Source organism: Biomphalaria glabrata, chromosome 10 (assembly GCF_947242115.1).
Source record: "Biomphalaria glabrata chromosome 10, xgBioGlab47.1, whole genome shotgun sequence".
NCBI classification, from domain to species: domain Eukaryota; kingdom Metazoa; phylum Mollusca; class Gastropoda; family Planorbidae; genus Biomphalaria; species Biomphalaria glabrata.
In genome coordinates, this window is record NC_074720.1 from 11,800,438 (window position 1) to 11,933,644 (window position 133,207).

The 133,207-nt window shown below is 34.7% G+C and overlaps 4 protein-coding genes across 16 annotated transcripts; 1 reads left to right on the forward strand and 3 right to left on the reverse strand.

The window, feature by feature from the left end:
• The first annotated feature begins 341 nt into the window (after positions 1 to 341).
• Positions 342 to 6,059, forward strand: LOC106071747 (60S ribosomal protein L12-like). 2 transcript variants are annotated; one of them, XM_056044892.1, is made up of 5 exons: positions 342 to 501; positions 2,976 to 3,049; positions 3,485 to 3,665; positions 4,196 to 4,303; positions 5,939 to 6,059. In XM_056044892.1, exons 1-5 carry the CDS (start codon positions 465 to 467, stop codon positions 6,034 to 6,036), a joined length of 498 nt encoding a protein of 165 aa, XP_055900867.1. In that variant the 5' UTR covers positions 342 to 464; the 3' UTR covers positions 6,037 to 6,059. The 2 variants fall into 2 exon arrangements, with proteins under 2 accessions (XP_055900867.1, XP_055900868.1); XM_056044893.1 differs by lacking the exon at positions 342 to 501 and adding an exon at positions 570 to 592.
• Positions 6,060 to 11,799: 5,740 nt separating this feature from the next.
• LOC106071754 (DNA topoisomerase 3-beta-1-like) lies at positions 11,800 to 26,807 on the reverse strand. 3 transcript variants are annotated; one of them, XM_056044629.1, is made up of 18 exons: positions 26,662 to 26,807; positions 24,262 to 24,572; positions 23,458 to 23,535; positions 22,468 to 22,581; positions 22,087 to 22,254; positions 21,803 to 21,937; positions 21,092 to 21,204; positions 20,803 to 20,894; positions 20,556 to 20,664; positions 19,513 to 19,596; positions 19,293 to 19,413; positions 18,701 to 18,883; positions 17,720 to 17,929; positions 16,267 to 16,484; positions 15,103 to 15,283; positions 14,242 to 14,441; positions 13,414 to 13,516; positions 11,800 to 12,261 (listed from the first exon to the last, which is right to left on the reverse strand). In XM_056044629.1, exons 2-18 carry the CDS (start codon positions 24,493 to 24,495, stop codon positions 12,040 to 12,042), a joined length of 2,565 nt encoding a protein of 854 aa, XP_055900604.1. In that variant the 5' UTR covers positions 24,496 to 24,572; positions 26,662 to 26,807; the 3' UTR covers positions 11,800 to 12,039. The 3 variants fall into 3 exon arrangements, with proteins under 3 accessions (XP_055900604.1, XP_055900605.1, XP_055900606.1); XM_056044630.1 differs by lacking the exon at positions 26,662 to 26,807 and adding an exon at positions 26,335 to 26,371; XM_056044631.1 differs by lacking the exon at positions 26,662 to 26,807 and adding an exon at positions 26,349 to 26,370.
• Positions 26,808 to 31,922: 5,115 nt separating this feature from the next.
• On the reverse strand, positions 31,923 to 111,786 carry LOC106071748 (kinesin-like protein KIF21A). Of its 5 annotated transcripts, none has more exons than XM_056043685.1 (39): positions 111,188 to 111,785; positions 93,756 to 93,929; positions 87,414 to 87,456; positions 79,549 to 79,740; positions 78,758 to 78,814; positions 77,622 to 77,714; positions 77,391 to 77,519; positions 76,196 to 76,357; positions 75,696 to 75,811; positions 75,099 to 75,294; positions 74,664 to 74,856; positions 73,950 to 74,016; positions 73,383 to 73,652; positions 72,794 to 72,899; positions 72,616 to 72,703; positions 71,988 to 72,023; positions 70,985 to 71,179; positions 70,606 to 70,805; positions 69,484 to 69,660; positions 68,023 to 68,113; positions 65,927 to 66,018; positions 65,550 to 65,618; positions 65,328 to 65,399; positions 64,907 to 65,026; positions 64,549 to 64,653; positions 64,237 to 64,399; positions 63,823 to 63,868; positions 58,116 to 58,191; positions 57,599 to 57,622; positions 54,886 to 55,181; positions 47,927 to 48,007; positions 47,265 to 47,402; positions 46,315 to 46,463; positions 45,736 to 45,919; positions 44,566 to 44,730; positions 43,759 to 43,873; positions 43,221 to 43,391; positions 42,040 to 42,239; positions 31,923 to 36,261 (listed from the first exon to the last, which is right to left on the reverse strand). In XM_056043685.1, exons 1-39 carry the CDS (start codon positions 111,241 to 111,243, stop codon positions 36,171 to 36,173), a joined length of 4,998 nt encoding a protein of 1,665 aa, XP_055899660.1. In that variant the 5' UTR covers positions 111,244 to 111,785; the 3' UTR covers positions 31,923 to 36,170. The 5 variants fall into 5 exon arrangements, with proteins under 5 accessions (XP_055899660.1, XP_055899665.1, XP_055899664.1 ...); XM_056043690.1 differs by lacking the exon at positions 111,188 to 111,785 and adding an exon at positions 104,520 to 104,673; XM_056043687.1 differs by lacking the exon at positions 31,923 to 36,261 and adding an exon at positions 39,069 to 40,768 and having other exon boundaries at positions 111,188 to 111,786.
• Positions 111,787 to 114,644: 2,858 nt separating this feature from the next.
• On the reverse strand, positions 114,645 to 120,708 carry LOC106075480 (BTB/POZ domain-containing protein KCTD4-like). Of its 6 annotated transcripts, XM_013236412.2 has the most exons (4): positions 120,614 to 120,708; positions 120,295 to 120,493; positions 118,484 to 118,662; positions 114,645 to 118,095 (listed from the first exon to the last, which is right to left on the reverse strand). In XM_013236412.2, the coding sequence occupies exon 4, from the start codon at positions 117,986 to 117,988 to the stop codon at positions 117,233 to 117,235; it is 756 nt and encodes a 251-aa protein (XP_013091866.1). In that variant the 5' UTR covers positions 117,989 to 118,095; positions 118,484 to 118,662; positions 120,295 to 120,493; positions 120,614 to 120,708; the 3' UTR covers positions 114,645 to 117,232. The 6 variants fall into 6 exon arrangements, with proteins under 6 accessions (XP_013091866.1, XP_055900914.1, XP_013091867.1 ...); XM_056044939.1 differs by lacking the exon at positions 120,614 to 120,708 and having other exon boundaries at positions 118,484 to 118,646; positions 120,295 to 120,607; XM_013236413.2 differs by lacking the exon at positions 120,614 to 120,708 and having other exon boundaries at positions 120,295 to 120,607.
• Positions 120,709 to 133,207: the final 12,499 nt, after the last annotated feature.

The following is a 133,207-nucleotide window of genomic DNA, read 5'->3' on the forward strand; positions in this document are numbered from 1 at the left end:
GGCCTAAATTGTGCCGATGTGCCTAAAATAAAAAAAAATCAACAGAAATTTCACTCAAGATAAGCGATTTTTTTTTAAAGATTTTTTTTTAAAAATATTTATTCTATATTCCCAATAGATTAGAATGGAACGGGTTGCCTGACTCAGCTAGGAAAATCAAAGTTTAAGTCTCTAATTAGCGTTCCCGACTAGAAAACACACCGATACGCTTAGGACGTAATTTATCTTCTCTTTTGAAAAAATGTCTGTAATTTATAAGATAGTTACTTTTCTTTATTATAATATAATAAAGATTTTTTTTTAAATATGCGAATTATTTTTTTTAAACTGATGTTTTCACTATAGACATCCGGAACGAGTACACTTCCTTTTCTGTTATCCCATTACAGACGGTTTGGTGCAACAATTTTTGGTCGTGTCAATCCTGACTCATCCAACACTCAACCGTCAATTAGTGAATTAAAATGCCTCCTAAATTTGATCCAGGAGCTACATTTACAGGTAGACTAATTTTTATTAGGCTAGGTTCCCCCAAAATGTATACATTTTCACCAGAATTACAGACCTATGTGATATTCAACGGGCATGTTTGGTAAGGCTTAAATTGTGACAAAGTTCTAGACTATTGGTTTATACATTTTTTATGTAGACGATTCTGTTAATGGCATTTGCGAAAACTTAGCCTTTAAAAAAGTCACCAGTTCTTTGTTCTTATAGATATCTAGATCTATTTTCTAAGTCTATATTTAGGCATGTGAAATAAAAAAAAAATTCTTAGAAAAAACAATTTTTCGTTAGTAAAAAAACTTTGAAAGAACTTTCCAATGTGGTGTATAAATTATGAATCAATGTAGGTTAAACAGAAAGTCTGAGAAAGTTATGATTTTTTTGTGGCGTTTTGACCTAACTCTAACATTGGTTGACATGGAACAATGAAGATGAGAGCGTCTAGCTCGCTCAGCCCGAGAGACCCCCCCCCCGCTCAAAATGTTGAAAAGTTGGAATTGAGTTGCGTAGACGATAGATCTACTTATTAAATAAGAAATTAAATAATAGAATAAATAGATCTAGTAGGCACTTCAACAAAAAAATTTGTTTTGATCATATTAGTTAGGCCACAAAACCAGGAAGTGTGAAAGTAAAAAATGAACGATAAACTTATAGTATTATAAGCTCACAAATCTGATTTCATTTATTATAATTATGAACTTCACTTGTTTAGGATGTAAAAATTGATAAAATAAACAAATTATCAGGTCTAGAGCTACAAGAAATGTCTGAGGGGTGTGGACAAAATGGTGGCGTTGTGATGGGAGAAATTTAAAAAATATTTAAAAAGTGGGATCAAAATCACCTGAAACAATTTTTTTCAAATGCGATCATAAAAACTCTTTAAAATCTATTTAGACCTAGAATCTAGATCTATACATAATTGCTATATCTACTAGCCTATGCAAGATTTTATTCTTAAAATAGTTTAGTTTTCAAAACAATTAAAAATCCCATAGGGAGCAGTGCAAATTTATGCATCAACATTATAATCGATAACAATTTAAGTGAGCAAAGTATCGTGATAAAACTTGGCAGAAATATGGCCAGATATATATTCTATTAGCAAAAAAAAAAGGTCTAAAACGTAACCTGAAATGAGTATCAGTAAAAATAAAAATACGTATACTTTCAAGTTTAAAAAAAGTAAGAAAATACACTCTTTTTTTTTAAGTCCACATGAAAAAAATGTTCCTCAATAAAAAAATGTATCCATATTCACCCATTTTAGCAACGATTTCAATGGATTTAAAATCATAATCGATTTCAATCAAGGGCCTGTGAACAGAAAGTAAGAAAAACTGAACTCAAAATTTGACGCTATTTTTTTACTTCCGGTCTTACAGATTTTCACATATCTACTATATTCTATATTGACCTAGTCCTAGAGCACTGGCAGCCATTTTTAACTGTACTAGAATCTAGGTGATGGTTGAGTCGATCTCCATTTCACTATCATTATCCTTTTCTAGATCTAGTTCGTTTCTTAGAATCCTTTAGGATATAGTTCCCTGCTTCATCATTTCATGCAAAGTTTATTTTTTTTTATTAGATTATGAGTACCATAATAAATTGTCTTTTCATTTTGTAAATCAATTTACCATTTATAAATACAAAACTCATGGGTGTGAGACTATTGTCATTTACCATAAGTCCATACTTGACATGTTTTTTTTTTCTTTGCATTTTTAATACCGGACATTATGATTATGTTTAAGGTAAGGTGCATAAGACCAATATATTGGGCTGGCGGGACATGGATTTTTTACGTGCAGACCGATAAATTGTGCTGGCGGGTTAAAAAGGTTAAACAGTTTATTTCGTTATAATAGTTTGAACTGTCAAAACATAAAATAGTTTGATTTAGTCACAATTTAGTGAAAGCAAAAAAAAAGTAGCAGGCTGCTGTCTCTGGATTTGTAAAATAGGTAATGCTATGACATCACCTTGTCATTCTTACCTGGAACTGGAACTCTCTGAGATGTCTTTTTTTTTTTACACATCCAATGTTATAAAAGAGCTAAGTTTACCTGGGGTTAAAGTTCACTGGTTTTTTACTTCCCTCTCAAGACGGATGATAGATCTAGCTTGGTCCAGAGTTCTTAAGAGGCTGTCTATTGCCACTGAAAAGTGAAACAAGTAGATCTAAACGGAGTGGTCATGATCTGTTACATTCTCAATATTTGCACAAGTTTCTAACATTATTGTGATTAAGTCAAAGCTCAGTCAGATGGGAAAATAAACATTTAATGTAATACAAAATGTATATATATTATCTTTCTTGTGTACATTAGATAATTGTGGTTCACTTGGTACCAAAAAGTGCTTAAGATGGCACTATGTGACTACTAGTGTAAAAAAAAAAAATGTTCATTGCTCTAGAATTTATCATTCGCCATATCTAATTATTTTTCTTATTTCAAAAGTTTATTGCAGAGCTGTTGGTGGTGAAGTTCCAGCAACCTCTTCACTTGCTCCAAAGATTGGTCCCCTTGGTCTGGTAAGAAAACTATTTAATCATTGTATGACTGCCTAGATTCTAGTACCGGTACTTATACATCTTAGCTCTTTTATAGCTTTTTTTTTTAAATTTTGACCCAATCTAAAGTAGGAGTAATCATGTGGGAGAAGGGGTAAAAGATAATTATGAAATGTGTGAATACCTCAATTGAACCATTATATACAAACTTCATATATTTGTCACTAGCTAAATAATTTGAAAAATCGTGCTCAGGATAGTGACTGGTTTATAAGCAAATTTTAGTTGTATGCTAGTAGTTAACCTTTTTAATATTAGTAAGACTTATAACCTGAATATTCTTGCTGGTAGCACTTTGTCCTCTAAGTATTCCACAGTGAGTCTGTGTAAGTAAACAAGATAAGATATTAACACTTTCCTTTGGCATTTGTCTTATCTTAATTCTTTTCTTTCAAGTCTCCCAAAAAAGTCGGTGATGACATCCAAAAGGGTACAGCTGATTGGAAAGGTCTTAAGATAACTGTTAAACTTGTAGTCCAAAACAGACAGGCTAAAGTTGAAGTTGTGCCCAGTGCTGCTGCGTTGATCATAAGAGCTTTGAAAGAACCACCCCGTGACAGAAAGAAGGTTAAACATGGTGAGTATAACTATTTTTAGCTGTCATTTCTTTTTGATGTGTTGCTTTGGTAAAGATTTAATTAAATTTAGGTCATATTTATTTTCAACTTTAAATATGCTTCACACTTTTATCATATGAACACCATCAAATACATAGAGCCATCTCAGGCACTAATCAGCACATTATTTTTTTTCTTTCTTTAAAGTGATCACATTTTTGTTAATGTTCACACTGGTCTTTTATCAAAACTATTAATTTAGATGAAACGAGATTCTTTTAGAGGATCTAGTTTAGAAAATTCTTATCTACCGTTATTTTTATTTAAATGGGTTTGTGGGTCACTATCAATGTAGTTTTGAGTCTTTTAGAGTTTTTATTAGTTTAGTCGTATTATCAGAAGTAATATAACTATCAGTTGTTTGCTACAACTTACTTGCAGACTTGGAACCTAAAACTCTACTTGTGCAAGCCATTTGTAAGTTATATGGTTTACCTCCATGTAATGCAGTCACTCAGGTTTAACTCTTGTTACTTTTTTTTTTCTTCAGTCAAACACAGTGGTAATTTGACAATGGATGACATTATTAAGATTGCTAAACAAATGCGATCACGTAGTATGGCAAAGGCATTGGTTGGAACTGTCAAAGAAGTCCTTGGTAAGTTGAAGGTGCAATGTTTCATTAAAACATTTGAACGACTATTTTGTGAAATGTAATATTTTTAAGCTTCACAATCTAGTGGTTTTCTTTACTTGAATAGTCTCAATAAAAGAAATGTAATTCACCCAGTGCTTAAGGGTTAAGTGGGATTTGTTTAGGAAATGCTTTTTGTCTTGACATATGATACTTTCCCTTTTATTTTTAATGCATGTTATTTATTCATTCAATGCATGGTTGCAAGAAAGCCGGCATGCCAGCAAAATCTAAGTAAAAAAAAAAAAAGTCAAATTCAAAGAAAGACAGGAAGTTACATTACTTAAGTTACTGCACATGCGCTTATAATGATAGATCTAGCCTAGCTATATAAGTATATAGATTTAATATCTACTAATCTAGTCTAGGTGATAGATAGATATTAATGAGTATTCACTATTAGATTTAGATAATTAGAATAATTAGTTAGAATCTTTCAGTTACAATATACCACTAGATCTAGGTCTAAAGTCTAGTACCTGGGCAGAAGTTGGGGCTAGACTTTTATCATCTAACATGTCTAGATTGTAACTTGAGTCTAGATCTAGATTAGTATCTAGATCTAACTTCAAGATCTAGAACTTAATCTAGAGTATATAATTTGGATCTAGGTGTAGGCTAGACCTAAATCAAATCTAGTTAACTGTTAGTAGCTCTAGTGACACTCTGTTGATTCCTAGAAAAGTTGAAAGTCTAGACTTTCAGAAACTATTGTGAGTATGTCTAGATCTCTAATACTTAATAGTTTCTTAGACCTAGATATAGATAGGTGTAAATGGATGGATCTACTATTACTATTATCATAGAATATGAATGACATTTTGACTAGATCTAGATAAAGTAGTAAATCAGTCTTAAGCTACTATTAGTTAGAAGATCCAGTTAACTAGTTCTAGATTTGATAAGATCTTCTGACTACTCTGTCAGCCAATAAATATTTATAGATCTATTAGATCTTTAATTCTTTCTTCTTCTTCATCGTTCTCATTGTTATGTTGGAGTGTTCATATGACTAGACCAATACATGAGATGAACTGCGCAGTGGTTTCCAAATCAGGGAGCTCTCCATATAGTTTTCTTTCTATTGGGGTGATTTGGGGCCAATGTCTTATACGGGCCTCTTGGTAGAGAGAGCAGTTTTGGAGGACGTGGTCGGCATTTTCTGGTGATACTCCACATGGGCAGATTTCACTGGTTCCAATTTTGAGCTTCCGGAACATGTGTTGTCGCATTCTGTTGTGTCCGGTCCTGAGTCGAAAGATTAGACGTTGGTCTTGTCGGGATAGCTTATAGTAAGCATCATCTTTCTTGTGATTTGGATGGGAGCTCGTCCATTTCTCATTTATTTTATCTACAATTAATTTCTTCATTTCTTCTGGATAGAGTGCAGAGTTTACTTGTGAGTTTGTTCTCCCTCTCTTGGCGAGTGTGTCAGCCTTCTCATTTCCTGCTAGTTGTATGTGAGCTGGTATCCATTGAATAACAGTTTTTTTGCTGTTGTGGTTGAGCTTTGTGAGTGCTGTTCTGAGGTTTAGATCTTTAATTGAAATGGAGCTATTTAATGGATAATTGAATAAGCATGTTTTTTTGTCTCTTTAGGTACTGCCCAATCTATTGGATGCACAATTGACAAGTTGCCCCCACACTCTGTCATTGAGAAAATCAACAGTGGTGAAATAGAAGTTCCAGATGAATAAATGTTAATGTGAAAGAAAACACATTTTTTTTTGTCTTGTTTTTTTTTTTTTTAAATTATAATATATTTCTGTAGGGTAACTTACAAAAATTTAGCCTTTGTGCCATATCTATTATTTAGCCTGTGGCACCTTTAAAGCAAATACTACTAATTAGGACAACATTGGGATGTTTGCAAAAGTGCCCACTTGCATTTCATACAAATTTTTTTATTTTTTAAGTGCTTTGGTTTTATCTTACTTTTGTAGAAAGACTTGATATCCCCATGCCATTCTCTATGGCCGACCATTTCCTATTTCTGTATGGAGGTATTTTCTTAGGTTGTGGTAGCCTACTGGCCAACTGCTTAGTGTCATTGATTTAAATCTAGTTGAAAATATCAATATGCAAACATTTGCAGATATTCAAGAAATTAAAGCGAGGTATAGAAATATCCAAAAAGCTCTTGATTTACGCTAAATTTGGTGAAGGTATTCAAACACAACCGCAATAGTGAATTTTTTTGTGACTAATAGGCACTATATACTGGCTCTGTTTATGAGGGGTTAACTTAAGCAGTTACTGAGAAAACATTACTTCAAATACACATTATGTAGGTGTCTTACAAAAATGGAACAGAAGTTGTTAATTGATTAAAAGATATCCCTTTTTCTGTGGATACACCATAGCTGATGACATTGTTTCTGTTCTGGCTGGGAAAGTGGGTGAAAGATGGAACCTTGTTGATGTCCAAGGGCTGAGCCGAAGGCTCTTCGAGACCTAAGTTTGAAAAAAAAACCTGTGTGAAAACACAGTTCTGTTTGAGAGAGACCCGAGTCAATGCCTATGTAAAGCATCGCTGTTTCCAATGCCTTAGGCCCCCCGACGCATGCTTGGCTGCACATGGCCGAGGACACAGGGAGCCTCCGCCATTTTCCTTCGTTATACCAAGCTAACCGTGGGGGAATCGCCATTTATGTAACGCTCCCTTTGAGATGGATGTGTGACAGGTTTGTGGGGACTTTTTTACAACCCCGCCCGTGCAAGAAGTGGACTCTCGTCTACCCGTGGGCATCCCCACGGGAGTTATGTTTCGCCATTCATTTAGCCTAGTTGCCCCCTCAAGTAGCCGTTTCCACCCAGGTGCCACGATGAGGCATAACAACGCACCCGGGCAAGATGGAACCTGAACCGAGGTTAGGACAAATATTGAGGTTACTATGTAAAAGCAGCAGAGCTTAGAAATTTAAATATTATTAATCCAATGGCGTATACCCGGTACCATACATGTAGGCCTACCTTGTACTAAAAGAAATCTTACTTTAGATGACACTATTAAACTTAACTATGACTAATGGAGACAACATACATTTCAGAGTGGATCTGTTAGCTACCGGTATCACTAATACGATACAGATGGTAGCAAACCGTGACCTCCGTGTCGAAGGCGCCGAGCACACTAAGCTCTATAATATTGTCATTACTGTCTACTTTTAAACATTGACTACGTACCGGGTATTTTAAAATTTAATCTAGCCCAAGAGAGTTGACAACTATAACTCTTAAATGTCAATTTTTGACCATTGGGCACATAACCATCTTGGGAATTGAAAGAGTAGTACATACCGATAGCAGTCCCCACTACGTACCGATACTCGAGTTGGCAATCACAAGGAAGCACAGGACGAGTTATTTACAAAGAACAAACTGGCCGGTACAGGGTATCACCCCCCCCTCCCCTCTCAAGAGCAATCTATCGTCCAATTAAGAACAGGGCACCTCTAAATTGTCAGAAAAAAAAAAAACACCCACCAGCCTGTAGACTGCTGCTCCTTAATTCACCTGCAACAGATCCTATATAAAAAAAACAGGGTTCGTAGCGCTCCTAAAATCTAAAAAAATGAAAAATTTTCCATGTTGTCCCTTTCCTAAATTCTTGCTAAAAATGGGGGGGGGGGGGGAACAATCAAGAACTTGACTGTCATACAGAATTACAGATACAGGCATTCTGATCGCATGACGCTACGGGATGGCTATGTTAATGAGCTGACCAGTGACGCGTCTACACCACCTTTCACCCACTTGTGAAGCGTGATTGAAGATGGCCTTGGCTCACCTGACATTTTTCTGAAGGCAGCGTAGAAATGGTTGTTTCATTTCATTGTTACAACTGAAGACGCGCTAGAAATCCGCTAGATCTAATCTGTATAGAGTCTATAATTAGACCAATTACCAGCCTAATGTGTAGGCTACACCCCTCCGGGTCTTCCCTCGCCTAAAATCTTCTTGTACGGTAACAGTAAGAGTAACTTCGCGAGGAAATTTCGTGAATCATCTAGCTAGAAATAGAATCTAGATTTACATCCAAGTTAGATCTAGTGAAGATATTTGTACACCTAACCCGAAAACTATGTGAATTGTAGTCAATTTAATGATCCCGATACATCTAATGTCTAGAATAGCCTACTCTAGAAATACGCTAGATTCTAGATTTACGCTAAATCACTAGAATTTAGTAGAATCTAGTGAAGATAATTCGCACAGCCATGAAAAGTCCTCAAATTTTAGTGACTTAGATCTAGAGTCTAGACTTACGGTAGGTTCAGTGAAGATAATTCGCACACAGCCGTGAAAAGTCGCATATTTTAGTGACTAGATCTAGACTCTAGATTTACGCTAAACCACTATAATCTAGTGAAGATAATTCGCACACATCCGTGAAAAGCCCGCACATTTTAGTATTAGATCAAGAGTCTAGATTTAGGCCTACGCTAAACCACTATAATCTAGTGAAGATAATTCGCACACAGCCGTGAAAAGCCCGCACATTTTAGTATTAGATCAAGAGTCTAGATTTAGGCCTACGCTAAATCACCAGAATCTAGTGAAGATAATTCGCACACAGCCGTGAAAAGCCCGCAAATTTTAGTATTAGATCAAGAGTCTTGATTTACGCTAAATCACCAGAATCTAGTAGTGAAGATAATTCGCACACTGCCGTGAAATGCCCACGAATTTTAGTATTAGATCAAGAGTCTAGATTTACGTTAGATTCAGTGAAGATAATTCTCTTACAGCCGTGAAAGGTCCGCGAATTTTAGTGACTTGGATCAAGAGTCTAGATCTACTGTAGATTTAACGGAAATATTTCGCACGCAGCTGTGAAAAGTCCGTAAAAGTTATAATAACTTTCGGTCGCAAAAGCCAGGGAAACTACATAGTTGAAAAAGAAATTGTTTTTAAAAAACAACAACACGCTAATAGTTTATTCCCCCCCCCCCCCAATCCAAAAGCCATTATTTAGTGATCAAATGTCAACTAAACATACAAACATGCCTGTATATTATAGGTTCTTTTATGAGGAGGATTTAAGCACAGTTAATAAAAGAATAAAACATTAGGCCTACGGTACCTCAAATGCACACCATGACTCCATAGTAGGCCTACTTATATAAGATACACATAGGAACTAAAAATGTACATTTCCACCAACCATTTGAAAAAAGACATAATTTTTATTGATCCAATCAAATGGAAATTCAGTTTGACTACAATTGACAACCTCAGCGTAACTACTGTAACAATAACAATATAGATGAAAAATTCAAACAACATTCACACACGAAGCACATACACACTCATAACCAGCGCTTTATGAATTAGACTTCTATGTACTTCTCGATGACGACAGATGATCTTGTAACACTCTGACCGAAAGTGAAATAAAGGAGTTTTTAAATCTTTCTGTTTTAGTTCTAATGGAAAGGAGACGACCACTTCTTTCAGATCTTATGTAACAGTGGTTTAATGGGTGCAGGTTGTCTTAAAGAATCGTGAGTGTTTTGGAAAGGCATTTTTTCATGAAAAAGCTCTTCAAGAGATGGTAGCTGTGTTCGAGTGATATAGGATGCTTTTTTAATTAGTCTATTTAGTCTTAAGTCTTTGTGCCAGTGAAGTATTATCATACCAGCAGGCGATGGCAAAGTTAATTAGACTGCTGATGGTTGCTGTATAGAAAAGAAAATGGTTGTTAGAGTTTTTGGGATGACAGTCAAGTTGTTACTTGATTAAAAGAAAACTTCCATAACATTTCCTATGGGAATACCACATTGTTTCTGTTCTAGCTGGGATGTTGGCAAGATATTTTTTATTCCCAAAATCGAGTAACAATAATAAATGCATAGTTCTGTGTATGTTTTACAATCACACAAACGGGCGGGACACACACACATATATATATTTCATCCTTAAAAAACCTCCTAAAATTTTGTCAAGGAAAAGTGCTACTAACCCTGATTGTAACAACCCCACATCCGTGACATATTCAACAGTTTTGCAGTAATGAACTTGCTAGAAGAATATGGTACTTGAATATCTGTACTTTTTTTTATTGCTTATATATAGTGGATCTTACATACCTACTCAGTGCACTACGGTCCAGTCTATAGTGGAAGCAGTAGGCAACGAAGTTTCTGGGAGGTTTCCATTTTGCCTTTAGGTGCTCAACAATTGAAGCCGGGATTAAAACTCAAGCTCCTTGTAAGGTGGTGAAAAGGTTTTGGCAGCTCAGTGACACGTCCCACTACTTCAACTAAGATGTTTAAGACTTTCATTATAAATTAATAACACTACACTGGTACCTTGTCGGTAGTTTTCAACATTTTTTTTTATTGATCATTTAATGGTAACAACTTAAAGATCTAATGCAGATCAAGTTTATATAAATATCAGATTTTGGATACAAAAGGTCGAACATATCATAATTTAAAAGATGTGAAACGCAAGTGGATTACTAGTTTCAGATAATTTAAAAAATGTGTTTTTACTTATCTTACTAGTATATATGGAGGCTATAAAATAAAAGGACCATATTCTAATCTGGATATGCTTAGGTGCCAATGGTTGAATTTGAGAGAAACTTTGTTTTTCTTTTGTAGCAGTACCCGACCAATTCTTTTAAAAACTAAACGAAAGAAAAATATTGAAAAAAAAATGTTAACACTTATTATCAGCTAACCATTTACCCAGTAATAATAAAAATAAAGGTGCTGTATGCCAGCAAAGTGCTGTGCTTCCCAAACAAAAAGTCTCAAGGAGTCTCAAGTACAATAATGAAAACTGGTACCTGTCATTAGTTGACAGTTGTGCTGGCCACTTGACACCCTCATTAATTATCTGCCATAGAACAGTTGAGCTTTAATTATTTGCCTCATAGATCACAATATCTTTAAGAAACTTAATACCTAATAAATAGAGAACCTTATTATGGCATATATGAGTGTATAAATACAAAGCCTCTCAACTGATCTAGTTAAACTTTTGAACTTGATCATAGTTTAATTTTGGGATTTTTTACTTACCAACAAAGCAACTATTTAAAACAATGCAACATATTGAAAATAGGCGTCAAAGAAATGTAACAATAATGAAAATACATAGCACCAAGAAATAGTTGCTACAACAATTTTAAGTACCATAACAACTTCACCTTTGTATTAACATCAATTCACAAAGACCAATGAAGTACCGTACACAACTTATACAGATCTACAAATACAAACATGCAAATTGAACAAGAAATTTAGTAGAGTGTTCTGAGTTTTAAATAAATGAGAATCATAACATATGTAATTATATTTCATGGTAGATTTAATTACAAAGAACACAAGAACCAAAAATTAACCCCTGTTAAGTTAAAATGATTTTTTTTTTTACACCAACAATAAGAAAAAAAAAGCCAGTGACCAAAAAAAAAACAAAACAAAACTTTAAAAAAAAAAAACTATGCATCTTGTATCTAAGCGAATTGAAGTAAGAGGTCATGTTCTAATTAGGACTAAAGTAATTCAAGCAATAGGGAAATAAATAGTTTTGTTTAAACATCTAAATAAACTTAACTAGTTTTATACATTCATTGCTAAATCATGCAAATACAAATTCAGAACATTCATTAATTATCAAAAATATGATCTTGTAAAAATGACTATAACAGTATATTTATATGATATTAGACTAGCATTTCCAGTTTATACAAAATATGCAGCTAATTGTGCCATCTTGTCTTTAGGTTTTCCTCGCCCACGTCCTCTGCCTCTTCCCCTCCCTCTTCCTCCTCTGCTGACTCGAGCTCCTCCGGTTCTTCTGAGAGCAACCGCATGATGTTTCTCTATAAGAGGTTTGAAGATAGCATCGCAGAAAACACAACCAGTGTGTTCAGAGCTGGACTCTGGTAAAGGGCTTTTGCCTTCCTGAAGGTTGGAAGTTTAAAAATTACTTTCAATCAGCAAAAACAAAACAAGGCAACAAAATGTTTTTAATTTACATCTATTGAACAGAAAGACATGAGCATATGGTAACAAGAGAACTTATAATAGATAAGCTGCTGCAAAGTTGTGCTCAAACAGCTTGTAACAAAATATATATGTGTGTGTGCATTGGGAGGTTTTTCTCTTGAACTCTTCCATTGGATAAAGAAAAGCAAAAGTATTTTATCATTGAGATCTAGAACTGTAGCTAAATTGTGAGGGGGGTGTCTCCAAATTATATATTGCAAGAGACAAAGCAAAGATATTTTACCCTCATGGGTTACAATTGATGGGCCAAGAAGAGTGTGTGTAAGTGGGGCTTAATTGTCAAATAAGCAAAAAAAAATTTCCTTAATGAGCGTTACTAAAATTGTAATGTTGACTGTTCTTTTGGTAGATATAAAAAAAAAAAAAGAGAATAAAAACCTTTTGGTTAAAAACAAAACAACATAAAAATTAAAAACTTTACAGACATCACAATCTCTTGACAAATTGTGTGAGTTAAATTTCTATACTAACTTTTTAACTCAGTGAAGTGAATGTCAGTGCTAATTTCTATTTTATTTACAAATGTTTTTAAGAAAAAAAAAAGTTGAATTTAATCAGAAGAGTATAGCATAAATATGACTATTGAGAGACTCAGATGCTTTACAAAATGAGCTTGATTTGAATCTATTTGTAGCACCATCTAAGTTCATGATGCTTCTAGTTTGCCTAAAGAAAATGTTAAAGAGGACTAAAGACAAGAAGGGTTGTCAAATATGGATAAATGATACAAATTTCTGGTTATTACGGGTTCTTCTAGAGTAGGTGATGTTTATTCCCATCAGTTAAATGAGTCGAGAACATTAATCTTCATAGAAAAATAATCTTGTGTTCTTGAGCAAAGAGACTCATTTGGTAGGATATGCTTTACAGACATTATAGTTCTAAGCCCAGGGGAAGCATACACAAATGTGTTCATAGAAGTTTTTGTAAAGAAGACAAACTTTATGTACTGGTAAATGGGCAAATGAGTTTGGGCACTTGATTTAAAAGTTGTCAATTTATTTATTAGCATATTTATGATAACATCTTAACCAGCAATAGATTTACCTTAAATGCAACTTCTACAACATTGGCACCACATTCTTCACAGGACTCATCTTTGACACTCACTTTGGAAGCTCCCTCAAAAAAATGGATGACTACGCTGCATCTGTTCATATCAGAACAATATTTTACTGACTAAATACAAAAATATAATTGATTGTCTACTGCAAATGATCATAGTAAAAGACATGACTGTATAAAGTAAGACTGTACTGACTTCTCTGTTTCGGAAATATAATTATTCTCTTTAAACCAAGTGACTTAGAGAACAAGTGACATTCAGTTCACAGATGTCTAGATTTATGTCAGACTTAAACTATCTGCGTCTTTTTTCCAAAGGATGACAACATTTGTCTACAAATCCCCAGCTCTAAAAAAAATTAAAATTCAGGGAAGGTAACTTCTCTTCAAACTGGTCACCAGTAATTTTACTTATAATCTTTTTTTTCCACAGCTGATTTATTTCTGGGTACAGGTATCCCTTGCATCTGATCAAAAGTGACAGTAATTTAAAGTAATTTATAATGAAATTATAATGAAACTGATGAATTCATTGACTAGCCCAAATCAAGTAGAGTCTCTACCACTAAATAATTCATATTGCACCTACTTATATGGTGGTATATTAAAAAGCATGATTCACAATTATCTGAACTATGCTGTCTATCATTTGTTAAATAGAAAATTTGAAATCTAGGGAAATTGTATTTCACTTGCACACAGTCTTTGATAAAATGTACATAAAAGAACTTAATATTAGATGCTATTTGATTCAATGGTTTTGTGATTGATGGTCACACATCTTACTAAAACAGATAAACAGATATTTACTTGTTACAAGCCATGCGCCACTTAGGTCCCGACGTAAGATCCAGAACGAGGACGCCGTTGTCACACTCAACACATTCTGACACCCCGTTTTGTGCAAAAGCATGTGAGCAGGTTGGGTGAGTACACTCGTTGCAGCCCATGCCCTTACGCATGTCATTGAAAGGAGGATTGTTGTAGCAGTATGGACACAGGGGATAAGTCTAAACAGGAAGAAATACAAACGATATGAGGAAAACACAAGCAGAATACATGAACAGCCACAGAGTGGTCTCAGTCAATGAATAAGTTTAAGAACTCTGAATATGTTGACTTGTTTAGTTCATCCATTATTCTATGAACACTTATGTGTAATTATTTCAATGATTATTACCAATAGCAACAGTTATACAACAGAATAAAAAAGTGAAATATCCTTTCAGGTTTTAATGTCGACAACAGAACTAGTAAATGGGAGTGTTACAGAATACAGCTGCTCAAAGTTGTCAGGTGGCAATCACAAATAAGCCTTTACACTCCCAAACATGTATCAGGTACAAATTTTAAACAAAATTGAGAAAGAGAGTAAATTTTTACATTTACAAAGCTTATATCAACTTGTGTCTGGTACAATTTTTGTATATGCTATTTTTCCATCTTCCCATTCTCTGATCAAGTTGAAACTTCAAACGATTATTAATTGTCAATGACAACACATAAATCAATAAAAAAAATTAACCAATTAGTTAATTAATTATTGGCAATTAATTATTTTGTTTGGCATTGAACAAGTTAATTCATTGATACTTGACACAGTAAGTAATTTAAAAAAATGCATTCTTGACATGGATACACAGATTTACAGTAGATCTAAATGTCTTTCACCTTTCCTTTAGCTCCAGTTGTCCATAATACAAGCTCAAACTCATCCAATGGACATTTCAGCTCCTTGTAAAGTTTAATATTTCCATTTTGTGGTAAAGAAAATGTCTCATCACAAGAACAGCAGTAGAGCCTAGAAGGTTTGGCCTGGACAAACTTCATGTATCTTCGACACTTTCCACACCTTCAATAAAACATAATTGTTTATAGTTAGAATTCTTAACATTTCAGATAATTAAAGACAGTTTTAGCTTCAAAATAAAAAGTGTCACATTAAAAAAAAAAGTCCTTTCCCACTTTCAGATAAAATGACCTCATGAAGTGGCAGTTACAGGACTGGGTTGTGTGAATCCTTTTGGAAGACCTAGATCACACAATATTTGAATTGAGAATTGCACAAATTTTATATAAAGTTCTTGATTATCTTGCAAATGAATAAAAAAAATAAATTTCAATCGATTATCTGTCTGTATTTAAAGATATACATTTAATATTTATATTTTTAGCTGTAAACATGTTGCTCTAGATAAGATGTGGTGGATGACGAGTAAAGCGGTTGAACTAAAGGGTCTTGAATTCAAATTCCAATGTTATAGTTGGGATTCTCAATTAGAATTAAACAATGTTTAAGTCCACCAAATACCAGCTATTTACTGGTACCATATACTGGTAGCATCATAACATCTTCATTATAGCCAGATCTTGATGGAAACTTTATACTGATGTGACAGTACATTAAAAACATAGAATGGAAATAGCTAAGAGACAAATTAACGGACAAGAGACCCACTTCAGTAGTGCTTAGGAAAGGACACCCGTTTTATAAGACCTGACAACAGTGGACTGTACCGAGGAAATTCTAGATGCCACAAAAGGGTCTTCTCTAATAAGGAATAAAAGAAAAGCCTAACAGATGTAATTCCCAGAAGCATTTCAATAACTTGCTTGATCTTCATTCAGAATAAAGTGTAACACAGGCTTTTGAGTACAAAAGATAACTTCAACTGGATTTGCAAAATAAAGTCTCCCAGAAGACAAAGCATTTTCTTCAACAGTGGTCAAATATTTAGGCACAGCTGGATCTTTTTCGGGACATAGCAATTTTCTTCTATAACTCCACATTCAAAGTTGCATAATTCCATAATGTATTTCATAAATGGAATCTACCTAGACAATGGTCTTCCACTGTCAGCTAAGCTGGAAAACGTCATTTCAAACAATTCATCCATAGCAGTGATGCAGTCCACAAAGTAGCGAAACTTTCTGTGAAATATATCAATGGCATGTTGCTTGACTTCTAAGAAGTCTGCTTTCCCCAGAGCTATAAGTGCCAGCTGTTGTTCCACTGATGATCTAATCGTAGGTAACACCAGGTCAACATCTATCTGTACACAGCAAATGAAATTAACAAAAATGAATGTGAATACAAGAATTAAAGTAAAAATTTAGATTTTAAAAGAATCTAATTTATTTTTTTTTTTAAAGTATCAAGTTGATAAAACATATGTATCATCACCAGCTCTCCTACATTTAAAATATTTCTTTTTAGGCTTTAATAAATCAATGTAGAGTACCCAGAGATTGAAATGAGACTAGTAACACATCTCTAGGAAAAAAAAAAGAAAGAAAAGCAAATTTCACTAACTAGCATCACATGTCAAAATTTAGAACACTTAATTAAAAGGACACTCTAGGACAGAAGATTAAAAAATTCAAAGTAGGATTAATACATAATACTTCATCTTTTTCATCTGTCCCTTGACTTTCGTTGTAGGCATGCTGTGATAGTTTGCGTAACTAAATCCGTCCAATTTTCTTGGCAAGTAGCAGGATATCAAAAGAAAGGCCAGTCCATGTTCTCCAGTCAGCTTTTTTTTTGGATGACACTTTTTTCATGCTCCCTCCACTGTATAAGTTTGGGCTGTGTTTTATGTCCCAATATGTCCCAACCAGCTCACAGCTTTCTTCTCTTCACAGTATTGAAGAGTTCCTCCTTTTTGCCAGCCAGTGAGTTGACTTAAAAAAACAACTTAGTTTTTTTCCATGACATTTGATTCCCAGTATTTTTCTGTAGCCTTTACTCTCAAAGGCTTGAATTCTTCAACCAGCACAAGCATTCAGTGTCCAACTTTTACAAGCCTACAGAAGTACAAAAACTACTAGTGAAGAATACAGTTTAAATGTACTTGGAAGCTGAAGTTACTCTTCTAGATTTTCTAGTTTGCTCATGGCAGCGGATGCCAGGCTTAAACAGGTTTGTATCTCTTTTATTGACCCTCCATCTCTTGCTATGTTTGATCCTAGGTATTTAAAATGATTCAACTTCTAATGTTTGGTCATTCAACTGTATGCAACATCTCATACTATCTCCACCACAAACTAGTATTTTGCTTTTTTCAGCACTGATTTCCATGCCAACAATCTCAACAAAAAAAATAAAAAAGACTTCTTAGAGTAACATAGTGTAAGTTCAAATGGTGTTCATAAATATGGACGAATGAAAGGCAGTAAAAGATATACTTAGAAATTATTTATCTAATTTTGTTTTCCAATGAGACAACTCTTTACTACTAAACTAAGGGGAAAGTGAAGTTGAAATTAAAAAAAAAATTATATTTACCTTTTGGTAGCCATGAACAAGTACTATACCAAGTGGTGTTGGTTTCAACTTCCTGCCAGGGATGATGGAGACATAGTTTCTCTCACAGATATTGTTGATGTGAACAGGGATGCTGGCATCAGTGCCAATCCCATGCTTCTCCATCAGAGAAATCAGTTCACTCTCAGTCAGATAGTCAGGGGGACTGGTTTGTTTCTCTACCAGTTTCACCTAAACAAACAAACAACTAGTGCTCAAACACTTATCACAAAACAATGCAAGGAGGAGTGAGGTTTCAATTTCAAAGTTGGCTTATAAAGAAGGCGATGCCAACATAATTCCTATAAAACACACTACTTTGATCAGGTCATCTGTTAAACCTATCAATGGATCAGTAAATATTAAGAATAGCCTTTTTGATTTTGCAAAGTAGATCATACAGGATGTTTCACCATTAATGTAGAAAATATTTTTATTAGCTAAAAAAAAAAATTAATAAATTATACAAGTTGAACAGAGATGGAAAAAAAAAAGTTGACATATGGACTAATATGGTACATGGGAAATTAATTTTTTTGCAGCATTTTCTAAATTAAAGAATTCCATATAAAAAGGCACCCTTAAACATTTGGCTTTAAGTGACTTGATTGATTTTAAATGAAAGGGACTTGGACTCAGGAAGTAGAATAATGAGATAGAAAGAGAGTCACACAAGTCTTTGAATGGATTGAATTTTAGTGTGTTGAAAGTCAAAACTTAAATTTTGAAATATCTTGTGTTTTAAATTGTATTCTTAGTGGTATATATAGTTTGATCAAATGTAAATTTTCACTCAATAACTAAATATTTTTAGCTTTAATATACATGTGTTTTAATCATATATATTACCTTTGCCTACATATAAGCCTGTGCTAGATAACTGAAGTTGTAAACCTAACTCTAACAGTCATTGAGGTCACCCTATTCAGGCTTTAACTAACTCATGTTACCGCAAAAACAAACCTCTTCTACTGACAACTTTTCATCTTTCTTCAAAGAAGGTATCTCCTCATCATCGCCCAGTTGCATCCATGGCATGATAGTGGTGAACCCAGGGTCAACCTGAACTTTTCCGGTGCAAGAAAACTTCTCTGAGCCAATCTCAAAATAAATAGTTGTTTGCAGGTAAGTGCAGTTGGGACTGACCTGCAGGAACATGGATACAAGGTTAGAAACAAATGAAATCAAGATGTGCCTAAATACATCAACAGTAGCATCTATCGTAACTGACCTTTTGAAAGCAATGGTGATATAAATGCTGAGACAAGCAGTTTAAGTTATCTTTCTATAATATGCTGCTTTTAGAATATCTTTGATCACATTGAAGACTATGTTAATTGAACTATAATGTGCTACTTTTAGAGTCCCTTTGATCAGATTGAAGAATATATGAAATGAAACCCAACACCATAGGATGCTGCAGAAACCATTATGGTACCTCCTTTTTGACAGGAGGGGATGTTGATTTAAAACTCAAACAGTACAAACCTATTGAAATTTTTCCAACATTTTGAAATAAAAGAATCCAATAGGCTAATTTAAAGTATAAACTTACAGTAGCAATAAAGTTTCTAGTGATGTAATCATAGAGCTTCCAGCTGTCATGGTCTAACTCTCCTTCAGTGGCAGCCTTCATAGGAGTGATAGGTGGATGGTCTCCTGCATCATGGCCCTTCCTTAATACAACACAATGAGGGAAGTTATCATCCAGCAACAAAATGAATGAACTAAAAGAAAATAACATAGCCAGCCTGTGTAAAACATACAACACTTACTTTGGTTTCTCAATGCCATTCTGTAGCAGCTCTGTCACATATTTGCCCCAAACTGGATGGGAAGCCTGTTGTCTCAAAGTACCTCTAAATGACAGCATTAAAGTAAAACAGCATTAAAGTAAAACAGCAATAAAGTAAAAGTCATAAAATGAAAGAAAAATAAAAACTTATAAAATAATAAAACAACATTTTTGAGGTCAAGAACATAGATCTATAGGACAAAGCAAAATTTCACAGAAAGATTATATCTGATACCAATTTTATTCACGAATAATGGTTTCTGCAGCCCCTGTAGTGTGGGATATAGATTAGTAAATTTCACAATAATTTTGTACATTGGATATATCTAAGATGAATACTTTTTCAGAATAATCTGTACACTATATACAGAAGTTAAAAAAAAAAAAGTTTCTAAATTAAACTACTACTTGCCAATAAGAACTTAAGTTTGATGGTAAACTTACATGTGTTCAATACACCTTCAATTATAGCTTCAAAGTAAATAGAAAGTAAACTTGACAGCCATTACACTATTTTCTCCATACTATTGGCTTGATATTCTCTCAAGGTGACCTGCCCAAGTTTTTTTTTTTTTTTTTAAATTTATTTCTGTCACTTCAGATGCCTCTTCATATAATTGGTGTATTTCCTGGTTAGTGTGTGTCCTCCAACAAGTTTCATCTTGTACAGCTCTATACATTTTTCTAAGAATTTTCCTTTCCTAAGGGATTTTTGGTTATGTCCAGGTTTCACTTGTATACACACCAACTGGTTTTCAGATAAGTTTTGTTGATAGTTTTTCTTAAAATTGTTTTGCTTATGTGTGCAGCTGCAGCTAGACTTTCCTTTACTATTGTCAGTTTTGGAATTGATTGTACTTTTTATATATTTGAAATTTTTTTTTTTTCAAGCATGATAAATATGAGCTTTAATTAGGGCTATACACAGCGACTATATATCTAGTGAAGTAAAAACAGATCGTCTACAAACTTCTATTAAAACAAAAGTTTTGTGAAGAGTAAAGTGTTCAGCATGAAACTTGCCTCAAGTCAAAATTTTCTGGATAAGAGTTAGTTTCAGTCCTGGGGTAACTGATGTATCCTTGGGTGTAGAGTCTTTCAGCTATCTGCATTGTATGCTGAGGACCCATGCCTTTAGACACAAAGGAGAATAGAAATAATGTTAATATAAAATCCACTCAATGTTTCAAGGTACTTCCACTAGATACAATAATGTTACAATCAACAAAATTCTATACCCTAACTCTACTCATTCAGACTAATGACTTACCTAACCCTGAACTGGCTACTCTCAACATTTCAACTGTATTTAAAGCAAGAGGTCTTTGTTTCTCTCCTCTTTTCTGAATAGTTTCCAAGACCCTGAGAAATGTATACAAGACCTTTGCATAATTTAGTTTTTTTTATTTTGATATCCCTTACATTAAGCAATTTTCATTAAAATGAGAGCTTTAGAATGAAGAGTTTCAGAAGAATATTGAGCCATGTATTTAGGGCACATTTCTCTCTATTTGAAGGTGCAAAGTATTGATACATCAACAATGTTTTTAAGTACTCACAATGCACCATCTCCGGTCTTGATACGATTAACAAACATTTGGGCCACTTCTTTATCAAACAGTCGCACCCTTTCCCAATCTAAATATAGATTTTTCCCATTTGGGAGCTGAACCTATTTAGAAAAGAATTGTAAATCTTCAGAATTTGATTCACATTTGAAATAATCAAACAGATAAATAAATGTAATATAATAATATTTAAAAATGATTTAAAATCTATGAGTAGGTCATTAACTTTTTGTCTTTGACTTCTGAATTATTTTTCCACACTTGGACAGGATTAATGTTTCACCCTTTCAGAGTGCAAAAATGCTTCGATTAAACTTTTATATAACTTTTTGTTTTTTATTAGAAAATGATAAATTTGGTATAGAATTCAAGGGGAATGCATGCTCTTCTTATATAGCACAAAGTAATTTTTATAAAACAAAAAATTATTTTATATCAATGTTTGAAATTTAAAAATACAAACTACAGACTGTGAAAACACATTGAAAGAAGGAAATTCTGGAAAGTATTCAAGACAATATTTTTAGCAATTAAAAAGATATATTGGAGAAAAAAATAAATTAAAAAACACTGACGTTGCCAGCGTTGATCCGAGCTTTATAGCTGGGTAAAATCAACTATGGGAGCACCATTACGGAGTCATAGAGTTAATTAACTTCTGTTTATATGTAGAGTACTCTAACAATAAAATGAGTCACCTACCTGCACATTAATCACCCAGTAAGGCTCTGGCTTGAAGGACTGGATTTTATCATGACGTTCAACACAAAAACCAAGAGTAGGAGTCTGACAAGGTCCATAAGAGATCAGAGTACTGTCCAGATCTCCATATTTACCCTGGCGATCACAACATAGTCATTTAATGATTTACTGAAATAATCATAGTACTGATCTAATGATGGTGTATAGATAGATACCTGTTAAACATATAGATATATGTTACATATATTTTTTCAGTACAAATAATTTAATGAAACAACTAAAACCTGAAAGAAACGAGTCTGATAACGTGTAAAGGCACATCCAATTCGTAGATCTAACTCCTGCCTTGCATCCACAGACAACGCTTCATTCTTATTGGGTTGAACTAAATGATTCATGGCGTGCTTTATGTCAGTATCTGTAATTGCACTGAATCTTGCTCTGTAGATTTGCTATAATGTTGAATTTTTGTAAAAATATTAAAAAATTAAATTGTTTAGTAATATTTTGTATTTAAACCATACATGCAATTTTAACAAGCATTCATTTTTTAAACAAATAAATTATGTTTTTTTTCTGTTAATTCCTTGTTTAGAACCATAACTCTAAATCAAACTCCTTTGAGTAAAGTTTTATTGTCACAAAACCAGCAAAAGGTAACCAACCTGAGTGGATAGACGATTCATTACACTCCTGACACAGTCAATAACTTCAAAGCAAATGTTCTCTCCCTCTTTATCACAATCCAACCATAAGACCAGATAGTCTACACTGGTGGCCTGAAAAATCAATAATATCAGAACCTTTACTGAGCACAATAGGGTTACTTAGAAATACTATGACTCCATCACTGCAGATTGAAAATATACACTAATTAACATAAGTTATGAATATACACTAAACGAACCACAAAAACTCAAACTATCCAGGAAATAGGTTTGATAACATTAAAAACAAAACAAACTCAGTGACAGTAAAAACACCTGTTCTCTTCAAAATATCGAGAGGCCAAGTGCGCTTGAACTTGGCTTGTCTACCTAGAAGGGGGCTCAAGGTTCGACACCCGACTCGGGCAGAGTTGTGTTTACTGAGCGCCTAAAGGCAGCACGGAAAACCAACTCCTAGATACCCTCTCCCCACCACTGGTCCACAAATGAGATTGGACCAAAAGCACTCTGAGCATGCAATAAGCATGAAAGTAGTGCTATATAAAAGCTATAATAATAATTTCCAGAAAAATAACTTCCCAGAGACACTCCTCTCCTCATAAAACAAAACTCAAAGCATTCAGTCCACGTGACATGCATACCCTTAACATTCACACCTTGGGACTATATAAACAAAGGGATATAACTCTTCCACACCCAAATATTAACATAGAAACAATGCATTCAGTCTCGCTAATGACAAATAGACTTAGGAACTCATAACAATACTAGACTTTAGATATCATACGTAGAATGTATTAGTGCTTTACAAACAATTAAAATAAGTTGTAATCTTATGCTTGTAATAAATAAAGTGAAACCTTTAATAAAATGCAAAGACATATAAACTTATGTTTATGATATGCAATACTGAATTGGTTAGGTAATGTTTTAAACAAGCTACTTAATAAGCTTGAAGACAATTTAAACAAATAATAATGTAATTACTTCTTTCCGTAAAAATGTTGGCATATGTAAGTTTGGATTGGCTTCTTTCTTGCTAATTGGTGCTGTAAAAAGCTCTACCTGTAAAATGTATGAAACAAATTACAAACTATTTTGAGTTTGTTCTTACATGATAAAACAAAATCACACACAACAATATCACTAAGAAACAGAAAGAAAGAATCTTTAAAATACTGTCAATGCTGTTTGTTTCTATTGGACTAAATGAAATAATAAACAAGCACCTCAAGTTTCTAACTGCAGTAGTCATTAAAAAAAATCTTCAAATTTTAAGCAGAAAAAAATTGAAAAAGGGGGGCGGGGGCAGAGGAGTAAACATTAAAGCAAAGATGTTCTTAAGGAAAGGGACACAATGCACTTGAGTTTGACATATTTTAGCTACATAGTTATAGTGATTACTTTGGCAACCTCTTTATTTACTCAAGACAAATTATAATGATGATTCATACATTCACTGGTCATTTTTTATTAATAGAAATATGATTTCAGTTCAGAGTAGCATGTTGTACGGATTTCAAACCAAGGTTCACAACTGGCAAATAGTTATACAGGCTACATGATAACAGAAGTAAGTGTAATTTACTGTCAAGTAAACTGTACATTAATTGTCAGCTTGATGTCGAAAGGAAACTTTACTTGTAAACATACACAGGTTCTGTTTGCAGCTAAACAATTTCATAAGACAACTGCAATGCATGTTTTGATTTAGAAGCCTATAGTCTGATGGATGGCTTTATCTAAACATGTTTTATTTCATGAAAAAAACATTTTTATTCAAATGCTTACAGGATCTACTTTGTCCCAGTTATTGTATTTGCCTGGAAAGTCACAACCCATGACATGTCCACAGACTGAAGTCATTTTGAAGAAGACTTGCTCTCCATTGAACTTGCCAGTATATTCATGAATGGAACAAGCCCCATTGGAGCCTTTCCTTGAGTTCATGTTCCCATTGGACAATATTTTAGCTAATGATTGAGCTAGTGAGGGCTTCTCAGCCACCATCAAAACTGTCTTCATTGTAAAAGTTTTGATGTATCTACAAAGCACAGTTCTTGTGAGATGACACTAAGTTCATCTAAATACAAATGTTCAATCTGAAATGATAAACAAACATTTGGCATGAAGTTATGCAAGCTTGAAAAACATTTATTATAAATATATGCTTTCTTAAGGGGCAAAGTGGCCCATTGGTAAAGTGCTTGGCTTCATAGGGTCAAGGGCTTGAGTCTTGATGAAGACTGGGATTTTTAATTTCAGGATTTTAAGGGCACCCCTTGAGTCCAGCCAACTCTTATGGGTACCGACATTATTTGGAGAAGTAAAGGTGGTTAGTTGTTGTGCTGGCCACTTGACAACTCATTAACCATCAGTCATAGAAACAGATGACCTTTACATCATTTGCCCAGTAGGTCTGAAAGGGGTACTTTACTTTTCATCACAGTATAAAGTTTACAAAAGAAGTTATTAACAGACTTTTAAAAATATTAATAATCAATACTCAAAATTTGACAAACATATCTTTTATCATTTTTTAACATTAGTTGGGGAAAACAAAGGTGGTGAATAGTTGAGCTGGCCCCATGACACCCTTGTGCCATAGAAAAAGATGACCTTTACATCCTCTGCTATAGACCACAAGGTCAGAAAGGGGTACTTTTTTTTTTACCACTCTAAATAATTCCCATATTGAGAAGATAATTGATAATTATCTCCTACATGTATCTATTTGTTAATCTAGACATGCATGCTAATTAAAGACTAAACTCTGCGGAGTCATTGGTTTTTCTGGCTGATTCAGGCAACCCATTCCTTTCTCTAATGACACTAGGAAAGAAGGAGCACTTGTACGAAATTGTCCTTGCATATAAGACATTATACAGTGCCTTTATCTTTGTATCTTACTGAGTAGTTTATAATGATTTGTATGTGTAAGTTATGGTTCAGTGTTTTATGTATTATTGCTACTTTACTTTTTAGTTTTTTGTCCTGAACTCAAACTCAGCATGAAATGTCTTTAAATTTAGTGACTTTATTAGATCTAGATTGGTGTTACTCAAGTCATATGTGGATATAAATTATATTTTATATATAAGACTACTACATTTAGTAGCCTACTAGACTTGTACCTAGATCTAGATCATATAGATCTAGAATAATCTAAATAAGCAATATATAATAATAAGCTATACTCATAATACAGTAATACTGTAATTAAAAACTAGATATTTTCAATATCAATGACCATAAGCCATTTATAAATAATTTTAAATGTAACATCAATTTTTAGATCTAGAGATCTAGTTTAGATTTAGATCTACATTGACTAAAAGTTAAGTACAAGGTATTTGACTGACTGATTTTTGTTAGCCAGCACAAGTTTCTGTGCAGTTAGATTCTGAGACACCAGATGGATGTCTTTTCTAATTTACATTTTATTAGATAATTTGTCATTACTAACAAATTTATAATTTAATTATTAGATCTAGATCTCTATAAGTTCAAATTAGTGTAGTCTACATCTAGATCTATAAATAATCTATATAGAATCTGGTATATTAGTCATTAATCTATGCCATAGTTATAATTATAGTAATTACATTTCACTTGGCATCTGCTTGCTAACATAGATCTATAGTGACTATAGGTAAAAAAAAAAGTATAAGGCAAGGTAAGAACTTTGGAATCTTGAGTCATGATACTAACTCAATTTATTATATATCTAACTGAATTGACATTACTAGAGACTAGTAGAGATTTAAAGTGTCTAGTAGTAGATCTAGTTATGTCTAAGTCAGTTTAAATGACTGTTATTGTTATGTCAGTTATGATCATGATGACTAAACTAGAAATACTCACTGTCACTCACTCACCGTGATGTGACTCAATGAGTCAATCATTCAATGATTCAATTATCAATATGACTAGGAATCCAGTTCCACAAGACAAGTAAAAGATTTTACAAACAATCGTACTTATCCGCAGTGAAGTTATCGTAAGTTCGTAACAACAATGAAACATGCAAACTAGATCTGGATTTAATCTAAATCTAAATCTAGTCCTAGAATAACGAAGTGCAATTGAACTCGTCTATAGATCTATCAAAAGAAAGTTAAAACGAAAATAAATACAAAATTTAGATCTAGAGTCTAGATATAGATCTATGTTTCTGTTTATTTACCGTACCTTCAGTTTAGACTCTTAGAGAAACCTCTACTTTTTCACTTTATTCAGGTGTTTTGTTTCTTTTTTAAACGATAATTCAAAAGAGTTAGACAACCTACACTTACCTATATGTTACAAGTAAAGTGCGAAATGCAAGCATTCTATAGATCTCGAATGTCTCCATTTCATACTTTGCCTAGGCATTCTATAAAATGACTAATTCTGCGTCAGGCAGAGTAAAAAAATGTCTTATTTAGAAAGATATTCATACATTAAACATAGGTCTATATGAGTGAAAAAAACAACAACAAACAAATAGCAGGATTTCATTAGGCTAAAAATACTTTTGTAGACCTAATATGTTTTTATAAAAGCAATTTCAATTTTTAAATAAAATTATTTTTAAAATCTACAAATAGACAAAGTAATTTATTGCAACTCTTTCATGCTGCTCTTATTTGAAATATTTGTGTTAGTTTCTTCTTAAATACAAAATAAATCTTATCTTATATAATACAGACGTTACTTCAAAAAAGAAGATGATTACGTCCTACGCGTCATGCATTAATTTAGTCATGCATATTAACAAATGACCTAAATTCCGCAAAGTCACTGGTTTTCCTGGCTATAGCTCAGGAAATATAATAATGTTCTGTCTCAGATCCATATAGAAGGGTTGAGAGAACCACGGGCTGCCTGGTAGACATTGATTTTTGTAGGCAGTCGCAGCGATTTATTCCGCCAAATTCTCGCCTGAAGGCGTCCAAAAGCGCTACTGGTGCATCGGTCACATTTAAAGTCGGCGATGTAGAAGTTATATATGTCTACCTTGATCAAGACAGTCTTGTTATTATCTTATCTTATCTTATATAATACAGACGTTACTTCAAAAAAGAAGATGATTACGTCCTACGCGTCATGCATTTAGTCATGCATATTAACCAATGACTTAAATTCTGCCAAGTCACTGGTTTTCCTGGCTAGCTCAGGCAACCCATTCCATGCTCTAATAGCACTAGGGAAGAAGGAGTATTTGTACAAATTTGTCCTAGCATATGGGACGAGGAATGTGCCTTTATCTTTGTGTCTTTCAGAGTATTTTATTAAATTTTGTTTTTGTATTTGAAGATTATGGTTCAGTGTTTTATGTATGATTGCTACTTTACTTTTGAGCCTTCTGTCCTGAAGACTTTCTAAATTTAGTGATTTTACTAAAGGTGTTACTCTAGTCAAATGTGAATATTCGTTTGTTATGAATCTCACTGCTCTATTTTGTGTCTGTTCCAGTTTCTTAATGTTTTCTTGAGTTGAGGGGTCCCAAACGGAGGATGCATATTCTATTATTGGCCTAACCAAGGTTAAATAACATTTTAGTTTTATGTTCTTATTTGATTTATAGAAATTTCTTTTAATAAATCCTAATGCTTTGTTTGATTTTTTTGTAGTTTCATCAATATGTGGATTCCATGATAGTTTTTCATTTATTATAACACCTAGGTATTTTGCGTTTTTAGTCTGTGTTACTGGTTTGCCATGAATAAGATAAGTGGAATTAATTTGTTTTAGTTTTTTTGTTACTCTTAACAACTGACATTTTTCTGGGTGGAAAGACATGCTCCAATTTGATTCCCATTTCTGTAATTTATCTAATTCTCTTTGTAAAATATCTGTGTCTTGTGTTGTTTTTATTGTTCTATATATTATGCAATCGTCTGCAAATAATCTGACTTTTGTTCCTGAACTAATGCAATTTGGTAAATCATTTATGTAAATTAAAAATAGTAGTGGACCCAAGACTGTTCCTTGAGGTACACCTGAGTTTACTGTTATCGGTGTTGATTTAGAGCCATTTATTATTACAGTTTGTTCTCTCCCTATCATTATTAAATAGTAACGTCTACAGTAATTTATTATTAATCTGTGACTACAGAACATGGTGTCAGATTTGGTTTCAGATCTTGTGTCAGATCTGGTGTTAGATTAGGTGTCAAATCTAGTGTCACATTGCTTTAAAGTGCTGGTAACAGGTAGATCTAGATCTATCTGGTTTCTAAATTGCTAAAAGTACATTTTTTTTTTGTGGTGTCGTTAGTTCATGTTGCTAGATCTAGACATAGAATCTAGAATCTGTACGAATAATGGAATTATTCGATCCTCCTAAGCCGTTGTCACTAGACGGTAATCTATCTGAAAGATGGAAAAAATGGAGACAAAGTTTTGAACTGTTTATGGTCGCCACTGAAAAAAATACGAAGCCCAAGCCAGTGAAGAAAGCTTTATTGTTACACCTGATCGGTGAACCCGCTCGAGACATCTTCAAGTATGTGAAGATGAGACTGTAGACAAACTCATTGAAAGGTTTCAGAATTATTTTTTGCCTAAGTCCAACACTGTGTATGACAGATTTAAATTCTTTTCAAGAAAGCAGAAAGACGGAGAAACGTTTGAACAGTATTATACTGAGTTAAAGAATTTGGCAAAAGAATGCAAGTTTGACAACCTTCGAGATGAACTCATCAGAGATCGATTGGTATGTGGTATACAGTCGGATCGAGTGAGAGAGAGACTTCTGAGAGATGTAGACTTAACTTTAGAGAAAGCAGCAAGCATAATTCGTGCTGACGAGCATACACAGAACCAAATGATAGATATGAAAGGACTACATGTGGATGCTGCTAATAAATTAAAGAAGACAGAAGATAGAAAGCCAGTCAAAACCTCACAGGAAAATATGGCAAAGAATCATGTCACAAGTTTCATTAGATATTGCAGATCTTGTGGTGGATCTCACAGAAAATACTATTGCCCAGCATTCGGACAGACATGCCGAAAATGTAAAAAGAGAAATCATTTCGCTGTAAAATGTCGTTCGAAACACTTCAAGGCTGTCGATTTTCTGGAAGATGAAAGTCAGGCAAGCCAAGTAAATGAGTTGTGGTTTGAGGCAATTGGTACTGACAACAATGTCAAAGTTTGGATGGTTGATGTCAATATTATGGGAAAAATAGTCAAAATGAAGATTGACACAGGAGCACAAGCTAATGTGATATCAGAGTCAACGTGAACAATTTAGAAACTGATACTCAGTTAAAGAATTCAAATACTACCCTACGAGCATTGGGGGATGAAGCATTAGAACTGAAGGGAGTTGCATCGGTCACATTTAAAGTCGGCGATGTAGAAGTTATATATGTCTACCTTGATCAAGACAGTCTTGTTATTATCATTATTAAATAGTAACGTCTACAGTAATTTATTATTAATCTGTGACTACAGAACAACTGGCCCTGGTCCGACGGTTATCAACTTCCCTTGAAAATGAGGCGTCATTTGATAATATACTATAGGACATATTGCCCCCCCCCCCCCCCCCCGTGAAGCTTCATTTTCTATTAAGTGTTGTGAACTTTCAACTCGTTTACCCCCCCCCCCCCCCTTTATTTACTTTGAATATTGTCAAATTTGCATGCTTTTTACTCAAGTTAGGCATCGGATTAAAATTTTTCCCTCCGTGGATTTTGCTCAGCTGAACATTCTCAGATTTGCGTTTGTGTGTGTGTGCTTTAAATAAAAAAGCCAGTCTTTTCTTTAGTCTTTGTACATCATCTACACTTCCACAGTGTCGTTCATCTTGATTCTTAGAGCCTTATCAAAACATGACATACTTATTGTGTGCACAGGCCATAGACAGTATGCATCATACACCTTCAGCTTCTAAATAACGCAGGGCATCCCTCTGGAGAAAAAAAAAAAAGGCTGCATAGTCAAGTCATTTAATTGTGCTTCGGACTGTCGTCACCAGGGTCCCTATATATATAGTTTGAACCCTAGACCTGCTTCTGCAAGAGGTTTAGACTAAGACACACTCATCTTTCTAAAGGAAAGTGCAAAACTTGTAAAATGAACATAACACTAACATTACTTGTAGGCCCATAGTGCACATTAACAACATATTGGGACAATTCTATATTAGCCACACATCAGATCACAACGTCACAACTGCTAGTCCAGGACTCTGTGGCATGTTACGTCTCAAGAGAGGATCTTTTCCCTTTTCAACTTCTTGTGTGACTAAAGAGGTCAATCCTCGATACACAGCAGCGGCCACAGGCTGTGCATCAGTAATCACCAGGCGCTGTTACACTTTTATCCTTCTTTCTACTTTTGTTGAGTATGCCATCTGCAATCCAGGACCCTTCCTTTAAGCTTGCTCTTCACGTGGATCAATCTTGTGACTTTTTTCTTTCCAGTGTCGAAGAGCTTCATGCGTTTGCATACATCAGTAGCCTATACCTTTTAATGTGGGCGACCAGTGGCTTTACTGCCTTCTATTAGATCAACATTAGGGTACAGAATGTGTTTTTGTGGAAGTCGACCTTGTGGCATTCTTTAAACATAATCAAGCCAGCCAAGGCGTCTGCTGATGATAACAGCGCGGATGTCCTGGCATCCTGCTCTTCCTCATTGGTTATTTCATCTTGCCACCTTATTTAAAAATTCGCCTTAACGCATCGGGGGGTTTTCTTTTCCTGACATCAGTAGGTTGACCATGTTTCACTACCGTATAACAGATCCGATAGACTAGGGCTTTGGTATTGGTAGTCAGCAAAGTATTGTCCAACTTTTTTCAACCTAATACCCTGAGATGAACTCCAATTGGTGACAAGGCAGAGAGACCTAGGTCTCCCGTAGTGCCCTGGTAAGGAACTCTGCTGTTTGGCGTAGTGCCTCGTAGCTTCCATACAAACATAGTGAACCACTAGATACGTCTTCCCGCAGCTCGCGGAGCTGCGGACACTCTTGCAAGACGTGCGCCACCATCTCTTCTGATTCCCCGCAATGTCGGCAACGGGCATCAGAATTTGGCCGGAACCGGGCGAAGTACGCACCTATGGGGCAGTGTCCCGTACCCCACTGCGCTATTGTTGTTTGTTCCGACCTTTAAGCCTCCACCACGGGTCCTCTCGATTTGGGCGGCGCATGTGCTGCCAGACTCCCCTGGCAGTGTTGGAGTCATCCCAGGATTTTAACCACTTTTCATGTACCCACTCTCGTATTACTGTCGTAGCCTAATACCCTCAAACATTACAACTCTGATCATCTCACAGTAGAGCCCCCCCCCCCTTCTCCAATAAAATTGTTATGTCTATTGACAAAATCTGAATTTAAAAAAAATCAACATTATTCCTTTCCTCCTTCCAAGTTTTTAATGTCCTGATTGTTATTTTTTTTTAAACTAAAATTGCAGCTTAATTAAAGTAAAACAAAAAGTTCAACAAACATTTTCAATTGTGAAAAATATGAATGATTTATTGTTATTGACAAAGTTTATTTTGGTGTAGAAATGAAAGTGACTCTAGTCAGCAACATTGAAACATATAGTTTAGAGAGAAAAACACTGTATTGTTGGTAGTGATAATGCCTTATCAATGTAGTCCACACCCTAATACATAAGTCTTGGACAAATAAATATACAATAATCATATAGTCAAAAACAAAGAGGGTCATCGGTCAAACATAGGTAAAAGAGAAAAAAAGGTTGTGAAAAAATCAATATAAAACAGTCTTGTCATTTATACACTACAGGCTGGCTGATTTGATTTCACAAGGATTTAAGTTTTCAAATGTTCTCCCTTACATCAAAACTAACTGAAAATTAAACTAGATAAAAAATGTATTCATACTTGTAGAACATACATCTAATTTCATGAAGACTATGATGTCTACACACAGATCTATCTGAACTGGACAGTGTAAATGACGATACAATTTATTTATCAAACAACAACATAATAGGCTACACAATGTCCAAGAGTTAAAAAACAACAACACGGCAGATTTGGCAGCTCATATATCTAAAATTTTAATTTAAAATATTTTAATTTTATTTAAAACGAAACTTTGGTATTCTGTCTTCATATAAACATTTGGTGAACCTAAATCCATATGTAAGGCATTTTGTTGTCTGCCTGTGTTCAGAACCATGGTCTGGAATCTACAATGTATTTTTTTTTCTACACAAATTCTGATCTTTAACTATGGTATATTTGCCAAAAAAAATTACAGATCTTCAAGTTATGTTTTAAATCACATTATAAGACAACAGATAACATCTTAATTGCAGAAATTAAAATGACAAAAAAGAGCTGATACAGGAGTGATTGTTTACAAAGTAGACTAAAGAAATTCATTGAAATCTTACACATTTTAATTACTAGTCAGAGAGAAAATTCAGTCCTGTATGTAATGTATTACAATATATCCATCAAGGCAAAGGGATCCTATGTAATGGATATATCCATCAAGACAAAGGGCTCCTATGTAATGGATATATCCATCAAGACAAAGGGCTCCTATGTAATGGACATATCCATCAAGACAAAGGGCTCCTATGTAATGGACATATCCATCAAGACAAAGGGCTCCTATGTAATGGATATATCCATCAAGACAAAGGGCTCCTATGTAATGGATATATCCATCAAGACAAAGGGCTCCTATGTAATGGACATATCCATCAAGACAAAGGGCTCCTATGAAATGGACATATCCATCAAGACAAAGGGCTCCTATGTAATGGATATATCCATCAAGATAAAGGGCTCCTATGTATTACAATATATCCATCAAGACAAAGGGCTCCTATGAAATGGACATATCCATCAAGACAAAGGGCTCCTATGTAATGGATATATCCATCAAGATAAAGGGCTCCTATGTATTACAATATATCCATCAAGACAAAGGGCTCCTACATAATGGACATATCCAGGCTGAATTAGTTAAGAACTAGTTGAACAAAAAAAAAAATCTTTATTCTATCTGCAAAATTCCAACATGTAAAACAACTAACAAACAAAGAAGGAAATACAAATATGTTTTATGACCCGCTCATCATTGTTTTACAAGATCAAACCTTTTGGAAAGAAATGACCTTCTGAGGTAATACATTGTTAAAAAGAAGCTAACCAGTCAGGGCTGTAGACATTTCTGGTACACAGCTATCTCAAATCATAAGACTTTTTTCTCCTCTCTTTCTTGCTGAGCAAAACACACTACTTAGCATCTGAACAAATTACAATGGAATTTAACTGCTGGACTGGGACATATTACATTATCTGCACCTAGAAATCTAGGCCTCGAAAGAAAACTACATCTGCTGATGAAGTGACGAAATAAATTTGACAGTAAAACACTCCAAATTATTTTATTTCTACACACACAATCATGCGTCCACATACTTCTACATTATCACTGGAATATTTCTACTTCAGTAATAAAGAGTATAATCTGTATATCATTTTAACATATTCATGGAACAATAAAGGACAAAGTTATTAATAAATATAACATATGATGTATAAATAAGAGAAATGAGGTTGCTAACAAGATGAGTAAATGGTGGAATGTTTGTCTATCACTTCAACAAGAAACTTGACATCCTGATTGTTGGTTTGTATTTTGAACAGAAATTCATGAAGAATAAGACAAGACGCACGGACAATTGGTCTTTTAAAAAAATTACAAGAAGTTGAATATTATTAATTAATGCATTAATTATTTTAGACTACGAATTGTTGGCTTAATATGTTGAAGATACACATGTTCATGATTTACCATAAAAAGCTAAAATGCCATGTCATGACAATTCTTACTGAAATACACATTAAAATAACTACTACTTACTAACTAAAAAAAATAAAATGACATCTCTAAACTTGCTGTACATTTCCAACTAGGCACTTTTATTATTCAGCACTAGTAATAAATAAACATTATAAATATTTGCTAAGACAGACAAGGAAATATACTGATCTTGATTACTTGTCAGAGATGATACACGAAATACAGCGGAACTCAAGAACTACTCAGGAAAAGTGGAACAAAATTCACAAGAAATGAAAATGTGTACAACCAGATTTAAAAAATAAAAAAAAGGGGTAAAGTTTTTGATTATTTTATTTTTATCAAATTCTGTTGAGTCAGTGGTTCAAGAAATTTTGGTGAAAAAACAATGGACACTTTGGTAGAGGTGAAATAATTATTTATATGTCTTGTCAGTAAAGTTTTGCAAATAAAAAATTTCTTAACAAGATATAATGTAAAGGTTTGTTTGGTAAATTCACAGTGTTTGCGTTTTTTAAAGGATCTAATAACACACATTTTTTAAAGGATCTAATAACACACGTACAAAACAAATAGAAAAGCTTTATTAAGCTTTATAAAAAAAATTATGTCTGGTATTATCTGTTAATGAATACATGTAACAATTCTTTTTCAACAGTTCTTTCGTTTTTTTTTGTTTGTTTGTTGTACATGAAGACGCAATATGCATGACTGGAATATAGTGTCCAGATTTTCAAAAAAATGTGAGACCACAAGTAAAATAAGAAATATTTATACATAAATATAAATTTCTTTCTTTTTAAAAACACTTCAAATAAAAAATATCACAGTGCAAATATAGAGAAAGGTTAACAGCTAGCGGAATCAGTAAAATGCCAGAAACAAAGAAATGAGAAGATGTGATATGTTGTCAACAAAGATGAGTACAGACTTGATGAGCAAGTGTTATTTACATTAGTTAAAACACAAAGTTGTCTGCTGATAATATCATTTTTTTTCTCTCAATTTTTCAAAAAGAAAATCAAACATTTTTTAGACAAAGCCGCAACAAACTACAAAGATTTTTTTTTTTTATAATTCAAATAATTGCACATTGTTGATTACAGAAAATAAAAAAAGATATGGATTCAGGTGCTAGGACTACCACATGGTGTCTGGGTCAAACGAAAGGGCAATGAAACAGGATAATGATGAGGTATGATGTGGTCAATCACAGGTGTGTTCCTTGTAGACAACTTGACACCTAAACAAAGCACAAGCTACTGACTGCAACATTTTATTTCTCACACACTGAGGTCAGGGGTTCAATGCTTATATATTTATATGAAATATAATATGAATAATCTCAAGAGATTTTATTAAGATATGATTTAAATCAATTTAGTCTCTTAATATCTCATTCTTATGCTATAAATTCAAAAGATAATTGTGTAGACCTTAGTAATAACCATGGGGTGCTCATGAAAGTATAAACAATATGGAAACATTCATGATTTTGTATTTGCATTATTTAAAAAGAAATGTACGGAATATAAATATAGGCTATTTTTTGTCCCCAAAGAATAGTGCTATATAATTTTATTCTTAGGAGATCATCAATCCTTTTAGCTGCACAGAATTTACTCAGTATAACAAATTTAGACTCATATGGACAATGTAAGATTATTTATATAAGAAATTTCTTTCATGACTCAATATTACTCTGGTGGAAAGGAATGCTTCAAATGGAAGACAAAAACATAAATACAACAAAATTAGAAGCTTATTAAGTAACGTGAGGTTCAGTTGTAGCTAGACATGAAAATAAAGTAGAAAACAATGTAAACTGAAAGAACACACAGAATAAAATCTGGCCACTGTTCAGCTTGGAGCTGTGTTTCACCATGGCCAGACTGGTCCGTAAGTCAAGCTGAGACAGTCGTTGAATCGTCGTTTGTGTCTGAAGTGTCAGTGAGATCTAGAGATGAGCGAGGTCGCCATATTCCAACACAATCACTAGATGAAACAAAAAGGGGAAGAAAGCCTAAGAGTTTAAAACTAAATAAACTTTATAACACAAATTTTCTTAACAAATATATCGAAGTCCAAGAAATAAAATTGAGAAAAACACATAAATATAATGCTAAATAATACCCAGAAATAAGCATATTAATTATTTAAAAGAAAACAACAATAACATTCCTTCACCAACATGTTGAGAAGTAATTAGAGGCATGTGGTTAGTATTTAGAATAAGTTTGGGAGGAGGAGAAAAACAAACCAAAAAAAGTAAAAAAAAAAAAATGAAAAAAATGAAAGGAATTATAAAAGAATATAGATCCTACAATTAAAATGAAAAGAGTCAATTACAAAATAATCCAAGAAATTTTAAAATCATTATGAATCGACACTTCATTGCAGATACAGGACTTTACTCTTATCTAGAGAGTTTTGATGAAAAATAAGTAAACTTGATTGAATTATGTCACTTTGTTATTAAAAGTCAGACTACAAAATACAAATGATTAATTTTTTTATTATACAACAAACAAATAACAGACTAGATTGCAAAGCCATATGAAATCTATTTTGTCTTTGGTCCAGCCAAATTGTAGTTATTAATCAATCACTCAGATATTCATAGCCATCACATCAAAGTACAAAACATTTAAACTTAGGGCCTAACAAAACTACTACAAGGCTAATTTCATAATTTCTATTTTGTAGCAAACTGAATAGCAAATTGTATGCAACAACAGACCAAGGGCTGACTAGAAGATAAACTAATTAACACTTTTACTTTTTTTTTTCTTTTTCGACACATCTCCAATAGAGTTCTAATTTCTACTATTAATCTAAAGGTAAGTCTATTGTAGTAGACAAACAGAAACCTGAAATGTTGTTTGGCACAAAACTAATACACTGCCAATATATTGTTGTAACCCTGCCTTGCACCAGTGCTTGAGGTGCGCACTAGCGCACTAGTGAACGAAAACAGGAAGAGACTAGAACGGAGATAATAACATTGCATCAGGGATTGTGAAGAGTCTGAATGTTTGGAAACTAAGAAGCCAGCTTTTGGTGCTGCCTGAAGGTTGTAGAAGGGACCTGGAGCGAAGCGGGGAAGGCTGTCGTTGGTCCACATTCGGGTTGCTGTCTAAAGGACTGGTAAATTAGTAGAAAGACTCTGAGGAAGCTGAAGGATGCTATGTGTTTGTCCTAGTGAATAAACACCTGTAATTATTTCCTGTTACACTGTGTTGAGTTGCATGCCTATTCGTTGAGTGCCTAACCTAGAGAGTTACAACAATTGGTGTCAGAAGTGGGATTTAGGCAGCTCAACGAAAGGAAACAATGACAACGCTGAGGAAGCTAGATGAACTAAGCTGTAAACAGTTAAAAGAGGAGCTCCGAGCCAGGGAGCTGAGGATCTTCTGTGCCAAAGAAAAAATGAGAGAACGCCTTCGACAAGCCTTGCTGGACGAAGATGAAGATCCGGACTCGTATCTGTTCGAAGTACAACCAGATATCAGAGAGCTCATGAATACCGTGACAGATCAGATGAACTCGTTCCAGGTACAGCTAAAAGAGGTCAACGAGCAGATCTGTACCATGATTAAACAGATAGGTATCAGTACCTCGCTGAACAAGACTGATGATACGTTTGATACCGTGATGAGCAAGACCGACGATCAGATGGCTACCATGTCGACAGGTATAAACAATCCGTTACTCAACGGAGACGCCGTTGATGGTGGCGCTGTCTATGACTGTAATAGTGAGCCGTGCAAGCTTGGCTCCTACGACAAGAATCCTAACATTTGTTGTGAAAGTACTGAGCACAGATCTGATCATGCTATCGTGATTCCTGCCTACACTCAGACGTTGAAAAATAACTGTGATGACGGGACCTCCTCAAAGGGAGAATTCGAGCACCGGAAGACCTGCCAACTAAGTATTTGTCCTGATACCAGTATCAGCAAGAGAAGCGCTGATGGTGGTACAGCAGATGGACACATAGGACGTTGTAAACGTGCCCCACAGATATGTCTTTCAGACAGGCTTAAAGATTATACCGTGTTTGACAACCTGGCCTCCTGGGGGCCCACGGCACATCGAGAAAGCCTGCTGGAGCAACGTGTAAGACAAATGGTCTTGATGACCTACGCTATGACATCCACTGCATCGCTTCTTGCCATGAGTCTGCCGTCGGTGGTAACTAAGAGAAAGGCCAGACAACGGAAACGACTTCCCCTTAACCAAAGGCAGGTCAATTGGAGCAGAAGGAGAAAGCGGCACCTGCAGAGAGCAGTGTGGATTGCTTTGTGGGGAGCACGATCAATGCAATCTGTGACTCCCACTGACCGACCTCCACCTGCACTGGCCAACCGTGAACATGTTTCTTTTCGGGACGAAAAGACTAAGGTGGGGGTAGTGTTGTAACCCTGCCTTGCACCAGTGCTTGAGGTGCGCACTAGCGCACTAGTGAACGAAAACAGGAAGAGACTAGAACGGAGATAATAACATTGCATCAGGGATTGTGAAGAGTCTGAATGTTTGGAAACTAAGAAGCCAGCTTTTGGTGCTGCCTGAAGGTTGTAGAAGGGACCTGGAGCGAAGCGGGGAAGGCTGTCGTTGGTCCACATTCGGGTTGCTGTCTAAAGGACTGGTAAATTAGTAGAAAGACTCTGAGGAAGCTGAAGGATGCTATGTGTTTGTCCTAGTGAATAAACACCTGTAATTATTTCCTGTTACACTGTGTTGAGTTGCATGCCTATTCGTTGAGTGCCTAACCTAGAGAGTTACAACAATATCATCAATTGTCTATAGACCTGCACTCAAATTTGGTATGCAAATTTCATAATACTAAAAGTAATAAAAAGAAACTAATTTGATAGTTTAGAGCAGTGGTCTTCAACGGGTGTGATATTGGGGGGGCCCTGGGAGCCAAAGGGGTGGTAGGGGGGGCGCTGGGCACAAAAGGGGGCGTTGGGAATACAGGTGGAAAGAAGAAACTAAAGGTGCACTGAAACAAAACAAAAAAATAAAAAAATTCTTCAACCTTAAAGCTGGCAAAAAAAAACAACAACATTAACAAAGTGTTGTTACGAAAATTCGCTGGTATGTAAAGGAGTATTTTACTGAGTTTTAGTGAGTTGACACTAGATAAAAAGTATTCCAATGTTCTACTTTGAATGTCGGCATTTTTAGATGGGGTTATGAAACTAAGTCGACTTCACAAACATATAGCAATATCCAAAAATAATTTAAGAATATTCATAAACAATTATGAAAAATAGCGAAGCAGGATAAGTTTTAGTGGTTGGACGCTACAATGGCTTCATAAGTATTATAGAATAAAGAACAGATCTATCCACTATTCACCTTGTGAGTTTCATTTTGTTCTGAATTCAGCAATAGTAATGTTTCTATTAAAATAAAAACTAAATTTACAATTAAACCTAAATAAATGTAGGTTTTAATATTCAGTAATTTTAAAAGGAAATATTCTTAGGATCTGAAAGAAATTCTTGACAAAGAGATTCATTTTTGTATGTAAGCACTGCAAATTATTTGTCATAATTTTTGTATAATGATAATAATGGCGGATTTTTAAGGAAAAAATATGAAAAGGGGGCGGTAGGCCAAAAAAGGTTGAAGATCACTGATTTAGAGTACGGTGGTACTGGGTAGAGCTCATAAACAATGAACAGAGTCAACATTGATTTAGAGCTAAATAATGTTAATATTCAGCAGCATACAACACTGACACTACTATCAAAAGTCACACATATACAAGACTGACACTACTATCACAAGTAGCATATGTACAACACTGACACTACAATCAAAAGTCACACATATACAACACTGACACTAATATCATATAGAAAACATTCCACCTAAATCAAAGAATACAGGGGATAGCATTATATCTTAGTACATATACCTGTTTATTTCATAAATATGTATGTATAATTCCATTCACACAGCATTATGAAATATAAAACCTACTGAAAAAAAAATTGGTTATGCTTTTAAATCTTTTCCAGCCAGTGGGAGGAACTCTTCTTAGAAAGATCATTTGGCATCACAGTAAAAAAGAGTATCCACAGTTATAAAAACAATCATATCAATGATATTAGTGATTCACAATCCAGTTAAAACTGACAAGAAAATGTAGTGAGTCTGACTTTCTTTTAAGTTTTATACAATATCAAGCCCAGACATGAAAAAGGTGAAAAACATGTTAACAGTCAATCCTCATAAAATAATACTTAATATTTATTTCGAATGACATGGCCAAACCATTCAGAGATGATGAAATAAGATACATTAAAATCTTGTTTCATCCATTAATCTACAATAAGGTTTGACTGAACCTTCCAACACTAAGACAACAACAAAAATAGAAAGCTATTAACACTAAAAGTAGGCACAATGCTATTGCTATCTGCGGGGTAAGTTGAATCTTTTGATCTGAAGCTGTGTTGATGGTCTCCAGAAGTGAACAGCTGTTTCACTGCAAGGGAGTGGGGGTTGTTAGAACAGATAATGTTAGATCTACTGAGAATGTTAGCACTACACACTAAGTACGTTACAATCAAACTTGCAAGGGACAAGCCAAATGTGGGTCAACAAACAAAAGCTTTAAAAGCATTCACAAATATTTAAAAGTTTCAGTTTAATTATCTATAAGCTGTGTCACTTACAATTATATAATTTATATTTATGTCATACAAGTTTCAAACTTAAGTTACTGATTTAAAAAAAAAAGATCTATAATTTATCAGTTAAGTTTTAACATAATTAAGTTATCTTATATTCATATCTTTTCTTTAGTAAGAATATTTTTATGTTGAATGAACACTGTGTCTTTTTTGTTTTTGCATCCATTGAATACAATAAAACATGATATATGGTCCTTACAAACTCTTTTAAACTCATCCATAGAGAATGTAATTATTGTCTATGCCATAGTATTGAGCTATTCTAATAGGTTTAATGTTTGTTTCAGCTTAGTTGATCCACTAGTTAACTATATATTAATTGTGACTGTACAATCAATACAATTAAGATTTATCTCCTCTGAATATGAAAATGTATCTGAACTCATTTTGAAACATTTTGGCTCTAAAAAATTCTCCCCGGCACTTAAGGGATGATCAGTTTACAAAAAGGCTTCTCTCATGAGACCATATATCATGCCTGTAATTCTTTTTATAAGCTGTCACCAATTTTTTAACCTATTTAGGCTTGATTTGGCAATGTAATGAGTCTATAGGTCAAGACAGCCTCAGGGTTCCACAAAAACAACATAAATACAAAGACAAGTCATGCTGAGATGGTGTATCCAAAGTTGTAGATAAGATTGGTACAAAGTGGGAATATATAGCATAGTGAAAGACTTATATTGTTTGGAAAATAGAGTAGACAAATGCATGCTCAAACATGAGAAAAAAGCATATTTACAGCAGACAAAAGCCAAAAATATAGAACACAATATATATGGTTTGGTAAGCAGAGTATTACATAGAGTTAGTCAGCCGAAATGTTTTCTAGTTGGAACAAAAACTTTACAAAAATCAATGGAAATTTTCATCAACATTTGTTTAAACTTATGAATATGATAAGATGATCCAAGTTTAATTCGTTTTTTTTTTGTGTGATTATGACAAACTGTTGACTAGTTTACTCTTTTATCTAAGGTTGTTATCTATTTTGTATACTTAAAATTATTGGTCAAATTTTGCATAGAAGTAGGCTACTAGTTGTTACTAAGAATAGACTTACTTGGAAGCAGTAAAGATTGCACTTGAGTTTGTGGCTATGGCATTGATGGGAGAGGCATGTGCTTTTATTTCCCCTAGATTAGCACAGGTCTCTGGTTGCCACATCTTCAGGAGGCCTCCACGGCACCCACTGAGTAGTAAGTTGGTGCCAGGGACAAAGTCTAAGGCACATACCCAGTCCTTGTGGGCAGCATTAATAGACTGAAACATTCAACAATTTATCTCGCTGTCAAATTTTCAAATTAACCCTACAATGTTTCAAGATCTCAAACAACTTTCATCTCTGCATCTTCCCTAGCAACATTGTTGTTCACAAGCTGGGGCATGGGGTGTGGGGGGGGGGGGGGGGGTGTGGGGGGAAGATTGTACAATCTTTTGTCTGAGCTACATCAATACTTTCAGACTAAATTAACTTAAAATATTTCATTATCTGAAAATCATAAAGTGATTATGGTCTAAAGATTGATGCACAAGTCACAAGAAACAGAGAAGTATATCTTGTATGAGCCTCCTAGAGCTGAGGGAGAATGTCTCTGCAGTGACATACAACCTGTATGAGATCTAGGAGGCATTACTTTGAACAGCAGAGTCTCTTGCCAATTTATCTGTGTGAATGTTGTTCGAATTTTTCATCTATACTGTTATTGTACAGTAGTTACGCTGTTGTTGACAATTGTAGTCAAACTGAATTTCCATTTGATTGGATCAATAAAATTATCTTATCTTATCTTGGGTGCATTAGTCAAGTTCTAGTTATAAGTCAATAATGTGAATAGTAAGTTTTTCATAGTGTTAAAAAGTAGAATATATCAACTACCGGTAGATTATAAAATAATTCTTTTATTTGGATAATAAAAAACATGCTGTTACCAAAATATTTAAAACCATTTATTAAAATTTATTACAAGACCTGACTTGTGTAAAGTTGCATAGCTTTGTTTTACCTACTCTTCTGATTTTAGATTAATTTTTTTATAATTTGAAAGAAATAGAAATAGAAATAACTTAGAAATAACTTCTCAAAACACATTGTGTGTTTACTTTAGTAGTATTTCATACGCCATCATAACAAAGTAAGTCACTCACAATAAATCCATATTGTATTTTTGAAATAAAAGTAAAATGTTTCTGAAAACTAAGATTTTTCCCATTTGTCATAAGAATATAGCAGCAATGCCTTACTTGTTTCAGCTGTTTAGTGTTCAGGTCCCACTTCTTGATACACATGTCTCTAGAGCCACTAAACAATGTGCTGCCATCAATGGCCAGACTCTGAATTCCATCATAATGTGGAGGCTCTAGATTGTACTTGGGGTTTAACACTCCTGCAGCATCTTCAATAACTTCGAAAATCTGAACAAAAATAAAACTTAACTGCTAGTGTTGTTTGAAATGACAGTTTAAGTTTACTGCAGAAACTTAATGGTCCAGCACTAGGGGCAAGAAGCATTCTATATTGTCTGGGATTCTCTCTCCGATTGGTCATTTTTTTTTCTCAAAACATCTTATAAGAAATTGACTATGGCTTGGACACACCCTCAGGAGAAAGATAAACAGCATAGCAATACATCTAGATAAACAATATAACGAAGAACCTACACAGCAATCAGAGCAAATCAAAGTCAATGCTGCTCACTAAAAAAACTGAAAACATTTTCATAAAAATTCGAATATAACGTGATGTTTATGAATGACTGAACAAACTTAAAATATGTCTCACCTTAATATAATGATCCTTAGAGCCAGAAATGACCATAGTATGGCCACTGTCTTTATGCAATGCCAAGGACATAACAGGAGCTTGATGACCACTGAGTCTACCACATTGACTATACCTGAAACAAAGAGAAACATGTAAACAACAACAACAACACCATATCTTTGTAAATTGTTGGATAGAACAGAAGGTCAAAACTGGTATCAGTATTGCTCGATATTTGTACATAGATTTACTAACAGACACTCCCTTTGATGTAAATGTGGTTTTCTAAGTACTTTCTTCTACATTTCCCCTATAGACACAAAGTACACTGTACATGAGAAATGGAGCACTCAATTTTTGAGTTTATAAAAGTATGAATTTCTTTAATGCATGATTTACTGTTCTATTTTTAAATGTTTTTTTTATATTGTATAATACAAATAAAAAAAAAAAATTCTTTTAAATAGTTATCTCTCTTTGCTTAGAGTTAAATGCCACATTTTAAAACCACAAAACTTAAATTGCCAAATCAAACTAATGCGTTCTTCCTTAACTAGTTGGACTTTCCCAAATTCTAGAGTGCTATGTTAATATGTTTGATGTAAATCATCATCCATCCCAGTGGCGCTACAGCCCATGGAGGCCTGCTTCAACACATCCTTCCACTCAGATCCCTCCTGGGCCTTTCGTCTCCACGCCCTAACCCCAAGGTGTTGCAGATCTGCTTCCACATCAATCCATTTGATGTAAATAGCGTAAAAAAAAATAAAAAAAGAAACTGATTCCTTCATATTTGTAAGTTGATCTCAAAATACTAAGACTAACCTGCGTAGATCCCAGATCTGTACTACGTTTCCTGCACCACAAAAAATTGTGTTTCCATCTGCAGTTAGCTTCATGTCATTAATTTGATGCTCACGATACGTTGAGTCTGTGGTCAATCTGCCAGTTGAAAATGTAGCTAGACCATTGGTGGTGAGACCAGAGGAACTGAGAGAATACAAATAATTAGTGAGAATTTATAGATACCACTAAAAATTCTTCCTAAATCATCCACTTTTAATAACCTACAAGTATTCAGATACTATATATATCTTTATTTAGTATGTTTATCATCTATATTAAACATATCTGGTAGAAAATATTTGTGTTCAATTAAAAAGTGAAAAAAATGCTCTTAGTTTTGCTCCGTCTGTCTTTCTATTCATTTATACCAGAAACTCTACAATACAAAATAAAAATTTGAAAAGCAGATGATCTAAATCCACAATGTCTCTATGAAAGCCTACCTAGAGGTTTGTATTATTTTGTTTATTTCTGCAATTGTGAACAAAGGTTGTGCAAGTTCACACTCGTTAAAAAAAAAAAAAGAAAGTTACTGCTCTAAAAATACACAAGATAGATTTCAGATTTACATTAAACTGTTCTTTGTAGCATGGAGTTAACTTTATTTTAAGGAAGACTGAGAAAGTTTTGTAGTCCAATAAGTGAAGATATAAGAAACAAATTATACCTTAGACAGGCTATGACAAAGTGAGACAGAGTTATGGAGGTAAGAAAAAAAAATTGAATTACAAAAACTGGTAAAGTAAAGAAAGGCAGTATGTAGGCCTTCTTCATTTAAGGTTCTCGTAGATCGTCTGGGTATAAGTTATGGTCGAAACAATGTTGTTCACACAGCAGTTCCCTTCTCTCAATAAAGCCAATGTGTCCAAAAGAGCGACAAATACCTATAGCAGTTTGGGACCACCAGCTATGCAGGTTTTTCCAGCATGTAGCACAATGTACTGCAAGCTGCCTTCGGTTTACAGGCTCCTAACCTGATGTTTCCTCATGGATGACCACAGAAGCCTTTCCCATGTTTGGGTAAAGCAGCAAGGCAGCAGATGTTTGGATACAAGTTTTCCTTCTACTTGGTGGGTAGCCAGCCTATGCTGAATAGCCCCTTGCCTTTGCCCCTCAACTGTTACAAGTATTTGTAAATTAGTGACTTACCTTAATGTCTTGATACAAGCATCAGCACCTCGTCGCATGTCCCAGACCCTGATAGCTGACTGAGATATAGTGAACACTAGCTGGGTCCTGGGACAGAAGCACACTTTTAGGACATTGTTTGGGTGACCTGGAAATGAGATGAGCTCCTTCCCAGTTCCTAGATCCCATGTCTTGGCAGTACGATCTAGGAATAAAAGGCAGTAAATATTACAAAGTATTTATGGTAGTAAGATACAGGCATTTTTTTCTAGTCTAACCAAGTCCATCTTAAAGAGATAATAGTAGTGGCGAAAGTCACTATTGAACTATAGTTATAAAAAGAAAGATTAGCTTTTAATAAACAAATAAATTTAATGCTCTTATTTCATTTTCTGAACATATTTTTTTATTTTGTAGAGTCAGTTTCAGAGCAGAAAGCAGATCTGACCTAGTAACTGCAGTAGCAGATAAACTATCCTGCTTCCTGTTTCTTGAACCACTTCTAGTATTTACTATGTGTATTATATGCTATTAGAGTGAAACCTTGGGGTAGCTTCTTCCTTGTAAGGTTTAGTTTAACATAAAATTGATTCAACTCACCTTTGCTTCCTGTAAACAAAAGATGGTCAGTAGCAAAGACAGAAAGGACAGCTTTAGTGTGGCCTTCAGCTGTATGTGTACAGGTCAGCATTGCCTTGCCTGGACCCACTGAGCGACTAGATGATGATGATGAAGGTACAATGTTGCCCCTGATGCATCAAACATTATGTTGTAATCAAATAACAGGTATTTAAAAAAAAAAGAACAAAATACACACAACAGAACAGAGCACAATTCCTCACTATTGATAAACAATTTTCATTTTTTAATAAGTGTCAGATTTTTTATTAAAAAAAAAAATGAAATACAAGTATATATCAAATTGAAGAAACATTTCTGTCAAATTCAAAAAGTACCATAATAATTATTGAGTAAATTAAATTAATCATAATTATAGTAATATTAATAGGTGAATACATTTAGCTCATTTCTTTTTGGCTGACCATTCATTCCTCTTTATAGACTGAGAATCACTTCCATCAGGTTTTTGAAGTTTGTAAGTAAAAAAGTAAAGTTTCCCTTTCAGACTTTGCAATCTATTGGGCAGATGATGTTAAGGTAATCGGTTTCTTTGGCCAACGGTTAACAAGCAAGGTGTCATGTGGCTAGCACGATAACCAACCGCTTTTATTTTCCCCAACTAAAAGTCAGGTCCCCAGTTGAGTTGGGTGGACTCAAAGGCACCCTAAAAATCCAAAAATTCATTATAGCAGTCTTCACCGAGATTCAAACTCAGGACCCCAAGTTCGGAAGTCGAAAGCTTAACCACTCAGCTACAGCACCCTCATTAAGTTTGTAAAGCCTGCAATTATTGCACATGGTCTATTGTATTTCACCATTTACATTAAGACTGAAATTTAACTTCCAGTGATTATATTTTTTTTAAAATTTTCACTACATTTATATATTAAAAAAACACTTTCAATCAATAACTTGTAAAATATAAAGACCTGTCAGGATTGGCTGAGGTACCACCTCCACTGTTACTGGTTAATCTGGAGAAGACATTCTCATCAGTGCTCCTAGACATCATGCGTCGAGCCATTGTGGGAGAGGCAGGAGGTGTAGTGTCTGAGGAAGTGTCACCCCTGGTCAAATGATACAAGGCATAACTTTACAAACAATATCAGAGTACACTGAATAGGGGACTCTAGAAACTGGAGTAACACAGCCTAGACTTGCTTAGAGACTACCTATCAGATGTGTTGTATAAGTACTTAGCTACTCAACAGAAGTGATCATGCTGTATAGAAAATATTTGATTTCAATTTCAAGTACAGTCAGATGTAATGGATACTTAGTATTCAATACAGACAGTGGAAACTTTTTGCAGTTGCCCTCAGCTTCTTTGAAGACAATACCAAAAGTTTCAAAACAAAGTAGACATTTTTATGACCTCACTTTATCACATTGATTTTGTTTTCAAAGTGCCTCTTCATTTTAAAGGCAATAGATAAGAAAAAAATGTTTACCAACATATTTGTTTTTGGTGGGTGTTTGCCATAACAAGTCTAGTATGTATTTTATAACAGGACTACAAGTAACAGCTTAATAAACTAGAGTGTATTCATTATTTGTAAATAAACAACACAAAACAAATGTAAAGACTTACATGGAGCTAGATCTACTCAAAGCTCTCCTAGATAAAATGGGGGATGACTCCACTTCTTTACGACGAAGTACTGGTGATGGTCTGAGTTCAATACAAACATTTTAACAAGTTGATGACAATTACATATACGTAAAATGTAAAGTGTGAAATTCAGCTTATACATAAAATGTTAACTGTGAAATTTGGCTAAGGTCTTCTACATTATATGTTTGTCACAGTCTTAGTTGACATTGCATGATCTAAAGTTCACGTCATGTTAATAGTTTAAAAGACACGTGGAATTCCTGATGTAGAAAACAGGAAGTAGAATGAATAAAGTTGACTTTGAGTTCAGTCAAGTCAAGTCAGTAAGGTCTTGCTCCCGGTCCAGGAAGGTTGGACGTTTCTTCCTGGACACTTGTATATATATGCATATGGCATGAAAGTCGATGGACTAGTCATTGTTGATTAATAATATTTGAGAGTTGATTTCATAATGTGCTTATTGGATATTAAAGTATTATTCGTATTTCAATGGATATCTATAGTTGAAGCTCCAGTGTCACTAGTAGTAATTGTTCTTATTGTTACCCGCTGAGATGCGGACGTGATTGATACTTTTGATACCGCTGTTATGCGGATAGGATTATTATTTCTTGACTTGTAGCACTAACAAGGAGTGCAGTATATTATTATTATGTTGTAAATAAACTTCATGTTGTCTGCTGAACGGACTTGAGTCAGTCGTATAGTGTTTGTCTCGTCACGTGTCTAGAGCACTTCAGGAAGTAAGAACCCAGTATTACACCATTCAATCAGTCTCTAATATTCAACCGATCATTGACATTCAACGTTCATTTACATTTTTGGTGGCCAGTATGTTGTGTTCTAGACACGCACGGACTCAAAACTCAACACCACTCAAGCGAAACCAGTCACAAATATTCAAGTAGATCATCATTGAACTAACCTGAGCCTGCACTTTTTCACCGGTTGACCTGACCCGTATTTACTAGAGTCCACTTTATCATTGACCAATTCGAACTTAACATCAATAACTTGTATATTTTAAACCTGGTCAATGCTCATTTCTCCACTATTGTCGACATCTTGAGATTGAGCACGGCGTGACATCACCATCGGCAGAAACCGAAGACAGCTGATACTTGTGTGGGTGAAAAACTCAAGGCGTCGCTCGAAGACAGCTGATACATTTGTGTGGGTGAAAAACTCAAGGCGTCGCCTGAAGACAGATGATACATCGTTTCTACGTGAGCGCTCGTCACCAACTTTTGACACGCTCCTGCATTGTCGAGGTCTCACCTTACATTGCTATACAGAAGGTCCTCCATTTAGACCTCTGTTCACTTATGGTCATTCTGTTTTTTCAGAGACTTTACATATTTGGATTATCTAAGCTGAAGTTTTCCACTTAAGTACTGTTGGATTATTTGGATTATTTATACAAATGTTCAAGTACTTTTGGATTATTGATCTTTGACGTTGAAGTTGGACTAACTTGTACCTATTGGCGCTCTCCTAGTCATCGTTGTACGCCGAAGAAATAACATGTGCCTGCATTACTACACTTACATTTTGGATTATCTAATTGGATTATTTGGATTACCTGTTGGACTTGTGTTAATTGTAAAGGTCAAGCGGAAGTATTTTTTGACATTACTTGAGCATTTGAGCCATCTTATGGCATATGACTGGATTATTTTACTACTACTTTGATGCTCACATTGATGTGTATTCTCAATCGGATTACTTAGTTACCTTACCCATGGATTATTATTGAACTACTCAAGCTGAATTTGTATTTGACAAGCTACAAGAGAGGATTAATCTACGTCAGTCTACAAAAGAAAGCCTGTAAGTTATAATTAATTATTGAATATATTTATATGATTAATAAAGTACATTGATTTTGCTGTGGTATAGCAGTAATTGAAGTTGGTTATATATAGAGTTAGTGATTGATAACTCTTGGAGCCATATTAAATTGATTTTCATTTTTTATATTTGTCACTTTTAAGGGCGGTCGGCGTGGGTCTGTCTTATGTTTTGAGACTGAAGCGGCACAATTTATTTGTTCCGTTCCATTTCACTTCATCTGATAGGAATCTTTAGGGATTTTCTTATTGTTCTCCTAGTCCTAATAAGGTCCGAGTAGACCAGCCTTGTTCGGTAGGGACTTCTAGATCATTTGGAAATTTTTTGTTTAGTTGTATATAGTTATGTTTGTACAATCGTAGTGTAATTTCTCTTTGTATTCATATTGTTTGTTTGTGTAAGTCTCGTATTTACATATCTGTGATTCTTCTGTCAAAGTCTTCTATTTATTGATTTCTTTTAAAGCAGACTGTATTGTTATCTATATTGTTTTTGTGTTTGTCATTTATCCTTTAATATATCTCTTTATTCTTTTATTAATTTAATTATTTTTTCATTTCATTTTTTTTCACTGCACATATAACATGTTACAAAGATATATTTGAAGTAATAATATTGTGTACATATATACTATCACTTGAATTAGAGCCTTATTTTTTGAGCTCTTGTACTTATTCTGTATTGACTCATTTTTCGTACTCTGATTATTTTGTTGGTACATTTTGACGCAACACTTATTACTATTGACTCATTTGTACATTGTATTTGGCACACATTGATTACAAACTCAACACATTTATTGGCCATCTATTATTTAAATATCAAAGATACATGCAAAGTGAGACATTATTATTTGTATTTTGATAACTAAGCACTCACTACACAGTTAATACTACATACAGATTGGAATCCTATATATTTGTTGACTTAATACACGTTGAAGATTATTTAATATTTATTGACATTATACACACTTGAAGCCTAAGCCCATATCTATCAACAATGTCTACCTATGATAAAATCTTGGAGTTGGCCAGAGAAATGGAATTGAAGGGTGAAAAGGAAAGAGAATTTATCGAAAGAGAATTGGATGAATTAAAGAAGAAATAACGTGAAGTAGCGGAACGAGATGAACGTGCGGCAGAAAGAGCGCACCAGAAAGAAATGAAAGAAATAGAGGGGAAAGTTGAGTTAGCTAAACTGGAAGCTGCAAAAGTGAATCCGAACGTATTACAACTGACACAGCAAGCCAAACCATACGTTTCAAAGTTCCATAAGTTTAATGAGAAAAATGAAACTCTTGAAAACTACATCGTGCAATTTGAGCACATAGCCTCAACGTATGACATGTCTCCCAGAGATATGGCTAAGCACCTACTCGCCAATCTCGCAGGTGAACCTCTGAACATAATAGCCACCCTGACACATGAACAAAAGACTGACTACAAGGCTGTGAAAAACAGACTCCTCGAACACTTTGGCAAATCCGAGGACCACTACAGAAAACTCTTTCGAGACATCAGATTGCAAAAGAACGGTGATTACAACAGAATTATCTTCAAAATTAAGCAAAATATCTTAAAGTGGCTCGAACTCTCCAACTGTGACATGAAGAAACCAGACGAAATCATTGATATGTTCTTAATTGACAGTGTACTATTGAATGTTACAGACAACGTTTTCACTTTCCTGAAAGAGAAGAAAATTAAAAACGAAACAGAACTCATAACTAACCTGAATTTATTCAAAGACAGCCATCCCAATCACACCATCGACAGAAGAGAACATCAAATAGCTGCCACCATTAACACTGATTCAAGTAAATTCAAGTACAGCAACAATAAAACCTGCTTTAACTGCGGCATAAAGGGTCACATAAAGAGCCAATGTAGATCAATCAACAGAAGCACTTTCCAGTATCGAAGTGGCACATATCGGGACAATAAATATGACAACAGAAGAAACAGCAGAGCAACCCAGAGTTACAGCCCTAATGATAGAAGAAGGCAATACAACACCAACAACGATAATTACAACTTCCAGAACTATCAAAGAAGACAGCAATACAATACCAACAACTTTCAGAACTATCACAGACAGTCCAGACGTGATGGTTACGAACGAAACAGATACAACAGAAATACTTCAAACAGATGGCAAAGTAACAGCAACAATAGAATCCATAGACGCCCTAGAAGTTATGACAACTCAGCCGCAACCATCGACACTCACAAACACGAACATGTAGCATTCATGATCTCAACTCCAGAAAATAATTCCTATCCATTACTTACAAACGGGCTGGACAACGCATCACGAAACAGTAACATTAGAACTGGAAACACACATGACACTAGTAGTTAGCAAGCTAGACATAGGGCAGCACAACATACAATTTTGTTTATTATACAATAGGATACAACACCATCACAAAATCATTAAATATCAGTAATATAACTAAACAATGACATTGTTCACATGAGTCAACAACTATAATTATCACACTATTTTACATAACACTAGCACCGTTAAGGACTCATTAGCCAGTACAAGTGTAATTCATTGAATCTGTTGATGCCATATTCTACATATAACTTTGATTGTATTTGTACACATGACACTTCAAAAGGTCATATGTGTTCAAATTTTTTTCATATGTGTAAATTATTTTTTCATGAGTCAATTTGAACAGAACTCAGTCATATTAGAACCTGAGTATGTGACACTATTTATTGAAATGTATTTTTCATTTTTTTCAAATGTACATAACCTTTGTAAATTGTATAGATTTGATTGTGACATTGATCTTCACTGATGAATTTATTTTCCCACATATCAGTTTTGAAGACTATTTGAGCTTAATCTATGGCTTGAAAAGATATACTTGATGATATGTAATGCAAAGAATGATTTTTTTAGAAGAATATTGTATTGATATGAGAAGTATTGGAGCATTATTGATGGCTCATGAAGTAATATATATAAAGTGTGATGTAATCACTGATTTTTGAGAAGAATATTGTATTGATATGAAAAAATTATTGGAGCATTATTGATGGCTCATGAAGTAATATATATAAGGTGTGATGTAATCACTGATTTTTGAGGAGAAGATTGTATTTAATATGAGAAAATTATTGGAGCATTATTGATGGCTCATGAAGTAATATATATAAGGTGTGATGTAATCACTGATTTTTGAGGAGAAGATTGTATTTAATATGAGAAAATTATTGGAGCATTATTGATGGCTCGTGAAGCAATATATTTGATGTGTGATGTAGACACTGATTTTTTGAGGAGAAGATTGTATTTAATGAGAAAACTATTGGAGCATTATTGATGGCTCAAGCAGTATATTTGATATTATGTGATGATAACACTAATTTTGAGAAGAATATTGTATGGATATGAGAAAACTATCGGAGCATGATTAATGGCTCAAAGTAATATATTTGATTTTTGAAAGAACATTGTATTTGATTGATGAAGACTATTAGAGCACTATTAATGGCTCGAAGTAATATATTTGATGTTACATAATGTGAAAAGCTTATTCATTTTTGAGAGAAGATTGTAACTTATACATTTGTTAAACCAACTTGAGCTCACAGCAAGACATATGAGCCAAATGAATATCATGATAACGACCTTCAAGCTTTAATATGCTTATGACTTTGATGATTTAGATATGTTCCTCATATATCATCACTGAAGAATATATTTTCTTGACTTTCATGATTTAGTAGCATTGTCGTTCACATTGCCCATTATTTTTGTACATAAACCATTGAGACAACATAAATATTTATTATAGATACATTTCACTTGCATTGATTTATTTTGAAAGAACATTGTCAATATTTTTTCATTTGACCATGTCACCATTGTCAATATTTTTCATGTGACCATGTAACCATTGTCAATATTTTTCATCTGATTATGTAACCTAAGTGGATAAACTAAGTATATTTGTATACGAGCATTTTTATGGCTGCTCACTCTGTTGTAAAATTAATATTGAAAGCATCCTATTGATGAATTGAGAATTTACTTTAAAATTTTGTGTAAAAAAAACAAAAACAAGACAACTTGCTTTTTCAAATAATGTTGACAACTATGAGTATTGTCTACACAGACAAATATTTTTCAAATATTGTAAGATCAAATGAGACCATATATTAGTCTCATAAAAATTTTTTTATAGCATAATAAGACATGTGCAAGAGATTATAGCACACATTGTACATTTGTATAGATTATTTTTTCTCTCAAAAGATGTGACTATACATATAATAGTATTATTACTTAAATTTTTTAAAAGATTTTTTCAAAATCTTTTTTTGAGGGAAAGGGCGTAATGTCACAGTCTTAGTTGACATTGCATGATCTAAAGTTCACGTCATGTTAATAGTTTAAAAGACACGTGGAATTCCTGATGTAGAAAACAGGAAGTAGAATGAATAAAGTTGACTTTGAGTTCAGTCAAGTCAAGTCAGTAAGGTCTTGCTCCCGGTCCAGGAAGGTTGGACGTTTCTTCCTGGACACTTGTATATATATGCATATGGCATGAAAGTCGATGGACTAGTCATTGTTGATTAATAATATTTGAGAGTTGATTTCATAATGTGCTTATTGGATATTAAAGTATTATTCGTATTTCAATGGATATCTATAGTTGAAGCTCCAGTGTCACTAGTAGTAATTGTTCTTATTGTTACCCGCTGAGATGCGGACGTGATTGATACTTTTGATACCGCTGTTATGCGGATAGGATTATTATTTCTTGACTTGTAGCACTAACAAGGAGTGCAGTATATTATTATTATGTTGTAAATAAACTTCATGTTGTCTGCTGAACGGACTTGAGTCAGTCGTATAGTGTTTGTCTCGTCACGTGTCTAGAGCACTTCAGGAAGTAAGAACCCAGTATTACACCATTCAATCAGTCTCTAATATTCAACCGATCATTGACATTCAACGTTCATTTACAATGTTTAGAAAAAATGATTTGGCCTTTAATTACTAATTGTCTATGATAGTCTAACACAAACCTAATATGAAAGAAAATTGTCAAGTCTCACCTTGGGAGAACTGATTTTGGTTTGGCCAGCATGCGTGGCGGGGGTGCCAATAGCCTTTCCTCCATCTCATCTTCTGTGCTGTTGGCTGCATCTGGTGACATGGGGCTCATGTCTCCACCATCCCCTACAACCTCAGAAACATCCACAGTGGGGGGAACATGGTTGAGGTTAATAGTGGCAAAGACGTTCACATCCTTGTTCTCATAGGGAGACTCTAGCAAAGGCAACAACCCATGCCCAGTATCACCGCTGCTGACATAGAGTAGCTCCTGTGGCGTAGTTGTCTTCCTTCTAGCCTGATGTAGAGTGTAAAGGAGTAAGGAATATGAATAAAAAATCTCATTTGCAGTTCAGTTTTAACAATTTAATACAGCGAGACATGATCTCTCTCTCTCTTCCCCCCCAAAAAAGCCTCATATTGATTAATAGAAAATGGAAAAGATTCTAAGGGTTTTAAGAAAGACAAGATGCCAACTGAAAAATGTTTGGCTTAGAGAACAGGTCCTAAACAAAAAGACTCTTATCTAAACTATCAAAATATGTAAATGGAAGAAAACCCAACATTGCTAAACACAAGACAGAATAAGTATGTAAGTTAAAACGAGAGCATTTCTCACAATTCAATTATTACTTTAAAACTACTCAAAAATAATCATTGCAAAACAGTTATGTGTTATTCACATATTTATGACTAGTCAAGTACCATGCCATTGTTTATAGGTGCATACAGAAATAACATAATGCTGCTGTTATATACAATGAACAAAGCTTACTATACATAAACAAACATATATACTGAGATATTGAGTTGATATTAGTATTATGAGATATGTATACATACAGTATAATACATGACATAGACCTAGTGACCCACTGCAAGGAAATGTTACTAAGCTTGCTGGCCAAATATAAACAAAATACACCATATCATTGGTATTCTTTTTCACACTGGGCCAAGTAGGTCTATATATTATAATATAATAAATATTAGCTAGACTTATCAGTATCAATGCATTCTATAAATAATTCTATGAACACAATGCACTCAAGGCATGAGAGTTTATCATTTCAAAGTAGCACATTGCATTATCAATAATGATTTAAAAAGAGCTCTCATATTTTATAGAATAGATCAACAGATGGTGTTTTCTGTAAATATTTTAATGTGGATTTACATGAACTTTAATTACAAAATGAGCTGGAAACTGAAGTATCAATTATCCCACATCAAAAGCTATGTTTGTATTTAAGGATTCAATGTAGTTCATGTGCTGTTTAGTCTACTAGGCATGTATGTAGATATAATTCTAGACACTAAATGTATACTTTGATTCACACATACAACTAATCTAGAATCTTTAATAAAATTTGTTAATAAATAATAAATATTGTTTATATATTTAGCCCTAACAATATTTTTTATACTTTGAACTGAATTGCAGATATTTAATATTGTAATTTTTTTTTTATACTTAGAAACAACAACACGTTTCTATGAAAACTCAAGACTAATCTAACATTTTAATTTCCAGAGAACTTTTAAAGTGATAAATTGACAGTAAAAGCTACACCAAGGAAAGGTCTGAGTTGCAGGCAGCAAATTTTGTTTTGGAAACCTGAGATTAACTCCTTATCTGTTGTTTCTGGTTTTATGAAGCTGAGAAAAGAAAGATTCAGTGTTGTTTGATAAATACAAGTGGATGCAGCCAGATCACTTTCTTTTTAATTCATTCAAACCCATGAAAAGAGTGAGTAGCTCTGAGCTGTGAAAATAAGTTTTTGTTGTCTAGACTTAAGTGATAACACCTAGAGGTTTTGAAAGACACATTGGACGCTGGAGAAAGGCTTGAAAGAAACCTAGTCAAGATTGATCAATAGAAAGAACTCCACATTAAATAGACATAAAAGATGTAATCAGGCATTAGTCCCATGCTTTAGATAATAGTTAAACAAGTTAGATTGATTTGTTGTTCAAGTTTTATGTAACCTAGAAAATCACACTCAGTTTATAGAAAGAATTTAAGGCATTCTTTTTGTCAGCATATGGCAATATCAACTGTGGTTTCAATGAAAGAGTTTGCTTTTGTCAAAGATTTCCTCCTGACCAGAGAACCATTTGACAGCTATAAATGCATTGCTGCATTCATTTGTTAGAATGTGTACACTAAATCAAGTCAACAATTAAATCAATGCCGCCATGTTTACGATGGTAAACAGGTGGTGATGACAACATTGTTTTGATTTTGTCAAGCCTTGCTAAATACATTGATGAAACTAGGACAGTTGAACATAATTATGTAAACAATGATTTGATTTGTTTCTTTGACTTAGCCAGTAGTGCAACCTGAAATTCAAGTTTTAAAGAAATGTCACCAACTTATAAACAAATGAAATAAGTTCCTGAAAGCCTAACTTAAATATTCGTATTTACAGACTTTTTAATAAAAGTGATGGTGACATAAGAAGCAAATGGAATTGAGTACATTCTATTCTTCATTTCTCAATTATCAACATAATGACAGGTTGTAGTATTGCTTACTGGTTGCACTACTGATCAATGTTGGTGTATCCACGACTGATATTCAACTGCCCTATTTGGGCTAAACAGTAAAGATGGGCTTAGTCAAGCCGTGAGAGAGTGATAACATATTGATCATGCTGGTATAGAGTGTGTGTTTATGCCACCATAATACTGGTGACTTTAATGTCCTACCGGAAGTGACAGTCTCAGGAACAACTGCAAAGGAGCATCAACAAGAGGAAATGATTACAAAACATACTGACCAAGGACACAGTCAACTGGCATGGCCTGGGTCTGAGTTCTCAATCTAACCAGTTTTAAACAAGCTACACACACAGTATATAAAGCGTACATAAATATATATTTGTGTATGAGGGCAAACTAAGCAGGTTTTAAATTGTGCTACTCTGAAATTCCAATCTACAGTTCATTACAGCAAACCAAAATAATTAAGTGCGATATTTCAAAGTAGGGAACACATTCATATATTTGGACACCTGGTCTACAGTACTGCTGTCGAATAAACATTATAAATCTTTACAAGCTTCAGTACACTTTGCTGGCTACATTTCTTCAAACAGGTAAATGTAAAACTTCTATTTCATAATAGTTATGACTAAAAGCCTGAGATCACTTCCAGCATAATTTGATTTTAGTTGAACCAAACATTGATTAAGCTTCTAAAGAAGCTAAAACATTTTCATCTCACCTTTTCCCGCCGGGCCAGAGATTCACTTGTTGGCAATATCCTTGACGCAGGAAATACAACTGCGGAATCTAGCATGCTGATAATAAATAGATATTATAGCTGACATTAATTCAAAATAAACATAAGATCTGAAAAAAACTAATAAAATAAATGATTTTTAGATTGAAAGAAAAGTTCAACTATGGTATAGGATTGCTACAACAGAAGTACATATGTAACAATAAATTACTTATGACCTAAAACATTAGAGTAGGCTCTTCAAAATAGAAGTTTACATTTTAACAATAGTTAAATATAAAACTACAAAACTACACTTTAAATGAAAAAGGGCTTAGTAAAACTATACTGGACATATCATTTATTAGTCCATAAACAAAGAAATAATATTTGATACTACTGCTCCCATTAAGAATATTCATATCAATACATCCACAACAAATATAATTATTTATGTCACAGTTCTTTTATTTTTAGACAGAAATCGTTAAAAATTTCTAATACTTAAATACAAAAATGTAAAAAAAAAAAAAAGGATAAAGTATTTTTTCCTCAATAATGATGAAATTATTTTATCAAAATCTTTTTTTTCTAAAAATTGTATATAATTGTGATGAATTGAAAAAACGTATCCTAATGTTTGATGAAACCAAATGATAAGTGCAAACATCAAAAACAGAAAACTATGGAGCTGTATAGATGAGTACAAACTAACATAGTGAGAGTCAGTGAGGGCAGGACAAAGACACAATGTGTTGAGAAGTTTCCCTTTGAACACTCTATAGATCTATTACAAAGAAATCATAGAGAAAGGACTTATGAACAAAAACATTACAAAAAAGAATAGATTACAGATTAGGAAACAATCTTTTCAAATGTTGAACATGAAGAAACACATTCTGTTTGAAACAAAAGATATAACGTATTAAAAGTTGTCAAAGTAGGAAGTTGTTACTTGGAGATGAAAACATTGAAAGATTCTAAGTCAGTACTATAACAGAATGAAATATAATAGTACCGAAGATAAGAAACTTCATAAGATGAGAAGGGAGTAAGACTTGTACATAGTATTAAATTATAATTATTTAACAAATAGCTAATTGACTCTTTCAAATCAGTAATCAACAGACAAGTTAATTCTAGTTTGTCTTCTTGATCTCAGATCTCAAAGAGGGAACTTGAAACAGCAAAGGAAATATAATTTGGGCCATAAGATGGATGGCTGCCTGGTCATGTGTATGTGCTCTGGACTATTGATTGATGGTCTCCATGGAAGAAAGTTCAAACCCTGCCCACTGCCATTCCCCGTTATCCTGTTTGGTCTAAGATTTAATGATCTTCAAATCCGAAGGAACATTCAAAACATATAAAAAGATTTTTATTGCCATACCTCCATTTTCCAAAAGGTTAATTTAACATATCATCAATTTTGTTCTTCAATTATTGAGCTCACTTACTTCAAAGAATAATTTAAAAGTATGTTATAAAAATCTCTAAAACATGTAGATTTAGATCTAGGCTGATTAGTTCTAAACAAGGCTAGGAAAAAGGGGTAGTTATGTTTACAAGGCTAGGCTAAACAGAAAAGTTATCTAACCTGATCTAAAGCATCTTTCAGCTGGTTCTGGTATACATATAAAGCAAGACAAAGCAGAAACTAAAAGCTAATGCAAATAAACACAGCTCTAACAATAATCTGCACAGGGAGTTGGACGGATAGTTAATCATTATACATAATAAATACACATATTAAAACAAACCAACATTCAGTAGAGTTAAAAAAAAAACATGACATCAAATTATATAAAGAAATGAAATAATACCACCGCAGGTTCCAGGACAAAGGTCAAGGCAGAAAAGAGAATTTCATCATGTTAGAGAAACAAGATATTGACATATTAGAGACAATCTTTTTGGTTTGAGGAAGAAAAATTGCAACTATAAGGAAAAAAAATACTTTATTCTTTTCCTTCCTATTAAGCTACATTTAGAAGAATGTCTTTTAGCTCAAAGCTTCTTTAGAGGAAATTGAAGAAGGATGGTGGTTAGAAATCAATACACCAGATAAAAGAGTTGACAATATAATGTGAATACCACAAGACCAGCTAGTACTTAAAAGAAAACTCCTGCCTTAAACTTGTTCAATTAACAAGAAAAATATAAAAATACTTAAAAAAAAAACACCACCAAGTTATATTAAGCGTGGTTGTATCAATTAGTTTGGATCAGTCAAATTTGTGATATATCTAGACTAACAATAGTAAATCTGTGAGATTAGAAATATCTTTATCAATTGTTTTCGTTTAGCGCTATTTTTTTTAGATTTCTCACTATGCTATGATTCTTTGTCTGACCAGTTTGGGGGGAGAAAGTTGCTCGTATCTGGGTAAATTTTACTGTACTAGCTTTTTAAAGGGCATTCCTAAAAATTTAATGAAAAAAAAAAGGGTGAATGACCTGAATTCGAATCCAGAGATCAAGCCTCCAGCTGACACTCTAACCAACATGCTAGTGAAGTGCTTATGATAATAGAAGGTTTTATAGTTATCTTGTTAGTTTTAAACTTTAAAGTGAGGTCCTACAAAAGAGACTAATTCAGCTTCTATCATCACATTAGTCAAGTACAATTTCTTTACCTTGTTTGATACCAAACAAAATAATAAATTACCAATAGTTAATTGACTAAACTGATTAGTTTTTGTATTTCTTGATTCTTGTGTTGTCAAGTAAAATAAATAGCTGCAAAATTTAAGCTTGATCCAAGATCAGGTGTCAGAGAAATAACGTACAAACTTTTTACCAGACAGAGTGAGTTGACATAAACTTTGTAAAAAAAAACAACAACTCAAAATATGTGTGAAAACCTTTTTTAAAAAACAACAACAACAGAAATGTGTTTAATTATCAATTTATATTGTTAGATGTAGGAACAGACACTAGCCAAAATCATGGAAGATTTAATTGACTACAGTAATTACAGGGTAACACACTAAATAATGTTTGGCTAGGTCTGATATCCTACATTAAATATTGGCAATGATCAATAACAGTTCACCACAAAGATAAATTTATCTTGTCAGGTCCATTGAAATTACAAACATTTTTTCCAATCTAATTATGTTTTTTTTATTAAATTTATTAGAACTATTTGGTAAATCCAAACACTTGCCTTACAGTTACTGATGCAATAACTAGACAAAGTGACTCAGCTAAACTTTGTCAGCAACACAAAAAAAGCTAAACTAAAAGTTTACTGACTAAAAAAATGTGTGCAGGTGAGTTGGCTGTGACTAAATAGATATAAGACAAATGTCTGCCATAAAGCACAGCAGCAAGAGTCAAAAGCAACAGTTAATAGCAGGTATAAAAAGCAAAGGGCAGTACTTCACAAGGATTCTAATTCTATAATGAGATGGTTCATCATTTGAATTGAAAATAAGATAAAATGATTGCTTTATTGATTCCTGATGATTTATTGATTTCTACCTGTTTATAACATCAAAGAAAGCACATACAAGCACAACAATCAGTATTGATAGAACTCTCAGACCAAAGTGATCTACACAACACAAGTCTCTGTCCCATGTCAATCAAGAAGTAACATGTGCTCTCACTGAGTGAGAACAAACAAGCTCATGAACCTTTCAACTATTCTTTTAATAGCCAGAAGTTGGCCATTTTGATTTCAAATACCAAAATCATTGTGAAATGTGTGCATGTTTTCTTGGAGTCATTTTGTTTGTTAATATAGTTTCTCAAGAAAAAGCAGGCTAGTTTGTCTGATTTTTACCACTATTTTTTATTAAAAATCCAGACAGCAGCTTATATATGTTTCCTTTCCAGTGATTGAATGTATTATGTAAAATGTTTGTATGTATTCCAAAGTTTCATTTTATATGAATATTGTCTGTGTTATGTGCTTCCATGCTGTGTCTTATGCAGGTACATCAAACGGATGTTACACTCAAATAACAAAATCCAATAACTCAGGCGAATGGCCAACAATATAAGATAGTCGACGCTGATATTGAATGTTGAACAAGACGTTTAATAATAACAAAGGGAACCGTCAAATGCCTTCAAGCTAAATCTCTGAGTCTATAAAAACTGCCTCTCTCTGAAGCCTTCAGAAGCATTCTGTTTACATTTTGCTATTCTTACTAAAATTCTATTCTTGTTTTTACTAGTTATGTCATTGTCTCTATGTACCTTTCTATGAAACAAATAACTAATTCCTAATCGTGCCAAAACATCTGGCAGTCGAGAGCCTCAAAATAAGTCATTCTACAAAAGTTTACTGTTTACAGTGATACCTAGATATAAGTATGAATTTATTTTAGGTATTCATTTGACATTTTTTATATTAAGTTAGTCATTTTTGTTATCTATGTTAATATTAAGTGTTATTATTTTCTTTTGAATCTGAGACATACTTAGTTTTATCTTTTGAATGTAGCACAAAAATGAGTGTCTATCATTTACAAAAAGAGCATACAGGACTGAAGAAAGCATTCAACTCTCTTGAAACTCAAAAAATTAATGATGAGATTATTGCACATCAAACTAGAAGCATCTGATAAGAAAATGGTTAAGTATGAGTTATGTCAAAGTTGAACAAGTTATGAAAAACACCTTTGTTTAAGTTGTGTTTAGTTATGAGTTATGTCAAAGTTGAACAAGTTATGAAAAACACCTTTGTTTAAGTTGTATTTAGTTATGAGCCTTTCATAATCATGATAAAAACTGTTTTAGAAGAGAGACAGTTCCTCTGTCAGCTTGTTTTGTCAACTGATAGGAGGATATAGGTTTTGATAAAGCATTTCACTGATGTAAGATCCACTGAGTATGAGTCATCCCAACATCTATTTTGATTTTTGTGGACATTGAACTGATTATAAGAATGCTATGAATAATTTCTGAGAAAGTAGAAGATATCTGATCTTCATAAAATGTAATCAGTTTCTCAGTTATTTGTAGATTTCTGAAGCCTTTGAAAAATTAGCTTGATTTATTTGAACAATGAAATAACATCCTCAGTAACAAAATAGACACTGGCCAGAGAAAAGTCAAAGTCAATTTAAGCACATCCATTCAACAGACAATAACAAGACATCCCTCAATACACCTGAACTAAAGTTGAGAAAAGTGAATCCAATATAATCAGGACACGACACTCCAGAGAAACTTAAGAGAAATATTAAAAGTAAAAATGTAAATTTTATAGGAGAAATCACTTGGCTACAGGCGGCTTTAGAGCGAGACAGAGGAAACACATTCAAGATCAAAAGAAAATCCACTGTCGATGACAGACATAGAAGGCAAAAGAGAATCTCAATTGATGACCTGACAATGTTTATGTCTGCACTGGATGTGGCAAAATAGCTGGGGCTGCATAGACATGTGAAATACTGCACTCCTCATTAATCTTCAAACTCGAAGATAAGCCTTTTATATATATAACTTCTCTAATCAATAATTATTTCACCAGGTTCCAGAGACAACCATAAATAACACTGTACGACTTGTGAAAGACAGCTATAGATAATGCACTGCATCTTATAGGGCCATTATTTGTATAATTTCATTTAGTCACTTGGTTCATTTTAGTTTTCATGAAAACAAGTTTATTTGATAGATATATATCACCAGATATTTTTAAAATGAATTCTTCCACAACATCATGTTAGAATATACTTGTTTTTTGACTCACCTTTCAGCAGGAGAAGAAGACGATGAACTTGATGTAGACTCCATATCTAGACAAGAGACCAAGAAATAATTCACAACTGTCTTTCTATTCATAAAGACTAGTCATACCCATTTATTGAATCAAACACGACTATTTTTTTTTTGGTTACTGCTAAAATGTACTTACTAAATTTATAACTATTTTTCAATGGTTGAAAACATTCAAAAGGAAAATTTTATTTTGCATATGGATTTTGTTTTATTAAAAAAAAAAAACAACAACAATGAAAAACAACTCACAATTATTGATACATAATTTGGCATACAACTTTAAGTCTCAACAAGTAGATGTTATGAGAGTGGTTAAAAAAAAAAGTGTGCATAACATTAAAACAAATTTCATCAGATAATTAGAAATAAACAGAAGACTACTAACCATCTGGGTCATTCTCTGTCATCAAATTGTCCACTTCAATGTTCACATGGTCATCCATCATGTGTCGCAGCAAATCCTGCTGAAGGGCATTGTTGAGTTCAGTTTGATGCAGTCTGCCCTGGAGTTCTCTCAGTTCAGACTCTCTCTGGGCAATGACCAATCCCTGGGTAGCAATAAAATGAAATGCAAGTTATTTACGCCACTGATCTTTACTGAACAATATTTATCTGACAAACTCTAAATGTAAATAATAAGAAGAATTTGAGTTGATTTAATTGAGCACAAATAAAATGCCCCCACCAAAATGCTTACCTTATCCAAAGCCCTGTGGTAAAATTTCTCAATAACATACTTGGCTTCTTCCAGTGACATCGACTCTATCAGAGCACTGACCTCTACATTACTGTCACCATCCTCCTAAGGATTAGCAAACAAACATAAAAACTTTGCTAAACAATGTCACTACAAATACTAATGTAATATTTTGAACTAAATTATAAACTAAACACTCAGAATTTGATTTCTTCTACAAGCTCTTTAGGTTTTTTTTTGTTTTTTTTAAAAACTATTTGAAGTTGCTGTTAACAAAAATATTTGTTAGGAGAGGAAAACATTTTAACATGGTAAAATTGTAGCAAGATAAATTTTGAATAAAAACTATGGGACTGACCTTTGACTCCTCCATTTGCATAATATTTGACTGACACTCATTAATGTTTTCCTGAGCATGTTCCACTTTAAAAGAGATGTCATCAATCACTTTGCTCAGCTTACGTATGACTTCCTCTGGCTGTGGAGAAAAAAGAATGGTCAGCATGGAATAAATGTGTGCTAGAAAATCAGAGGCCTACCTTAAATGTCAATACAAATATAAAAAAACACAACAATTGAAATGAAACTTTGAGGTATTTGAATCAAAACATGAAAGTATATTGAGATAAATGTAGTTCAAATTACTAGTTGGGATGACAAGCTAGACATTGCTAAAAAAGGTTTGTACAAGATTCTTAGTCATCAAGTCTACTGTTAACGTGGGAAACTGACTTTTTTTTCTTTGTTTCTGTAAGATCCCTAGAACAAAAGTTTAATACCTGGTTATTGGCCAAAGCATCTTTCTTTCGTCTTTCATATTTCTCTATTTCTTTGGTACATTTTTCTCTTTGCTGAAAAAAAAAATTAAAGATAAATTAGTTATGGTTCTCGAAGTAATTAAAACCTGAAAAACAAAAACCCAATAAAAACAAAAAAAACAAAAAAAAAACTTTATAATGCTGATCCAAATAAATACATGAGTGGAATGTGAAGATGACAACCTTTAGCCAGATGTCCATGTCTCTCTCCAACATTGTGATGGTTTGCCTCTTTGTTATAACTGACATCACCTGAAGAGCAAGAAGTTTACTCATTTAGTTCTGCTATAGCCTCACATATTTAGGAGAACAAAAAAATTGTTTTTATTTCAAACACATCATTTCAAAACATCAAGATGATTAAAGATTCTAAATTGTGTGTGCTTTTAACTGGAGCCAGTCATGCAGTCTAAACTTTAATCTTTGATCTATCTCAGTCTCATTAACATTTAGACCAAGATGTTTAGCGACTAATACTAATAGGAACAAATGTCTAGCCAAACTAGCACTAAAAGATTCTAAAATAAGCCAGAGAGAGTCTGTATATGCTTGTTGCTCACATTTCTCTCAAGAGAATCCCACTTTTGTTTGGCAACTTTAGGCTGGAACTTAGACCTCCATTTCCTTCTGGTTGGAGATGATGGTACAGGCGCTGTGAAATAAAAAAAAAGACATTGAGGGAATTTTTTTTTGCTTAAGATAATTTTTTTTGTGTCATAGACATTTTTAATTTTAGAATTAAAATAAAATTTTTTTGGGTTCTTTATAAAAAAAAATGTCAAGCATAGTATTTGGTGACTTATGAGGATGATGCTTTAAAAAGAAAACACATCTAAATGAGGCACATAAACAAAAATAAGGTGATGTTCATTTTTAAGATATACCTTGTTCTTAAGGAGGTTAGGTAAGTGGGAAGCGTGGTCGAGAGGCTATGTGCGCTTGAACTTGGCTTGGCTACCTATGAAGGGGGCTCGAGGTTCAACACCCGACTCGGGCAGAGTTGTGTTTACTGAGCGCCTAAAGGCAGCACGGAAAAACCTTCTCCTAGATACCCCCTCCCCACCACTGGACCATAACTGAGATTGGATGAAAGCGCTCTTAGCATGCTATAAGCATGAAAGTAGCACTATATCAAAGCCATAATTTATTTATTTATTTTTAAACAAGTTCCAAGTACATCAAGATACACTAGTCATTATAATCTAAGCTAAAATCTGACTTGCCAGATGAAGAATAGAACCCCAGACTTGAAGGTTGCCAGATGAAGAATAGAACCCAAGACTTTAAGGTTGCCAGATGAAGAATAGAACCCCAGACTTTAAGGTTGCCAGAAGAAGAATAGAACCCCAGACTTTAAGGTTGCCAGATGAAGAACAGAACCCAAGACTTTAAGGTTGCCAGATGAAGAATGGAACCCAAGACTTTAAGGTTGCCAGATGAAGAATAGAACCCAAGACTTTAAGGTTGCCAGATGAAGAACAGAACCCAAGACTTTAAGGTTGCCAGAAGAAGAATAGAACCCAAGACTTTAAGGTTGCCAGATGAAGAATAGAACCCCAGACTTTAAGGTTGCCAGATGAAGAATAGAACCCAAGACTTTAAGGTTGCCAGATGAAGAATAGAACCCAAGACTTTAAGGTTGCCAGATGAAGAACAGAACCCAAGACTTTAAGGTTGCCAGATGAAGAATAGAACCCCTGACTTGAAAGTTGCCAGATGAAGAATAGAACCCCAGACTTTAAGGTTGCCAGAAGAAGAATAGAACCCAAGACTTTAAGGTTGCCAGATGAAGAATAGAACCCAAGACTTTAAGGTTGCCAGATGAAGAACAGAACCCAAGACTTTAAGGTTGCCAGATGAAGAATAGAACCCCTGACTTGAAAGTTGCCAGATGAAGAATAGAACCCCAGACTTTAAGGTTGCCAGAAGAAGAATAGAACCCCTGACTTTAAGGTTGCCAGATGAAGAATAGAACCCCAGACTTGAAGGTTGCCAGATGAAGAATAGAACCCCAGACTTGAAGGTTGCCAGAAGAAGAACAGAACCCAAGACTTTAAGGTTGCCAGAAGAAGAATAGAACCCCAGACTTGAAGGTTGCCAGAAGAAGAATAGAACCCCAGACTTGAAGGTTGCCAGAAGAAGAATAGAACCCCAGACTTGAAGGTTGCCAGATGAAGAATAGAACCCCAGACTTTAAGGTTGCCAGATGAAGAACAGAACCCCAGACTTGAAGGTTGCCAGAAGAAGAATAGAACCCCAGACTTGAAGGTTGCCAGAAGAAGAATAGAACCCCAGACTTGAAGGTTGCCAGATGAAGAATAGAACCCCAGACTTTAAGGTTGCCAGATGAAGAATAGAACCCCAGACTTTAAGGTTGCCAGATGAAGAACAGAACCCCAGACTTGAAGGTTGCCAGATGAAGAATAGAACCCCAGACTTTAAGGTTGCCAGATGAAGAATAGAACCCAAGACTTTAAGGCATCAAATGCTCTACTGCCTAGTCATGTTTTAACAAGTGGTCTTAATACTGTGTGTGATCAACAACTTAAATATACACAATTATTGCTACATTATTATAGCATGAGCTAGACAAGACAAGGAACAGCATAATGAAGTATTAAGTTTTGTGTTTCAACAAAAGAATTGACTTATTTACCTATTGGTATCGTATTTGGTTTGTCATACTTTCCAACTCTACCAGCTGCTTTTAATGACATAGGCTTCTGTCGTTTCCTCAGAGCTTCAACCTGCAAGTAAAGGGCAGATAACTTGAGTTGGATCTAATGTTATGACTCTGGCAAATGGCCCTAACTACATAGCGGTTTTATGAGCTCTCTATATGGAAAGGGTGAAAAATATTTTCCTGTTGGATAAAAAAAAAAGCTTTTCTAGTGTGACTAAAAAATTATAATACTATTCTTTGTATTTATTGTCCCAAACTATAATTTCATGCAATTAAAGTATTCAGTATAAAAGGTTGCAGGATAACATATTACGAACAAAAGCTACTACCAATGACAGGCATAGAAAACTTAAATTGGCTATTTTGTCTGAATTGGTTGTGGGAAAAATATATAAATATATAGATAAATCTTTTATATAGTACAAAGATCAAGACTGCATGACTAGATTGACACATGAAATGCATAGGATGTAATTATCTTCTTTTTTGAAGTAAAGTCTGTAAAATATAAGATAAGAAGATTCACATACAATTTCGCTTAGTTAGTATTACTAAATTGATAAGTAAATTAATAAATAACAATGAAGCTTTGGTATAAAGGTCCATATATTGAGCTCACTAAGTGTGTAGAAGTGTATGTTTTCTGTCATTTCTCTCTATTTCAAAAGATAACTTGTTATGCTATTTTTGTACATCCAAAATAAAATATAACACAAGTAATGTAAACATCATTGATGTAACATGTGTGAAAGAAAGAAACTATAATTAATGTTAACATTTTGTACAGAATGCGGGCTGTCAATATTTAGAGTTATTCGTATTAGGTTGAATGTAATTGTGAATATAAAAAGAGCATGTTATTTTGGCTAGCACTCATAGTGTTTTTTTAAAATGTTTTCCATGTTTCGGATGTTCCTTCAGAGTTGAAGATAATTTACTTCCTAGTCCAAATCTCCCACAGGACGACATGGGGATGGCAGCGGGCAGGGTACCCAGGACCATCGAGAAGTCAGAACGACAGTTCAGCATGCAAACCGCACGACAAGTGTTGGGGCATTGTTTTATAAACATTTATTTTAATCAACATTTGGCAGAAGAGCTATAGTAGTTGTTGTAAAGTGAGAAATAAAATATTCAGGTTCAATGTCAGGCCATTTAGCTCTAAATATAATCATATAAAATAATCATTCAAATACAAGATGACCAAATTCAAATCACAATTTTATTTCAATTTCTAATTATCATGAATATTAGAAGAAGCGCAGTAATGCCTGCAGTATACATTAATTTAGAATATATATATATATATATAACAATAATAATATACATATATATCTTTCAGAAAAGCAAATGAAAAATGAAGAAGTGTTAAAAAAAAAGATAATTCACATTAAGTAAGTCATATTTTTAATACAGAAACAATGAGACAGTTACCTCCTCTTGTTTTCGTTTCAACACAGCATCTTTCTGTATTGTCTGTCTCTCTAAGTGTTTGATGATGTTGTCTTTCCTGAGTTGTTCTTTTTTCAACTGACTGACTTCCTTGCTACGCCTGGCCTCATTATGTTTGTTTTTGTCTACCTCCTCTTTCACCTGTTTGATTAGCTTCACCTACAGGGTAATAAACAGAGTATGTATGTTGTATATACTTCAAGGTCAAGGATTTCACTAATAACAACAAATATTTTACATAAACCGATATGATCATTAAAGCAATAATGGCTAATATAATCAAGTGACACTGACCAATGTTAGGATATTTAATAAATTTTTATTGAATTTAGTTCTGTGTACAGCAATTGCAATTGTATTTGCTTTTTCATTTTTACTGTAATGACAATCAATGTTTTAGAGAACACTATCTCCCTTACACGACTGAAGATAAGCCCTACTATGGTAAGAATGGATGCAGAAAAGAAGATGTCTGGAAGCTGTTACATTTAAAATCTTCTGCCAGCAAATAAATAGTTTTTCTGTGAACTTCAGCCATATTCAAACTGTGGACTTTCCACTAAACTTCCCTGTTTCATTTGCTCCATCAAAAAATGTTATTTTAAATTATTCTTTCTGAGAACCAGGATGAGCTACAATGTACAGACTTTTCTTATAACATAAGGAGGAAGTGAAAGATGAATAGAAGGATGCACAAACACAGAGTGAGACAGACGAAGCTATCAACTCTATTTGGCTATGCTTTGTAAGAAGTTATCTTTTTAGAGACAGATTTACTAATGTAGAATATCATGTATTCTTAGCTATGATCCTTCTTTAATTTTTTAACCCAATAACAATAATTTTTTTTTATCATAAATCATCATTACTGGAAGTTTTTTTCTTACTTAAGTTGACTATAGTTAAGTAGACTTTAGATTGCAAATTATTTTAGCAATTTGATTGTATAGAAGCCTAGTTGTTGTCTTCTTCATTAGTTGTGTTTTATATTCACATTTCTTCTATTACATCTTTTTAGCATGACAAACCAATATGATTAAACCTACCTCATAAAATAAACCAAATAGTCTGAAGTATATTCTAGAACAGTTTGTGGACATTTACCTTTGTTTTCTTCATTTCAGACAGCTCATGTTGCAAGGTCTTCATTTGCTGCTCATAATGTGAACTGTTCTTCTGTACCCTGGCATGTTTTTTCTGTTCCGCTTGCATCTTCCTCAGTTCTTCCTGCAGCTGGTTCAGCTTCTTCTCATACTCTAATTTCACTTTCTTGCTGGTCTCTGCTGATGGCTGACTGACTTTGTCTGGACAAAAACATTAACATTGGAGTTTAGTGTTTTAACAAACAAAGAGATCCTAACACTCAGGAAGACCAAAATAATTTCAAGCAGAATTAAGTTACCAAAGAAAGCTGCTAGGATTTAGTAAAATAGGAAATTCATAAAAAAAACTGCAAAATTGGGGGAATAAAAAAGAACAGTACCAATGTTGGCCAAGACTTTATCTCTCTCCATCTCTGTCTCTTTGATCTTTAAGGTCAGCTGCTGGACTTTACTTTCATAGTGGACCTTCAAGGAGTTCATTTTTTTCTGGGTCTGTTCCAGTTCATCGATTAATTTTTTTTTGATAGTGATGTCACAGGTCAGTTTGGCCAGATCTTCATGGACATTGTCCAGCTCTGCCACAATGAAATAAGCATGGTTTAGAAGAAAAATATTATTAGAAACTAGATTTTAAAAAGTCAGACCAATGTCTTAGCAATCAAGTTAAATGAGGGGACTTAAACAGAAGTGAGCATCTAACTAAAAGCCAAATGTCAAAAGTAGAAGCATATCATGCTGGAAATCACTTTTTTAAGTGTATTGAATCATGTGGAATATTTATTTTTAGCTTTATTCTACATTCTTAACTATTCTTTTTTTGCATCCACAAAAGATTACTCTTTTTGTTTTGAATCTCCCTAGAAACAAATATGGCCTTCTGCTTAGCTGTAAAGAAAGACTGGAGTTTAGAGAAGTTTTACCACTTAAAACATAAATCAAATTGCATTTTCTTTTAATTTCTATCATTATAGCAGAAAGAGACAAATATTGTGCCAAAAATACCAAAAACAAAACAAATAAAAAACACTAAAAATAGACAATACAACATCAAAAAACAAAAGGTAAAAAAAAAAAATACAATTCAAGGGAAGGAACATATTCTCTACAGTAAATGAATGAATTTTTTCCCATTTAATTTTTACAAATTAGAGTTTGTGGTGCAATCCGTTCTGTAGTTACATAACACAAAGCAAAATAAAATATGAATGGGTGTATACAAAACTAAATGAAGTGGCTTGCAGTCCCATGCAAGGAGCTAGATCTATCTGCTGATAGTGTAAAAAAAAAGTCAATTCAGGTTCAAGGGGTCAAGGCAATGGATGCATAAAAAACAAAAAGAACTAGTAAAAACATCAACCAGTCAAAGGCGGGTGGGTGTAATACCTGAGATGTCACAGTAGTTGACCCAGTAATCATACACTGTAAATGTGAAGAATTGGTCACATTAAAACAAAGGACAAGATATTAGGCCTGATACAAATCATTAAGAGTCTCGGTGGAAGATTGAGACCTACTTTTAAGCATAATTTTAAATGTTTGCCTTGAAATCTTATTTACTTTGTTTTCACTTTTGGTTCATTTTTTTGCTATGATAAATATTAAGTGAAACCAGAAAACAAAATGGCATTGTGATGTTAGTATCTTCCTGATAAAAACTAATTTAAAGTTGCCTGATGAATTTGATCTCATCAGTTGTTCCCAACAGAATTTGATGTTCCAAACGGAATTTGATTACATCAGTTGTTCCCAACAGACTTGATTACATCAGTTTTTTCCAACAATATTTAGTAATTACCGTACCCCTTAATTTAATATAATACGAATAAACCACGAAATCCTATACATTGTCTATAGATGTAGCGACCCATGTGCTGAGAATCACTGACAAAGATATTACGAAGAGATTTACTTATATATTTATTTTAGTTGCCTTTTCATAAAAACAATAAAGAATCAACAAGATAAGGTTATTAAGAGTTGTAATTAGATAACAGGCTTAATGGAACTGTACCTTCAGACTCCAGGTCTGAGGAGGAGTCAGTTTCTGATGTGTCAGATTCATCCGAGATGTCTTGTTCTTCCAGATCAGCACCATTCTCCTAGTGACATGGAGAAGTAAATCATTGAAAATATCACACATTCAAATGAATAGAAATGTTCAGAATGTGTTAAAATAAATTTGAACTAACCTCATTCTGTTCATCTTCAGATTTCTCCTGACTAGTTGCCTGTTCATCTTCACCTCCATCATCTCCAGTCTGTCCACCGTTACAAGAGGAATGATCTTTGATGGCACTAATAGAAGAAATACATTCTTTTTAAAAGTCACTGCGCATTCAAACACACCATTGAGAATTTAGCAAAAAAGTGAATATGTGTTTGCAAAATACTTTCTCTTATTTTCCATCATTATTTTCCATGCATATACACCAGTCACAAAGAAACCGGAGCGCTGATCAGGAAATTATCAAGTCTTATAATTTAAAAAATGATTTTTTTAAAATAAATAAAATCAATGCAATTCTCGTAGATAATATTTCTTATATATATGATGATGTTTCAAGACTTAATAACAATAGTGATATACAACAGAGTTTCTTAAATATTTTTGAAGAATCGCAGAAATACAGATTGGAACATATATTTACATTCTAGTTAAAACTGAACAAGATACAATAAGTTGGGTGTATAAAAACAGTGATGAAACATAAGGCAACGCAGTGCAAAGAACACTGTGAAGCACTTGACCATAACTAAAGCAGTAAATATTGTACTGACTCATGACTCAAAGACTTGTGCAGTTTCTTCAGCCTCTTCACGTCTTTCTTGGCTTTGTGTAGGATGGAATGCTCTGGTGTGTACTCTGGGGAGGCAGGACCTTCAAAGCCTCCAGCGAAGGAAGATGTGGACATCGACATTGAAGCTGACATTGATAGGGACCCAGACATTGAGGTTGACATAGACATCCTGGACACAGGTGAACTGGGATTACGCATGGAGACCTTTCTTAGCTGCTCACATAGAAACTCAGATTCTGCCAATTTAACTCTAAAAAAATATACAATAAAATATGACATTGATTATAACTTTCAGTAAATTATAAATAATGATTATTATAAAATATCAAGAGTACGAGCAATTTGGTCTTCAAACTAAAAGGTCAACCAGTCATTGTATTTTAAACATTAAGAAAGCTATATATATATAAGTTTTATTTCTATACAAAAAAAACAAACAACTATTGTAATACTGAAGTTGTCTATAGATCTGATGCATAGTATAGACTTTTAAAGAATTAAATAATGTCAAGTGTTTCAAAAAGCTACTATTTCAAGGAAAACTTACTTGAGTTCTTCAATTTCTTGTATGTACTTTTTGATTAGATTTGAGACATCTTCATTAGAAGCTTGCCCTAAGAAGTCAAAGTACACAATTTAATTTTAATGCTCTTTAATTGGTAGAGAGCATGATCATCACCAAAAACTCAATTCAGATAGACAGCTAGCAATCTACATCATTTTTCTTTATGAAGGAAAGTCTGTAATTTACAAGATAAGAAATGCTTCTAAACATTGATGAAGCAAGAGTCATCAATTAAAACTCAGAGACCATTGCTTCTTCCTAAGATACCTAGTTTAGAATATTTTATTAATATGATCACCTATTTTTTTAAAATAGTAAATGATTTAAAATGATATTAGCCCCATTAATACAATTAAGAATTCCCTTTACTTTCTACAGCAATGTCAGGTACTATTAGAGGTAGGTGAATTCAAGAAAAAACCCAACCCGGCCTTCATCCTTTAATGGATGGCTGCCTGGTCGTGCGGTTTGCACGCTGGAATGTCGTTCAGATTTATCGAATGTCCAGGGTTCAAACCCCGCCCGCTCTCATCCCCCCTCATCCTGCTGGAGGTTTGGACTAGGAACTAATTATCTTCAACTCTGAAGGAACATTCCAAACATGTAAAACATTTTACAAACATAACTCAAATTCTGAGTGACGATTCCATTATCTCAACTATCTTGAACTTAAAATGTCATAAAAGCTATACTAACCATCAGCCCCAAGAACAGAGAACAAGGCAGCTTCAGATAGCAGCTGGATATTCTTTGCATTCAAGGAATCAACAGTTTCTTGCAAGGCTTTGATTCTCTGACGCAACTTGTCATTCTCTGATTGCAGCATGCTGTTCTCTGTCACCATGTCATTCACAGACTCCAAACCATCAGCATCAATAGTTCTTTTGCCCTATAAAGTTGGACATGGTGAAAAAACAATTATCAAGAATAATCTTTTTCAAAAAACAAGGTTATTTAAGATTGTGCCTACCTAGATTTGATCCCATATATACTTTCTTTTATTGCTGGTAAACCAAACTACTGAACCACCCAATACCACATAATTTAAAGAAACTCCTACTTCTTCAGTGTCTTCTTGTATACCAAGTTAACAATGTGTTTATCTTATTGCCAATAAGCCTGAGCACTCACTGTTTTGTACTCCATCAGTTCCTGTTGTAGGGCCATGATCTCTGACCTCAGCATGGCCAACTGTTTACTGGCCTTGTCCTGGTTGGCCATCACCTTGTTCTTGATATTGCGTGCCCGGTTGGCATATTTTAATGTGTTTAGTGTTTCCATGAAATCACGATCAGATGGAGATATGCATGCTATCATAAGTGTTCGACTGAAATAAAACATAATAAGAAACTCTCTTTCTCACTAGTCATAATGTGCAAGTAAAAATGTATCCAAGGAGATGATATTTTCAAATAGTGCAATTACTGATATCTATTTTATTTAAGATTCAACATTTTATCTATTAATCAGCAAACCTGAACAGTTTTATTTGAAAAGTGGTGACTCATATTTATGAGAACTAATGACCAGCTCATGACCAATCATGTTTAATCACAAAAGTAGTTTCAGGCACTTATTAAGCTTGGCAAGTTAAGTGAAATTCTAAAACTCCAAATTAAACCCCCCAGTTAAAATTGTCATTTAAACTTGAGACTTTCATGAAAGCAACTAAGAGCTTAACCACTCAACAACCATGCTTTTAGTAGAGAGGACTTCTACAGTACTGACCTGTTGCCACCTAGAGAATCTTGCAGCAGCCGAGTAAGCTTAGAATCTCTGTATGGTACATGGCAGCCTTTCTTTGTCTTGTCCCCTAAAGCTGAGATCACATTGCCTAGCGCTAGCTGATATTGAAAAGAAACAAAAGGGAAACACATCAACATGAACTGAGCAACAAAATAAGTTGATAAATGTAAGGAATGATGGGGAAACAGATTTTTCTTGACAGCTTACATCAGCTTCTTATCAATTTTATTCTATAATAGGCAAATCTTAAACTGGTGTTACACTCCTTTCAAATATAGGACCATTGATTTTCCAGCCTCTTCAATGCTTGTGTGCAAAAAAACTTAAGTGCTATTTTAGCAAGCTTTTCAGTACTTTAAGATTACTTTTAAAGCTCAGTGCTGATTTATTTTTTTTCAGCTGAAATTGTAACTTTAACTTCCAATACATTGAACTGGAAAAGTTCAAATTGTGTGACACTTTAAAATAATTAGGGGTCTTACCAGCCCACAATTAATTGAGATTCCCTCCTTGGCTCTGTCTCCAGTGGCACCAGTTCGCTTGAGTCTTTCTGAACCAGCCAGATCAACAAAATGGAACTTGGCAGTGAGTGTTTCAAACTCTGCTTGGGTTGAATCCGTCTCTTTACCATCTTCTAATGGAATCTAAGGATGATTACATGAAAGTCAGAATATTCAGTAACTTATGAAACCCAATGCACAAAGTTGGAAATCATTCTGTTAGTTGTGTTTTTAATACTTCAAGTAAAAAGTTTAGTAGAGACCTTATCAGAATAATTTTTTTTTTTGTGCTTTAAGATTATTAGGGTTATAGGTTGGGGACTATGAAGATAACACAAACTCTTCTCTAATGGCATCTCTGTTATGTTTATGCAACATCAATTTAATATGTGTGCTATTTCAATAGGCCTGATGGAACAAAGTGTGATGCAGCATAATAGCATGACCAAACTTAAGACTGGCTCTTTTTGTTTTTCATTATCTGAAAGAAAGAAATGAACTGAAACCTACTGTAAAGTTGGATTTAAATGAAAAATTGCAGATTTTTGCCTAAAAGATTTCAAACATTCAAAGACTGTAACAGGCTGAGTTTGTAATGCTGTAGAATGTTGGGTTAGTGTGTCCATTTGACACGTAACAAACATGAATAATAAACGAAGTTGATTTTGAGCAGACAATATGATGTTCATTCAATAATAATAATAATGTACTGCTCTTCTAGTCGTTACAACAAAAATATCCAGTTGCAATATAACTACATCCGCATAACAGCGGTATCAAATATACAAGTCCTTCAAATTACAACTTCACTACTAGAATTCATCAGCATCACAGCGGGTAACAATAAACTTCAGTAATGCGTATCCAAATCTAAGTACAGAAAACAACTATTAGAAATACATGTAGGCCTACTGTCTCAAAATAATTCAAGTGACTATTGTCTTTGACTGCCCAAAAGATACTACTCTCTTCAAGTGACCAAAAGATACTACTGACTAAAAGTCAATTTAGTCATTCTTACTTCCCCTTTCTATCTCAGAGGATTCACATGTCTTTCACTCTCATGACTTGAGGTGAACATATAACAGGCAATGGCAAACGATACTGTGACAAAGACCAAACCCTTTTTAGTCAACTCTTGCATCCTTCATTATTGCACAGAATGTCTAGATCTTACCTCCTCCTTGACCAGCCTGTGTTGTCTGATGTGTAGGGAGAATATTGCATGAGATCTGGAGGAGGAGACATTCATGTTTGTAGAAGCAGTGGATCGAGAGAGTGCACCAGACTTTAAACACTGAAGAGTCTGTGTTAGAAACAAAAAAGAAAAAAAAACAATTGTTGGTTCTGTCTTTTTGTAATGTAGTAGCAATGAATAGGAAATGTGTACATTCAAAGCATTGGTCACCTCTTCTAATGAAGATACTGGTCTGGTTGTTACACCAACAACATAAATTCCACCACTTGCATCCTCATGGATTCTGTTGTGAGATTTATGCCCCTGAAGAATAAAACAAAATTTAGCTCTAGATCAGAGTCTAGCATTTTATCTTAAATTAAATGTCATTCATACAATGTCATTGAGTCAATATCAGTTTAAGGCCTTCATTGAAATGAAAAAAATTTTCCTTGTTTTATACATTAATCCCTCACTTTGTTCCAAGTGTCAAAGATCAAAATGTAAGTATATATAGGTCAACTCTATTATTTAAAAGGTCAATGCCATGTAGATCTTTGCTCTACTTGAAACATATTTCCACCATTTGAAACACTTTTTATGGTGTCTAAGCAACACAGAGAAAACAAACAATGATTCCTTCTTAATGTCAGCTATGCATAGTTTCAGAGAAATAAAGTGAATATCTACTGGCATTTCAGTTGAATGATGGCTTAGTATATGGTTGCAGAATTATTTTCATGAGCTTTTACTTCTGTGAAGACAAAAAACCTAAAGTTGAGCTATAAGCTAACAAATCATGGTTCACTTGTTGAACTAAGGAACAGTTGTGTAAAGGAAGATACTTTATGTACATAATGTAGAGATTATATCTATACTTTAATAATTATAGCATTATATTTTATCCCTTCGGAAGTATAAAGAAAGAAAATATCTCAAGACATTCAAGTGTACAGACTGTTTAAAACAAAATGAGTGGTTCAGGAACATGCACAAGACACTGAGCTTAAAAAGATCATGTGACATTTTGAAAATATGTGAAAGTGAATGTTTTAATTCATATGTCTGCATGAAAGACCCAATCATTACCATTGATCTCAGCTAGGACTAGAGAACTAGTTAGAGTAACCTGAAGTGGATATAATCCTATCCAGCCAAGTAAAATTTGACTTTATTTAATATTGAATACTAACAGTCAGATTGGGATGATAAGTTTCAAAACTATTCACATTTCACAAAGTGACAAGACAAAACTAGATGTTGGTTATAGCAAGTTTCTTTGTACGAATGATTTATCATAACACACAAAAAAACAAACATATTTAAGTTCACAGAATAAACACAAGATAACAGTCTTGTTGACTTACTCTAGACTCTGGGTCTCTGGTAGTGTCCAGCAGGTCTATAATTTCCTCATTGTATAACTGCAATGGAGAAAAAATGTGCTAAACAAAAATTTTTTTCTAAATATATTGAAAAGTTATGTTGATAAGTATCAATGAAGTAATGTGTTGTCTTTTTGAAGTTTCAGTTCATTTTTGTTATACTGTACTGATACCATTTTGTTATACTGTACTTATACCATGTAAGGTAAGCCTATGACAAGATAAATCAATTTGTTATGTATTGAGACAATAAGTGTGCATCATTGGTCACAGAAAAATCTTATAGGGTTTTATACTACGTATGATAATCAGAGAAATTAATTATGCAATATTTGTGTTAATATTTTGCTGGGCAGGCACTGAGAGATGCAAAGAAACAGATGGACAGCCACAGAGAGACACATTTGATTTTATGAATCTTTAGGCTTTGTGTGATAACAGAGTGAAATGAATGTTCAAGGTAAATTTAATGATCTAAGCTTTGGAAGCTTTGTCAGTTAATAAAGCTGAAGTATCGAGGAGATTATGACTCAAATTTAATAAAGAATTTTTGTTCAAGGAATAAAGAAAACAATCAGCTTGGATGTGTGGTTTGTTCTAAGCACTGTTATCACAATAGTCCCCAGTTTGAACCCAGCCTGCTGTAAGCCTTAGCCATTCTGTAAGAAGTTTCAGCTAGGACATAATAATCTGAAGTAAACAGCTGAAACTTACAAGACAACTAGCAACTTTCCTTGTATGTCGATCTAAACATTTACTACTGATTCTGTTACCTCCATAAACTGCACAGTGACTTTAAAGTCTGGTGCTGCCTCTCCATTCTCAAAAGCCTGTCTCCGCCGCTCTTCAATGCCAAGGAACAGGTGATCCACTGCTCTTGGAACAATGCCGATTTCATCAGTGACTGAAGATACAACAGGTGCCTCAAAGCCTGTACCCATGGTGTATGTCTTGCCAGAACCAGTCTATCAGAATAGAACATACACACAATATAAAGGATGGAAGCATATGTGTAAAACATGCATACAAATAAAAAGATGTACATTTAAAAGCTAAAGTGATGTGAGAGGTGACAATCCAATACCACACAAAATTTATTTTTTGGATTTTATAGCACTAGTAGATAATTTCTATTTTTCATGGATGTTATTTTATGCAACTGTTAACAAAAGGCCTAATGTATGATATCTCACCATTCTATGTTTTGGTGATACTAATTCAATGTAAAACTAACTGGACTTTAAAAAAAAAGTAAAAATGGAGGTCTTGGCGGCATGTTGGCTAAGTGGTAAAGCGCTTGACTTCTGAATTGGAGGGTCCCTGGTTCAAATGCTGGGATCTTTAGGGCGCCTCTGAGTCCACCCAGCTCTAATGGCGGTTGGTCGCTGTGCTTGCCACATGGCACCCTCATTAACTGTGGGTCACAGAAACAGATGACCTATGGACCGCATGGTCTATATTCTAGACACAATTTTGTTCATGTCATTAAGTCTTCTCATTTAAAGCTCTTAACATTCCTTTTATCTTCCTCCTTCTAATGTATGTAGTCTGTTTAGTAGCTCTAATGAAACACACAAATAAGTTTCTTAGACATTGGAAACTACCAGCTTAAGAAATGCCAAGGGAAACAATCTAGTTAGATCTCATGAAACAAAGAACAGAGTAAAAAGAATATCAAAAAAAAAAAAAGGTATTCAAGTCTTAGCAGTGGGCAAGATTTCGTTTAAACTTATTAAATTGTCAAAAGAATCCCCAGTACAAAGAGATAAAAGTGTTTTTTTGTTTTCCTCAACCCTACATAGTTAACACCCCTGAAGGTTTTAAGAAAAGCTAACAAAGCCACACAAATATGAAATAGAGGAAGGACTTTTCACCATATTCTGAATCTCCAATTACCACAAAAATCCCAACTGGTCTGACGACCTACTTCCCTTGTTTTCTGTGCAAGGATTAGTGAGGCTTTAAAAACAAAACGTGACATCATAATTATAGGAACATATTGAAAAAAAGAAAGTTCCAAGGGAACAACGTCCAGTATGGAAGTGAGTAACACAAACAGACCACCCACTTTAGTTTTAGGTTCAAGAGATTTTGCAGATTATTTGGCACAATGCTGTTTCTAGTCGTGCCTATGTTAAATAGAAAATGGGATTTTAAAGCTTTCTTGTAGTTTCAAAGTCAACTACACAACAGTGTAATCTCAAAGATATGGATGAAACAAGAATTATGAAAGTATTTTAAATTAAACCTATCACGTGACTGTAGTTGTCTATTTCATGCATACTATGTAGCCTCAGCATATTTAACAATTTTACCTAATTTTTTTTAATTTTTTTTTTTTTACAATTAGTCTAGGTTCATTTAGAAGTCTAAAAGACAAGATTATGTGCTTGTTTCAAGGTAGAGTACCATTTTCGAACCTTGAGATCTTTAAGGCAGACGATGATGTAAATGTCATCTGTTTCTATGGTTAACTACGGTGTCATGTGGCCAGCCCAACGACCAACCTTTATTTCCAACTCATGTCAGGTAACAATAAGAGCTGGGTGGAGTAAGGGGCGTCCTAAAAAATTCCCGAAATTTAAAATTCCAGGCTTTACAGATATTCGAGCCCAAGACCCTTCGGTTAGGAATCCAACACGCCCCCCTCCCCCTACTTTTTGTTTATACGATAGTTGAAATATTTCCTACTAAACTCAGCGACACTGAGATCGATTCACGAGACTCATGATTTCAATGATATCGGTTGTTGAGTTCCTCCCCATTACAACAATGCCTCACGTGACCATCGCAGTGTCCAGATAGTTCCATGATTCATTTATTTATGAGATCATCACCGACAGTTATGGTGGCAACACAATGACTAACACACATGTAGATCTCTACATTCGCACACACACAAAGACCTAGCGTATGACACATTGCACAGTAAACATGAAGATAATAAGAGATCTATTACACAGATTTTAAAATAAAAATACTTTTTTTTAAAAAACATTCCTACCCAGAACATAGTCGTATCCATTGAAGAGGTTTACGAAAGTGTCAGAAATATCTTCGAAGACCTGCTCAGCTTTGTCAATGGCGAAATAGTTAGACATTTAGATGGTATGCCACACGAAAAAGGAATTGTACAAATTGTTAGGTACTTAGTCTAGAGACGCACTGTAGTAGACAGACTTTGACCTCGTCATTTGAGTGACGACATGGGCATTGGGTTAGAGATTAATGATGTAGATTTTTTAGGACAGTTACTTAAAGGCTCTTGTCAAGAGAACATCATATTGTGTTACTGGCTCGACTGTGGCCCATTCTGTATTGAAGTTCCTTATTCTATTTCATCATGAGTGAACTGAGTTATTGTGCAATGATCCTTTATGACGATGTACGTTTCCTGTTCGTACTCACACATGTAATTCACCACACAGTACACCCTGGCATCTAAGGATTGATTATCAAGGTACTGTAGAAATACTTGAATCACAAACAACTCACACATACATCCGTTACAAAATACATGTTTAAGTTCAAGTGCAGATTTAAATAAAACTGAAACGGCTTAAACCCAAACTGATTGACTTGATTAGCCATAACTATAACTATTGCTTGACTTCCAAGTGTTGTGTGCTCATCTACTTACGACCTTTACCTGAACATACTTTGAACGGGTTAGGACATGCAGTCACTAAAACATTTGAATGTATCAGTTCATAGAGCACATCAGAGGTTAGCAATATGAAGATGAAGAGAAAGAAGTTGGGACAGGAAAGAACACGTAACTTGACTTCACACCGCGCGTCCGGTAAATGTGATGAGATTTAAAAGTCTTTGTTTTTTATTGAAAAGAAAAGGAATCTATTGATTATGTCGAGGGACTACATAAACTCCATGAGTGTGTGTGCGTGTGTATGTGTGTGATGTAAGCACAACTAATATGGAGAAAACAAAAAGGTTCCGTGTTTCCAAAGTAAATATTCTCTTGTATCGACCAGCAGACGATCAGATAGAGCATGAGAGAAGTCCTGAATGAGGTTGATATTTGAACGACGAAGGAATGCAGCGGACGGAAGTTTGGAGACATTTTAAAAGATGAGAGTTACTAAAGGATCACATTTCTTCTATTCACTCTTCCAACAAGAGCTGGTACAAACTATGGAAAATAGTCTTCCAGTGCGAAAACAACTTTAAAAAAAACATAAATGACACTTGACAATAAATCAAGGAATTAGTGTCCTGATGTCCTGCACTCTAATCACACACGACCACTGTGTTCGTGACGAGGGTTGGGTTGTCAACACCATTCCCTATCAAATATTTGCTGACATTAGCAAAGTTTAGGGACAGCATGGACAAGGGGTGAGGGGGGGGAGCAAACAAAAGTTTGCAAAATAAAGCAATAGAGAGAGAGAGAGAGAAAGAGAGAGAGAGAGAGTTTGAGAAAGAGAGCGAAAGAACGAGAGAGAGAGAAGGGTGAGAGAGAGAGAGAGAAGAGAGATAAAAAAAAGGTAGATTGAGATTTATAGTTTCAGAAAATCTATTTTAATAAAGCCTTCGTATAGATATATAAAGATCAATGCTTATTCTACACCAAACTGTGCTCTCTTTAATTTTGGTTTGTTTATAAAATTTCTCGAAGGGCAAGGACTAAGCGACTCTCAATTGGTTCTTATGGTACTTTGTATAATGCTGTAACACTGGCCCACCCCACCGCTGACACCACACTTTGCGCTGTCTCCACAGCATGAAGTTTCGACAGGATCAAGCCTCTATCTCCAGAGCGCCGTGTTGACTTACACAACTCAAATCAACATTTAGTCACTTACCACTGCAGCTGCCATCATCACAAGCACGTCAGCAGACGAGCCGAGTGGAATATTAAATAGATGGAGAGAACTCTAGTCTCTTATCATCTTCTCATCAAAAGAACCAAACCCTGTTACCCAGCTTTTTTTCATGGCGCCAACATTTGAGGAGAATAAATCATAGTCTTCTGCTGGTATTTAAGAAAACAACATACAAAAAAAAACGCTTATATTAAGGAACAATCAGTTGATGAAAACGGTATTTAAGACAGTTTTCTTAATAATTGATTAATATACATATAGTCCATGATCTAATCTTTCCATTAAGTCTTTGATCTAATCTTTCCATTAACTTTTAATTCTTTAATTTTGCACTACCTTTCAACTCCAATCACCTAATCTCTACACAAGGCTTATCTTTCCTTAGCTCTTTTCTATACAAAAACAAAGTTAATTAGATCGCAAGCTCTGAAATGGAAGCTTTACTTTTTACTTACTTAATTAATTAGGACTAATTAATGTGTTTTTAATTGATTCATGTTTTGTCATCGAGCATGACATTTTATGCAAAATTTGATGACGACTGGATGAGTAGAAATGGTCGAAAATCAATTGCAAATTCCAAACATACAAGAAACATTTAGAGTAACTGAATATGTGCGTTGTAAAAAAACAACGAAACATATGCTCAGTCACGTGGCAGTGAATGAAATAGATTGAATACAAACGCAACTTGAAAGCAAACACCAACTTCCATAAAGCTCGAGGGAAAAAAAAAAGAGCTTTTACTTCCGTACATTAAATGTGAATAGAAAATATCCAGCTCTGAATGTAACTTTTTATATTTATGTATCAGATAGACATTTGAGTTTGATCTGATTTAAAAAAAAACCTCTTATTATTCAGCACGTAGAGAGAGAGAGAGAGAGAGAGAGAAAGAGAGAGATTGTGTCTTGCTTCAATCTCTCACTCGGAGATTCCAACTGTGTGTAAGTTGATTAGACTGAGTAAACTAGCACATCTCTTGGACACTTTCATGTTCTACCTAAAGCTTGTCTGTCTACTTCCAAGGGACGCTCAATAATGAACTGAACAACCCGAGGCGTCGCAACATTGTATTGCCATGCAGATTTATTGATTGGTAGAGCCACTGTTGTAACAATGCTAGATCTATAGATTGATCCTTTCCAGCGTCTTTGACCAAACAGACTAAGTGATTAACATCCTAAACTACATATTACATAAACACACATCTAGTAGAGATCTCTCTAGTAGTGCCAGGAACTGCGAATAGACCAAGAACATTTTCTAAGGCAGACTTGTATGATAGAGAAAAACGTTTCCCCAAACAGCCCTCTCTTAAACAAGAGGTTTCTCTTTCTCGGCTCCCGTTTTGAAGTAGGTGAGAATCTAGTTCAAAACGCTTGAAGCTGTCCGTCAATTTGCTCAAAGTACACAAGAAGTTCTGATTTGTTTTGGCATCAGCATACAAACACAACCAGCGTGTATAAACATATGTACAACTCTTATGAAAACGACAAGAACTAATGTGCTACTTGTGTATAGATACAGCTTAGCATCAAGTCTCGCTTTGGCGCTCTTATGAGGAAGGGAACTCAATAAATCAAAGGATTAATGGCAAGCATTGGTATCGAAGGTACAGAGTCTTACAATAATCAAAGAAAATAGATGTCCACATCTCTGAAAAGCTTCACATTGCGTCATGTAGCCAACATGTACACGTTTGGAAAGAGAACGGATGTTATCAGGGAGAAGCTTTAACTCTGTTAAAAAAAAACATGTTCTGTAAGTCAAACATTTTGAGATGAAGCAAACATCTCCTGCTGACTTCTTGAATGGACACATTTCTGAACACGAAGTGGAAACAAAATTCATTCAATGAACAACATTCATAGATACAACAAAACATTTTAGTTTTAAAAGCAATGGCAGACCTTCCAAGATATGCAATGTTAAAGTTGATTCATTAAACTGAAGAGCTGTGATGTTCAACCTTAATAAAGAGTACAACCGAGAGTCAAGACAAAACTGTAACAAAGCATAACGTACGCTTGTCTCCCAGTTTTACGTTTCCGACGGAGGTAGAACAGAAACCAACTATATCTACATTCAGATAGCTATAACATAAGGGAAGGGAGGTGCTACATTTATCATAATAATAACAAGGCTTCGAGTCCGATAATTAATGGGGAGTGCAGTATTTCCCAGCTGCGACCTACATATTTTGCCACATCTAGTGAAGGCATAACCATTGTCCGCCGGTGGTCGATTTAGATTTTCTTTTCACCGTCTACGTCTGTCCGAATTTTCTTTTGGTCTCAAATCACTAAGGTACCTCAAAAAAAAATCGAGAACCGCTGCAATACTAGAGGCTTCGAAATCAATAAAACATTGGCGCTTATCAGACTAAGCGCCCACAAAGTAACGATTAAGAAAACAGTCAACAAATCAGTTCTGTTGTGCCATAACTAATTTGGCAACTCGCCCTGCTTGCTCGCTCTTAAATCGTAGCAAATTTTAACGATTCTTTAAACAAGTTTGATTGCATATCTCTCAGGACTGAAACATTTTTTTGGGGGGAGAAAAACAAGATGTCCATTGTTGGCCTAGGTCATTTAGTTCCCAAGAAAGAAAATAGGGCAAAAGCTGAGAGCCTGAGGGAGACGATGGGTCTGATTGTTTCCATTGAATGTTTATTCTGATACTTTAATGAAGACAGAGAATCAATGTGGGAGGTGATACATTCAGTATGAAGATAAAAAAAAAACATTGACAAGCCGAATAGCGTGATAGTTGTATGTGGTGCACACATTAAAACGTTGAATTATTGAGACTGCATACACATGTTTTTGAACAAGAATATCAAATCCTTCACACTAGAAAACTACGAGATACACAAAATAGAAGCAAGAAAAACACAAATTTCGATGTAAAAACTGTACAAAATGAAGATGATGAAAAGGATACGTACAACTTTAGTTTTATGGTCTCATTCTTAAGAAATTTACATCATGGGAGAGGTGTGTACATTCTAGATGTATGCTCTTATTCTAATAAAATGTAGAGCATTTGCAAGATGTGTACAGTTCTAGATGTATGCTCTCGTTCTAACCTAACAATAAGTACACTAAAGGCACCAACAAAAGCAGTGATACATTCTTGCCCAGCACTTCAAAAGGAGTAGCGCACCACCTAAGTTTCCCCTCTTCCCGTCCCACAGAGCAAGCTGCTTGACTCAAACCATATGCATCTGAAGCAACAATCGCTTGCCTGAGTCCATCTGTAACAAATACAGCGGGCGCTGGCAACACCATCGACTAGTGTTACTCAATAGCCACTACAGCTCCTCCACTCCACTGTTTGCTCACATGGCACTATCTTACTCGAGGGACAGATGCATTATGCCGCCCCACCCCACACACACATACATTATATGACATCAACTGAACAACGTTGGTGCGAGGTAGGAATGTTGATGTTGTGTATGGCCTGTAGATAGCCAGAGATGACCCCAAACTGGACTAAAGCCAAATGCTAAGGTTAATAAGACAATATACAATTTCATAACGGCTTTTTTTTTAACAGATCTATATATGTGTGTCAAATAGTGTGTTTAATAAATGCAACAAAGGTAATTATATAGATGAATATGAATTATATATCTTATAATAGATTAACCTTAAATAATTTTTTTTTTATTTTAAAAGAGCAACAATTATGCTTAAAACTGGAAACATTTAGAGCCTACAGACCTCTATAGAGAAGATTGAAATTCGATGTGCTTTAGTGTGAATGTTAGAAATGTCAACACTTACCTGGCCATATGCGAAAACTGTGGCATTATACCCTTCGAAACACCTAAGAGGAAGAACAAGAATATTTGTTAATTAACATTATTATTTTATTTAACGTCAAAAATTGAGCAGTGTTCTTAACATAAATTAATCTCACCCCCCCCCCCCCCCAAAAAATCTTTTCAAAGAATAGTCTAATTGACTTTGGACAAATAATTAGGTTATTGATTTCTAAATGTTTCAATTCAACAAGATTTTCTATCCTGAGCGTTCAGAGGGAAATAAGGAGAGAAACTAATGTATTTCGAACAGGTATAGCACTGAAGAGAGTAAGGAGGGAAGGTGCGGGGGGGGGGGGGGGGGCGCAATGCCTCGAACTCGTATTAGGTTTGATTACAAATGTATTGCACGGACAGATTTTGTTGTTTGTCTACAAGAAACTGAAGAATGAACGCCTTTGAACATTCTAGGATTGAACAAGGACTGACAGGTCTTTTAATGTTTAAGATTGATAACAATCTTGCATTAGTAAACCGTCATTTAACGGAAACACCTCTACAGGGTAACCTCCCATTCATCAGTAGTTACAAACACGCTATAGATTGAACAAATAGATTGAAATGAACTTCTGACAAGGTCATCGTGCATTATTTATTTCTTGTTTACCCCAGCAGCTTCAATGCAAGACACTCACGCACAGCCGACAAACACACAGACACATTAGTGTGACATGAGCCAGTTACCAATGCAAGACACTCACGCACAGCCGACAAACACACAGACACATTAGTGTGACATGAGCCAGTTACCAATGCAAGACACTCACGCACAGCCGACAAACACACAGACACATTAGTGTGACATGAGCCAGTTACCAATGCAAGACACTCACGCACAGCCGACAAACACACAGACACATTAGTGTGACATGAGCCAGTGACCAACATGGTGATCCACAAGCCAGGTCAACACATCCACCAAGGAGGCATGCTGTGGGAGTCTCGCCATGCAGACAGTCTTTCAAACACAGAGACGTGTGACTTGAATGACAATATATCCAACGTCTGCTATTCTCTTCACAAACTTTTTAAACTCATGATGTATTATCTCCCCCTTTTAGGTGGAATAGCATCATACGTTTATCCAACAAGATCTGTTTTGTTTTGTTTTAAAGTTCGCTCTAATCTCCGTCAAAACACATTCAATGTATTCATTCGAAAGTGTAGATAAACATGGTTTCAATTGAGTGAGACATAGAGAGTATCCTTAAAGAGGACATGGGTAGAGGAACGATGAGGGGGCGGGGAAGTAATAGCATAGCCTCTCTTGCGTACTCTTCAAGAACAATGGGGGGGGGGGGGGGCAATGTATATAATTTTCACTTAAAATAAAAAAAAATAAAAAACAAACAAATTCTAAATTTAAAATACATATGAATTATTTAAATTCTAAGACAAATTTAATTCCTTATAAAATTAGAATTCATTTTGGAGGGGGGGGGGATTAAGGTACCTTTAATTTATGTTTGGATTTTTTTTTAAGTACAAGGGTTTCAAACCACTATAGAGTGAATACTGTTTGACTCTCAGGGTTAACGGGGAGGAAAAGGCGTCTAATGTGCTAATAAAACATCAGGGCCCTAACGTTGTCTGAGCCGGCACTACAAACTAGCGCCTGATGTGTACACACTTCTTTGTTTTTATAGTGAACAATTACAAACACTAAAAGCAAAGTGACAGCCAAAAACACGATCTACATGGACAAGTGGCCGATTGGAAGTCCATTAACACGCCAGCCCAGGCTTCAAACCCCCCAAACAAAGTAGAAACATTTTTTTTCCTACCCTACATCTGAAGGATCGATCATGAGATCAATTAGCTATGATCACAGAACACAGGCTAACGGTATTAATAGCATTGACCACTTATCATTAGACTCTTGGGCGTGTCTGACTAGAATTTTTAATATAAAACTATTAAAAGCAGAAGGATTTTTAGCGGCCATCGTTGGCACTATTGGTTTATTAGTGTTATGTTTAGAGGTAACCGAATGGGGAATAGCCGCTTACGTTTTGTGAGGTACGTCCGTCCGTCCGTCCCGTTTACATCTCAAAAACTAGATAACATTAAAAATCCGATATCAAGATATTTTAGATAATTCAAAGTCTGATGCAAATGCTACTTTTTACAAAGCTTATATCAACTCACTCTGTCTGGTAAAAAGTTTGTTCACGTTATTTCTCCCATACCCAGGTAAAAAGTTTGTACATATTATTTCTCCCAAACCCAATCTCGGATCAAGCTGAAATTTCGCATAATTATTTTTTTTACCTCAATAAAAAAAAAAAAAAAAAAAACAAGTATCAATTTTAAAAAATACAAATTAGTTAATTAGCTATTGGTAATTATTTATTTGTATCGAACAAGGAAAGAAATTGCACTTGACTGATGTGGTGGTATAGTTGAATTAGTCCCCTTTTTATACCTTGCAGAGAGAAAAAGGTCGCCGCTTTAAAGTTTGAAACTAACAATAGACAATATTACACTCTGTGACTTCATAAGTACTATGCTCTTCCCGAGGAACAGTTTAGTTAACTCTTTACATATTTTTGTTAATTTGTCTGACAGAGATCTAGATCTAGAGAACCGTGATTCCACAATTACGGGTAATGCATAATGCCGTTTTTTTTTAATCGCGCGTAGGATCGGCGTTTTCCATATTGAATGACACCCCAAAATGACAATATTTGTCTATATATTTCATGAGATTTCTACGAGTTTTCAAAAGATTTTTCATAATTTCTGGCTTCATTTCTCTACTTAAAATGTGAGCAACATTGTAGACAGCTTTACCACGGACTCATTTCTTGTATCTTTTTGGTAAATATTCCCATTGATCCTCCAGTCTCTAGGTGTAGTTTAACATTCGCTGCTCAAACCAAGAATGCCGTCATATTTGTTTTATAGTGCTGTTTATATATAAATATATATTTTTTAAATTTTTTTTTAAACAGCCATACTTTACAAAAAAAATAATTCAGAATTCACTTGTAGTTTCTTCGGCTCTACCATTTCATATACGTACACATGTTCAATGTCATGGTACCAATCCATCATATAAAAAGTGAGGGTCCTAACTTAGATAAAACAACATTTTTAAACCTTTTTATGGACCGGAGGGGGGGGGGGGAGAGAAAAGGGGGATTTTTTACACTTTGTACCGACGTTTCGGATGGCCGGATGGAACCACGTCGCGGGCCGTATTTTGGGTATCACTGTTCTAGACTTAAGTAATAACAGGTTAAATTTTCGTATTTAATCGTCGACGCCAAGTGGGAGAACTAGTGAGTTTCAGTGAGTCAGAGTGTGGTCAGGGCTAAGGATTTTATATAGATACATCCCCCCCCCCCCCATCCTAAAAAAGGTTTTAATAAAGGTATTGACTATTTGATGAATGCATATTGTCAGATTTTTGCCTGGGACCACTATATTTATATGCACCCCCCCCTCATATATTAAAGACGAGGTGTACGAAACGCACATGCTAATATCTGTGTTTAATTATTTTTTGTTTTCATTTAGTTGAAGATAAAATAAATAATTAAATAAACTTTGTGTGTGTTTGTGAAAAAAAAGTTTCATCTTTTCATTGCTATCATGGTTTCATTTTGTTTTCGGACTATATTAAAACCCACACAATATTATGATGTTAATCACATAAAAATAAATTACAAAATAAAAAAAAATAAAAAAATTACATCCCAAATCTAATTGACAAAACTAACGATTGTTCTTCACAAAAACATTTGAACACAATCACGCATACAAACAGTCTTAGGTTCACTACTATTTATAATCTGCATAATTGATTTACCAAATTACATTAGTTCAGGAACAAAAGTTTGAGTATTTGAAGACGATTGCGCAATATATAGAACATTAAAAACAAGACAACATACAGACATTTTACAAAAAGAATTAGATGAATTACAGAAATGGGAATCAAATTGGAGCATGTCTTTCCACCCAGAAAAATCATCTTTTTGAAGTAACGCCTGTATTTTATAAGATAAGATAAGAAACAGATATGTACCCCTCGTTTTGTTTTAAAGACAAGATAAAAAGCTATTATAATGTATCTAAAGTAAAGCATTTAGCGCCAATCTACCGACACACGCCTCAGCACAATGCGAGATTCGGCTATAACACAAACAAACTAGATTTCATTGACTGAGACAAACGTATTTATCTTAAATGTCAGCTATTGCTTATAGATTGAAATGTTTTTTGAAACAATATCTTTATTCACCTCCCTCCCGCAAAAAACAACAACAACAACAACAACAACAAACAAAAAAACAAACAAACCAGGTAACACAATGCAATGAATACAACAAATTATCAATTAAGAAGGTTACAAAGACAGTTAACTCAAAATCGGCCCCCGAAGTGTTCCACCCAGGCACGTAAAAAGACAGGTTTTAATTATTTCAGAAAGAATATCATAATGAAATTCTATCAAAGGCAAATGACAGAGAAGAAATGGAGAAAGAAGGTTGACCGATCATGTGTTCAGCAGACCATGGGATAGGTGAAAGTGATGGTTAAATCAAATACGAACCTGTCCTAACTGATGTCATATAATCATTATCTAATTGAACTAATTGTTTTGTAAAGGGTCAATCTCTTATTCAAAGTCTAAAAAAATCCACACAAAAAAAAAACATTTCCGTAAAAAAAAAAAAATGTGTGCCACATTGTAGTGCAGTTTACGCAATAATATGAAAAACTACTTATTGATTGTTGTTTTCAATTATGTTCCACTTATTTGCATACTAAATAGATATTTCTCCTTAAAAAAAAAGTAAACACTTTTTGTTAAAGTAATAATTAGTAAGAAAGAACTTACGTAACTTAGCAATACATTTGTAAACAAGATTACAAAGACAGTTTGTGTGGAAACACAAACTCAAAATTTTCAGAAAGAACATCCAAATGAAATTATATCATAGACAAATGAGAGATAAGAATGGAGAAAGAAGGTAGAGAGATCTTGTGTAGTGCCCCAACGGTACAGCAGATCAAAGGATAGGTGCAAGCGAATGCAAAGTTAGATGTGAACCTGGCCTAACTAGTTCCCCTTTCAGACCTTGTGGTCTATAGGGCAGAAGAAGTAAAGTTCATCTGTTTTTGTGGCCTACGGTTAACGAGGGTGTCATGTAGCACAACGACCAACCGCCTTTACTTTTCCCCAACTAATATCAGGTACCCATTGGAGCTGGGTGGACTCAGATGCGCCTAAGGATTCCGAAGTTGAAAATCCCAGTCTTCACCAGGATTGGAACCCGGGGACCCCGGTTCAGAAGCCAAGCGCTTTACCGCTCAGCTACCGCGACTCTCCTGGCCTAACTGAAGTCTTATAATTGATGTAATTGTTTTGAAAAGGTCCAATCTCTTATTCGAATGCTCAAAAAAAAAAAAAAAAAAAAAATTCGCAATAAAGAAAAAGTTCACAAAAATGAAGTTTACAAGATTACTATTCGTTTCTAATTAGGTCTAACTTATAATGCATACTAATTAGCCTTTTCTCTTTAAAAAACTGCTTGCATAACTAATTTTAAAAATTAAATTTTTCGCTTTCATCAAAGAAAAAAAAAGTAGCCGTTGCATCAGAACTTTGAATGGTCTAAAATATCATGATGTCGGATTTTCAATATCTTTTCTGGTTTACGAGATCTAAACGGGACGGACGGACAGACAGACCACACAAAACTGGGGGCCGCTGAAAAGGGTGTGCACTTGATGAGATTATACGTATCTACTAATATCAGGTAGGAATTGTCATTTGGGCGAATGCACAGTAGACTGCACTAAATTGCTGAATGGGCCGCTTAGAATAGCAAATAGACATTGGCCGTTATAAGAAAATAGCCTATTCCGAGTTTATTGTGTGTTATACTAGTAAATGGTTAATAGACATACGCTGTGGGGAAGTACCATTGAAAGGCAAAATTGTGTGGTAATGCCAAGGCTAGTTTCTCCAAGTTAACATAATCACAAATTCATTAGGTTGGATGAAAATTTCATAACACTGGCAAATGGCATTCAGGATTTAGAACAATACGTTTAAATTCGTGACAAGAAATGGCTTCTGTTGGACAGTACTTCACATATTCGGGTTTACCGCTGTGTATGTGGGGTATGTGGGGTTACGGGTATTAGTTTTGTGATGAAAATCTGTGTCAAATGTCACTGGATTTAGAGCAGGGTGCAAATTAACCTTTATTAGGACTTGAATAAGTTTCCAGTGTTCACAAGCCTCTGGTGAGTATTGCCTACATGAGTGACCTAGCAGTGTACTCACCCTTCAATCAGACCTCTGACACACGTGTTGTAAATGCTCTCTTGTTGTGTGGGCGTGTCGTACACATAGTCGAATGTGAAGGCCTTGTCCTTGCCTAAAAGTACCTGGTGCTCGGTGACCGAGGTCACCGTTTGACACATATCGATTTTCTCTCGGCCATTTTGAGGACGAATTCTGAAATAAAAAAAAAATAATAATGTTGTAGCAAATTAATGTAGCAGTAAAATTAATGTGGTAACAAACGTAAATATTATAATAATAATTTAATGCATTACAAGCACATAAAAAAAGATAAAAGTTTCTGATGCATCGATCCGTCACAATAAGAAAACACTAACTTACATAAACAACATTTAGAAATCTACCGTCACATGGAGCAAAATCTACTAAAAATAAGCAAAAATACCACTCATAGATCAAGAGTTATCTTAAACTGTTGTATGGATTCGCATAAAATTTCGTACACAGGTGCCTATGAGCTAAGAAATGGTTATGACAGATTCGCAACCTGACGACCGAAATTCGCGAAAAACCGCAAGCTCTATAAAGGCCGCATTCTATGTATAAAAAAATATGACACATATTCTGTATTATTTAAGCAATTAGTAACTTTCCCCTTAAGTCTATTTATTTGAATATGCACTTGCTATTAGACAAAACTAAAACATTAACAAGAAAAACCTTAAAAAACCAAAACACACACGTTAAAACAACAACATGAACAACAAAGCCTATACAAAGTGTTATTGTAACCATTAGTTTGAATCAGTCATGTCATTCAATTTGTAATAGATCAAGACCAACAATAATACATCTGTGTGATTAGAAATATTTTTACCAATTATTTTTGTTCAGCACTATTTCATGCTTTTACTTTCTCAATACGCTATGATCCTAGCACTTATATGGACCAGTTGGGAACATGGAGGGGTGTGTGTGTGTGAAAGAAAGGGATATCTGGGTGAATTTTACCGTCATCTGAAAAAAAAAAGGAACGACCTAAATTTGAACTCATGGCTTAGGCCTCCTCAATCCGACATTCTAGCCCTAATTTCTATTTCATAGAGTGTACACAGGACTAACTTTTTATTGTATGCGAGGGGGGCTGGGGGGGGGGGAGCGGATAAGTCAAAGTGATAGTAGATTTAACGGGCCCAAAATAGGAGTGCTTGAATGTGTCAGGGGGCGCATTATGGAGCGGGTCTTTCCAAATCAAGTCAAAAGTCTATGTCGGAGAAACTACGATGCGCAGGCTAAAAAAACAAAACAAAACAAAATGAGGGTTCCAGAGAGAGAGAGAGAGAGAGAGAGAGAGAGAGAGAGAGAGAGAAGAAAAAAGAGAGCAGGCCGTGAAATTTCTTTGTAACATTTACACTACTTCACGGGCTAAAAAGTATGTTCGGTTAATGGTTACAATGTGGTCCATTTATTACAATAAAAAAAAAAAAGCCATATTAAACAATATAAAGCCTGGAAACAAATCAACGGGCGTAGCCGGTGTGTACTGCAAGTAAGAATATAAACCATCTACGACAGCTAAAACTGAGCATACAGAGTTTAGCATAAGACTTTCTGGAAATAAGAGAATGAAGCTAGCCCCCCCCCCCCCCCCCAAAAAAAAAAAAAAAAAACTCTTTAAAATAATGATCGAGAAAGCAATTCGTCTAATGATCCCCAAAAAAGATATTCAAGATCTTGTCTCATTGACACGTGACTTTCCTTCCAGTGAAAGAAAACTCAGATCAATTCACTTCGGACGCCATTCAATTCATTTCCAATGAAGACGATCTCAGTCGTACGGGGAAAAACAACACATACTTAACATGTGTATGCACATCTAAATACATAAAAACATGTGCATACACAAACATACACATACTGACATACTAAGATCACCATACATAAACAAACATGCAAATATACTCAGTTATAAACATGCAATCTACATACATACACTGTAAATATATACATACATCAACATTCAATACACACAGATACATTAATATTGAAGAAAGCAATACTGCGATTTATTGTAGAAATACTTGCAAAAAGGTTTGCATATAGTTTCAGAATGTTCCATTAATAAAATCGGTTAAGTTTTACGTCAAAAGAATAAGAAAATGAAAATGGACACTGTTGTTATAGTGTAATGTTTCAGTTTTAATGAGATATACTAATAACAAGCTACAAATTATCCTCTTATTCCCTCCTTTTACAAAATATTTTAACCAGTTTAAAAATATTGTCGATTTTAGATGGGTTTCTAGATATTAATATAAGATAAGATGATATTAATATATATCACATGCATGCAATAAGTACAATTTTGCACTAAAAAGGTCAAATCGTATTAGTTCATTATTAAAGTCCGTTATTTGTCATACTCGGGGGCTCGGTGGCTGAGTAGTTATGCGCTTGGCTTTTTAATTTAAAAAAGTAAGTTCCCCTTTCAGACTTTGCGATCTATAGGGCAGATGATATAAAGGTCATCTGTTTCTGTGGCCCACGATTAACGAGGGTGTTATGTGACCAGTACAACGACCAACCGCCTTTACTTTTCCCCGACAAATGTACTAGCGCCCAAAGATCCCGAAATTAAAATCCCAGTCTTTACCACTCAGCCACAGCGATCTTTACTCTTCTTATTGCCCTACTAAAAATTTTCAATTTCTAGCTCTTTTATTTGAAAACAGTTTATTTTGACTTCTAGATGCCATATTTACAGTCATTTCGGAAACGTATTCGTCTGCATAGAATTTTGATTCTAAATGTACCAGACAGTGATCAAAGTAACAGGACAAGAACAAATGCTGCATCAGAAAATTGATCATTTGAAAACAAAATGAAATAAAAGTGAATGTTATCATTGATAATCTCGCTCTGAGCTCCATGGACATGACTGGATCAAGCAACATGTCATCTAAGACCATGTTTGTAGAGAGTACAACATACATCTGCTCAGGCTACACAAGCAACTCAACAAGTAGAATTACACCTTTTTTAAAACACGTAATTACAAATTGAAATAGATAGAAGGCTCAAGAAGATCTAAAATCGATGAGAGTACTCTAAAAGTTAAAAGTATGTCATGGAACGCAACAGACCACAAAAGAAAATAAAAAAAATTCATTGATATGTCAGACAGAACTATTAAGAACATCATATAAGAAAAGATGAAAAGCCTTTAGTGTGATAAAATAAATATAAACCATGAAGGGTACACATTTAATGGAGGAAAGACCAAAAAGCCTATTCAGCACAAAGAAGTGTTTAGTCTAAAATACAATCCTGCCTTCCGGCCCTTTCCATTCGCTATTACATGCCCTACTTATCCTGACCCTCCAAACTACGTTTCCCCTACAGTAAACACAAGAAAACAAAATCCAGCTTTCATTCTAAACTAAAACTGTATTAGCGTGAATAATAATAAAACAACAACAACATGACTTTCGATGAAGGAAAAGTGCGACACAGTACAGGTGTTTACAGCTAAACATTGTATTTCACTTTAGGTATGTACATCTTTACAAAGTCTGGTCTATTCAGTAGGCGCAATGTCTCATGGCAAACCAATCTAAAGTTAATGTACAAACAAACATGTTCATTCACAATAACAAACGTAGATATGCTCTACAGTTTTCGTATCGCTATTTTTGGTTTTATTTTTACAGTTGGATCTTAGAATCTGGTGCGCTGGGACAGGGATTTCATCCCAAGGGAGATTACACCCAGATCTTCATTACCTGTTCTGCTCGGCCCTAGTCTGAGAGACAGGACTTTCAATGCAGTGCACTTTAATAAAGTCTAGTGTAGGGATGTCAAATCTGCGGCCCGAGGGTGACACGAATCGATGAGGTCCAAAGAGAATATTGTAATTTATTTTAAAAAACATTTCCAAATGTTAGTGAAAAACATTGATAGATTCAATAGTATCCAAGGGAAAAAAAAGAACAATGAAGTGACAGTAGGAGGCGTTGCGGTTGATGAGCAGTAAAGCGCATGGCTTACGAACCGGTGGTCCCGAGTTCGAATCCTGGTGAAGACTGGAATTTTTAATTTCGGGATTTTTGGGCGCCTCTGAGACCACCCACCTGACACTAGTTGGGGAAAAGTAAAGGCGGTTGGTCGTTGTGCTGGCCACATAACACCCTCGTTATCCGTGAGTCACAGAAACAGACAACCTTTACATCATCTGCCCTATAGATCGTAAGGTCTGAAAGGGCAATTTTTTTTGTTAGTGACAGTATTTTAGAAAACTATGGTATAGAGTACTGATTGTGACAACTGAAAAGAAACTTCCATCAAATAATATGTATTAATGCCCAAGAACGGAATGTTCCACGTGTGTTAAAAAAAAAAACCCTGAAAGAATGTAGTTTCTATATTACAAGTATTTCATCCTTTCAATGCTCACAGTCTGTGTTCAGGAAAACTACCTATCTCACGATACTTCCTTTCATAGCTAAGTAGACTAAAGAATGAACCCAAAAGTAAGGTGTAACAGTAATGCTAGTAAATAAATACATAGAAATTTCATTTTGTTTTAAAAAAACAAAGCTTACACTGAGTGAACGGAGACCACCGTTTACTTGCTCCCATATTTCTCACTATTGCAAGTTTCTTCTCCCCTTTTCTCTACACCTAAGTAAATTAATTTCCACTTATTGATTTACTTATTGTTAAACTTTTTGATTGATCCATGTTTTGTCGTCGACAATGAATAACTGTGCCTAATTTCAACTTGATCCCAGAATGGGAGAAAAAAAAATAAAAACTCCACCCAGACAGACGGAGTTAATATAAGCTCTGTAAATGAGAGATTTCTTTACTTCTGTGAGGCTTGGCAATACAGAAAGAAATTCTCCCACCCCCTTTTTTTGTAAAAGGATTATCAAGAGTGAAATGTGTGCTGACAAAGAATTCAGAATCATTGTTGAGTTTGTTTCCATTTCTAGTAAGGACATTAAAATAAAGACGTGTTTCTAGATAGACCTAAATCAACACTAAATCTACATTAGAGTGACCTTCAAATTAAACATGTTGGCAAAAAAGGCAAGAATGTAAAGTTCTGTGCAAGTTGTTCTAGATACTCTAATTAGAGGAAAATTCAATAGCTCCTCGTACACGTTGTACATATTATCGGGATTGAACAATGTTTTTTATAATACACTTATATTAATTAAGTGGAAGTTGACTTGGGGGTGATATTGCAAGCAAACTTTTTGTACTCTTCGTCAAGGATGATAAGTAAGCTAGGACCATAACAAATTCAATCAATAGATTCCAGACGCACATTCAATTATCACGCTTTACTTATAACCGCTGAGAAAATCTGCATGTAAGTTTGATCTCCGGATGAGAGCTGCCAAACTTGTTCAAATTTTCTTCATCTGTCCAGTGTTGCAATGATAACAGGTATAACAAACATCAACCAATCAAATCAGAGCTCTCTTAAACAATCATCAACTATTGGAGACTGAACTCTCGTACGGAGTGAAGGAAGACAGAGAGATTTCACATCAATTTAAAAGCCAAACTTTCAAAAGATTATTTTTAACCAAAATTTAATGTTTGTCTGCAGATTCAATCCACTATCAGTTTCTAATCTACAACAAAATCACGCTAGCTGCTGGAGGTGTGATCCGACAACAAACATATCATGTTTACAACGTATAAAAAGACTCGTATACAACTTCTTTTTATAATTAACACACCAGAATACACAAGTTTTAATTGGAAAAATTAGGGAATTGTATAAATATATTTCGATGTGAATCTGTATTTTTCTAAAACAATCGGATGAGAAGAAATACTAATAGCTTTAATCATTATTTAGGTATCATTGAAAACCCTTAAAACATTCATCACAGGGGTGAATCTAATCTGAGACAAGAACTTGATCGTGGTATTACAATTAAGAACAACAAAATGGAGTACGTTGCATACAACAGTGTTGCAGACCGCCATGGTGCAGCTGTCGCCTTAGATTTTGCTTACGGTTTTTACATTTTGTATGATACTAAGAATTAATTATAAGTTATTCAAATGCTATTGTTGAATATACCAAAAATGTATCGGTGTTTTTAGTGATCATTTTAAAAGTGCCTCCAAATATACTTTAACTCTTTCTCTCCTAATTAACTATATCATCGTTGACTTGACCCCATTAAATTACATTAAATTTTGTTTTTATAAATGTGTATTTGTGTTATATAAAGAGAGCAGGCATTCTCCTATAATTCTATACCAAAAGTTACGTTTTCTGATTACAAAGAAAATTGTTATTGAAGTTTAATCATAACAGGGTAGATTGTAGAAATGAGAAAAATGAGCAGTTCTGTCAGAACGTGGAAAATAATTACGGAGATAAAGAGTTAAGCCTTTTGCTAAGCTGTGTAAATGGTGGACGCAAAGCAATCATCTCCTGACCACAGCGTATAATTTGATACAGTTTGTTCTGTGCTGATTATCACCCAATACATTTCTAGCAAGAAGCCTCCCCAGTGAGATGACAAGAGAAGACAATCCCATGATCATGTTGTGTAACCTAAAACCTTCAAAAGTCTTGAGATGTGATAAGGAAGACGTATACGTTCCCGCCAAGATATGGTATAATTAATTCATTATGTGTAAGAGCGCCGTCGCACTACTTACATGGTACAGCAGGGGAGGGCTTGACAATATACTAGTCTTAGGTTCTTTCACAGTCATTATAACTGACATACCAGGCGCCTCGAACTAAGACAAGAAAGGCGGCACGGGAGGCAATAAATTAGAATTTCATTAGATCTATGGGAGGATCTATTTACATAATGTCATTGTCATACATACTCTCAATGATATAGAAGCAACTCAACAACATGACAAAAGTACAAATATATACTTTTTATATACTGTAAACTACTGTACAAATAGTTTTGAACATATATTAACTTAAAGGTCAATAGCATATTAAAATAGTATTTTTAAATAACACCAAACAGAAATGTACAAGTACCCATTGGCAGGCTTTAAGATCTGTAGGGACAGACAATGTAAAGCATATCTGCGCTTCACTACTCAACCACCGAGGCCCCCCCTCCCCCCCTCAGAAAGATGCAGACATTAAATGTGTTTAGAGCGGCTTATACTAGAATAGTCTTTGTTTTCAAACTGTGTTCAGCTCTCATCGCACGTATCGTTTAAAATGTTGGCAAGTAATCTCAGTGAATGCCTTATTTCACAGAAACTTGTTGCCGCCAGTTTCAAACGGACACAAAGTTCAAGCTCCAGTGAAATCTCAGCACGCACTCACTGACAATCACTTCGACAGAGCGGCCAAATGCAAAGGTCAGAATGCCATTGTTAACATTCACCAACTTGAGAAGTTTGACAGATATGGGAAAGAATGAGACATAGTTGGGGCGCTCTAATAACAACAAACAAACACTTATGTGCCATGAATGCTTTCTATCAATCTGTTTGGTACAGGCTGACAAAGAGAGAGAGGGAGAGATAGATAAAGAGAGAGAGAGAAAGGAAGAGAGAGAGAGAGAGAGATGAAAAAACAAATAGCCCCAACATTTCTTTGACATCCAGATACCTTACTATGCGACTACCCCCTGGGCACACAAAACTAATATACATGTAATGAAAAACTTAATTGAGATGAAGTGAAGATGATCGGTTTCAAGGCCAACGATGTGTCCCAACAAAAAGTATTTGATTTCTCAGAGCTAATACAAACCATACGGGGCCCAATCTACTAGTGGTGTATTACACGTTTCAAAGCAAAGATAGGACTCCACAACAATCTGTGTGTACATAGACATTGGGCTAAACTTCGCGTCCATAGCAAGTGAGATAGTGCTAATCTAATTGTAAACAGAAAATGAGATTATCTTGGTGAACACAGACAATTAGACGGTGCTCATAATCCTGTACATTGACAATGAGATGGCGCTTATCGTCTTCAAGGAGCTCTCTATAACATTGGTCGGGTACAAGCGAGATGGGTGAGCTTAAAAACGACTCACAGCTCTAACCAGGAACGGAACCCAGGTTCTTCAGCTCGGTTAGCCAAGCACCGAACAAATCCGATCAGGCATTCAATCTAATGTGTGTAGTTGACGCGATAAAAATAAATCGTTCCTGCAATCCTGCATATAATGATAACACCCGGTCCAATGAATAGTGCGTGACCAGTGTCCAGCATGAAGTCTGGACTGACAAGAAGAAACAAAAAAAAAATGTCTTATCGGAAGAAATTGATAAATCAGATCAAAGCCCTTCTTGGGCCGTAGAGACACAAAGATGCAAATCATTACTTATATTCAAGCATCAAACTAACCTAAAACTGTTCTATAGACTTGAATACCTTGTCTCTTTCAGATAAATATCGTTGCCTTAGGGTTTCCAAAGTACACAACTTATATATATTTTTTAATATTCTTTTTTTTTTAATTTTAAAAACTTTTCCTTCGGAAAGATTATTACGACGAAGCAGAAACCTCTTAAAAGATGGCAGGGGTTGACAGCGGGCAGGATTCGGACACTTCGATGCACAAACCTCAACAACGCTGGTACATTTTTTTTACCCTCTTTACATTATGACACACAAAAACATATTTCACTGATTCTCAATTCAAACCTAATTGCTAAGCTAAGAATATATAAGATGTCCGTGTAACAAAAAAAAAATACTTTGAAAAAAAAATCTTTAATTTCCTTTATAAGTTTATATAGTTTGGCTGAAAACGAATGACATGGACATTGCAATAGTATTTTAAAAAAAGAAAAGGTCAGAATGTTTTTCTTTCGACCCCAAAATGTCTGTGACATCTGAATTACTCGTACCAGAAAATAGTTCATGTTTTAGAACCACTTATCAATTGAAACGCTCTGACTTGATGACAATGTCTTTCTACTTAATGTCTGTCAAACGTCTTTTTTTTTCCTCCTTCATATCTCGGTCATACACACGCACACACAAAACTAAAGGAATTATGCAGAAACCGGTGAAGCAAGAAAAGAACTACAATAGTCAAGCAGACACCAACTTATGTTTCGAGAGAGCGAGAGAAAGAGGGAGAGAAAGAGAGAGAGATAGGTATGAAACGAAGCGACTACTTAGTTCAACTCTACAACTGTATACAAATGTCGTTCAAGTTTGGCAGCCTTTCAAAGGGCACATACTTTCAAAATTAACTCCCTCCCCTCTTCGGTTTCTCCCCCCCCCCCCCCCCCGATCCCCTTACATGTTCTCTTTTCTTTCCCTTGTATGTTTAGATCGCCCTCTATCTAATACCTAGTTACATACTAGGCACACGATAGACTCTATGTCTCTGATTTCAAAACAGATACAAGTTTACCCAGAGCTGCGTCACTCGCCAACTGAACTTTAAAGTATTAAGTTCTGGGAGAGTATATAGGTTGGGGGGGGGAGGGAGGGGGGAGCTCTTCAAGAGAGGTGACTGCCTCCAAGAAGAATTTACTATTAGATCTTCTTATTAGAGAGCATTTCATTGAAGAAACCGTAAGCAAATATCAGATACACCACTGGGACAAGCAACACTGAATGAGTATAGCGTTGCATGTCAAGCAGGGTGCCTTAACAAGGATTAAATGTAGCTCTAGAGTGGATTAGAGATCTCTGCCATAAATTATCTTGTAGCTTTTGTTGTTGTTTACACGAGGTGTGGAGATGGCTTACGAGATTGACTTGTGTTTCGTCGCTGTTTTGTTTTTTAAGGTCACTTATGGAGTTGACCACAAAACTGACATTCTGGGACATTAATGGAAAGCAAGTGGACGGGGACGGCTATTTTATGGTTGAATGATGTTATATATATATATATATAGCCTATATTATATAGCAAGTACATATACCGTATATATGTACTTTAATATTCTGTATGTTACTATACCGGTATTTCAAAAGTATAATATTGCATCATCTACTTTTAAATATTTTATTTAGCATATCTATGTCAATCGTTGGAATAATGCTGTAGCAAATAAAAAACAAAAAACAAACAAACTTTTCATCAAACTAAATTGCCATTTATTTCATATCCATACACAAATATTACCCAGTCTTATTATTAATAACAGTTTTCTATCCAATTAAATTGTTGCAATTTTTATTTCTAGTTATGCACTTTAAAGCTTATTGAAGAACGCGGTATTTTTTTTTTCCTTAAGTTTTTAAAAGTGTTATTGATCCGCCATTAACCCTATCGGGGTAGGAGGCCATTAAGCAACACCTAAAAGAACAAAAAAAAAAAAGAATTGGAGGGTGGGGGGCGATCAGTGCTAGCTTTCAGACGATGTTCACTACTGTTACATCCACCCAACACCATTCTTACACATATTTACGACAGACGCCGTTGCCGTAAACCGAAAGCACAGGTACGGCTCTCCGATACATCCCCAGCAGCTGGATCGCATTGTGAAGGCCGATGATCTATCATCCTGCACTTGTGATGTACCTTTCCTCTGTGGACCTGTAACAACAAACTGTTACAACTGTCTTCCCTGTTCTACCTGTAACATCAGGCGCACGCTGGAGGCGTCTGTACAATCTGCTCCTGATTTCACTGTTTATTGTTCTTGCTCAACACCCTGTACGGATGTACGTTACCAAACTGAAGGATGGCTAGGGCTAGCGGCTTATCGTCTCGCGCTATTCCGCGCCAGTGAGCTCATTCTAGATACTAGTGAATTTATATGTAACTCAATGAAACTAAACAGCAAAGATTTTCAGTTATACCAAAATATAATTACCAGTAACATTGCTTTAAAAAATCGTCATCATTATTATCCAACTATATGTGAGAGAGTTGAAGAGGTTCAAATCCTGTCTTCCAAAAGCCCTGGACAAAAACTCTGTGGTTGCACGTAATTCACATCTTTAAAAATGATTCTCTAGATCTATGTCCTACAAATAAAAAAGTGTATAATCCCAAGAAATGAATGGCTACCTAGCCGTGCCCAAGGCGTTCATCTTCAACTCTGAAGGCACGTCCAAACAAAACAAACAAGTTGCGCATTTGGACAAAAGAAAAGTACGTTTCGGATTTCGGAGTGAACAGGTTGAAGTAGTAGAAATGTTAGTTCTATTACAACGGTAATGCACTACACATAGAAATAAACTGTCCAAATAAAGATCTTTTAGTGGCTACACGAACTGGGTTTAAGAATGTATCGAGCAGAGAACTATAAAAGTTCGTGCGATAAACAAAACTTAAAGCACGTCTAGAATAAATTAGCTCACTACTAGTAAATAAATAAATAAAGCAACTTAGTCAGTGTTTATATAGCTGCACTAATACTTTCATTTTGTACTGTCAAATAATGGCTACACTGCGAACACGTGTTTTTAGCCACGTAATGACTCAGAAATGTGTAGCTCACTGCTCATGTTGTACTAACTGAGCAATTCAAGACAAGATTCTATTGCAAGTAGACATTGTGTACAGTGTCCAGGTAAAGCGTCACATTAACATTCTAAAAAGAATCCCGACATTCTGTACAAACCACTGTCTTGGATATAAGAATTAAATGATGTGCAAAGACTCTGCAATGCCTTATGTCATAGAAAGAATGGCATTAACTTTTCTCCCCTCTAATACATATAGACGTGTGAGCTATGTATGACCTATCCCCCCTCTAAACCTCCATCAATGAACGTGAAAATCAATAAGGCGTTGTGTTCTTTTATTTTTAAATTAGAATCAATGTTTTGTTTTTTTCATATCAAGTCTCTGATAAACATGCCTATGTACATAACATGGACTCGTGTGCACTGTTTATCAAAATGTGTGTCCAACAGATGGCGGTCAAATGGTGTACTAGTGAGAGCAGGGAAATGCGTCCTGACTATATGTGAATGTTAGATGAGACTACATTAACAGCGCTATATAATTACATTATCCTTATTATATACATATTAAATATTTCAGAATATGCAGAACAAATTAAATCTGAGACATTAATCTTGTGAATGTTCAAATGACTGACATACCCATCACAAGACCTAATGTTGCTACAAGACAATATATTTATATATATATATATATATTTGGTTCTGAGTTACTTAAGTAGTGAGTTTGTTTTTTTAAAGACCTAGAGGTCCAGTATGCAGGTCATGTACGGCTCGCTTGCTGCTGTTGCCAACAATTAACATGAAATGCGTCCTGGCAAACACAATGACCAACAGCTTTCCCACTACTAATGCTTAGTTTTCCTTGGATCTAAGTGGACTCGTGGACGCACTCATCTCTGGAATAAAAACATTTCAGCCTCAATCAGGATCCGAACAGCCAAGTGCTTTACCCCAAGACTACCACGCCTGCCCGCCAGAGATGTCCAACAGACTACTTGTATCACTATCAAATAGATCTGTACACTCACATAAATGCTCAAGGTGAGACCTAAAGCTACCTTTATGCTCTAAATATTGGGAGAAATCTGACACAACAAAATAGACATAAAAACTGAGTGTAGATCATTGGACAGCACCTCATCATTGACGTGACTACATACTGAGAATATTTTTGTTTCAGAACGAAGTGCTCTGCTCAACATTAATATAAAAACAAAAAAGATCTAAGCCTGTGAGTGTGCATAACTTGAGACACTGGTTCGAGATGGAACACAGCGCAGGAATATGGGTCACTATTTTTTTTTTCGGTCAGATGTTAAAGAGGTGGTCGATAAACCCAGTCCAGCTAAGCTACATTGGGTAAGAAATTCTCCCCCCTCCCCCCAACGAGAAAAGAAAATAGGTCGATTTTTCCGAGCGGAATATAGATCTATGTACATTCTCTAGTAAATGTAAACAATCACAAAGGAATGTTTCGGCGTGTGCGTAGATCGGCGATTCACGCACATTTTTATATCGAATCAAAATGAAAATACAACCATAAACGCGCAGACTCTGACACATCCACCAACAATCATGTTGCTAGGTTTCCCGGACATCATCATCCGGATGATCGGTAATGAAATTTGCCGCGCTGCCAAGCCAATATTAATATGATACTGAGACATCCATCAAATTTTGCTGGCTTCGTTGTCGCCAACATACGAGCTGTAACGGCTAAGTCAAATCAGTTTATTTTTATATAAAAAAAAATAACAAGAAGAGAGACAGGCTCAACTCACCAAATAAGCTTAACTAAATAAATACACACATAACAAGTAACACCACCAAAGTAGCCACAATCTCTCACAGTACTGTAATGTATTTTAATGTTGATTTCTATGTAAGTACATTCAGGTTTCGTTTACTGTGATCAAACCTAAATGTGACATTACAGTTCAATTATTACTATACATCAAGCACATCTGTACAACTTTAAATAGCTTGTATACAAATGCCTCCCTTTAAAAGTTTGTAAATGAACCAAATGTATTTAAAAAGAAACAAAAAAGTTAGTTTCCTATCAGAAGTTTATCCAAAGAAAGCAAAACAGGTGTGAAGAGGAGACCTTGACGGCAAATGATTTGAAGGGAAAATACAAAATCTACAAAATCTTGTAGAACTAAATCAAACGTTCACTAGCAATAGTTTAAATGATAAATCATGATGAGTAAATGGTAAAATAACAACCAAAGATTTTGACTGAAAGTATTGGAGATAAAGTGTTGTTTTTTTTCTTTTAAACTCCAGGACTGGAGGAAGACAATGCTCTTATAAGTGTAGTTATGTAAGCGCTTATATGATTGGCCATTCCTAGGAAGAAACCATTTCGGTGGCATAAGTGAATGAAACAATGAAGACATGAAATAATGGTTTAATATATAATGTAAAATACGCTTCAATCTACACGCACTATTCCTTAGAAAACATTTAGTATGATTGTTTTTAGTAGACTAATTCAGTATAACCATATATGGTTTGTGGTTTGATACATCAGTTTTATATAAATCATAGTTTATTAATATGTGTGTGTGTATGTTTTAAAGGTAAGATTTTTGTTGTTGTTTTGTTTCAAAGTGTTCAGAACTCAAAGTTAATCCCTATCAAGTGGCAGACTGGACTGAATCATAAGACAAACAAAGCTATGGGGGGTCAAGCTGAAGTGGGAGTCTTCCCGATGTTTGAAAGTGAGAGAAACCATACAACTGGCCGTGGCTAGCCTGGAGGCAAACACAAGGACCTGGGTCTGGAGAAAGCGAACCCTCGATACAGTGGCAAATATTATACATGACTGCTGAACACGTTTTTACACGCTCCCCTACACCTGGAGTCTTCAGATTGTCACCAACCTTTTATTTTCTAGACCCCAGCCCCCCCCCCCCCTTTTTTTTCCACATACACAGCCCTCCCAGACATCTATTATTGTGGTAAAAAGTATGAATGTCATCTTGCCAGGTGGATGTGTCAAGGCACAGATATATTGCAGTTTTAGAACAAATGATACATTCAAGCACAATGCATACTGAACAAAAGCTGCATTATTACCATAGTTTTCTTCGAGTTGAAAAATATTGCATAAAATAACTATGGAAACATTGTGTTGGTTTACTGAGGAGAGCTACAATTATTCCCAGAAAATTCTAGTAAATTAATGCCTTGAAGAAGCTAAATTATATATAGTTTCAAAAACAGTGTAAACAAATGGAAGAGAAAGAAAAAAAAGGACAACACATATTCAAACCATATATTAAAAAAAAAAGAGGTTAATGTTTAGTAATTTCATTAACCAACCAATGATTTGAAGGATACATTCCTTAAGTCATAATTAGGTATTTTTAAAATCTGTATTATTTGTATTGCTATAAAAGCCTACTTTATTTTCCAAAAATAGACCATTAAATTATCTTCAGGATGTTTTATACACTTTTTTTCCATTTGCTTTACAACAAAGGATGATTAGTGTAAATTGGGGGAGCTCTTTTAACCTGTGTGTTGTGGCTAACAATAGCATCTGAGTAGCTAGAGTCAACCTTAATTAAGGTTACTATTTTTAACTTTTCAAGTTTAACAAATAGGAGGTTCACACACGTTTAAAAAAAAAAAAAAAAAGAAGCTAAAGAAAAAAAAAGGGGGAAAAAGTTTGTAAAGAAAGCAATTTACCTGCAATCAGTTATAAAATCATCATAGTAATAAACACCTTTAATTGCCTTGGGGGCATTAAAATTACAACTACTTTCCTCATTCTCATGTTTGTGTAAATATTATCAATGAATTACAAATTAATAATAATCACTGTAATTAACTGTTGTTTTTTTTTTACATTCCTTCAGATTTTAAGATTTGTACATCCTAGCCCAAACCTCCCACATGATGGCCAAATTAAAGTAGGCATTGATTTATTGCAAATTTTGGTTTTAAAAATAAACATGTAATATTTTATGTAAATTCATAGATTTCTAAATCTATACCATTTCTAAGAAACAATTTAGAAAAGCAGCCATCGGTAAGAAGTAAATATAATCTATATGTTATTTTTTTAATTTGTGAAGCTATTTATGCACTAACAAAACCATGAAATTAAATTTTATATCAAATACTGGTTATATCAGCAAAAAAGGGCAGCAGAGATTACAATTACTTAGAAATATGTCCTCATCTAAGGTTAGTGAAAAGGCATTGGCGATGTTTAATTATACTAACATCTGCAATATTTTAAGTTTCAGTGTCACTGCATGGTAAGGCAATCTGAACATTTAAGATAAAATTAGACTTCATAAAATCCTTAAAGTTGCTGGTAAGGTCATTGGCAAAAAAAACAAACTCCATTTGGGCAGCTGTTTGAGAAAAACATTCATAAGAAAGCTAAAAAGATTTTAGAAATAAAAAATCCCTTTTGGGTCAGGATTTTGTGATTCAACCATTAAACAAGCAAAATATTAAAAATCCTTTTATTAAAAAAACAAAAGCTTATTTTACGGGGAAGAACTATATCCTTAAAACTATATCTACCAACAATGTGCAAGTTATTTCCTTTATTCAATATCAAACAAAATAATTAATTAACAATTATTAATAGACATTGAGTATTTTTGTTTATCAATTTATATTTTATTAAGTACAATAAATAAATTGTTTAAAGTATCAACTTGATTGGAGAATGCGTGAGGGAGAAATAGTATTAACAATTTTTAAGGGGACTAAACCCAACAAATTTAGTCATATCTGTGAATACTGGAGCATTAGTTTCCCTTGTTGCCATTAAACAAAATAATCAATTGCCAGTAATTAATTGTCTAATTGGTTACTTTTTTTTATTGATTCATGTCTTATCTATGTCAATGAATAATTGTGCAAAGTTTCAGCTTGATCTGATAATGTGTGTGAGAGAAATAATGTGTACACACTTTTTACCAGACAGACAGACAGATTGAGTTGATATAAGAATTGTAAAAAGAGATAAAAGACATTGATAGAAAAGACAAACAGCGACAAAAACTCTGTGTTTCCTCTGGCAGTCACATCATTAAATACAATTCAACTACTGATATAAACATTTCACATTGTATAAATATTGAGTGAGTCTGCTGTGAATGTATATTTTGGTTTTAGTAATAATGTTTTGTTTGGTGTAACGCACAAATTGTAAAACAAATTTCATTATGGATAATAAATATTATTAATATTATTATTATTTTGTATGCACGATATATCAGAAAGAAAAAACATCTATATATATAATTCTCTTCATGGCTCAACAGTATGGACATAAAGAAGTAAATAAAAGATAACTCTTTTATTTCTGCAAGTCGGACTAGAGTTACCCCATGTAACGTAAGCGGCGAAAAAAAAGAGCGGGGAGGGGGGGGGAAGTAATCTACTCAGTATTCACCCGTCACTAAATAGCAGGGCCATTGTGGGGCCCAATGTGAAACGGTTTTGCGGGGCCAATTGGGTAGGGATACGGATAATACTTGAAAATTAAGAGTTTGTATTAGAAAATAAATTCGTATTTGCATTTTATTCATTCTTTACTACATACAGAATTACTTAACGAGTCTTGCATGTAGCAAAGTCATACAGTATTTAACATACAAATTGTTTCCTACCTACATAGATCACGCTCAAGAACTACTCAATATATATTACAGTGCTTTTGTTTTTTCTTGTCTTAGGGACTTAGGCCTAATTTAGATCTATTCTAGCTAAATAAGATCTTGACTAGATCTAGACTGAGTCTTTAGATCTAGAATCTAGATTAGATCTATTAAGATCTATAGACATAATTTCATTTATGGCCATTCTCTGCTGGTGAGTTCTTTTTTTTTTTTTTTTTAAATTTCATGTAGCCTGTAGCTAATCAATTTAGATCTAGATAATTCACATTTTTTGTTTGTTTCGGGTGTCAATATAAATAAATATAATCATTATAATGTAACAATTTTAATTAGAATTATTGTCATTATTTAACTAGTTAGATCTAGAATTAGTAGATTATATTCTGGATTTTCTTTAATTGTGCTATACTTACCTAATAGCAACACGAACACTAGTGTTGTCTTCCTTGTCATCAGTTTCTCCAGACATGATTGTAACTCTTAAAATTTAGTCCACTTTACTTAGGAATCATTGACCAACTATTCTCGACTACATTTGATAGACTAGACTATTATTATTAAACATAGACTAGATGCATTGAATCCAATTGAATTCACACTGTCGACGGAGTAATGCTAGTCGGCTGTAATACATTATTGCAAAATAATGAAAATCAAAGCTCTTTTAACACAAATGCACCACAAAATTGACCTACAACCGTTCGGCTCAACGAGCAGAAAAATGTCACCACTTCAACTCTGTTGACAAGTCGATGACTAGCGGCAGTTACTTGCCCCTGACCGTTAGCGTAAGAGCCTGTATTGAAGATGAATTCGGTTGGGCTAGATCTAAAACTCAGACCTGGACATAAAGCCCGTTCTACGCATGCATTTCGAGTCAAAAGCAGATTATTAAATATTTAGCCCTTGCGTCCAACTCTTAGAGCCTTAATTCCCTTCTGGCCCCTTTATTTCTCGATGTACTTTCACGTCTAGCTGCCTCACAGAAAATATTATTTGCATGATGTATCCCTATCATGCCATAGGCACCCCATCTCCCAATTTTCCAATAGCCACTCCACCCATGCTCCCGGTGGCGGACTAGCTGAAAAGTGGGCGGCAAGGGGCAATGGCGATCTACATCCCCCCCCCCCCCCCCAACGGACGTACTTTGGTACAGAATAACCAAATTTGTGTTAATACTTAGGTAATAATTTACATTAGATTTATATAGCGGCTATAGCCTAAGCAACTTATTTAAGTTTCTGTATCATTCCCAAACCTCTCGCTCCAATATTAAAAACACAACAAAATGTATTGAAACAGGTCAATGACAGGTAAAGAAATTTAGGAAAGGGAGGAGGTGTATCGGTTTGGTGTTTCTACGTGACCATACCGCATCTCCCCGTAATTAAAAAGAGAATGTGGATACTACAATTTGATAGTTGGCCCAAAGATGAAGGTGTGTATTACTTAAAGCGTAGGATACACATGTTTCACTTTTGAAATGACCGTTACAAGTTAAGTTCTCTATATTATAGAATTAAAATTTCTTATTTTACAATCGTATCTGAAACTCTTTCGTAACAACAACTTATCTTATAAATTACAGACGTTCCTTCAAAGTAGAAACAAAAATGACGTCATAAACTGAGGCCAGATAAGTCCCGGGAAGTACGTGAAAGGAAATAGTCAGTTTTTCTTAGGGTATCTTTCTCATTATGATTCAGTCTTTTCATGTGCCTCATGTGATAGTAAAAATTACAATACAAGTTTTAATAATGGTAAAAGAGGGGGCTAACCCATTACAAAACCCCTAAAATATGTACTACTAACCTGTTACTTCCCTTGTATTTAAAAACTCCTTTATCCCACTTTCGGTCTGAGTTACAAGGTTATCTGTCGTCATTGAGAAGTACATAGACGTCTAATTAATAAAGAGCTGGTTGTGAGTGTGTATGTTTGTTTCGTGTGTGAATGTTGTTCGTATTTGCATCTATATTGTTATTGTTACAGTATTTACGCCGAGGTGGTTAACTGTAGTCAAACCGAATTTCCATTTGATTGGACCAATAAAAATTAACATTTATTTATGTACATGTCCCCGGTACATTTGTTCACAATAGTCTAATAACTTTCTGTGTATCAATGTTTTACTACGCACTTTAAGTGATTATAAAGATGCCAGCACCTAATAATAAATGTAGGACTACTTTCCATTTATGATAATAAATCTTGTCTTTAAGTCCGAAGATTAAAAAAGTAGAAGTACAGTATCCCTTCCAGACCATGCGATCTTTGGGTTCGATGATGTTAAGGTTATCTGTTTCTATTGCCAACAGTTAACGGCAGGGTGTCATGTGGCCAGCACAACGACCAACCGCCTTTACTTTCCCCAACTAAAGTCATATGCCCTTTAGAGTAGGGTGGACCTAGGGGCGCCCAAAGAATTCCGAATTTCCAAAATCCCAATCGTCACCGAGATTCGGACCCAAGATCCCAGGTTCGGAAGCCAAGCGCTTAACCTCTCGGCCACCGTTCCACCCACCCCAAGATTAAAGAGGAGTGCAATAAGTGGCTACTTGGACCTATCTATGAGCTACATATTCTGTTGTTTGCCGGTGGTCGTTTTAGGTTCTCTTTCCGTTGTCGACGCCTGCCCTCGGCAGTAGATTTCCTTATGGTCGAAAATGTAAATCCGGAACCCGCCTGCTGCCAATCGCTCTCTTATCAGTTAAAGCAAGCTGGCGCCTAAGCTTTTTTTAAAGTGTTTTCGAGGGGCATTTCTGTTACCACCTTTCAGCTCACCAAAAAAAAAAAATGCCTTTAGCATACGGTCGTCCTCCCATACGGGATATTTGCCTTGCCTAGCGCAGACGTTGAACTATAAGCAGACCCTCTACGCTGTTATTAACGATATGAGCAAGAACATTATTTGTCGTGTGGTCTTGACATCGCATGCCAAGGATTGAGCGCAGACATCTCTGGTGACAGTGTTCGCTTATTACATAGTTTGAAAAGTAGGCAAATATATCATCATTTTTTTTTTTGGTTAACACAGGTGACCTTATGATATGCAAACATGTTCATAATAATCTTCAAAATTCAGGACTAGGATGAAACTCTCTGAGGTTTTTCAAAAAATGTAAAACGTACATTACTTATTCTTCAGTTGTTAATTCAGATGCAGTCAGTGGTGAGCACTTTAGTTACCAGCAGAGTTGAACTGTATTAAATGTTGGATAAATACAAAGAAACTTAAAACCTCTTGTTTTGTTTTTTTAATAATCGCTAAAGAATTTAAGACTTTGGTATTCTCAGTCTTTTCAAGAATGTTCCTGATTCTATAGTTAAAAAAGGTTGACATTAGCTGTGGAAAGTTGGTTGTTGCAATGGCTACATGACACATTATAGATCTTTACATCATTTGAGTTATGGACTTGAACCTGCACAAATGGTGGCCTACTGAAAATCACAACCCATACTTGCAATTTCAGTAGAGTTGGTCATGTGAGACTTAACTTCAACTTTACCCCAAAAAAAACAGACACACTTTTTATTCATACAGATATACATTTAAGTTTCAGAAACAAAGAACTTTTTTTTTTATATGCAATATACTGGTCTGCTAATAGGACATGCATACCCAGCATAGCTTATATACAAAAATACAGGTACCAGTATTGAAATGAATAGATTCTTTATACATATTTAAAGTCATGCCATCACTATTGTGTTCGAACTGTTCAGTATGAATTTCAGTCTTTAAGTCATTACTTAAGTTTAATACCAAAATGACTTAATAGTCAGGAAGCAAACCTAAATTATCAAGATAATGTTGAAATATTTGATACTATATCAATGTATGATTAAGTAAAACAAAGTAAAATATAAATTAATCTCGCTTTAATCAATCCACTTAAAAGTTACTCATTTACAGTAAACAATAATGTGTTTAAAACAAACTTATGACATTTGATGACTAAGATATCACAATAAAATTAAATCTATTGTCTTTCACTGTAAATGAAAAGTAAATAACAATTAAAAAAATCAAAGCATTCATCAGAACAAATTAAAAGTAAAACCAGGATATAATTAATGCCTTATTTAGCAATGAATGTGGATCAACATAATACTTAACAACAGAAGTGGGATGTGTAGCTAAGAGGCATTTAAACCAATTGACTACCTTTCAAAGAGGCTCAAGTTCAAAACCCTACTTGAGCTAGGTGTTTTTGCTGAGCACCTGAAGGCAGCATATAAACCTTCTGCCAGATCCCACCCCCCGCCTTTACTGGTCCCCAAAAGAGACTGGATCATAGCGCACTGAGAAAGCATGAAAGATGTGCTTTACAAAAGGCAATTTAAAAAAAAAATATATACTATCATCAAGAGTCCAAGTTGTTTGGTAAGTGTAACCAGAGCCAAGTGTATTTAACTTAGGTCAGTTAACTAGGGGTTAAATACAGTTTTCCTAAAATATTACATTAAAAAGGTTCTACTTATTTGACCTTAAGCCTTAACTACACTTTGACCTGGTTATACTAAGCAATCAGATTCATCATCTGTATATGATTCAATGCCTAAAATAAATATGTATTCTTTTTTTTATGCCCCCCTGGCATATAACCATTGTTACTCTCTGACATCATTGAGTGCAGAAATCAAGGTAAACTTTACATGACTTTTCAATATAACTGTCAGATAAAAATTGACAATAGTTGTGTAAAGTGACAATTGTCTTTGCGCAGCTTTCAAAGACAAAGAAACAACAAATTAATTCACTTTACTTTTTGAATTAAATAGATACCGGTATTTCAAATGTAAATTTCCTTCACATATTGATTAATAAATTGATAGTACTTTTTAGAAGACAAAACCACACACTTGATCTTTTTCATGACTATACTGAGCCTATAAAAGTATTTGAATTTGGTCAAGAGCAAGATAAATTATAACAGTGACTATTTTTCAACTAATCAAGCATCAGCAGGAATCTTTTGGCACTTATGATTATGCTGCCTTTAAGTCTGCCAACAGACCACAATAAGCTAATTTCAAACTTTCTGGTGCAATGTAATCTTTTCATAAGCAAAATGATATAAAATGTACAGTTGTATGAATCATAAAGATACAAAGCAAAAAAATACATGAATTATACCCTAAAAAGTAAAGATTGTCCAAAACCATTTTGCAAAGAAAAGAAATCTCAAATTTGTATAACATTCATTAACATAATACAAATACATCAATACAAGAGTAGCTCAGAAAGACATAGGAAAGCAGTTTAAACTAGTTTAACATATTCTTATCTTATTCCATAATCTTATACTATGTTTGCCTGGTCGTTCAGTATGTGCGCTAAACTGTTGTTCAGTTGTCTTGATGGTCCCGGGTTTATACCCTGCCCCCTTGCCATACCCTGATCATCCTGTGGGAGTTTCAGACTAGGATATAGATTATGTTCAACTCTGAAGATACATCCGAAACATATAAAACAAACAAACTAATGTAAAGCCGTAGATCATAACTACTGAAGAGGTGGGCTTAAGAGTAATATTTAAGAGATTTTGATTTAGATTTTCAAAATCTGCAATATATTACAAATGTAAATTTATTTGAGCAAATTTTTTTCCTGGTATGATTATGAAGAGAGTTTAATTATTCATTTAATACTACTAATAAAAATATATTAAAACATAATTTTAAAAAAATGGTAGCATCTGAGAAGGGATACTACAATATGAATGTAAGCTCTATCCGAGAGATTAATTATTTTATTCACTTGGGTTTCATTCTATCCTTCATTTACTAAAATTTTGCATTTGAAAGCATTTAGATCTAGTATTATTTTTATTATATATAAAAAAATATATGAAGATGTTTGGGATATCCAAAACAAATTTTAATTTTAATAAATAGTAAAAAAAAATTATTTGCACAACAGTTTTTGTAAAGAACTGAAGGTAATAATATCTTGCTGTCAATAATCTGAATACTTCTAGATAATCTAGCTAGTCATTTTTTCTACTTATTAAAAAGTAAAAATAAAATGCTTAACTAGCTAGAATAAAGAATAAAACATAAAATTTTTAAAATATCAGAATCCTGTTCTTCAAAAAAAAAAAAAAAATTCACTGCAGAGCTAGACAAATGAAAAAAGTTAAGCTATCATACATCAGCATTTTATTTTTAGTAACAAAATTACAATACTGAGTTGTTAAACCAATTATTTTCTAAGAAATGCAATTTTGAAAATCTAACAAAATTACAAAGTTATATATTTTTTATATCAATTAATAAGTAAGTTTGTAGATGGGATCCAGTTTTAATGGTCTTGGAAATGAATACCTTCAGCATCTACTTCTGTTACATTACACTATAAAAAAAATCTTCCAAAATTGAATGCAAATAAAAAAAATTTAATCAATTATGTATAGAATTCCTTTAAAAAAATAATACTATGTTTTCACTACTCAGGCATTAGCTTCCTCTAGGTAAACAGTGTGATTGGGGTTTATTCTGATAGGCTCATCAGGTTCAAAAACTCTACTCCATCGATCTCTAAATGTGTGCTCTATTATAAGACTCATACCTATTTGAGACTTATTGTCAAATCCAGATGAAGTGGACAGATCTGAAGATATTAATGTCCAGCCGAGGTTCTTTAATTCTTCTCCAACCCGCAATCGTACAGGACTGCCATAGAGCTCAACCTCTGTATGATCTTGAGGATCTTTACAAATGAGACGTTCATTTTTGATAAAATCAGATCCTACAACAGCTGGTGGAAGTGTCAACAAGACATCTTTTCTCCCAAGTAAAATAGTTTTCACACGAGAGTTACAGGTTGGCATTGTTGCAGTAGACCCAGTTCTTACTTCTACTATTTCCAAGTAAAATGTGCGCCCCTTAATGTTTGAGCTTTCTCTTAAGTAACTAATTGACTCAATAAGAGGTGAGATTTGATAAAAGTCAGCCTCAGCACTCAGTAAGTCCAAATCTTTAAAATCAGAAGGTAAACACAGTTGTGATGATCTCAAAAAATTTAAAACGTGCCTGAAAGTGATACCATCTCGATCAATGAAAAGGTGACCATTAGAGTCCCTGGTACTGGGAAGGTTATGTTGCAGTAAGCAGCCAAGCATTGAGTCAGGGTATTTCAATAGAGTTTCTTTAGTCGTCGTGTACACAATACCCCCAACATTCAAAGTGATGACTGATTTGGACATTTTCAAATAATCTTACAAATCCAACCTGGTTACTGAGTGATTTTCTTGTAAAACACACAAAGAAATTTGATGTAGTGTAGTACTGGTATTTACTATTTCATTATTATCTGCAAGTTAATAAGATACAGTTATTTACTTTTGCCATCATCTAGTATTAATATATCACAATGAAAAAGAAAGCTGTGATTCTGTAATGTCTGTAAATTATAACATTTAAGTGGCATATATATACCAATTTATATTGGTGAGTCAACTGGATTTCAGTAAAAGAGTAATAGTTATAAATCAGCCAGATTAAAGAGAAGTAAGATTAGCAAGATGATAACAACTTTTCTATTATAGATATAGACAAGTAAATGAGTAACACTTAGTGACTAAGAATTGCAGAATTATATAACATCTACTGAGTTGTAATAGTCTCTGTTTTATCTATAGTCTATAGTCTACAATAATGTAACAAGATCTAGATCTTTAAAATCTAAATCTAGATCTCACCTTTAAGAAATATACAGACATTAAGTCACCATTAGTGACATTACTATGATTACTGGATGAAGTGGATGGCTGCCTGGTCTTGCTGTTTTCTCGCTGGACTGTAGTTCGGATTTATCAATGGTCCAGGGTTCAAACCCTGCCCGTTCCCATCCCCCCTGTCATCCTGCGGGAGGTTTGGACTGAGAAGTAAATTATATTTAACTCTAAAGCCTGAAGGAACATCCAAAACAAGTAAAGAATTTTACAAACAAATACTTCAAACTTCAAAAAAGATCTCTTAACTTAAATTAGGTAACTTACCTATTTACTTTTATTAGATCTATAGTAGATTCTTATATAAGGCACACTGTATTTGGGAACTAGGTCAAATTTTTTATTTATTTTTTTATTTGGTGACGAACAACTTACAAAAAAACTGAAAGCAGACTCTTATTCTGCAACTAAAGGACTATAAAAATAGCTGTGTTTCTTTGAATTACCACTCATAGTCAAGATTTTATTTTAAAATAAATTAGGTCACTTCATGCTCCTATACTAAACGCAGTTTTTGTGCTATCTCCTTTAGCGCACATTGAGCACCGTTAAGAAACACCACTATGTTATTGCTAATAAATTATATCTGTGTTAATTAAAAATTATTTAGATTGTATTAAAAGAAGTAGATTCACTTCTGCAATATGTATTTATAGTATATTGCCTCTCTCTATATCTCTCTCTCTCTATATATATATATATATATATATCGTTTATAGTTTATTTATTTATATATGCCTACCTATATAATCTATGTGTAGAAACAGACAGAAATAAATGCATATAAATTATAGATCTATAAATTAATTATTATAATTTAATAAACATGATATTTTCAACTAGAAAAAAAGGCTACATGTATTCTCTCTCTCTTTCTTTTAATTCCCATCCAAGGATCCTCTTCTTCTCATAATTTGGATGTTCGTTTTGTTACACCTTAACATCCCCTCCCTCCCATAGATGCTTATTTATAATTCTTTTCATGACTCTCTCCCCCTTCCCTCCACTGCCTGTTTGATAGGTTGTGACACTACACGCTTAGTGTATACATCTCCTCACTTCCAGCGCTCGCCTGGCGTGATCACCTGCAGTGGGCATGGTCCCTGGCTTCAAATTAGCAACCTGCACTTTTTCTTTCATTCATAAATTATATATTCTAGATATCTCGATCTAGGTCACGTTTATTCATTGAAAAAATCATAGATTTATTAATCCCAATAATATTTCTTATTACAATTTTGCCTTCTTGTGCACTATAGGAGAATGTGTTAAATTCATTATTATTCGTTGAAACACCTCCTTTTTAAATTTTATTTAACAGCTAACAGTATGAATGTGATTGGAATGTCTTTCTAAAGATGTTTGGAAGCTTATTTTGATATATATATCCATCAACCTACGATCAAACAGGCTAATAATATAGACAGCCTTCATCCCTTATATGGGTTTGAATTGCCGGGAGAGGTTAAAACAATAGCCTTACATACTTGGTTACCGAGAATCTAAAAAACTGCCATCTGCTTTGGAAAAGCGGAACAAAAATACAGAAACTTATCTAATATTGGACATGTGCTGTCCCGAAACGTCGTTTTTAGCTCCAAACATAAAAACAAATGAATTATAAACAAAAAAAGTGACACATTTCTTAAAGGAGAATTCGATGAGCTGTGCCTTATATAAGAAGCTACTATAGACTATAGATCTAGTAATCTAGATCTAGTTATTACTCAGTGAAGGTAATTCTTTACACATTTTACTCATTTACTTACAGTACTTACAGAGTAGAGTTACCGGCCAACTCAGATCTCAGCTACTCATCTAGATAATCTAGACTGTCTGTATAGTACTATATACCCAAGCCACTAGTCTAGTGAGCTACTGTCACGCATCGGGGCCCATGCAGCATGGTCATGGACCTTTGTAACTTTGACTTTTAGTTTTGGACGTTTCGTCGGCAGATTCAGCGATTGGGCCTGGCTGCAATGAAATAAATAGTCTAGATCTATAATTCAGAAATCGTATAGGAATTTTGACATTCAAATTTTCGACACAACAATTACATGTAGACTCTAATAGAGGTCTAAATCTAGACTATACCTAGTTACTAAGTTCGAGATAGGGTGTGCCTGTATTTACACAATAACACTCGACAATATTATTTTCGTAGCAAGAGGCCATCTTGAAAAAGAATTATAACTCTGTTTAAGGAGAGTTTAAGTTTAGCTGGAGTTATCTTTGCCTTAATTTATTTATGCCTGCAACGCAGTTGTATAGATGTAGATCTTGGTCTTTTCTACAACTTTCTACATTCGTCATTCTTTGCATTCAGGGGTGGCCTTAGCAGTGCGAGGGACACTAGCGGATCCAGAACTTTGGAGTGGGGGGGGCGATTTTTTTCCAAACCCTAACCCTAACGCCCAGTAAACCCTAACCCTATGCATAAACGTGCGTGCAGCATATAGCCTATATATATATATATATATATATATATATATATATATATATATATATATATATATATATATATATATATATGAGAAAAAAAATCGCAGCATTTCTCAACCTTAGGTGAAAAACAAAACAACTGGGGCAGCGCTATAAGGTTCCATAGTGGGTTTCGGGGCAAAGCCCCGACGCCAAAAGCGTTTTCTTGCTTTTTTCACTGAAAAAAACGCATTTTCCTGACATATACAGCTCATTATTCAAAAAAGAATTCGGGGCGCCAAAAGAGTTTTCTTTCATTCTTCAATGCAGAAACGCATTCTCCTGACATCTACAGCTCATTATTTATCAATGGAGTTCGGGGCGAAGCCCCGTCGCCAAAAGCGTTTTTTTTTGCATTCTTCAATGCAGAAACGCATTCTCCTGACATATAGAGCTCATTATTCATAAAAAGAATTCGGGGCGAAGCCCCTACGTCAAAAGGGTTTTCTTGCATTCTTCACTGCAGAAACGCATTCTCCTGACATATACAGCTCATTATTCATAAAAAGAATTCGGGGCGAAGCCAAAAGCGTTTTCTTGCATTCTTCAATGCAGAAACCCATTCTCCTGACATCTACAGCTCATTATTTATCAATGGAGTTCGGCAAAAGCGTTTTCTTCAATGCAGAAACGTATTCTCCTGACAACTACAGCTCATTATTCATCAGTGGGGTTCCGACGCCAAAATCCTTTTCTTGCATACTTCACAGAAGAAACGCATTCTTCTGACCTAAAACTCATTTTTCATACTATTAAAAAAGGACCTTTCAAATAATGTTGTACTTGAAAAATATTCTAATATGAATTTATAGGCCCTTAATACATTGCAAATAAAACCGATTTGTTCCTTGAGAAGATAAGATACCCCACATATTTAGATTTGGCTTTGAGGATCGCCGCCGAAAAAAGAATTATTCGATAAATAATATTCAATAAAATTAAAGTATAAATTGTGAGTTATAGTCCCAAATTTATTTAACTAGAAAAATTTCAGATTGAGTAAAGGTTGGGAAAAGGCGACTATGTTTACAATTATTTGGGTTTAGAACTTCTCAATCATGACTCTTATACTAAAAATTTCGTTTGAATTCTAACTTTCTTAAAATAATTTTGATAAATTCATGTGAAATTACATAAACTATGTCTGGAAATGAGAGGGACGGTAGAGTGAAAACGATTAATCCTCGCTCCTTTAATAATTTCTGCTAAAGATTGCTTTTGGCATTAAAGAATAGGGGTGGGGCGACTCAACTAATTTTGTTCACAAACTATGATTCTCCATAAAAATAGGACCGCCCCTCCCCACTCAGAGGGCTAGAGTGGGAGGGCAGTACATGCAATCACTCTCCCCCCAACTCCACCGAATCGGCCAAGATACCAGAAGGGGATTGACATAATATAAAATGTATATATTAATTGAATTAATTTTGTTCACAAACTATGATTTCTCCATAAAAGTAGGACCGCCCCCCCCCCCACTCAAAGGGTTCAGGCAGTAGAGGTATTCGCCCCCCCCCTCCCCCAATCGGCAAACAGGGAACGACATAATATAAAGATCGGTTAAAATATTAATAACAAGTTTTAACCATATATATATTTAATTGTTTCTGTTAGCAAGCTGTGATTTCTACAAATAAATTGGACCGCCCCCCCCCACTCGAAAGTGTATGGGTGGGGGGGGGGCGGGATTGATACCATCGCCCCCTCCCGACCCCACCAAATCGGCCAACATACTAGAGGGGGGCGAAATAATCTAAAAATAGGTTGAAATATAAATAATTAGTATATATTATTAACATAAGTAATAAATTCGTATACAAATTGTGTGAATTCTATACTAAAATTCGTCCGCCCCCCCCCTACAGGGGGGGGGGGTCGGCCGAGTGGGGGGGGGGGCGATCGCCCCTACCGCCCCCCCCCCCTGGATCCGCCAGTGGCGAGGGAACCTGGGCGAGTGTCATGTGCGGGGCCATAAGCCGTAAGGGTAGTAGACTATATATATCTATATCTATTATATAAAGCAGAATGTTTGGCGTTTGTATGTAGGCCAGGAGTAGGCCTATTTATGTCCCAGTGTAGAAATAAAAACCGCTTGACCAATCTTGATAAAATTTGGCAGGAATGTTCCTTGCGTACTAACTTAGACCGTAGTGTATGTATTGTAGCCCTAAAACAAACTTAAGACCCTAAAAAAAAAAAAGCTGTCCGACTCTATTACAGCTATAGTATTTTATGGATCTTGGGATTCTAGGCCATGTTTACAATGTTGACATGAGAGAATATCGAAAGGATTTAGATCTAGATATAATTTTAAGAAATACACTTTGCGCAGATAGTTTTTTACTTTGACACATGAAGGTGCATTGATTTCATTATATAATAAAATTAACCTTGAAATTTGTGTTTCAAAAGCATTTTTTACATAAATTAGTTCCTTATATCTGTGACTACAAATTTCCTGACGAACATTCTTTCATTAGACAATACCGTAATGTTACACATGATATAACTTCTCTTCGCACAAATAGTTTAATATTTTAACACATGAACATACTAATTATCATGGGCGTAGCCAGGGGGGGGTTGGGGGTTCACCCCCCCCCCAATGAAATCCCCCCCCCCTTTTTTTTTGGGGGGGGGATCGGAATTTAGTGAATGATTTTTTGCTTTGATTTTGTTTATTTTAGATGAGATTTTAATACTAAACCATCACTAGCACCAGCACAACCAATGGGGTTTTAAGTTTAAAACCCCCTACCAGGGGGTTTTGAGTTTAAAACCCCCTACCAGGGGGATTCGAGTTTAAAACCCCCTACCAGGGGCAGGTGGGAAGAGGCTTCAGACATTACCAGTGACAGATTTTTATGGAAACAGCTTGACGTCAAATGCTCCGAACGGCGCGGGAGGGTCTAAGTCAGTAAGAATAGCACATTAGGTTTTTGAAATAAAACTTTTTAATAGCAGGAAAATGCAGTGTAGATACCTCAGAATATGCATTTTGTTGGCTTTCAATGCCAGAAATAGTGCTTCCAGGCGGGGCTTCGCCCCGCGTTGGGGGAGCTCCTAGCGCTCCCCCAGACCCCTTGCTAATAATGGCGGGGAATCTACAATTTTATGGAAACAGCTTGACGGCAAATGCGCCAAACGGCGCGGGAGGGTCTAAGTCAGTAAGAATAGCACATTAGGTTTTTGAAATAAAACTTTTTAATAGCAGGAAAATGCAGTGTAGATACCTCAGAATATGCATTTTGTTGGCTTTCAATATCAGAAATAGTGCTTGGCGGCGGGGCTTCGCCCGCGCTGGGGGAACTCCTAGCGCTCCCCCAGACCCCCTTGCTTGAAGTGGCGGGGAATCTACAATTTTCACACTAATTCATGGAAGAACCTATTCTAGGGCACATTCTTCCGAAAGAATGAAGGGTCAGAATGCAATAAAGAATATGTACACACACACACACATACACACACATAAATACATATATAAAAAAAAATTCGCCTGGGGGGGGGATTCCCCCCCCTCCCCGAAAAAAAATCCTGGCTACGCCCATGCTAATTATAGTTAATTGACTCCATTCATTTTAATTTTGATCGAATTAACATTCAAATTTGGTTTTCTAAGGCATTTTTATTACATTCGTTTACGAAAGCTGCGAAGCATTAAACCCTTTCGCGCCATGGTTGCTCCGTCACTGAGAGGAGTCGCTTCAGTCTTATATAGTGTCATGTTAGCGCAAATTCTTTCTCATCTTGAACAGTACTGTCTCTTGGAAGAATTTTAATCTGCATATAGGAAGTGCCGTAGCACAGAGACAACAGTGGTCAGGGTACTAAACGACTTACAACTCCGACAAAGGCCACATATCAATACTTTCCATGCTGGACTTGTCTGCAGCTTTTGATACGCTAGACGCAAGACCATGAAATTAGGATGGCCAGATTCTCTGCCACTTTTGATTTAGCAGGAATCTTCCTAAAGTGGCTTGGATCCTACCTGACTGAACGCACCCAAAGTGTCGATGTTAAGGGGACAGAATCAATAGGCTTACTCTTGAAATACGGAGTACCCCAAGGATCAGTTCTGTACAGCCCAGCTGTGACGAGCTAATGGTCTAAACTGCCCACAGGTCGTGACATTGCAGGTTAGTTCTCAGGTCTTCTATAACGAACGGTCTCGGTTCACTCCGGTTTTCCAGTCTGTCAGTCAATGTTATATAGGTCAGTGTCACTTCATTTTATAGCACCGAAAGTGTAGAGACGTAGGTCAAGTACGATTTAGTGGAAGGTCTGTTAATTTTTAAATAGTTCAAACTATTTAACAAAAACAATACTGGACACCGAGGTCTATGCCACTGATTAAAACGGATTCTTGCTCTTAGTTACTAGATCTACTTGTTCGCAACTCGAATTTGCTAAAAGATCAGACCCCTACCCCCTCTTTTTTTATGGCTCTGAAATTATAGTGGTTCCAGAAATAGATCTCCTCTCGTAAAGCAAAATGTAAATGTTAGTCATCAAATTGCTATCACAAGATACAGTCCCAGGACTGGGCGTGACGTAGGTAGGCCTACTTACCAACACTCACACGCGCTTGCCCCGGCTAGGTGTTTATCCACGCAAAGCCTGATGCAACAATTATACCTACTTAAAAAAAATCTTTGTCTTTGTATAAAAAAAGGGAGGGGGGGGGCAATGATGGAGTGATTTTAAGACATGTTCGAAATAAGTTTCCTATATGCTTTAGAAGCATAGGCGTCTCCTTAATGTCAGAGTGTGGGTTATGTGAGCTGTGACGTAACACCTAACAATATTTTTTGGGGGGGCCCGAGGATGGAGTTGTGATTTAAATTTCTAAAATTCTGTGTGTGTGAAGGTTTAATTATAGAACATGAAAATGTTTCCTTTTTTTGTCATCACATATGTAATACTTAGGCGCCGTGTGGTTGCTATTGATATAAGCAATCCACAATCTATAAAATCTTTCCAGTGGAATGTGTCTCAAACAGCTATGACAACCAGTCCAGTTCCTGGCCTTCACGTGATATTGGGTCAGGCGGAATTGTTATCACTGACAAGAAAAGGGGCGAAAACGAGCAACTGGCGCCTAAACCAGTAAGCTTCAGACAAGAGGGGCTCGTTAGCTTTTGCTGGAAACCCACCTAGAAGAATAAAACTGAGAATCCATATCTCTGCTGCCTTGCGTCTATACCTAAACATGGGAAAGGCTTTGGGAGTCGACAATGAGGAGAAATCGGGAGCCAGTGACCCTTAGGAAGCTTGCAGCAAGAAATGAGAACCTGCAACGTCACTGATCGAAAACTGTATCAGTACCCGCCATTCCATTGGACACTTCCGCTGCGTGGAAAGGGGCTACCGTGTAGGCGCGGTGGCTGAGTGGTAACGCTTCTGAACCATGGGGTCCTTGGTTCGAATCTCAGTGAAAACTGGGATTTTGAATCTCGGAATCTTTAGGGCGCCCCTGAATCCAACCAGCTCTAACCTAGGGAAAAGTAAAGGCGGTTGGTCGTTGTGTTGGCCACACGACACCCTCGTTAACCGTGGGCTACAGAAACAGATTACTTTTACATCATCTGCCCTATAGATCGCAAGATCTGAAATGGGAGGGGAGGGAGCATAACACTAACCTGCAACAAGACAACCTGTGGGAATTTGTTTGAAACGTGGCAACGAGCTATTGGTCTAAACGGCCTACAGCTTGTGACGTCGCAGGTCAGTGTTGAAGCCTTCAATAACGATTGGTCTCGGTCTGATACCCTGAATCACTGGACAGCTACGCCGCAAGGGTAATGAGACGTTCCTCTTCCTACTTCACAACATTTTGAAAGGAAAAACTAAAGTTAAGAACAGTTCTAAATATTTATTAGATCTAATTCCCGGGTCTCTTATTTTGTCTAATTACAACTTCGTCACTTTCTTTCCTCATAAAAGATTCGATACTACGTTGTTGAAATTAAACTTGTTGTTATGGAGTGTGTGTCAGTGTTTCTATAGTGACGGTGAGAGTTAATGATTGGTGGGAGACTATGCCGTGTGAATGATTCAAGATAAGCGGAACTGTCGTAATCTGTCTTAGCACGGCCAGACGACTCTTGATTGCCAGAGTGAAAAGACGTGTTTTGTAGTGAGTTAGATTTTGTTCAAAATACTATTTTATATTATTACTAAAGTCTACATTTATTTCATTTCAAGTTGAATTTGTCTATATTGTAATAAGCGTTATATTTAGTTTTATTGACAAAGAACTTATTCGTAATGCCAGGACCGGATTTAGATTTGATAAGGCCCTAAGCTATTTGAGATATGGATCCCCTTGTAAAAACATTTTTCTCCAATACAATATTAAGGGTAGTGAAACAAAAAATGGAAGAAGGATCCATACATTCATTTTAATCTTTTTTTTCTTGTTGTTTAGAACTTCTGGGAAAATCTTTACAAATATGACTGACGTCTCAACATGTATAATTTTGACATCTAGATCTTAGTTGAAATCTTATAGGAAAATGATCATGGTGTGGTCTTACACGTCCATTGTCACGTGGTGCGAATCAAACACTACAAAGATCAAGGAGTAACATTTTTTAGGTTAGTTTTTTCTTAAAAGGAGTAACCTATAGAATCCAGAAAATCATATGTAGTAAAAACTATATATTTTATAATACATATAAGGGATTTTCACACTAAAAGTTAATAGCAACTATCTGTTCTTTGTTAATACTTTTGAGTTTTTAAGGTCCCGTTGACTTCTTCAGAGACATACATTGAACAAAAAAAATTATCTATTATCATTGATTGGTACACAACTGTAACATGTGTACAGATTTAAAAAAATAATTTGTTTATTCTGACATTTTATCATTCGCCCCCCCCCCCCTTTTATGGGTGTTGTCCGGTGCGCCCGCACTTCTCAATTTACCCTAGCGACGCCACTGCTAGACCGGAATACTCTTCCTTTGTAAAGGGAAGTATGAAGCGTACTAGCCAATTAGAGCTGTTTCTTTATTACTTTTTTTTTCTCAATTGTTTGCATGTTGACGTGAGTGTCATGAAGTCGCACAATGACAAATTTCATGTTGTCTAGCTCCAACAGATGAACATTCATTGAACAAGCCGGTAGCATTGGAACCGACAAGAACCGGACAGAGAGAAAGCCATCGTCTATCTCCGTTCACCCAACCCAAGATACATTTGCATCCAACTAAGCATGAGTGTTCATACAACCAAACATTGGTAATGGTTACGCCACTGGTTCAAACATTGATTACAGTTTGTAAGATTTTTAAAAAGTACACCTGGAGCAGTCATTTATAAAGGCGTGGCATCTCGAAGAGGTCATGTCATTTACATCCCACAGTCTGCAATTACTCTCTGTTTAACTTCAAAAAAGGAGGGGGAAAAGTCAACTAATGTTTTCGCCTAAACCCCGCCTCTGCTCTGGAGGAAGGTAAAGTTGATTTATTCTCGGAAGCTCCACCCAGTGTCATATATTTTCATATAAGGAAACAAATACCACGTGGACAACTTTTATCCAACCAGATAAAGACTGCACATCACTCGGCAATTTTTGGCTAAAAATGCCAGAAAGTGAAACGCATTTTTACATTCCCTCTATTCAAGTGAGTGGAACCTTATGGGTGAGGAAATAGTGGGTGGACGTGATTCTCGAAAACTGCTCTAAGGATATTTCCAGAAATTTGACAGTTAAAATGTATATCGATGGGGAAATAATGACTAGCTCGTTGGTCAGACTGGGAAAAAACAACGATGATTCAAACATCTAAGCTTATCTTATATAATACAGACGTTACTTCAAAAAAGAAGATGATTACGTCCTACGCGTCATGCATTTAGTCATGCATATTAACCAATGACTTAAATTCAGCCAAGTCACTGGTTTTCCTGGCTAGCTCAGGCAACCCATTCCATGCTCTAATAGCACTAGGGAATGAGGAGTAGGCTATTTGTACAAATTTGTCCTAGCATATGGGACGAGGAATGTGCCTTTATCTTTGTGTCTTTCAGAGTATTTTATTAAATTTTATTTTATCTGGAAGACAAAATTAATTTTTATAATCTCTTTGTAAGCTGTGATTTTTCAATATGGCGTCTTGAAATTGTTTATTTTCTTTTTATTTTAACGTTTTTCCCACAATCTTCCTCCCTTGAGTTTCTTACGTTTTTCTTAAGATTCCATTATATCGTCACTAGATTTCTGCTTATCGCTTTCTCTTCTTTTACTCTCTCTCTCTCTCTCTCTCTCACTGTATTTTATTGCTGCAAGAATCTAAACTAGCTCTTAAAATCAAAATGTAAACAAAGTGCAGATTACTCTGATTTTTTGTTTACTTAAACGTGAAAATCTCTAATAGATAAATCAAGATAAGATATAAAAAAAAAATAATCTCCGCAAAGAAACGAAGCATAAATACAATAAATTTAAGTTGCGAAAGGAAGTTTATGTGAAACAAGGAAAAAACAACTCAGTGTTATCCACGAACATAAAACCAAACAACCTAGATCTAGTTTAAATTTAAACCAATGGAAATCTACATCAACAAGAAAATTGTCTCAGCGCTAACAAGTATGAACAAATAAAATCGACCCATTTCTTCCCCCCACCCCCCGTTCAATTTTACTTGAATCCCAAGTGACATTTTTAAAAGAAGACAATGAGGTTATTGTGACTTAAGGTATTTCGAAATAGTTTCTGATAGAATATTTTTTTGTTAGTGCCGTAAAAAAATGGTGCTAAAATTTGGAATGCCCTTGCTGTAATTCGGTCACACTTAAAAATTTTTTTTTTTTTGTCAGCAGATGGTTTTAAAGAGAAAGAAATTGGGGTGGGAATTTAAAAAAAAAGTTGCGTTCAAAATTTTGTTTCGTATTCTTTGCTATATACTATAATCGTAGACATAAATAAATATAGACTGGCCGATTAAAGAGTTTTATGAAACAAAAATTTGTGACTTGCAATGTTGTGTACTTTATTATACAGCATTTATGGGCAGTATAAAAGTTAAGTATTCATATCTATTTCAGCCGTAACCTATATAAGTATTACAATATTTTCACTAGTGTTTTTTTTTAATTCTCTCAGCGTGAAGATCATGCAATTTTTCATAATTCGGAAATCCGAATACAATAGATATACATGTTTTCAAGTTACATGAAGTTACTTCCTTTTTCCAGTCTATATTTATTTATGTCTATGACTATAATATAATATAACTTCAATATACCTTTTTCGTTTTTAAAAAATACACTTTTTGTTTAACTTCACTCTCGTTTTGTGTTGAAAACATTATTGGAGATTTTCACGATAGATGAATGAGAATAAGGGACGCTCAATTAAACTGCACTATTGTCAACTAAATAAAACAAACTTTAGCTATAAAATTTAGGTATAATTTAACAATATTTCAATGAATTTCCTTTTGTTACGTGCGCATGTTATTGTAAATGTGAAATGGTGCGAATGCGTGTTGAAAGGGAAGGAGAACCAAGATGGAGAAATAGAAACGAAATAGTGTTCTAGTGTTCATGGAAATTAAAATGAGTTATAAACGATGACGTTGTTGTTTTAGTGTTAATTTTCTGTTCAAAGAGTCTCATCTTAGAAAGGAACGTATCAATCTCCTTATTACCCATAATTAGTTGCCCATTTGTTTTTACACAAGTTTTAAAGTTGTAAAGTCTAATGCTTCCTCCATAGTGAAATCCTTTTGTGCTTTAAACGGGAGAGCCTAACAAATTTGATTCTACGGCGCTAAAAAAAATTCACATATTATCACATATCCATAGACTTATATATAGGCCTACTACTCAATCACATATCCATAGACTTATATATACTACTCAATCACATATCCATATACTTATATATACTACTCAATCACATATCCATAGACTTATATATACTAGTCAATCACATATCCATAGACTTAGATATACTACTCAATCACATATCCATAGACTTAGATATACTACTCAATCACATATCCATAGACTTATATATACTACTCAATCACATATCCATAGACTTATATATATACTAGTCAATCACATATCCATAGACTTATATATACTAGTCAATCACATATCCATAGACTTATATATACTGCTCAATCACATATCCATAGACTTATATATACTACTCAATCACATATCCATAGACTTATATATACTAGTCAATCACATATCCATAGACTTAGATATACTAGTCAATCACATATCCATAGACTTATATATACTACTCAATCACATATCCATAGACTTATATATACTAGTCAATCACATATCCATAGACTTATATATACTAGTCAATCACATATCCATAGACTTATATATACTAGTCAATCACATATCCATAGACTTATATATACTACTCAATCACATATCCATAGACTTATATATACTACTCAATCACATATCCATAGACTTATATATACTAGTCAATCACATATCCATAGACTTAGATATACTAGTCAATCACATATCCATAGACTTATATATACTAGTCAATGACATATCCATAGACTTATATATACTAGTTAATCACAAATCCATAGTGTTATATATACTACTCAATCACATATCCATAGACTTATATATACTAGTCAATCACATATCCATAGACTTATATATATTACTCAATCACATATCCATAGACTTATATATACTAGTCAATGACATATCCATAGACTTATATATACTAGTCAATCACATATCCATAGACTTATATATATATTACTCAATCACATATCCATAGACTTATATATACTAGTCAATGACATATCCATAGACTTATATATACTAGTCAATCACATATCCATAGACTTATATATATATTACTCAATCACATATCCATAGACTTATATATACTAGTCAATGACATATCCATAGACTTATATATACTAGTCAATCACATATCTTTTCAAATGCATTGCCTATCAACTCTTCCTAAATTTTATACAACGGATAGACCAAAATTTGTTTTTCCCCCGCTTTGTATGAAAATCTCCAGCGTAATTAAAAATCATAGATCAGTCAGCCATTACGATAAACTACGAAACAAAAAGTCTATTCCGTAGTGTGGCTAGTTTGGGCAAGAGTGGTGCGGACCAATTTGAGTGACATTTTAATTTGTGCGAAAGTTCACATTTTTAGCGGCCCCGAAGGGGGAATAGTGGCAACCCCCGAATGGGGAATAGACGCTATTAGTTTTGTGTGGTCTGTCTGCCCGTCCGCCCCGTTTAGATCTCGTAAAAAAAAAGAAAAGATATTGAAAATCAGACATCATAATATTTTAGACCATCCAAAGTTCTGATGCAACGGCTACTTTTTTCTTTTCTGAAAGTGAAAAATTTAATTTATAAAATCAATTATGCAAGCGTTTTTTTTATCGAATTACACAATTTTTACAACTTTTCACTATTAATAGTAACAAACACGGGAGGTTATTTAGTAAGGGAGATGACTATTTCCCTTATTTTTAACGCATTTATGCAAATGGTTATATATTTTTTTTTGTTAAAAAATTATGTTTACAATTATATTGCTAAGTTAAGTACGTTCTGTCATACTTACTACATTTCCCCCCCCCCCAAAAAATGTTTACTTTTATTTTGGAAGAGAAAAAATCTATTTAGCATGCATTATAAGTGGAAGATAATTTTAAACAATTAATTAGTAGTGTTTTTTTATATTATCGCGTGAACTGCAATGTAGTATTGCAACGATAGAATACTGAACTAGAGGAAGGGGATTTTTTTTTTCTACGGAAATGTTTTTTTTTTCCTTGAGGCTTTGAATAAGAGATTGGCCCTTTACAGAACAATCAGATCAATTATATAATTATTATGTGACATCAGCTAGGCCAGGTTCACACACATTTAACTTCAGCTTCACTTTCAGCAATCCCTTGGTCTGCTGGACAGTTTGGGCACCATACAAGATCTCCCATTCTTCTTTCTCCATTCTTCTGTCATTTGCCTTTGATAGCATTTCATTCTTATATTCTTTCTGAAAACATAGAAACCTGCCTTTTTACCTGCCTCAGTGGACCACCAAGGGGGCCGATTTTGAGTTTGTGGTCGCACACAAACTGTCTTTGTAACCTTGTTTAAATAAGGAATTGACTCTTGCTGATATTGGAACTAGTTTCTATATGTTTAATAATAAAAGTAGAAAAGT

What these genes read in the sequence shown, in the direction of transcription:
- LOC106071747 (XM_056044892.1), top strand. Translation starts at nt 465, where the DNA reads ATGCCTCCTAAATTTGATCCAGGAGCTACATTTACAG. An exon ending in AGATTGGTCCCCTTGGTCTG is followed by an intron (nt 3,050 to 3,484) that starts GTAAGAAAACTA and finishes TTTTCTTTCAAG; the next exon opens with TCTCCCAAAAAAGTCGGTGA. An exon ending in CAGAAAGAAGGTTAAACATG is followed by an intron (nt 3,666 to 4,195) that starts GTGAGTATAACT and finishes TTTTTTCTTCAG; the next exon opens with TCAAACACAGTGGTAATTTG.
- LOC106071754 (XM_056044629.1), bottom strand. Translation starts at nt 24,495, where the DNA reads ATGAAGACAGTTTTGATGGTGGCTGAGAAGCCCTCACTAGCTCAATCA. An exon ending in CAACATTTTTACGGAAAGAA is followed by an intron (nt 22,582 to 23,457) that starts GTAATTACATTA and finishes TTGATTTTTCAG; the next exon opens with GCCACCAGTGTAGACTATCT. An exon ending in TGAATCGTCTATCCACTCAG is followed by an intron (nt 22,255 to 22,467) that starts GTTGGTTACCTT and finishes TCAACATTATAG; the next exon opens with CAAATCTACAGAGCAAGATT.
- LOC106071748 (XM_056043685.1), bottom strand. Translation starts at nt 111,243, where the DNA reads ATGTCTGGAGAAACTGATGACAAGGAAGACAACACTAGTGTTCGTGTT. An exon ending in CTCTGTTCTTGGGGCTGATG is followed by an intron (nt 74,017 to 74,663) that starts GTTAGTATAGCT and finishes TTGACTTCTTAG; the next exon opens with GGCAAGCTTCTAATGAAGAT. An exon ending in GCAATCTTTACTGCTTCCAA is followed by an intron (nt 36,262 to 42,039) that starts GTAAGTCTATTC and finishes TGTTTCATCTAG; the next exon opens with TGATTGTGTTGGAATATGGC.
- LOC106075480 (XM_013236412.2), bottom strand. Translation starts at nt 117,988, where the DNA reads ATGTCCAAATCAGTCATCACTTTGAATGTTGGGGGTATTGTGTACACG.